The 136882-nt window shown below is 42.2% G+C and overlaps 9 protein-coding genes, 1 long non-coding RNA gene and 3 pseudogenes across 58 annotated transcripts in view; 9 read left to right on the forward strand and 4 right to left on the reverse strand.

Moving 5' to 3' along the window:
- The window catches only part of LOC103704604 (coatomer subunit beta'-1), a 19237-nt gene extending 17044 nt beyond the window's left edge, over positions 1-2193 (forward strand). For 2 of the 28 annotated variants that reach the window (XR_015971688.2, XM_008788040.6), the window contains exons 23-26: positions 1-60; positions 236-335; positions 1207-1271; positions 1874-2193. The exon at positions 1-60 is cut by the window's left edge. Coding sequence is in view for 13 of the 28 variants with exons in the window: in XM_008788040.6 (XP_008786262.4) it covers positions 1-60; positions 236-335; positions 1207-1226 (180 nt within the window). In the remaining 15 variants the exon portion in view is untranslated. Of the gene's footprint in view, positions 61-235; positions 768-1206 lie in introns of those variants that run through there. The other 26 variants (XM_008788003.6, XM_088708068.2, XR_015971687.2 and 23 more) reach the window with 24 other exon arrangements.
- An 18933-nt stretch (positions 2194-21126) lies between these two features.
- Positions 21127-23925, forward strand: LOC103704595 (leucine-rich repeat extensin-like protein 4). Its single transcript, XM_039130464.3, has one exon. The coding sequence runs from the start codon at positions 21408-21410 to the stop codon at positions 23475-23477; it is 2070 nt and encodes a 689-aa protein (XP_038986392.3). The 5' UTR covers positions 21127-21407; the 3' UTR covers positions 23478-23925.
- Positions 23926-29397: 5472 nt separating this feature from the next.
- LOC103704584 (nuclear pore complex protein NUP50B-like) lies at positions 29398-34768 on the forward strand. Of its 2 annotated transcripts, none has more exons than XM_008787940.6 (2): positions 29398-29901; positions 33105-34768. In XM_008787940.6, the coding sequence occupies exon 2, from the start codon at positions 33182-33184 to the stop codon at positions 34514-34516; it is 1335 nt and encodes a 444-aa protein (XP_008786162.4). In that variant the 5' UTR covers positions 29398-29901; positions 33105-33181; the 3' UTR covers positions 34517-34768. The 2 variants fall into 2 exon arrangements, with proteins under 2 accessions (XP_008786162.4, XP_038986393.3); XM_039130465.3 differs by having other exon boundaries at positions 29624-29901; positions 33063-34768.
- Positions 34769-38130: 3362 nt separating this feature from the next.
- LOC103704572 (uncharacterized) lies at positions 38131-48580 on the forward strand. Of its 10 annotated transcripts, XM_088708069.2 has the most exons (15): positions 38279-38552; positions 39649-39964; positions 40322-40463; positions 40576-40817; positions 40909-40982; positions 41289-41448; positions 41543-41567; positions 41689-41769; positions 43072-43243; positions 43338-43411; positions 43559-43628; positions 44818-44889; positions 44990-45123; positions 46103-46176; positions 47374-47745. In XM_088708069.2, exons 3-15 carry the CDS (start codon positions 40432-40434, stop codon positions 47406-47408), a joined length of 1245 nt encoding a protein of 414 aa, XP_088564195.2. In that variant the 5' UTR covers positions 38279-38552; positions 39649-39964; positions 40322-40431; the 3' UTR covers positions 47409-47745. The 10 variants fall into 10 exon arrangements, with proteins under 10 accessions (XP_038986397.3, XP_038986394.3, XP_088564195.2 ...); XM_039130469.3 differs by lacking the exon at positions 40322-40463 and having other exon boundaries at positions 38131-38552; positions 39649-39697; positions 47374-47941; XM_039130466.3 differs by having other exon boundaries at positions 38257-38552; positions 39649-40463.
- Positions 44270-53124, reverse strand: LOC103704556 (uncharacterized). Its single transcript, XR_016398046.1, has 5 exons — positions 52927-53124; positions 52542-52701; positions 50183-50321; positions 50019-50101; positions 44270-44405 (listed from the first exon to the last, which is right to left on the reverse strand). It is a non-coding gene; the product is annotated as an uncharacterized LOC103704556 (long non-coding RNA).
- A 3569-nt stretch (positions 53125-56693) lies between these two features.
- On the forward strand, positions 56694-63017 carry LOC103704563 (UDP-galactose/UDP-glucose transporter 3). The gene is made up of 7 exons (XM_008787918.6): positions 56694-56800; positions 56964-57061; positions 57155-57285; positions 58417-58447; positions 61825-61928; positions 62158-62279; positions 62426-63017. Exons 1-7 carry the CDS (start codon positions 56694-56696, stop codon positions 62832-62834), a joined length of 1002 nt encoding a protein of 333 aa, XP_008786140.1. The 3' UTR covers positions 62835-63017.
- A 142-nt stretch (positions 63018-63159) lies between these two features.
- LOC103700672 (crocetin glucosyltransferase, chloroplastic pseudogene) lies at positions 63160-67581 on the forward strand (annotated as a pseudogene). Its single transcript, XR_015971690.2, has one exon. The product of XR_015971690.2 is annotated as a crocetin glucosyltransferase, chloroplastic pseudogene (transcript).
- Positions 67582-69433: 1852 nt separating this feature from the next.
- On the reverse strand, positions 69434-72119 carry LOC120111955 (uncharacterized). 6 transcript variants are annotated; one of them, XM_089926810.1, is made up of 8 exons: positions 72002-72119; positions 71811-71912; positions 71322-71714; positions 71152-71216; positions 70883-70920; positions 70712-70789; positions 70004-70073; positions 69434-69629 (listed from the first exon to the last, which is right to left on the reverse strand). In XM_089926810.1, exons 2-4 carry the CDS (start codon positions 71865-71867, stop codon positions 71169-71171), a joined length of 498 nt encoding a protein of 165 aa, XP_089782936.1. In that variant the 5' UTR covers positions 71868-71912; positions 72002-72119; the 3' UTR covers positions 69434-69629; positions 70004-70073; positions 70712-70789; positions 70883-70920; positions 71152-71168. The 6 variants fall into 6 exon arrangements, with proteins under 6 accessions (XP_089782936.1, XP_089782935.1, XP_089782937.1 ...); XM_089926809.1 differs by having other exon boundaries at positions 70004-70083; XM_089926811.1 differs by lacking the exon at positions 70004-70073.
- A 6386-nt stretch (positions 72120-78505) lies between these two features.
- On the forward strand, positions 78506-80449 carry LOC103705498 (UDP-glycosyltransferase 75C1 pseudogene; annotated as a pseudogene).
- A 4060-nt stretch (positions 80450-84509) lies between these two features.
- Positions 84510-86438, forward strand: LOC120112059 (UDP-glycosyltransferase 75C1 pseudogene; annotated as a pseudogene).
- A 5775-nt stretch (positions 86439-92213) lies between these two features.
- On the reverse strand, positions 92214-103575 carry LOC103704541 (uncharacterized). Of its 4 annotated transcripts, none has more exons than XM_088708075.2 (4): positions 103168-103575; positions 102663-103041; positions 93107-93365; positions 92214-92817 (listed from the first exon to the last, which is right to left on the reverse strand). In XM_088708075.2, the coding sequence occupies exons 2-4, from the start codon at positions 102966-102968 to the stop codon at positions 92432-92434; spliced, it is 951 nt and encodes a 316-aa protein (XP_088564201.2). In that variant the 5' UTR covers positions 102969-103041; positions 103168-103575; the 3' UTR covers positions 92214-92431. The 4 variants fall into 4 exon arrangements, with proteins under 4 accessions (XP_088564201.2, XP_038986399.3, XP_008786122.3 ...); XM_039130471.3 differs by having other exon boundaries at positions 103137-103575; XM_008787900.6 differs by having other exon boundaries at positions 92214-92814; positions 102663-103575.
- Positions 103576-109600: 6025 nt separating this feature from the next.
- LOC103704528 (syntaxin-32-like) lies at positions 109601-114330 on the reverse strand. 3 transcript variants are annotated; one of them, XM_008787864.6, is made up of 6 exons: positions 114132-114330; positions 113475-114022; positions 111658-111908; positions 111359-111531; positions 110658-110852; positions 109601-109902 (listed from the first exon to the last, which is right to left on the reverse strand). In XM_008787864.6, the coding sequence occupies exons 2-6, from the start codon at positions 113710-113712 to the stop codon at positions 109743-109745; spliced, it is 1017 nt and encodes a 338-aa protein (XP_008786086.3). In that variant the 5' UTR covers positions 113713-114022; positions 114132-114330; the 3' UTR covers positions 109601-109742. The 3 variants fall into 3 exon arrangements, with proteins under 3 accessions (XP_008786086.3, XP_008786094.3, XP_017697839.1); XM_008787872.6 differs by having other exon boundaries at positions 114156-114288; XM_017842350.4 differs by lacking the exon at positions 114132-114330 and having other exon boundaries at positions 111658-111967; positions 113475-113615.
- Positions 114331-128158: 13828 nt separating this feature from the next.
- On the forward strand, positions 128159-130701 carry LOC103704519 (acyl transferase 7-like). The gene is made up of 2 exons (XM_008787852.6): positions 128159-128686; positions 129746-130701. The coding sequence occupies exons 1-2, from the start codon at positions 128270-128272 to the stop codon at positions 130583-130585; spliced, it is 1257 nt and encodes a 418-aa protein (XP_008786074.3). The 5' UTR covers positions 128159-128269; the 3' UTR covers positions 130586-130701.
- The last annotated feature ends 6181 nt before the right edge of the window (positions 130702-136882 follow it).

Consider the following 136882-nt stretch of genomic DNA (forward strand, 5'->3'; position numbering starts at 1 on the left):
AAAAGCATGCAAGTTGATGAAGAGGATGTACCTCTTGAAAATGGAGATTCAGGTCGTGAGGTAGGTTGTGCTTATAGATAGTATGGGTGTGTTGTATTCTCTCTTTTCTTATATTTCATCAGTTCCTTTTTGATCCTTCCTTGTTTGTTCTGTTGGTTTCTTAAAATCTGCCTCTTCTCCTCACTGAATCCTACCTTGCTGCTTTAGATTGTGTGACAGCAAAATTTGTTTGCAGGTGACTGAAGACCGTGCCATGGAGGAAGGTCAAGAAGAAGCGGTTGAAGTTGAAGCTGATGAGTCTACAGATGGCGCAATCCTTGTTAATGGGAATGAGGGTGAGGAAGAGTGGGGTACGAATAATGAAGGAACCCCATCAGCCTAATAGCAAATTGGTTGGGCAAGTGTAAAATTCAAATTTTGTATCCGGTGATTAATTGTTTTTCTTTTCCCTTTTTTCCATAGACTTCCGTATGCGTCTAGGATTACCGCTCGTATCAGTGCCACTTGTTAGAGTGGCAGGTCTCTGCTCTCTTTCCTACTTTTTCAGTTTGTGAAAACAAAGCAAGTTCATCCTTCCATTCTGAGGAAAGAACATTGATGGCTGTTATAGCATTTAGTACACTGCCTACTGGTTTGCTCCGTAAATATCAACAGTAGCTGTGGGGACAGTGTATTATGGTGTAAACTTATCATATCCAACAACTCTTATTAATGTAAGAGTTGATGCCCTGAAATAACATGGTAGAATTTTGATTTCACTCCTACAATGACATGGCATTGCAGCTTATTCCCCTTTTTCTGAATTTTAGCCTGTCTAACAGTGGCTCATAATCTTGTGTGAAGAACCGTCCATATGCTCTTGCCTGAAAATATTTGTTTCCTCCTTGGGTGACTTGTTACCAGGGTGCTGTCAATTATGTCCATCACATTAAAAGAATTTGAATTTTGGTATGGTAATATTATTTTCCAAATTAGATTCTGTACATACCTATGGATTCAAGGTTATCACTCGTCATTTCAATGTTTTCTTCATTTTGGTTTTTGATACTGCAATGCAACCATAATTTTTTCCCTATTTATTTGTGTTTTCCTGATATTTAAATTTTGCAACTCCCTTGTGTAAGCCTTTGGTATACTTTCTCTATGATGTTTTCCATATTTTTGGATGCTTACCTTCTCTAACTCTGTTGTTTGTTGATCTTGCAGTGTTAACTCCCCATCAATAGGGACCTTACAAAAGAAGTTTCAGAGATCTGTCTCCCCTTCTCAAGGTGACGACTTATCCCCATGGGAGAGATGAATGAGATTTATCATTTATGTTTTTTGGCTGAACTAGTGAACCCTTTTCTTTTTTCTTCCCACAGTAGGTGGTATGTCTCTGCGCTATATGTTTTGCTGATTGATGTCTTACCTGGCAGTATACCATCCCTAGTAGCTTTAGAGTATTGACAGTCATCATCCAACACGTATGCTCCAGTATATAAATATTTCTAGCCTGGACACTGCTGTCAGTTGATGATTTCATCTGTTCGAAAATAAATATAAAGCAGGGCCACAGGACTTGCATTGAGTTGGTGAAATAGCTAAGGATATCGTCTTTAATATTTATTTGATAGTGCAGATTAACTTGCCTGCCTTCACTTCTTGGTGATAAATGCTAAGCTTCATCAAGCACCAAAATGTGACAGCTGCCACAATCTTTTTGTCCGCCTGCTGAAAGAGTTTCCTTTTTTGGCACGAGACTTGCACCACCGGACTTGAAAAAAATAAATCTAACCAGATTTCATAGATGCTGCAAATTGTTGGCACAGCTGGACTTCCTTATATATCATCATAAATAATCTTGGGTGGCTCATATTTGCATTTTGATCAGGTTGCTGCGAGGAAAAATGTATGAGCTATTGTTCTCCGGAAGTTCTTGAGGTCCCCGTGCTTGCAGCATCTCCAGACCCACGCAAACATTAATCTATTAATTGGTGTAATGTCACGGACTGATTCTTGTACCATTGGAATCCTAAAAAGATAGGGATGGTCATAGATGTCTGGCTTTCCTAGCCGTCCTTTTTCGTCAGACAGCTGTATCTCAAGCTTTAAATATTTTCCATTTTGTCATTCATTGAGGTTTATGTACGTTGTCATTGAATAGTTATTATTGAGTACAATATAGCACCATTGAGTTTTTCTGATCCAAAAGAGACCAATCATGTTGAGTTACTGGTGAGATTTGTAGCCTGATAGCTTCGTCCTGAAGTAGCCTCATCTGATATTTTAGGTGTCATGATGAAAGGAGCAGGTGAGGTTGAGGAGGCTTTGCTGCGTTCAAGCTGGCATATACGGGGGTGTTTGGGCTAAAGTGGTGGTGTCCCTCCCACTCATTAATGACTGGGGGCGGGGCCTATCAAAGAGTTTAATGTTATTGAAGGGCCGTGGCAAAATGATAAACTAGCCAAAGATTGAAGAGCTCTGGTATTCTTTATGTACATCATGCCTATCTCCTAAAACTAAAAGTACCATATGGCCCATGCGCGAATAAAGTAGGTTATTCACTGCACTGTTTACTTTTAAACGAATTTGAACATAGCTGGTTGTCTCTTACGAAAAGAGAAAAAAGGAACATGGACTGTTGTCTTTTGCTCGGTCATTCAACTTTGTTTATAACCGTCACATGTATGCCATGCAGGCTAAAAAGCCAATATGGTCAATATGACTGCCTCTCCTGCCTTGTACCTAAAAGGGTTACCATCTCGGCATCACTTTTCCGGAAGAACCTTTTACTTGACTCGATCCTTTGGTGCTAGGCCTACTCCTGCCTTTAGTCAATTGCAAGCTGAGTCCATGGTCGATTCCCCTGGCCACCGTCGGACTGTGAATGGGCACTGTTGCTGGAAATTGGACCCGGGGGCAATCTTCGGTCGAGGAGAGGGAGCGGCGAGTTCTCACGGCGGGGCGGCGGTCCATCGGCGGGCGGCGTCCTCCGTCTGGGGCGGTCGGAGAGAAGGGACGGCTGGTCCACGCGGCGAGGCGACGATCCGTCAGCTGGCGGCGTCCTCCGTCTGGGTGCCTGCACACGAGCCGGTGGCCGGGTTTTCCGGCGCCGGCCCTCCGACGCTCAAGTCAGGGAGGGGGCAAATAGTGTAGAAAGGAGATAAACAGTGTCAGTAGAGTGCATCAATCTTTCAACCCCCTCCTGAGAGGCCAAGGCTCCCTTTTATAGGCGGGGGTCGGTTTACCTGCGATGTAACAAGGCGAAGCCGTAGTACGGCTCGGCATGTCGTTCGGGTCGGCGCACGGTCAGGCGGATCATTGCACTGATGTCGGCGGTGAGGGCGTCGTACAGCCCGAACTAGCACGCTATCAGGCGAATTATTGCATTGGTGTCGGAGGTATGGCCGAGATCGGAGACTTATCATAGTTGACTAGACTCTGCTGGGCTGATTTGCCGTGGAGAGCTGAGAGTCCGTAGATGACAGGAGCCATGCGCATTTATTGTGGAGTGAGCCGGAGATCCGCATTTATTGTGGAGTAAGCTGGAGATCCGCATTTATTGTGGAGTAAGCCGGAGAGTTACAGCGACCATGCGCAATAAATGCCAGAGGGGCGTCAGGGTATGGTCCTCGGCCAGACCTCAGAGGCGCACGGCCGTAGTAGGTGGCTGACAAGAGTAGACCTCGAACATCGGGGTTTTTCTTAGGTCGGAGGTCTCGAGGTCGGTCGTCTTGAGGTCGGGCGTTCCGAAGTCGGACGCCGACTTCGGCCGTCCGGGGTCGGAAGTTGTACGGCTTCTTAGGGGCATTTATGTCATTTGGGAAAAAATCTTATTCCCCCCAACACTACCCCCCGACTTCCGAGTTCGAGCGACTTGTGGGCTCGGACGTGGGAAGTAAAGTCTGTCACTAAGGTTGGGGGGCGAGTCTCGTCCGCCCCCTTGCGCTTCTCGGAGCTTTCATGGTGAAACCTGCGCCCTTTGGCGTCTCGAGGCTGCTTTATTTAGTGAGCTTATGATGAAGCTCGTATCATTACGCTTCTTGAAGCGGAGGTGGCGTCTCTTGAATCGCCAGGATCGCTTTACGGCGGATTAATGATGGGGGTCCTCGAGCTCGTCGAGGCGGTGCCTCGATCCCGTAATCGAGGCTTCTCGCTCACTAATGAGTGTGCCGTTACGGGGTTTAAAACGGACACGCGGCGTGACCCAAGGTCGGACGCTTCCGATTTCGTGTTACTGGATCATAATTCCGGAGAGGTGGAGGCCACATCGAGGCTCCACGTGTCCCAGATCTTATTAAATGAGGGGAGCGGGGCAGCGTCCGCTCGTTCCTCAAGACGATTTGATTTTGCGGACCCATGATGAGGCCCCGAGATCCGATGGGACAACGCTTCGATTTCGTACCCGATTTATTAATCCGGAGTGAATACGGTGCCTCGGCTTCCGAGGTCGACACGTGGCGCAACCCGATCGGGGGATGGGAACCGACCCCATCGATCTGGGCCGTCAGGGGGGTCTATATAAACCCCTCGAGGTTGCCCTAAAGGTCTTGTTTGGCTGCTTCTTATTTTCGTTGCCTTTCTCCCTTGCTTCCTTTCTCAACCGAACCTTGCCGTCGGTGCCCGGAGCGATTTCCGGCGATGTCCAGTAGGTTCCTACCCCGTGATTGCTAGAGTTCCTCTCTTCTTCTCCTCCCCAGTTTCCATTCGCTGTTTTTAACTTTTATTTCGTTCTTCTGTGGGAATGGGTTTGGGTCCTGAGGAAGTGGGATCGAGCCTGTCGGGGGAGGAGTTGGAGCTGATCCGCTCCCGGTTCTTCTTCCAGCCCGGGTTTCGTCTTGAAACTGCGGGGCCGGAGGACAGGGTGACGCGGCCGCCCCCAGGTCGGATCGCGGTCTACCGTGAGACACTTTGGGCTGGCCTGCGTTTTCCCGCCCACGAGTTCGTGAGCCAGCTGCTGGCCGAGTACCAGCTTGTCCCGGCGCAGTTCGCTCCGAACTCGTGGAGGACCATAATCGGGTTCTTGTCCCTGTGCCTCGGGCACGGGATCTCGATCTCGGTAGGCCTCTTCCGCCGGTGTTTTCTGTTAAAGAAGAACCCGGCGGACGCAGGGTGGCTATACTTCGCCTTTCGGGGCGGTATGTCACTCTTCCAGGGTGCCCCTTCCTCGATTCATGAGTGGAAGGGGAAGTTTTTCTTCCTGGCGTCCGAGGCGCCTTGGGGGTTCGACTCGAGGTGGGGGGACCCTCGGTTGAAGACCCTCAATAAGCTCTCCGAGCCCTCGAGGAGGGAGCTGAGGACCCTGGACTCCGTGCGAGCCCTCGGGAGGGGCAACGACCTGACCGAGCTCCTGCGGGAGGACGCCCTGGCGAGCGTAGGTCTGAGCTCGGCGCGCCCCGAGGGTAAGGGTGGTTACATTATTTTATTTTTTCTTCGTTCTTTGCTTTTACTGTCACTGGTCTGACACTTAACGAAATTTTGATTTCAGATATTCTCCGCCTGCCGACCAGCAACACATCACTTTTTTCTCGCCTGAGAAGGCGAGAAGCCGAGGCCGGGGGAGCCGCGCCCCAGCCTCGGAAGAGGGCGAGGACGGACGGCGCCTCTACGTCGGCCGGGAGGAGTGGCCCCGAGGCGGGGGCCTCTGCAGCCGAGCCGAGGCGGGCGCAGGTCGCCAGCGACGCGGGCCCATCGGCCCTTCCTTGCCCTGCCCCCCTTGCCCAGCGGGGGGAGTCGTCCATGGCCCGGCCGCAGCAGCCAGAACCCAGGCTTGCCCGAGGCCCCGAAGCGAGCGGCTCCGGGACCTCGGGCTCGATCGTGCCGAGCTCTTCCCGGGCTTTCCGAGAAGAGTCAGTCGAGCCGGACTCCTCTATTCCCGAGGAGAGTTCGGCTTTTCGTAATGCCGAGGTCGCACGCTCCGTGTTGCGGCGTGCGATGCTCCCAGCGGACCGGGCCGAGTTCCAGAACATTCCGCTGGAGGAGGTCGTCAACGGCACCTACTGCAACACTGCCCGAGTAAGTTTCTTTCCTTGATTGCCTTGAGTCATTGGCGAGTTCATATGCTTTTCAACTCACGATATCTTCGTTCCTTTCTTTTCAGCATGTCCACGAGCTCGACGCCTTGGTGTTTATCGCCCAAGGCTGTCAAGAGGAGGCCTGGCGGCTCGGCCAACAGTTGGAGCCGGCCAAGAAGAAAGTCGCCGAGCTGGAGGCGGCATTGGCCGATGCCGAGGTTCGGAGGACGGCCACCGAGGCCGAGCGCCTTGCTATGGCGGGGGCGCTTGAGGAGGAGAGGGCGGCTCACGCCCTGACCAGGTCGGCCATGCGTGGTACGGAGGCGCGCTTGGGGGAGGTCCAGGCCGAGGTCGCGGCCCTCAAGTATGAGGACGGGGTCTCCCGCCTCCGGATCGAGCAACTTGAGGCCCGGGAGAGGAGGTTACTCGACCGAGCCGAACATGCTGTGGAACTCTTCAAAGAGTCGCAAGAGTTCCGCGACATGTTGGAGGAGGAGACGGTGAACGGTTTCCTCCGGGGCTTCGAGAACTTCCGGCTGCAGATGCGTCGGTACTGCCCTCAGTACGACCTTTCGACGGTCCGTCCGAGGGAGGACCTGGGCTGGGGGTCCGACGTGGAAGCCCTTCCTGCCATCCTGACATCCGAGGCGGGAATATATGAACAAGACCCCGCCGAGCCTTCGACGGGGGTGGCCGAGGCGGACGGTGTCATGGAGGCGGCTCCGGCGGCCGAGGTGGACGCCGTCCTGGGGGCGGTGCCCGAAGCTCCTGCCCCCGACCCCGAGCCTGTTCCGGATGAAGATCATGAGGTCATCAATGTGCCGGACGACCCCCCGGATGTTGCTCCCGCCGCTTAGGACTTAGCGTATTTTTCTTTTCTTTTTCGTTGTATCCGGGGTCGGCCCTTGAGTGGCCGACTTTCAATTTTGTAATTGGCCTTCCGGCCCTTTGTTAATGAAAAAATATTTTTGTCATTCCGTGTTCATCTTTCCCTCTGTTGTTGTGAATGAGGCTAGAGCCTTAGCTAACTGCCTCGAAGACCTCTAACTTTGTATTTTAATTTCCGGGCTGCTTAACGAAGTTGCCCTCTTTTTTCGGGCTATGTCTTAGCCTTCTCGGGTTCCAGTCATTCCGACCAAAAGGAGCTCCGAGTCTTAGGTTTTTTAGAAAATTTCTCTAAGTCCTATAGCTCGGATCTGAGTGTCGTGAAAGTCATCGCGTTTAGCCTTCAGGAAAATCTCAAGGGCTCGAGGTCGGGCCTTGGCCCTTTAAGTAAGACCGGACTAGGTCTGTGCGTGCTGCTATTCGGGGAGTTTAGCCGGATTTCCGAACTCAACTCCGAACCCCTTGTAGGGAGCGCGGGCTAATAAACAAGTTATTGCCGAAGGTTTTCGTAGTTATCGTTCTCGGATTCTGCCGAGATTTCGGTGAGCAAGGCCAGGATTTCCAGAGATTGCCTCGGTACCCGTGTTTGGCTGGTACACTCGTGGCCGGGACCACTTTCTCAGCCGGACGTCGGAGTTTACGTAGAAGAGCCGAGTTGGGCCCTAATTTATGAAGCCTTTGTACAAATTGCGGAGACTTGACGAACGGAGCATACATAGCGTAGTTAGGGGGTCGGTCTTAAGCCGACCTATTGGAGAAGCCCGGCTTTGGGGCGTGATAAGACTCCAACGTTGAGATTCCGCTCAGCAGTATGTAGATAAAATTTGACAAGGAGGGCGTCTAGTTAGACGTACCTCTTGCATTCTCGGAGTTATGCTTCGCATGGTGGAGTAGGTTGCCTCCTTTCCTCGTCGACCTCCGGAGTCATTTTGACTTAAAGGGGGGCTCGAGTTTCTCACGGACCCAACAGCGCCCACCGAGGTTGAGAGGATTTGGCGAGGCTTTATTGAATTGTAGCTCTCTGCGAGGTCGAGGGAGTTTCAAACCCCATGGTAGGACCTCGGGCGCCTCAACCTTGGTCGAGGGATCTTGCGTCAGGTCGGCGAGTCCGTGGACGCTTTGCTGACCTGTGGTGCCTCCCGAGGTCGAGGGAGTTTGGGACTCTACGGTCGACCCTCGGGGCATCCCGACCTTAGTCGAGGGATCGTTCGTCAGGTCGGCGGGTCTGGGCACGCTCTACCGACCTGCGACGCTTCCCGAGGTCGAGGGAGTCTGGTTCTCTACGGTCGACCCTCGGGGCATCCCGACCTTAGTCGAGGGATCGCTCGCTTCGGGGATCGGGGATCGTCGACCGCTCCCGGGGGTCCACTTTGTGGCGCCTCGGTGGAGCCACCCTTTCCACCCCTCACGGCGCCTTCCCGAGGTCGAGGGAGTCTGGTTCTCTACGGTCGACCCTCGGGGCATCCCGACCTTAGTCGAGGTAGGAGAACGAGCCGAGCTCGTCTGGTCAGAGAGGACCGTGCTCATAGGTGGAAGTTGATGGAGAACGAGCCGAGCTCGTCTGGTCAGAGAGGACCGTGCTCATAGGTGGAAGTTGATGGAGAACGAGCCGAGCTCGTCTGGTCAGAGAGGACCATACTCATATCTTGACGTCTCGAACATCCCTATAGCCGGGGCATCCCGACGTCTCGGGGCATCCCGACGAACCGGGGCATCCTGACCTTAGTCGAGGGAATTTTGCGCCAAGTCGATGTTTCGTCGTCCTGCGATTCTTCCCGAGGTCGAGGGAGTTTGGGACTCTACGGTCGAGCCTCGAGGCATCCCGATTTTGGTCAGAGAATCTGAGGATCACAGACGACCCAATATTAGAAGAGAATTACAGCCATCAAGATAAGAGAATTGTTTGCGAAAAGGAAGCTGAGTCCATTGTCCTGATTGTCTTGAACCCCTAGGGGTTTTACTGGTAGTACATTCGTAGATTCTCGGAGTTCCAGCTTCGCGGGATCAGGGTCCCCTCTAGGGACTTTAATTTATACGCCCCTGGTCGTTGTACCCGGGCGATCTGATACGGCCCTTCCCAATTTGGGGCGAGCTTTCCTTGCTCAGTCGGTTGAGAAGCCTCGGCTCTCCTGAGGACGAGGTCCCCCACTTTGAAGAGCTTGGGCTTGACTCTAGAGTTGTAGTATTGGGCCGTTCGCTGTTGGTATCTCGCCATGCGGACCCGGGCAACCTCTCTTGTCTCTTCGACGAGGTCCAAGTTACTCCTGAGCTGGGAAGAATTGGTGTCGGGGTCGTAATGCTCCACCCTTGGAGAAGGCAGGCCGATCTCCAACGGGATGACGGCCTCAGTGCCGTATGCTAGGTTGAAGGGGGTCTCTCCCGTGGGCAGTCGGAACGTGGTCCGGTACGCCCAAAGGACATTGTACAAGTCCTCGACCCACTGTCCTTTGGACCGATCAAGCCTAGCCTTGAGCCCCTGCAAAATAGTGCGGTTAGTTACCTCAGTTTCCCCGTTTGTCTGGGGGTGAGCGACTGAGGTGAAACGGTGATCAATGCCGAGCTCAGAGCAAAATTCTCTGAAATGAACATTGTCAAATTGTCGACCATTGTCAGATATAAGGATACGGGGTAGTCCGAATCTGCAGATTATGGACTTCCACACGAAGTCTCGCATCTTTTACTCGGTGATCCGGGCGACGGGTTCGGCCTCGACCCATTTGGTGAAGTAGTCGATGGAGACGACCAGAAACTTTCTCTGTCCGGTGGCCAGGGGAAAGGGCCCCAGGATGTCGATCCCCCATTGGGCAAACGGCCAGGGGGCGATGATGGAGGTCAGCAGAGCTGAAGGTCGGCGATGGACATTGGCGTTTCGTTGGCACCGATCGCACTTCCGGACGAAATCCGTTGCATCCTTCTGGAGTGTGGGCCAATAATATCCTTGTCGCAGGACCTTATGGGCTAATGCCCGACCCCCCAGGTGATTTTCGCAGATCCCTTCATGGACCTCTCGGAGGGCATAGTCCGCCTCGGAGGGGCGGAGGCATCTGAGAAGGGGAGAAGTAAATGATCGCCGGTAGAGTCTATTCTCGTATAAGACATACCGGGGGGCCTGGCGTTTGATTCGGCGAGCTTCCGTCTCGTCGTGAGGTAGGGTTCGGTCCTGAAGGTAGCAGACGAGCCCATCGATCCAGCTTGGCTCGGAGTCGATGCACATGGTGGGCTCGGGTTCCTCCGTGCTGGGGATCCGAAGATACTCGAGCGCTGTTCCCTTGGGAAGCTCGCTCATGCGGGAGGTTGCCAATTTGGATAGCTGGTCTGCCCTGAGGTTTTCCGCTCTGGGGATGTATTGAATATTGAAAGAATTCAGGGCAGATATGAGTTCCCGCACCTTTTGGAGATACTTTTGCATGGATGGCTCTTTAGCTCCAAAATCTCCTTGGACCTGGTTCACCACCAGCTGGGAGTCACTGAAGGCCGTCAGGTCTTCCACTCTTAGTTCTTTCGCCAGCTTGAGCCCGGCGATGAGAGCCTCATATTCGGCCTCATTGTTCGAGGCCGGGAATTCGAGGCGCAAAGCTTGCTCGGCCACCACTCCGTCTGGACTGGTGAGGATAAGTCCGGCCCCGCTACCCCCCGAGGTCGAAGACCCGTCCGAGTGCAGGACCCATGGCTGCCTCGGGGCCTCCTCTACGGATTCGGGTGGCCTCTCGGGGTTGTTCGGAAGGGTGCACTCCACGATGAAGTCGGCGAGTATCTGAGCTTTGATAGCCGGCCTGGGCCGATATTCGAGGTCGAATTCTCCGAGCTCGACCGCCCATTTGGCGATCCTCCCCGCACGATCCGACCTCTGCAGTATTTGCTTCATAGGCTGGTCGGTCAATATGGCTATCGTGTGGGCTTGGAAGTAAGGCCTGAGTCTCCGAGCCGAGATGATGAGAGCGAAGATGGTCTTCTCAAGTTTAGAATATCGGGTCTCAGCATCCCTGAGAACCCGACTGGTGTAATAGACCGACTTTTGGAGCTTGTCCTCTTCCCGGACGAGGACTGAGCTTATTGCAGCTGGGGAGACGGCCAGATATAAGTAAAGGACCTCGCTTTTCTGGGGCTTGGTGAGCAGCGGGGGAGAGGCCAGAAGGCTCCGAAGCTCTTCAAAGGCCTGCTGGCATTCTTCTGTCCACCGGAAGTCTTTCGGCCGCTTAAGGCTCTTGAAGAAGGGGAGGCATCGCTCGGCTGACCGAGAGACGAACCTTCCCAGGGCGGCAACCCGCCCCGCGAGTCGTTGCACCTCCTTAACTGTCTTTGGAGGCGACATCTTGTGCAGTGCCCGGATTTTCTCCGGGTTGGCTTCAATTCCGCGCTGGGTCACTATGAAGCCCAGGAACTTGCCCGAGGTGACCCCGAACGCGCACTTCGCCGGATTGAGTTTCATTTGGTATCTTCTGAGCTTGGCGAATGTCTCGTTGAGGTCGGCTATGTGGTGCTCCGCCGCTCGGCTCTTTACCAGCATGTCGTCCACATAGACTTCCATGTTCCGGCCGATCTGGTCTTTGAAAATTTGGCTGACCAGTCTCTGATAGGTGGCCCCAGCATTTTTCAGGCCAAAGGGCATCACCTTGTAGCAGTAGGTGCCCTTGTCGGTGATGAAGGCCGTCTTCTCCTCGTCTTCTGGCGCCATTCGGATTTGATTGTACCCTGAAAAGGCGTCCATAAAAGTTAGCAGCTGGTGTCCTGAAGTGGAGTCGACGAGCTGGTCGATGCTCGGGAGGGGGAAGCTGTCTTTCGGGCAGGCCTTGTTCAGGTCGGTATAGTCCACGCACATACGCCACTTCCCGTTGGCCTTCTTTACGAGGACTACGTTGGCGAGCCAGTCCGGGTAGGAGACCTCCCGGATGAAGCCGGCCCCGAGGAGTTTGTCCACCTCCTCAGCCGCAGCTCGTTGTCGTTCCGGGGCGGAGCCTCTTTTCTTCTGCTTTACAGGCCTGCTGGTCGGTCTCACCTGGAGTCGGTGGACCATGACCTCAGGGTCAATTCCTGGCACGTCCGCGGGCGACCAGGCGAAGACGTCAGCGTTGTCCCGCAGGAAGCTGACGAGGCAATCCCTCTCGCGGGCGCCGAGGCCGGAGCCGACCTGCACAGTTAGCTCGGGAAAATTTTCTTGTAGTGGGATTTGAATAAGGAGCTCACCGGGCTCTACTTGCTTCTTCCACAGGGTGTCCCTCGCATCGAGAGTTTCTATGGGCAGCGAAGGGCCCATCGGGTGGTCCGGCGCCTCGGCTGGTTGCTTTACTGTGTGGGCTGCCATGTAGCATTGCTTGGCGACCAGCTGGTCTCCGCGGACCTCGCCTACTCCTTGGTCGGTGGGGAACCGCATGAGCAAATGGCGAGTTGAAACCACGGCTCGAAGGGCATTTAGCCCTGGGCGCCCAAGGATGGCGTTGTAGACCGAGGGCAGACGGACCACCAGGAGGTCCATCCTCACAGTGCTCTCCCGGGGGGCGAGGCCGACTGTGACAAGGAAGCTAGCCTCACCTTCAGCCGGGACTGCATCTCCGGTAAACCCAACCAACGGGGCATTGACTCTCCGGAGATGCCCTTCTGTCAATCCCATTTTTTGGTAGGCATGATAATACAAAATGTTGGCTGAGCTTCCATTGTCAACTAGGACACGCTTTACATCAAACCTATTTACAATCATAGAGATGACCACAGCGTCATCATGAGGGGTTTCGACCCCTTCTAAGTCCTCGTCCGAGAACGAGATGACTTCATCAGTACGTGGGCGCTTCGGGGGTGCTCCCTGGGCGGCCGTTCCTGCCGAGGCCCGCCCGATCATATTGATGGTGCCGGCGATGGGCCTGTTGTCGCCCGGATTTTCGGTTGGTGCGACATTCTCCGCCGGCCTCCTTTCCTCAGGTCGGTTCCTCACGAACCGGTTGAGTACTCCCCGTCGGATGAGCGCTTCTATCTCATCCCGGAGTTGGTAGCAGTCCTCCGTGTCGTGCCCACGATCTCGGTGGAAGCGGCAATACTTCCTGGGATTCCGGGGGAGTCCCGTGTCTCGCATAGGAGGCGGGGGTCGGAAGAAGTCCCGACCCTCGATTTCCATCAGGATTTCGGCCCGGGGAGCGTTGACGGGTGTGTAGTTCTCGTACTTTTCCGGGTACGTCCGAGGCCGTGGTGGGGACCTCGGCTGAGGGGGGGTCCTTTGCTGAGATCGCCTCTGCTGTCGGGGCGGACTTCTCAGTTTGGGGAGGTTCTTCTTTCGGCGGGGGGATCGGCTCCTTTGTCGGCCGCGCTCCTCGCGGCGTTTCTTCTGCTTCTTCGAGGCGGGCTCAATTGCCCCCCGCCTGGATGCAACTGCCTCCTCGGCCTTGGCATACTTCCGGGCTCGGGCCAACATTTCAGTGAAGTCGGCCGGGAAGCTCTTCTCGATGGAGAAGAGGAATCGGTAGGAGCGAACCCCAGTCTTCAGAGCCGACATAGCTATCGACTGGTCTAGCTCGCGAACCTCCCATGTGGCGGCGGTGAAGCGGTCCAGGTACTCCTTGAGGGACTCCCCCTCTTTCTGTTTGATGTCGAGAAGGGAGTCCGACGTCCGTTGCTGGCGCCGGCTGGCAGCGAAGTTGGTGGCGAACTGCCTGCCGAGCTGCTCAAAAGAGGACACCGTATTCGGCTTCAGCCCAGAAAACCAAAGCCGAGCGATCCCTCGGAGGGTCGCTGGAAAGGCCTTGCAGAGTATGGCCTCCGAGGACCCTTGCAGGGCCATGAGGGCCCGATAGCTCTCTAGATGGTCGAGAGGGTCAGTCGTCCCGTTGTAGGGTTCCACTTGAGGCATTTTGAACCTCGCGGGAACCGGCTCATCCTCGATCTGGCGGGAGAAGGGGGACTTAGTAGTGAACTCAAAGTCTCCCTCTTGTCTTGCCTTCTTGCTGTGGAGCGCCGCAATCTGGCGCTCCAGATGCTCAACTTTCCGGTCGAGCTCCCCCACTCGTGGAATTGTCGCCGTGGTTTGCGCCGGCTCACGGTGGTCTGGGGCTGACTCCGCCTCAGAAAGCTGGGGCCTCCGGTCGAAGCCTTTTCCCGGTGACTCCCTCCGGGGGGAAGCTCGTTCTTCGTTGTTGGCTCTGGAGGAGCCATGCAAGTTTTGGCTTGGGAAAACCGGGCCGTTGGGGAGACACTCCGGCGGGGCCTGAGCCCGTGGGGGGAGCGTAGGTAAGGCTTCCTCGCGCCGCAGACTCTGAACGGCGGCGGCCAGGGCCTGGACTTGCTGTACCAAGGCGTCAAACTGTTCCGGCTGGACCTGAGGAACCGGGTCCGCCGGAGTTGGAGAATTCTGGACAGAGTGTCCAGGACTTTGCGGGGGACGCCGGAAGGCGTTAGAGGCTCCCTTACTTCTCAACTTCATGACTGCTACTCGGTCCCTTCCTCTAGCGCCAACTGTTGCTGGAAATTGGACCCGGGGGCAATCTTCGGTCGAGGAGAGGGAGCGGCGAGTTCTCACGGCGGGGCGGCGGTCCGTCGGCGGGCGGCGTCCTCCGTCTGGGGCGGTCGGAGAGAAGGGACGGCTGGTTCATGCGGCGAGGCGACGATCCGTCAGCTGGCGGCGTCCTCCGTCTGGGTGCCTGCACACGAGCCGGTGGCCGGGTTTTTCGGCGCCGGCCCTCCGACACTCAAGTCAGGGAGGGGGCAAATAGTGTAGAAAGGAGATAAACAGTGTCAGTAGAGTGCATCAATCTTCCAACCCCCTCCTGAGAGGCCAAGGCTCCCTTTTATAGGCGGAGGTCGGTTTACCTGCGATGTAACAAGGCGAAGCCGTAGTACGGCTCGGCATGTCGTTCGGGTCGGCGCACGGTCAGGCGGATCATTGCACTGATGTCGGCGGTGAGGGCGTCGTACAGCCCGAATTAGCACGCTATCAGGCGAATTATTGCATTGGTGTCGGAGGTATGGCCGAGATCGGAGACTTATCATAGTTGACTAGACTCTGCTGGGCTGATTTGCCGTGGAGAGCTGAGAGTCCGTAGATGATAGGAGCCATGCGCATTTATTGTGGAGTGAGCCGGAGATCCGCATTTATTGTGGAGTAAGCCGGAGATCCGCATTTATTGTGGAGTAAGCCGGAGAGTTACAGCGACCATGCGCAATAAATGCCAGAGGGGCGTCAGGGTATGGTCCTCGGCCAGACCTCAGAGGCGCACGGCCGTAGTAGGTGGCTGACAAGAGTAGACCTCGAACATCGGGATTTTTCTTAGGTCGGAGGTCTCGAGGTCGGTCGTCTTGAGGTCGGGCGTTCCGAAGTCGGACGCCGACTTCGGCCGTCCGGGGTCGGAAATTGTACGGCTTCTTTGGGGCATTTATGTCATTTGGGAAAAAATCTTATTCCCCCCAACAGGCACCCTGCCGTTAAATGAAGTCGGAGCCGTGCCGTTAATGATGACAGCAGAATGAGATAAGATGGTTCGAATCAAAAGGAAGATATCGATCTTTTTAATGATCAGGAGGAACCCTGGTTTTTAGTGGCTCCAAATCCGATGCAGCGATCACTATACACGGATCCAATCCATCCAAGCGGTTCATGGGAATGATTCAGAAATTGGAACGACAAATAGATAAAACCGCACTCCAGCGTATGCAGGGCCCCAGAGTGACTGGATCCGGATCCCACGTGTCTTGCCGCCCTGGAGGGCATCGGTTTAGACGCATAGCATGATCCATCGTATCCTAACTGACCGTCCGGAGTCAAGTGGACACGACAGATGACGCCGATGATGATGTGTTGGACAACGTGAATGCATGGTATGGATGATCATGACGATGGGCTCTGGCGATCGGATCATTGAGATCCCAAAGTTGGGCACCACGCTCGCGGCCGGAATTTTTTCTAAAATTTTTGGTAGCGTATTATACTCCGTTTACCAGGGCTTCCCGTACCTTCTCTCCTCTCTCCTGCTTTTGCAGCTTTTGCTAAAAAGTAACGCTACTGAGACGCGGTCCCCGGCTGGCTGGCGGGCGGCGGCAACCGCATGTACGGTTATCGGCGTGTCAAGTTCCCGTTGGATTTGCCGATATTCATATACCCAAATCAAAAAAATTATTGTTTAGATTCAAAGTTAAATCAGAACCTAATGAAATTTTTATGTCCATATTGTAAAAAGGTTCGGATAGCGTGGACCGGCTTTGAGGTTTGGACCCAGAATATTACTTTGTTAATCATAAAATAAAAACAAAGTACCGTTATAAAATAGATGTCACCCACTTCTAATATTCCTATCATTATTTGGGTACTGTATTTACTTTTTTTTTAAGACTTCTATATTACTTATCTAGAGAAAAATTAAATATGCTCTACCTAACTTTTCTTTGACTTATGCTAGCATTATCCACTTGTGGAACGTTTTTAAATATCATATAGGGTTTTCCGATCTGATTATAAAATGTGAAGCAATATATATATATATATATAGATAAATAGAATGATGATAGAAGGAAAATAAACATTACAACCTATTTTTATTACGAGAAAACGTGCAATGCCAATAAACCTATGATAGAGTATTTATATAATGACCATGGAATCCCATATTAGTTATAGAACTAATTCCTGTAATTATGAAACCCATATCAAAAGATGCGGGATGCAAAAATATATCGATAGAAAAATGTTTTGCCTTAAAAGGTAGTGCCTGCACCTAAGAAGGTGCGGAGAAAGCAAAAGTAAAAAATATCGGCTATATAAAAATCAAAACTAAAAAAAGGGTCATACATTTTACTATTACTTTTATTTCCTACATATTCACATAGTTAGAATATATGAAGAATAAAAAAAATATAATAATCAACTTTAATATAAAGATTAAATCATAAAAAATATATTGTAAAAAGATTATAGGTGACATAGATAGGATCATAGGACTTTAGTAGAACAAGATGGTTGCATTGTTACTGCTCTCCACTTGATTATTTTCTTTTACGATTAAAATGAAAAAATAATAGATGCACAAATGTGAATACATGCATATATTGGTATATTTATATGTACGAGTATTATTGTCACCAAATTCTGAACCGAGTTTCTCTGAGGTCGGTGAGAACCAAAGAGAAGCGAGGTCGGGTGAGACCAAAATAAGAAAAAGTTGATTGCTGCCGAGGCTAATTTGCAAGAAGTCCACTTGCGGAAATATTTCCGACGAGGACCCTCCGATGTTTAATTTAAAATAGAAGGGCAAGAGTGTGGAAGGAAGAAAATCTATAGATTGGAATCTCCAAATGAACTTATCTTAGGTTCTCCGGGCTACTCCTTTATATTGGGTAGAATACAGATCTGTTATCTGAGTGGGTGCAGCATGCCTTATCTGTATGGTAACGGTCACCTGCATGTTAACCACATGGTAACCGTTTCGCTTGAGCGCACACGACAGTAATCACGCCGATCATGTATTAATTGCGGTGTCACCAAAACTGCTGGTCTTTATTAGCATGAGCAGGGTGGCACTTCGATTTTCACAGAAATTGTTTATCTTGATAAGAACCGAGGTCAAGATGTCGATTATTGCCCCATCAAGTATGTATTGTTAGGGGTAAAATGGATCACTCAAAGCACATGGTCAAATCGCCGGCACTTGATGACGAACGTGACGACAGCAAGCATATTCTCAGCAGTCCCGACCTCAGAGTGCTCGACCTCAAAGCGCCCGATTTCAGAGCGCTCGGTCTTGGCATCGATGACCACAGAGCTCACGACTTCGATCTCGGCATGATTTTGGCAGCCATAGTCTCGGCAGAGTTAAGCATGATCGACCTCGAGGCCAAGAAAGATCCAATCAAAGGAAGAAGGAGACCTCCCCACTACACCGAAAATCAAGTTCCCCACTACTCTGAGTTTTTTTTTTTTGTTTTTTTTGGCGCTATACTTCGAGTCTAATTTACAAATCCAAACTTTTTCCGGTAATTCATCAAATTTACTCTCTGCCCCGTGAAGTCCAATCATCTTTTCGCCGCGATTTCCGCTTCAATCGAGCCGTTAATACTTCAAACAGTACAAGAACGGGCGGCGCTGCTTGGCCGGCTTAGGAAGGAAACCACCACCCCTATCCCATCCTGTCCCATTCGTTACCTTACCTACTGAAGTCCTCGGGGACGATAAGGGGCGTTAAAAAAATATTAGAACGGAATGGATGGTTACAGGTGATGTCTGATGACAACACGAACGGAGGAGGTTGTTGGCATGGACTGTGGACGGATTGTTTGGAATGAAACTGCTATCCTCGTCATACGAGAGCTGGGATGGAGGATCACATGATCCACCGACACGTGTATATTGGAGAGCCAACCACCATCCGTCCTCTAATCTCTCGGCACGTTGTTTTGGCTTTGGACCGGTCGCTGTGGGCTGTGGGCTGTGGGGATTGGGTGGCGGGTGCCGTCTCGTTCCGGAAAGCGCAGCAGCCTCACGTCATCTCACCCGAGGATCTAATGTGGGTTTAATACGCTGGGCGGCGGAGGGAGGAGGACTCCAGCTCTCTGCCCGCTGGCATTTGGAGGCTTCTGCTTTAGTTTTCCGCTGACCGCCGTTGCCTCGTCCCAAAGGGTAGCCCGAACTTCGGGAACTTTGGGAACTTCTATTAGAGCTTAAGGACTGCAAATTGGTAGCTAGAATGTCTTGGAATGGAACCAGAGTTGGGATCAAACAATTGAACACAATCCCTGGACCTTTTATAGAGCTTCGAATTTTTCCAATTTTCACCGATAGGACTTGACGGCCAAGGTCCATGGGATCCTTACGATCATTTCTATAAAAAGAACAGAAATAAAAATAGCTATTACAACTTTTGAGGGAAGACGGCATGTTTGTCTCGCTTGCATCACCAAAGATCGGATGGTCTTGCAGTTGCACTGCAAGGTATATCTCTCCAATGATTGTTTTTTGAAAAAGATATGCAAATCTTTTTTAATATAGATATCTTATAATTTGTATAAATCTATAAGAAGAATTGCTATTGGTATTTTTATTTTTATTTTATCCAGAAAATTAGCAAAAAAAATAGATGGTGGTAGAGATGGTAGCAAAAATTTGTAATATGCAACTTGAATAAAACAAAATCCTCGTTGGACCTGAAAATTAACTTTTGAGGTTTTTCTTGGCACAAAGTAAATGTATGTGCAGCACCAAATTATTATTGTAATATCTTTTTTTAATGCTAGCTATTATTGCAGCGATACCCCGTTATAGTGCTATAACTTATCTAAGATTCTGAAAAATGTTGAATATTGTGTTGCCTTGCTAACGTTGGTAACATTTAAGCAATGATACATGATAGTCAATATATGTAGAATAACAATCTGTTAGTTTTCTATAAACATATATATATTTTTTTGACAACCAAAATGCATACGATTCAAGTGATACTACAGGATAGTCAAAATGCGAGAAAGAACAATCTTTTAGTTTTGTATAAATATATACATATTTGATTGACAGTCAAAATGCATTTTATAAAGAAATAGAAAGGAGGCTGAAAGTTAATGATTAGCATTTTAAATAGAGATGGCCTCCAATGAATAAAAATAAAGAGAGGTAAAATGAGTCATGCAACGTTTTATTCACGCTATTCTTAGTGGCAAACAACGACCTCGTGGTCCTGCATTTCTTATATTACATCATTATTACATTCATAATGGACCACCAATTGGCTGACGTTTTCATTGCCCTGCTGCAAGTCAATCTTTCATTGTATGAACACATGTTTTTTTTTTCCTGATTCGTACCATTCTGTTGTCACGATTTGCACCATTCTCTTTCATCGAGAATATGAGCTGCTCAGCACTAAATGGAACCCTTTGTATTTGGACTCTCTTGTGGGAATGGGCAACCCCCATCTGACGAAAGTTATTATGCGAATCATTTTATTTAATCATCTTATCTTTTTTTGTAATATATAATTTATCAAAGATAGAACCTACATGCAAGCCTCAAGCGTTACGACGGCTAGGCGTGTTCACAGCATTGATTGGTTGTTATGTTAGCTGAGCTCATTAGCTTCAGAATTCACTAATTTAGCTATAATTCTGCAACGAGAAATAATTAGCAGTAATTTATTCAAGAATTAGAAGAATCTTGGATCGTCGATGAATTGATTAGCCGATTAAACTGCGACACAAGTATCTCAGGAATTGATGGCGAGCTGTGGCTTAATTGGTGCATGAGAAACCAAAGCTCCTGAATTTTGAAACGGACGCCTGGGATTTGATGATAGTCAGGGGAGCGTTGGAGCCGGGAACCTTCTAGAGGGAATGATCCAACCGTCCGATTTTCTCAGTCGGGAGATGACGTGGCCGGTACCTTTCATGGGGACGCGGTGTGCCAGCGGGCCTCGGCGCCGACGGTTCAGCCGTGTGGGCCGTGACGCGTGGGCCCACTCACATGCGGGATCGCTCCCTTCTCCCAATTTCTCATCCCGAGGGCCCACGCCAACTTATACCTTCTCCCCTAATTTATTTAAAAAACAAACAAGAGCAGAACCCCTCAACGTGGCCATCACCATCCATGCCAAATGGCCAGTCCCATCCGGCCATCTATCGGAATTAATCCGAAGGACAAGGTGACATAATACGAGGACAATTTAGTTATCCATATATTTTTTTTAATTTCTTTTAAGCCGCAGATGAAAGACGACTGCAACCCTGTTTCCGCGGTCCGGGCCTGCGCCTTTGAAATATTTAAGCAGTTAGTTCCACGTTGGGGGACCATCGCGATTAAATTAAATTAAAAACACCGCCGGCGAAGACGTAAAATTCGGGTAGCCGTTTCGGTAGCGTAGTTTTGGGGTTCGTTCATGCCCGGTTATCTTACCGCCAATGTATTGTTCAGTCCCGTGAATAATAAATTTCAATCTCCTCCGAAGATTAAAAAAAAAATAAAAAAAAAATTCTTCCTTCGTTATTCCAATCTTCCCCTTGCCGAGTTTGAACGCACATAAAGTTCAAAACGGGATCATGAAGCCTCTCCATTTGAGCTCACCGCTCGCTTTTATCTTCATACCTCTAATTTTTAAATAAGATAAGCAGCATTCCTCCCCACTTTCCATGGTCGCATATCAGTTCAAACAAATCATGGTGCGCGGAATATCACCGCGAGCGAGCGCATCGCAAAATTTTTATTTTTAAAATTTAAAAAAAGACAAAAGGAAGTAATAATAAATTCAAAATATCTGTATTTATGAACCATGAGAAGCAGAGGCCAGGAATAGTCAGTCGCGTAGAGATTAGAGGACTGAGCGTGGCCGTTCGAAGCATCTCTACGCTTCCTTAGAAAACGCTCTCATCGTGGGTGGGTTTTGAGCTGGGGTTTAGCTGTCTCTCCTTAGACTCTCTAGTGTTTATGTTTATCCCTCCTCCCTCTCCCCTCAAAAAACCCGTAGAAGCGAGGAAAAAAAAAAAAAAAACATAGCAGCCCACCACTGTACTCATCGTCCCTTCTTTCCTTCCCCCATTCTTTGAAACTGCAGCACTTAGGAAGAAGAGGATGAGATGAAGAAAAGCGGTAGATCACAACGTCTCCATCACCTGGTCTTATTTCTCCTCTGTTTCGCTGGCTCGGCGTTTGGGTTCTCGAGCCATGGGCTGACGGACGCGGAGGCCGGATTCATCCGGCAGCGGCAGCTCCTCTACTACCGGGACGAGTTCGGGGACCGGGGGGAGTACGTGACCGTGGACCCGTCGCTCAACTTCCCCAACTCCCATCTCCGGGACGCCTACATTGCCCTCCAGGCCTGGAAGCTGGCCATCATCTCCGACCCCCTCAACCTCACCGCCAACTGGGTCGGATCAAACGTCTGCAACTACACCGGCGTCTACTGCGCACCGCTCCCCTCCGACCCCCACCTCACCGTCGTCGCCGGCATCGACCTCAACCACGGCGACATCGCCGGCTACCTCCCCGAGGAGCTCGGCCTCCTAACTGATCTCGCCCTCTTCCACATCAACTCCAACCGCTTCTGCGGCACGGTCCCCCACAAGTTCGAATGCCTGCACCTCCTCTTCGAGCTCGATCTCAGCAACAACCGCTTCGCCGGCAAGTTCCCGGACGTCGTCCTCGGCCTACCTTCTCTCAAGTTCCTCGATCTTCGGTTCAACGAGTTCGAGGGGGGCGTCCCCAAGGCCCTCTTCGACAAGGATCTCGACGCCATCTTCATCAACCACAACCGCTTCGCCTTTGACATCCCCGACAACTTCGGCAACTCCCCCGTCTCCGTCATCGTCCTCGCCAACAACCGCTTCCGGGGATGCGTCCCGGCCAGCCTCGGCAAAATGTCCAGGACCCTCAACGAGATCATCCTTCTCAACAACGGCCTCCGGTCTTGCCTCCCACCCGAGATCGGCCTCCTCAAGGACCTCACCGTCTTCGATGTCAGCTTCAACCAGCTCGTCGGGCCTCTGCCGGACTCCATCGGATGGATGCTCAGCCTCGAGCAGCTGGATGTCGCACACAACCTCCTCTCCGGCCAGATCCCGACCTCTATCTGCACCCTGCCCCGCCTTCAGAACTTCACCTTCTCTTATAACTTCTTCACAGGAGAGCCGCCGGTGTGCCTGAAGGTGCCGTCGTTCGACGACCGGAGGAACTGCCTGCCCGGCCGGCCGGCGCAGAGATCCGCGGCGCAATGCAAGTCCTTCTTGTCCCATCCCGTGGACTGCAACTCCTTCCGGTGCGCGCCGTTCGTGCCGGCGAGCCCTCCCCCGCCGCCTCCTTCGCCGCCTCCACCTCCAGTTTACTCCCCACCACCACCATCGCCGCCGCCGCCGTCCCCATCTCCTCCACCGCCTTCTCCGCCACCACCGTCTCCGTCCCCGCCGCCTCCTTCCCCACCTCCACCATCTCCGTCTCCGCCACCACCCTCTCCACCTCCTCCATCCCCATGCCCGCCGCCTCCTCCACCACCGCCTTCGCCACCTCCGCCCGTCTACTGCGTTCGGTCTCCGCCACCTCCGCCGCCCAACTCGCCGCCGCCTCCCAGCCCGCATTATTCTCCACCGCCTCCTTACCCGTCTCCACCACCACGTCAAGCTTCGCCGCCTCCGCCACCTCATTCCCCGCCACCACCTGTTTATTATTACCCATCACCGCCACCACCGCGAATGTTCTCGCCACCTCCACCACCTAATTCACCTCCCCCTCCACCACCATGTATTGAGCCACCGCCGCCACCATCACCACCTCCATGCATAGAACCGCCGCCGCCACCTTCTCCACCACCGCCAACACCGGTATACTATGCTTCTCCACCACCGCCACCGTCACCGTCTCCACCACCACCACCTGTCCACTATGAGCCTCCACCATCTCCTTCACCTCCACCACCTTCGCCACCTTACCATTATACATCACCACCACCGCCCCCACCTATGCCTTCGTCTCCACCACCCTCAAAACCATGTGAAACTCCACCACCACCACCTTCCCCTCCACCCCCTAAACCCTGTGAGACTCCACCATCACCACCACCATCTTCGCCAGCACCCACCCCTCTATACGAAGGCCCATTGCCACCTGTTGTTGGAATCTCATATGCATCACCTCCTCCTCCTCCGTTCTATTGATTCTTTTGAGAATTGTTCTCCCCACCCTCCTCCCACCCTCCATTGTTAAAGAAGAAAGAATGTATTTTGGATTCTCGTCATGCTTGTTGTCCATTGAATCTCCTATGTTTTTGTTCCTCTCGCTACCTCTGTTGTTGACTACCCTCTGATGGAGGGGGGAAAACACTCGACACAAACCATTCATCATGGTGATGAAGAAGAGATCGAGAACACATGGAGAAGGGAGAGGCAGGGGATTGGGGGGAAATCTCTCCATATTAATTATATCTGCATTGTGAATAAATGGCTGAGAGAGAGTACATCAGAGAGCAAATGCTGGGAAAATCAATGTATAGAGACCATGAGTTTCAAGAACAAGTGGATTAAATTGTGGTATTATCCCCCTCCTACTATACTTTGCTCTTTTCCTTCATTTATATATGGTGATCATTACTTATGAATTCTTCAAGCTCTGTCTTGGCTATCATCCAATCTCGTCTTTAATCTTTTCCTCTTACTCTGCTTTTCTTTGCCCTATACTTCTGTAGACAGCCGTTTTCTTCTTGCATAATGAGATAAATTGTTTGCTGTTCACTCTCAATATTTGTACCATCCTGCCGTTCCTTGCCATTGCATGGCCGGCCTTAGTTATTGTTTTTCTGTGTTATTTAGGACTTGGAATGGGTTTCTATCTGTTTGCTACTTTATTTTTTACGTATTGTTGAGTCGTACCAGATTACTAGTAGTTTAGATCTCTAACCATAACAAGCGGCATGATTTCATGATTTCTGAAACTTTTAAGCTAATCATGCTTTCAATGAAGGAAGAAGGCTCCTTCCAGGCAATTTTCCCGGCCAAGAGTCAATGACTGACTGATTCAAGTTGAAGCCGTTTTAACCTGCCGCCACATCGAGTGGAATAGCCGGAAAGCAGGCGGAGATTACTCGTTTCTAAAACAAATTGGAATAAAAAAAGTCAGTGAGTTCACTTTTTATTAGGTCTAGTTTACCTTCCCAGATTCTAGTAAGAAGTCCACCACCCCCGCTTTTATGCGGTAATCCCCGGCAAAGCCTCTGATTGTATAAGAGGTCCATGTGGGGGGTTTCGACGTTGGGATTCATCCATTCGTTGGATCGCGATCTCTTGGTGATATTGATTGAATGCTCGTTGACCGGTCTTCCCTCTTTTCTCTATTAGCTATCGAGATTAGCTGTTTGTTATGTCGGATCGCGCTTCCGTTCGCTTCTTATCTTCAAATCTTTCTCCATCGTTACTTGGAGTTAACCACCGTTCTAGCTATTTGCGCCAAGGGCATGGTTTGCTGTTCCCATATTCTTGTGGGTCCCTTGACTTTGGACGGGCCTCTTCGTTTCTCTTCGCAGGTAACCGAGCACAAGCGACAAGCGTCTCCTTCTTTGTGCCAATTTATTATCAGAATATTATTAAAAAATGATGGGTTGAAGAAAAGCCAAGGAAACATTGGTGAATTGATGTTTCTGATAGGAATCACGGGAAAAAGCTAAAAGCTACGGTCGCTTTTTTTTGTTGGGTTACACTCACGGGTATTTGGAGGCCAGCTAATTAAAGGGTCACCATGTTCTGGGTGGTTGAGGAGCAAGAACTCATCAATTGAATATCCTTAAATGTGCAATTAAATTGGGTTCTTTCATTCCCACGTTCAAAGCGGTTGACATGGGATCTTAGCTTTGGACGTGACTTGACAAATTCGTTGGCAATTTGGAAGCGGCGAGTGCCAAACGGTGATGAGGCTCGTTGGTTATGATGCTCTTTGGAGAGCTGCAGCTTCATGGAAAGAGAATTTTTATATGGCTGGTCGCAAGAAATAAATTGCATACAAGAAAAGTATTATCAAAAAAAGTGGAATGGAAGCTCAGGATGCTTTTCTTTAGTAATCAAGTGGAGATTGTTAACTATTTGCTTCTCCATTGCCCATTTATCAAGCAGATATGGAGGAAAATTAAGAAAAAAAAAATCAAATTCAGAGGGTTTTCTCCTTTTGTGAAAAAAAATATTTTGGACTAGTTGGAGGAGAAAAAGACTTGGTAAATCTTTGAAACGATAAGCTACTCCGTGCAATGTGGTGGACTTTGTGGAAGGGAAGGAACAATAGAAATTTCTTGCAAAAGTCGTAGTTATTGCTGTTTTGCGTATTTTCAAAGATCTGGACTTGTTTGGGTAATTCTAAATGCATATCTTCCTCGGTGAGGTAAAGTGGCCGCACGAGAAGCTAATTTCTAATAAAATATTTTGTCAACTTATCCCCCTCTCCTTTTCTTTCATTTCAATCCAGCTGCTTGAGAAGGAGGATTTGGATGATGGGGATTTATATCCATAAGGGCGGTGGCGCCCCATGTCATGGTGATGGCGAAGGATCACGAGGTCATGGACAATACTGTTTTCAGAGTAACTGGTGAGGATGGTGAACGCAGCCTTACATCGGTCCCTGGTGAAGAGGAGACGGAGGAGGTTACTGATGATGCCGGAGGCACGGCGGCTAGTCTTGCAGCCGAAGGGATAATGATGCAGCTGGCTATGCTTATGCAAGAGCAATGTAAGCAGCCGATGTACCACAAAAAAAAGGTAGGATCATAAATAGGAGAAGAAGAGGAAAAAGAAAGGAGTTAATAACGGTTGGGGATGCATGCTTTAAAATTTATGCAGATGGATGGAAGGAAGAGGTTGAAGTGCTTTAAAATATGTGCAGGATACGATCCAATGGTTGACAATGTAAAAAAAGATCGGTCATTCCTTTGTGGGAAAGATACAATCTGAGGAGCCTACCTGTGGAGATAATATAATTAAGGAAACCATGAAGAAAGATTAATGGAGCTTATTCAATTATGGCTCGATATGTTCTGGTTTGCTTCCTCCTTTTTGGAGGACATCCCTCAAGAGTTCTCTCCTCGCTTGAATTTCTTTTTTTAAAATTTTAAGCCATCTTAGATCTCGTATTAGAGCTGCAATTTATATTTGAGAATTTAGCTCTAAATAGAATTGAGTAAGAAGAAGATGAGAAAGAAAGGGGAAGAGCTAAAGCTAAGGGATCCAAAGCTAAAATTAAGAGAATGGAAGAATGAAGTTGAGAGAGCTTGAAAAAAAGTTCTGATTCTCTCCCACCGATGGTGGAGTTTGAACTTTTTTTAATTGGAGAAAAGTGAAGCTCATGCCAAGTAGTATTCTAAGATTGCCTTAAGAAGAGAGCTACGACTTAATGCTTGGTTCAAAGAAATGGGATGTTCTTTCCTAAATGATGGCTAGGAGTGTACTCTTTTAACTCCAGGAATGAAAGTTGGTTAGAACTCAAAAATATCAAAAATATTTATTTTTTTACTATTTTTAAAAATAAAGTTAAGATCCGGGCGAATAATTAACCCCTATGTTTTATAAGAGGAGTTAGTGCAATGCATCAAAAGACATCAGATCATAGCCGAACACCCCACATACCCCATTCCTCATAGGGGATGAAATTAATTGGCATTATATATTTTTTGATAAATCTAAACTTGAAAAAGGTAGTGATCCTGTTGATTAAGAGTTTGGTGGAAAAGCAATGGATTAAACTTAGATTTACCTTTTTCCAGTGATAATTTAGGTTTGCCTTCACTGGCTATACAGACAGGTGTTCATCTAGTTATTAGTTGCTATCTCCAGATTTGGCAGAACTAATTAAGCTTTGTCATAAGATTCTCAAGTCCAGTAGTATACCTATGTGATTAAAAGTTATTAGGGGCACATTTAAACTAACCCCCCTCCAAAAACCAGGAAAAGAATAAGCTCTTCCATATTTAAATATAAATCCCTTTTCTGTAGTTGCACTTAATCCCTGAAATCTTGTAACTTATTTCTTTTTAATCCCTGAGGTTAATAAGAGTTAAACAAAATATTCCTTATTGATCTCTCTAACATTGTTAGTTTACTATATTGTGAACAATTTTATCCTTGGGTTTGCTCTCTCTCTCTCTCCTCAATGCCTAAACTAAACCCAACCTGAGTTTCCCAATTCTCATCCTCTCGTTTAGCAATAAAAAAAAGAAAAGGAAGAGAGAGAGAGAGAGAGAGAGAGAGAGAGAGAGAGAGAGAGAGAGAGAGAGAGAGAGAGAGAGAGCACTACAACAGGTAGCTTAACTGTTTGGGCTAACTTTATATGAAGTCTAGGTTTGCTAACACAAAATAATGACATATGTGATTATTTATGCCATATTACAAGAATGAATTCTAACACATTGGTCCGGTATGGAGTTTTAAGATTGGTTTGCTAATTTGGTTGTGTAGATCATCATCACATGTATTAGTACCATTGAAGCTTATCCCAGTTTTGAAATTTTTTTTTAGAAAATTGATGTTAAATTAGCCATCAATATAAAACATAAGTAAAATTATAAAACAGATTCAAATGAATACTTATGAATATTGGATGTCAGTTTGAAAAATACCGGAGATGGCCTTGAGTATAAATACTTGGCCATTTGAGATTTATGAAACCAAATCTGGGATAGGACTAAGACTATACGAATGATTTATGCAAGCTCAACTTCATTCTGTTATGTATCGAAGATCACTCATCTAGCTGGATGTGCAAGACTCAATCCTTCAATTTTTGCTGCATGTTTTCTTAACAAAATTCTATTTAAATTGGTAATAAAAATAGTAGCCAGATGCCACTAATATATAATTTTAAGTGGCCATGAATATGGTTCAATTACAGCAATTGAGGTTGATCACTGAATTTCAAACACACAACATATTCTTTAGTTAGGCGATGTTGCAGATGAAATGTTACTTCTTGTAAATTGCCTGTATCATTTTGAGGAAAACAATCTAAACCTCTTTGTTCTTGTGGGCTGTTGCATTTAGAGCATGTTAAGAAACAACAAGGTTAATTTTAGCCTCCTTGGTGATCATATACACCTCCCAATCAAAGATTGTAGATTTTGAGTCTTAAATGGTGCCCACCTAGTCTTTAGACTTGAATAATGATGATGATAATGAGGAGAAGGTGCGGTTTAAGTCCAGTATTTGCTTAGTTGTCCGACAAAACTTCTAGTTTACATGTATGAAAATTATAGTCTTGTCAGAAAACATTAAATATGATAATGATAGTGGTGGTGGTGGAGAAAAAAAAAGAAGCTACGAATCTCTTCTCAAAATGCATCAATATGCTCCGAAAAGAATCATTTTAACATTTCTACTTACGTATCCTCGACCATGATTAGAACCCGAATATAATAATTTGATTAAATGTTGAATATAATCATGTCCACTTTAGCGTGGATATGAAATCATTAAACCAATTCATCCTTCGTGGATCCATATCTCAAGGTTTCGTCTAGAAAGCAATCGAAGCTGCTTGACCGTTGGCAACCATTTTATATGCTCGAAACCTGCATGAGACTTAACAAGGAGACTATAACTTACACGAATTTTTGGCAGTTGCCACCCAGCATTGTCTTTTTCCACTTTTCCCCCCGTCAAGATGCCATTATTTTACGTCTACCAAAAATATACCAGCTTTTATACACCCGGTCTTCCGTGTCCATAAAAACAATAAGAAATCAAAATTCTAACAATAAAAAACAAGGATCACATGGCACGGTTTATGCTAGCTAAAAATACACGCACACACAATATATCTAAATTTATATCTATATCTATATCTATATCTATATATACATATAGATTTTTTTTTTCTTGACATGGTATGTTCTGCTAAGGCTAAGGCTGATTAAAGAATAAGCATTCAGTTTTGGGTAAGGCTGAAGTCCATCAATGATTTCAACAAACAATAATTAAGAGTGTCATCTGAGTTCATGGATGCATTAGGAAGATATCGTTTTCCTAGTTGTGCTGATTAAAGATATACAACTGCCATCGACCTATGGCTTTCAAATAAAAGAAAGAAAAAAAAAAATCCCTTTCATATGTGGCCATTTCAATCTCCAGATGGCAGCAGGGAAGCATGGAGGAGCCATCTGGGCCTAGGCCTATACAGATTTCAGAACAGATCCCCAATGGAAAACAAAAAGCTGATCCAAGCCCCATAAAATTTGGATCCGGCCGCCTATGCCTCGCCCTTTTTTTGATGGACGATCCGAGACATCTGATCTCATCGGAGGCCAATATCTACTGTCCCTGTTTGAAGCGGCAGTAACACTTAACGGCCGAGATAAGCTACGGGTGGATTAGGGGACTAGGGCTAGATGAAGATTATTAGGTTCCCGTTCCCCCATTTCTTTGATCTTTTTGATATATTGGGGCTCTAAACTGGGGGAATATAGATATCAGAAAAATCCAGAACATCAATCCCCGTCGCTTCGACTCGAGATTTTTTCTCATTTTTTCGCCATCGCTCTCTCTCTCTTAGCTATCAAGGGAAGACGGAAGACAAACCCTAACCCAAAGTGTCGGTTCCGTCTATAGATTTGAGGTAAATCTTTACCTCCCCGTTGCATCCCATCCTTAATTTCTGTATCGGTGAAGTTTGGATTGTTTTTTTCTTCTTTCTTATTTGGATTTGTGCCTGTAATTTCTTTTCGTAATCAAATGGCTGTCAAAGTGTCTTCAATCCATAGCAAATCGATATAGATTTTCGCCCTTTTGGATGATCTTTAAAAACCTGTATCTGATTTGTTGAGAATGAGCTCAAGAATGGGATGAAACCCCAAGTACTGGAAACCCCAAATGTTCGCATAACTTTCTTTGTTCCAGATATAGCTATGTCTGTGTACTATTAGAGTAATATATGCTAGGATTTTAGCTTGCAGTGCAGGAAACGACTCATCGGGGTGAATCCCTCTCTTGATTGATGGGTCAGGCGGTCAAGAATCGAAATACTTTTCCTAGTTTTATTTGCTAAAGTTTTTTCTTTTTTATTGATCATTTTTTAGAAATTTTTCGTTCTTCCTTAGATGGCTTTTATTTTATGTGTTAGATATGATGAGGAAAGATTCTGGTCTGGGCATTTCTGGATCTAAATTATCTGTTCTTCATCTATGAATGCTCTAAGTTTCAATGGACATAATGAGTTAAGGTTTTGCAAATTTTGGGTAACTTCCACTGTGTTGAGTGATGTTCTTTAGATTTGTTCCCCTTGATCCTGAATTCTTCTTTGGATTTGGTTTTTTGAGTCCTTGTAGCAGTGCCATCCAAATACTATTTTGTTCAACATGGCATTTGAAGATGTCAACCTAATACCTTGCTTCTCAAAAACTGTATTTAAACATGAGTCAATAAGTAAATCTCAATTAGCATATGCATCTGGTCACTTATCCATGTAGAACTCTTTGTTTGGTTTTTTCCTTCTTCTCCCTTTCTTTCCCACGTGTTTTTGCTTTTTTTTTTTTGTGTGTGTGTGTGTGTTTGTGTTTGAATTGTAAAGTAATATGTACTGCTTATGTGTTTTGATCTGTTGTATGCATATATTTATTTGGGTTTCCATTGGGAAACTAGTTTTAGGCTGTTTAATACAGAGACATCATGTGGTCCTACATCATAACAAAAACTTTTGCATTGCAAGTCACTGGGTTTCTGAAATTTAAATACTATGTAGAGCTTCGTTTAACAAGTCACGGTGGGGTTATAGCTTGCATTTGTATGCCATCAGGGTTGAAAGATACATTATAATTTTAATTTCATGCAACTGACCTTTTCTTTTCCCTAAATGCATCATCTGCCCTCCTGAAAAAATGGGCTTCCTCATTGTTGTACCATAATTATACTCTGGCAAGCAGCTGTTCCTACAATGTTGGATAGAGTACTACCTCCCTCCCTCTCCCTCTCTAATAATATTCTTTCTAGCATCTAACAAACTGTGCTTGTATCATGATCAAATATATATATATCACTTGTCATCAAGAGATAATAAGTGGAAATTCCTGTGATAAACATAGATTTAGTAAAAACTTTGATGTTCAGGAAATACTAATGTCTCCTTTATTAGTTTGTGAAATCTCAACATGGATTTTTATATTGCCATACTCATGCTTGTTGCGTGCTTTTCTTTCCTAGATGTTTTAAATTTGGGGTTTCTGCAAGTTTGGGCGATTTACATTTGTGCAATTACTTGGTTTTTGGCTTACTAGTAGTTCAGTAGTCCTCCTTTGGTGATTTTCAATAACGGAACATCCATACTTACGATTTTTTTCCCAAGCTATCAAATCTTTACAAAGCAGAAGGCAAATAGGTTATCCATTGCACATTAGCTATAGTTCTGTCGATCCGGATAGTAATTTTACTCATGAAAATTTATCATGATCCAAAAATAGACCATGTAGCAATCCAGGCTGTATGAGATCCTTCCTTCGCACATCCTGATTGGCTGCAAAGGATGAAAGTCCGAGGTTATAGGTTCTAATAAATTCCGTTTTGGATTAATTGTCATCTTACCTTAATATTCCTGCTTGTTATATGAACATGCAGGTTAGAATGGCTAAATTACACCTTATGTTTATTCTTCACAAGTATCATTACTAACATATGAGCAGGGAGTTATCTTTTGTACTGTCTGTTAGGCTGTGAGTCTGCAGTTGGTGAGGGATATTTAGTATTTGTATGGGTGGTGGGGCTCTGACTCGATGAAGCTGTATTGAAAGTAGTCACTATTGCTGCATGACCTGCCAGTTCTAGTGCTTATATTGGCTGGTGAAGGCCAACACTCCTTCCTGCAGACCTATATCTGAGGTGAAGAAAATATTTCAGACCAGTAGCTGTGGCAGCATCTGTCTTGTCCGTAAGAAGCAGCTTAATCAAGGAAACTCACTTTAGTGTCAATTATTTTTGCTCTTTTGGAGTGTTCTGTTGAGATATACTGATTTCCAATCAGAGTCATTTCGATCTCCTTAAATTTATTGCAGTGAAAAATGAAATTTATATCTTGCAATCTCTTTAGGGTTACAGTTCCAAGAATGAGTTAAGACTGGTGGTCTATCTGGTTTGCTACTACCTGTAAGAATCATGTGGATTTATCAGGCAAAGGTCTTCCTTCTTCCCGTCAATCATTTATTGTTGTTGTAGTTGATTTCTTTTGTTGTTAATTTTACACCACTTAAGATTAGATGCATCTGTTTTCATTATGTCTCCTCTGTCTAGAGAAAGTGGTTCTTGTTGTATTAAGATGACGCTTTGTTATACTTGGGTGTCTATTGCATTGACTAAATTTCTTTCTAGTTTCATTCCATCTTGTTGCTTTATTGGAAGAGCTTATGATTTCTCCAGTCTTTGTTAGTGCTTCTTTATGTAAATTGTCTTACTAATGATGATTCCTTCTGTTTCTCACATTTACTTGAAAACCAGTTTCCTTCTCTGCCAAAACTTAAAGAGTCCAGTTTATATTACCATTCATCAACATGAAAGAATGCTGCACATATATTAATGAAACTGCTACCAGTACTTTGTGCTTTGTAGAAACCTACATGTAGCTGCATAGTTCTTTAAATATTTTTGGTGTATCAATTCATTTTGAGGCATCAATATTTGCATTTTCTTTTCCTCCTTGTGTCTGTTGCTATATGCCCTTTGAGAGGGAAAGAAGAAAACCTGTCTAGCTTAGTTTTATTTTTAATTGGTTCGGTTCGTATTCTCATTTTGCAGTTATATCACAAAAGGTGATTTATGTTGGTCCACATATTGCAGGAGTTATCTTCTACTATCCCTACCTTAATCTTTCATATTTCTTTTGATAAGACATTGTCAATATCGTGTTCATCTAAATGGGGGATGCAGAAAGTGCCCTTCCTTCATCCAAGAAGAGAGTTGCTGGTAGACAACTCTCTAAGGATAATCCTGATCCAGATGATGATGCTCCTGAGCCAGAGATGGGCACTTTCGAAAGAGCCAGTGATGAAGTGATGGCAACCAGGAGAATTGTCAAGGTTCGGCGCCAGCAACCTGCAACATCTACTGGTTCCAATCCTTTTGCTGGTGTTCGCTTGGTTCCTCCAACCGATTCCAGTGCAAAAATAACTAGCCCTGCTGACCAGCCTCAAACTGGTGCTGATACAACAGCCTCAGAAGAACAAAACAGTAATAATGAAAAGATTGGAAAATCTGGTGAAGAAGATAAGAAAATTGAAAGAAGAGCTGTAGTGAATGAAACAGAGGGGACGGGAGAGAATAACAGGAAGTCAGCAGAAGACATTGCTGATATGTCAGCAGCCAAGAGTGATGAAGAGGTCAAAAGTGATACAAAAGAAGAGGTAAGTCAACCAGTGGAAATGGGTAAGGAAGTGAAAAATGGAGGAAAAGAAGCTGAGAAAGAAGCTCAAGCAGCAGCAGTTGAGGAAGAAGGGAAAGAAACTGAGAAAAAGGCCGGTGGTGATGCTGAAAAGGCAGTTGGAGAAGAAATTGAGAAAGAAAAGCAGGAAAATGAACAGAAAGTTACCACTATGCCAGCTGGATCTTTTAGTTCGTTTCAACAGTTGTCTAGTAGCCAAAATGCATTTACGGGGCTTGCAGGAACTGGCTTTTCGAGCTCTTCATTTTCCTTTGGTTCAATTGCCAAAGAAGGATCTACATTTGGTGCTAATTCTGGATCTCTTTTTGGGCTTACCAACAACGGGGGTTCTTCTTCATCATTGCTTGGTACTGCACTGGATGCTTCTAAAAGTGACAAATTTTCCATGCAGGAGGTGCCCATCGAGACAGGTGAAGAGAATGAGAAGGCAGTGTTCATTGCTGATGCTATATTGTACGAGTATTTGGATGGAGGGTGGAAGGAAAGGGGAAAGGGAGAGCTTAAAGTGAATGTCTCTTTATCTGATGCTGAAAAGGCAAGGGTTATTATGAGGTCTAGGGGTAACTACAGGCTGATCTTGAATGCAAGCCTTTACCCAGACATGTCGCTCACTAGTATGGATAAAAGAGGCCTAACTTTTGCTTGTGCGAATAGTGCTGGCGAAGGAAAGAATGCTCTCACCACATTTGCTCTGAAATTCAAGGACAGCAGTATGGTGGAAGAGTTCCGAGGGGTGGTCACAGCACACAAAGGAAAGAAGGACCCTGTTCTGAAGACACCTGAGAATTCCCCCAAGGCATCTGATGATTGAAATGGTAGATGGCAGTGCGAAAATGTTAATTTCCTGGAAAGAATCACCTGGGTTCAGTGTTGCTGGAACGATTTCTCAAATTTTGGTTGTGGTCTCGGTAAGATGTCTCATTATATGGTTGAGCTTTAAGCAGTAGGGCCAAAACTTATCTAGTTAAACGCCAGTCTTTGACAGACTGATTCAACTTTTTATGTAATTTCTAGAAGAGGACCTCAAAGTTATGGTTCCTATTGCAGTGTTGTTGCATCTCAATTTTTTGTCTTGCCATGGCTCATAATGTTTACTATTTTAAATTTCAAATGGGACCAAAAGTAACACCAGATATAGTTCTTCTGATGAACTGCATCTATTCGGAAAATTAGGAACTGATTTGCATGATTTTCTTTACCCTTGAGCATGCGTGGTTTGATAAGCCTTGGAATTAGTCTATGATAACTGCGATGATAAACTCAGGAGGATAAGTGGTTCGTGTTTTATGCTTTTAAAAGGATCATGTCTCAGACAGAAGGAAGCATTACATTTTTCCTGCCTGTGCTGAGGACGCAATACTGTATGTTGCTGTATTTGTTGGTATTATGACAAATTAATATTTATAAGGTATTTAATACCATACTTAACCAAATATTATGGAATGACGGGTCCAATCTGGTTTTAAGTGCTGTCAAGTGAATTTGGTTTGAAAAGGGTTGTTTAAATAATTTCCTTTTACTTGAATGCATTTCAATATTGGGTTGCCCTTCAGTTCGGCTCTTTAGCGACCAAGCTTTACCCAAGATCTGAATACGGTTCCTGAAATTAAACCTTGGCAACTTCCCTCTTCATACAGGCTCTTTTGAGGTTATGGAAAATTTTCAAAGGCTTCTTTTTTCTTGGTTGCTAAACCTTAAATTGTCATGATTGGTGGAGGCCTCTTTAACTGAGAACTTGCTCTCTAGGTTTTAATTTAGGTCCTCTTTCATGGTCATCTTGGCTGGAAATCAACCCCAATACTATAGTTGGTATTAGGGCGACTCCAGCCATAGTCTCCTGCTCAATCTGGTGCACTGGTGACCTGAATGGCCAGTGCCTATTTTAATGAGAAAGTTGTAGGTGATGAATTTAGTAAATATCGTATGTATCACTATCTTTTGTCAGAGAGAGACGTTGAATGGGCACTTGATACAATATGCTGTTTGATCAATATTTTGAGCATAACCCCCACACCCTCCCCCCTTTTATGCGTTTCTAGTTATATAAATGGTCATGTGCCTTGTATCTTATGTATTAACAACCAATTAATGATTATAAATACTTTTTTGAATTTGACCATGGTGAATATAATCTTGTTATTTTTTTTGATCACCAGTGCTCGAGTCCGAGAAAGGACGGATGCTTTTACTTGCTTCATGTCATATTTCTCTTTTCCTAAGATTCAGAAGGATGAAATGTTTAACCACTGGATATGTCCCACGACAGGATTTAGTAAATGAAGAAGTCAAAGTACTAGTTATGTCATGCTTTGTAGTTTATATTATATATATATATATATATATATATATATATATATATATATATATATATATATATATATATATATATATTCTATCTGTGATTGTGATCCATAATATCTTCCGCGGCATCCAAATTTTAGTAGGTTGATGCTTTTATCCGATGTGCGACTGTTTATTCTAACTATGGTTAAATCATCATCATAGCTAGAGTTCAATTCATAGGCATGGTGACTGCAATTCCGTTGGCAACCTAATTAGTGGATGAAACGGGGGAAAACCTAAAAAGGGGGCTTTTATATCTGAAGTTTTGGGTGCTGAAGCACCATGAGTATCACAATTTTTTCGGTCAAGATGCATATTATGGTTCTCTGGGTGCATGGTGTGCCTTGTTGGTTTCGTGAATAGTGTGATGTTGACATGTGATCGGATTATGACATGGCTCGATGAGTCCATAGAGGATTAAGCTCACGGATTACTTGCATTGGTTTTTTTGTCTGATTGAGCTGAGCATAGCAAAGGTCGGTTTTCATCTTTTTATGTGACATGGTATTCTTGGCATAGCTTGGTAACTCCTGCTCCATGTAAAAATCGCGTCCGTTGAGGTTGGTTTTGCATGGCTTTTTATCTTCATTTTTTCTGGAATCAGCTCTATTTCAAATAAAGATCGATGCAGTTAATATTTAGCAGCAAGCAGTGGTCCATCATAGTAGGGACTGCCATTTCAGGAAACATCTTGATCTAAATATTAATATTTTTGTGTGAAATTCAAAGACGATTTAACATTACTATCTATGATAAAATCGTTCATATACCTCGTCGAACATTGATATAATGGTTCTTGTCTCATAGGAGCCCCCACCCTCTGGCCATCTGAAGGTAAATTTCGATGAAAGTATGTCTGGTGGCGTGGACGATGCAGGTGTAGAATTTATGATCAGGAGTTATAATTCAAGGCTGATTGCGGTGGGTGGAGCATGGGAAGGCATTACCTATGTGAGACAGATGTTAAGGACAGAGCGCATTCTACTTGAAGGAGACTCAGCCATAGTGATCAATTGGATTCGTCTCGAGAAGCCGAGGAGGGAGACAATCCTCTGTTGCGCGATATCTAGGAGACGGTGGGCGACTTCAGAGCCTTTCAGACAGTACATGTATACTGTGAAGTGAACAGGACTGCGAATTGGGCGCCTCATTTGCTGTGCAACATTCCGACGAGTTTCTCTGGATACACCAAAGGGTTCTTCTTCATTGCTTTATCATTTTTTGTTTCTGTATTATGTTAGCTATACTCCAGCTAGAGTAGTGTAAGCAGTGATTGTAACCAAAAAAAAAAAAAAAAAAGGTACAACCAATGTTTACAGCGCCAACAAGTTCAGTTCTATAATGTGGGACTTCACAAATATACTTGGTGTGTGACAAAAAATTTTGGCGGTCCGTAATATCTTTTGTAGGTGGCATCTTTTCTTTTTTAGTACACTTTGATTGAATGCTTAATGTCCTATCACACGCAAAGCTTTGGTCTTGTGCGCTGCCATTTTGTTGATTCCATCACTTTAGATGCTTTTTACTCTGTATCCATTGTCACCAATCCTTCTTCGCTTCCAAATCTGTGGAATCTTTATAAATCTTTCAGTGTCAGGACCTAATTAGCCCAACCCAACCCGGCCCCATCGATTTGGGTCTGGTTCTGAGCCGGCGCTCCCTTCAAGCGAAGTTTCACTCGGTTCACCCGATCCCCAGCAGGGCCAGGACAAGGCCCAGAGATGTTATTGGCCGACCTACTACTGTCTCAAGTCGGCCTCATGCATCGTGGGTGCTTGGCGCACAAAAGGCGCCACGTCACGTTGTCGCCGCATCCGGTATCCTCCTTTCTTTGGCTTGACGAAGGTTGTTTGGAACTGGTCGCAGTGCACGTAAGAGGTTACGGATTTTCCTTTCTCCTTTTAGCTGTGGCTTGCAAGTAACGAGGGATGAAGGAGGTGCCTTCGCTTCATAGTTGTTGCCCGAACTCTCTCGTACTACTAAGGATATGATCCATGGATCAGACGGTCATGATGGCGTCAAAAGATAGGGCAATATATTGATTTTTTGCTTCATGGCTTTACATGGGGGTGTGCGTCTTTTGCGCGTCACAGCGGCCAGATTCCTGGAACTGCGGGGTCCATGAGATGGACGTTCTCTGATTGGGGCGATCCCGCCTCCTTGGTGTATGAGATACGCCGTGGAGTGGCCTCCGCGGTCCTATAAATAGAGGCCGCCCCGCAAGTAACTCGAGGGGGGCAAAGGGAGCCAGTCTTCTTTTTAACTTCACGATAGGTTCCCACCGGCAACAGAAAGGCATGCGGCGGGAAAAAGAAGGAAACCCCCACCACCACCACCACCACCACCATCTCCTCCTCTTCTGAAAAGTGAAGCCATCGCTCGCCTCTTCTCTCTCCTTCTCTTTCTTTATCCCTCAGGTCTAAGAAGACGAAGTGCCGGTGGGGAACGGAGCGGAGCTTCTTGAAGAAGAGTCGCCGAGGCGGACGAATCGGGAACCATCAGAGGTAAGTTCTTGTTCTCAGATCTCGCATTTTTCTCAACATTCGTGTCGAAATCAGGATCAGTTCTCTTCCGGTGCGCATTCAGTTCTTTCTCATTTCAGAGATCAAGAATCTGTTTTCTTGTTTCTTTTTTTTTTTCCTTGCAACCTACCGATCTTCCTCCGAGATTCTTTCTTGCTGTTGAGGGACCAATTGATCCAGGCTTAAATTAAATTCAGGGTTCTTTCTTGTTTCGTTAGACCCCCTTTTACTTTTTCTTGCTTCCATAGGAAATCTTGTTTTTTTTCGATTTATAGCGGATCTTGATCTTAACGTGAACTTCAGGAAGCCATTATATTGTTATGGTTCGAAGAATGCGGAAAGCTTTTTTCGTTATTTTCTTGCCTTCTTTTTTTTTCTTTTTTTTTGGTGAAAATTTTCTTGCCTTCATGTGAAGTCTTACCATGCCCCCTAATCGACTAGAAAATTAAATTAAATTAAATTAAATTAAACCACCGATCCTGGCCAAAGAAACCGAACAAAATAGTTTGATCTATTAAATTAGTAAAAAAATGGCCAAGGGAAAGTGAGAGTCTTTTTCTCTTTCTACATAAGTATATTTCAGTCTCTCGTTCACTCTTTTATATTTTTATCCACAAGATAAAGAAAAAGCTCTCTCTCGCGGCTGTTTAATTCTTTTTAGGTTAATCATGAAAGGTTATGCCGTCAGGTTCTTTCTTTCTTTATCCATTTATATTTTTCTTTATTTTTAAAGTTCGATATGGTGTTGCGTATGGTCGTTTCTTTTTAATAGCAATAACAATCAATGGATCAAAACAGAAGGTACGCTAAAGAATTTAAATCCGTTGGACTAATGCGGAATGAACGGATGGATTTCGTTCGAACATACACGGGCAACAAGTGGTCCTACTACTGATTGGGTGACTGTCGTTGTCCAGTTCGGATGGTCCTCCACGAATGGTCCACTTGAACAAGTTGCCAAGTTTGTTCGGTGGGCCTCAGGGACTAGTTTAACCAGATTCGTGTGAAAAAAATGATTGATCTGCTTTCCCAACGTCAACAGATCTCAAAGCATTTCGAATTTTCTTTCACTGCACAGATTTTGAAGGAGCCATTGTGCAATCCAACAGTTCAGATGGCGAAAGAAGGTAAAGAAGATACAACCCGAACCCGTTTAACTAATGTGTATATATCTTGCCTACGGGAAAAAACAGGGAAAACGAAGCTACAGGGAAAACCCGTTTAGGCCGAGCTGGTTGCCGTCTGATGAAGACCAAGACCAAGAATCAGAGAGCAATAGGGCTCCGATACGTTCATTGCAGGGAACTTCTACACATACTACATAAAAATAAATTTAAGAAATCCTGCAGGGAATTTACAAAGCACTCGACCACTCTGCAAAAATTTAATACACGGTAGGTGGTAGCATCATAGGATTGATCAAAATCTTGATACTTGGTGCGCCTTGTCCTTTTTTGTAGATGATTACATGTGGGCTGTAAGATGTGTCTCAGCAATTTGATTTTGTTAGGACTTAAAATTGGTTTAATAGAGCAAGTATTACATGTATAGGAATTCTCCCTAGAAGTTCTTATAGTGAATGCCCAAATGTTGTTATGAAATACTTTGGTATTTATAGAGGCTTAGGAACCACGTAAAGGGGCAATTTTTGTTTTCTAATAGTAGAAGATAGCCTGGGACAGAAATTTATGATAACCGGCTTAATTCATATTATATTGTTGTAATCATTCCGGGAACGTTATAACAAGTAGTTTCTGAGGATGCAACGTGCTGGGAACCGATCTGCTCCTCCCCTCTCTCCCAGTCTCCACAGACTTGAAATAAGATAGAGCTTTCTCTGCAGAGAAGACTGTCTCAAGAGATGTGGCTGGATTCTGAGTTAACTAGCGTGACGTACGAACCACCTCCCTTCCTCTCTTCCATGCAACGCCTTAACCAATCCCATCCTTCTTCGCGTCTCTTTCCCCTCCCCCGCTTCTTATATATTAAGCGCTGCGTTGCGTAGGCTAGTTGCGTCGCACGTCCGAGGATACGTAAATGTCATGACGAACGAGGCAATGGAGGACCCCGGCGTCAGCAGCAGGGAGAGGTACGCTCGATTCATGGAGAACTCATGTTGCACCCACTTCTGCATCGGGCCCAACCCCTTCATGGCCCGGTTCGTGTACGCCCTCCTCTTCCTCCTTGCCAGCCTCCTGGCCTGGGCCATCCGAGACTACGGCCGCTCTGCCATCTCCGAGTTCCAGCGTACGCACCTCTCCTCGATCCGCCTCTTTTTCTCCATTGCATGGCGCATGGAGATTTTTCAGACACTTTTCTTGGATTTTAATCTATGCAGGATTAAATGGCTGCCACGGTGCTCGTTACTGCTTGGGAGCAGAAGGTGTGCTCCGCATTAGCTTTGGTTGCTCCGTATCCTTCGTAAAATTACTAAATGTTGCTTAGGACTGTGGAATATAATGGCTATAAGCTAAAAATTCAAAATTCGATGCCCCAACATGGTCATTTTCCCTCTTACACAAGAACTGAGCTGGAGTTCCATTAAAAATGAAATAGTAATGTATAATTTGGAACCCTGGTGAGGGTTCTCGTAGACCAGATCTCTCTTTGTGCCATTGCAGGGATTCTTCCATTTTTGTCCTACCTCTGATGCTGAAATCTGTCGAACATGTCTATGGACATGCCTAAACCCCATGGATGATTCTTAACTTTGGAAAGTCATTCTTCTTTGTCATGTTTCTCTCGACGGCTGGCACGAAGAAGTTGGACGATCCTCGGAATTCATGGCACTCTGAGTGGTGGCCTGCCAAGATCATCATGTGGATGGGTTTCATAGCAGTGCCATTCTTCATACCTTCTGCATTTATCCAGCTCTACGGTTGGTTTCAGTTGTGTGTTTTGATTATTTACAATTAATATTTTTGATTCCTTTACTTGCTTTTGCTGATTCTGAATACTTGTTGATTTTTCAGGGAAGATTGCACACTTTGGTGCCGGGTAACAAGGCCTACTTTCATTCTGATATTCTTCTTTCTTTATGTTATAGGACTAATGAGCTATCCAATTGTAGTTTACAAAATCCTATGGAGAATATTATACTTCAATGATTTCTTTTCAGGGCATTTCTTCTGATTCAACTTGTCAGTGTTATCAGTTTCATTACGTGGTTGAATGACTGTTGCCGGTCTGAGAAAAGATGGTACATCTACTCGCACACCAACTATGCTTTGTACTTCTAATAGGCTGGAGATTTTCTGTCCTGCCGTAAACTTACTTCTACACACGGAGAAATTAAATAAGTATTTTTTGATTCTACATCCAAAAAGTATTTTGTAATTCTAGTTTAAACCAATAATCCATAAACATTAAAACATGCAATTTGGACTATACTCAAATTTAATTGACCTCTAGTGGGAAGCTCCATCATTTTATTTTTTTAACATTGTTTTAGAAGCATGTTTGAATGGAATTGTGTTATGTATTATGTGGCATACCATGAGAAAGTTTTTTATTGACGACTCTTGAAGGAAAAGAGAAAAGCTGATGAACAAATTGAAGGTCCTTCAGGATGTAAAGATGATAGACTTTGTAAAGCCCTCATATGGGGGGAAAATTCTTATACTAGAATAGCATAATTTGTGGCAAGTCCATTTGAATATAATGCAAATGGGATCATCATCTATATGAAGTTTAACACAAAATATGGGAATATTACATATGAAGCAGGATTCTGTTCTTTGGACGGAAGACTTGTATCAGTAGTCATTGCTGAGTAGGATGTACTTCTTGGAAGTAGTGCTAGGAGTGGTATTCTTCTGTTAATTGATTTACCCAGGAGACAAGTGGCTCAGAGCATGAATGATGCCTGGAAAAGCATCATTTAGTAATGTGGTAAACTCAAGATGTAGAATTACAACTTCATATTATCAATCATGATTATAGAGAGTATGTTAATGCAATTTCACATAAGAATCTAACCATATCTTATCAGTTTATCTGAATTGTGGAATCAAATCTTTATCATGCATATGGACTGGATGGTTGTCAATCAGAATTTAGGTCAATAAAACACCAATATAGTTACCATGAGGTATATGTTATTGCTGTACATATGTATACATGTGCATATATGTACATGCATACGTGCATGCATACATACACCCACATAGGTGTTTGTGTGTTTTTGGACAGCGTATATAACCAAGAATGATGTTTACTGGGCAGCGCAAAACTGATCAACCACAAATGTTTCATATAGATTTTGAGATTGCTAGCATTACGAATGTTCTTATTGAATTTGCAGGTGAATAGGTTAATAATCTTAATCGCCAAAAATTGATGATAATAATTTCATTTTCAGAGAGTCTGTAGGCATTATATTTGTTTTGCATCTCATGCATGAGTCAGGTGCAGATTGATCGAGGTGCATTTTTGTTACCTTTCATATAGTAGCTCTACATCTTCTGTTTTAAATCTGACTATGAAGATACATGACCTGCAGCCCCATTCAAGTACCGATACTCTCCATTGCTGCATATGTTGCTTCCATTTTGGGAATTGTCTTGATGTATGTGTGGTATGCATCAAAGCCAACTTGTAGTCTTAACATCCTCTTTATCACTTTGACCCTCGTGCTACTACAACTCATGACCTTTGTCTCACTGCACCCGAAGGTAAATCGACGTTCATTTCACCGAATGCAAAGTAGTTCATCTATACTGGCTCTTTCGTCCCTTCTTAGAGCTAAGTATGTCGTTTTTGATATAGGTGAAAGGAGGATTCCTGTCACCTGGGCTGATGGGAATGTATATTGTGTTTCTTTGCTGGAGCGCAATCAGGAGGTAAATTTTATGAGCAATTTGGTTTCACAGCTTTTCCCTTAAGATTGTTTTGCAGCTACTAGAAAACTAAGTTGTGCTACATTTTCCATTCATAGCTTCACTGAGTAGATTCTGTTACAATCATGATCTTTCCGTTCACAATGACAGTGAGCCACAGACCGAAGTTTGCAACCAAAAAGCACAAGCTGCAACAAGTGCAGACTGGCTCACAATCACGGTAATTTTTCAAAACATTTCATTTCATGCTAATTAGCATAGAGGACTGACAAACTGCATATTTAGATATTTCAAAATTTTTAGATGCTCTTAAATATATGAAATACTGCAGATTCCAGTGCTGGCAGGGGTGATTACTATGTTATTAAGCGATCGAAACATTAAAACAACCTTTTCTGTGACTCTTGTCTTAAAAAAAATAGTTTAGCACCAAAATCTGACATTCTAGGATTGTAAGAGGAAAAACCAAGGTTGAGAATGTCCAAAATAATTATCATGCTAATAGATCCTAGAATATTTCCAGATATACAATCTAAGTAATTTTTTTCAGAATCTGCTGCTTCCATTTTTGAGAAATAGAATATTTTGCTTCTTGCTAAATGTTTGAGCAATTCCAGAATTATAACTTACTCTTGGATATGTAATATATCACGGATATTCATGATGCAATGAATTACCTCTTTTTCCCCTAACTCCATATTAAAAGTATCAGGTTGCCACTAAGTTTGATATTCCAGGTATCTCCAGAGAAACTGTGGTGTCATGTGGTAGGTTCAAGGGAGCAATATGGGTTAAGAACACTAGTAGAACCCTTAACTAAGTTTCTTGGTGTTACTACAACTCCAGACTTCTGCGTGATCTGTCAGTGCCATTTGGTAGTTTTATGAGCAATTGAACCTCTAGGCAGAGGTTGGTTCTTCTGATTACAGATCAGTTTCCAGACATTAGCATCCACGTCTTTTGCATTATGGAAAATCTCAATGTTTGATTGGGCATTCTGAAAAGGAGAAAATTTATAATTATATTAATGACTGAAAAGTGAGTAAGAAACTAAAAGTAATCAAAACATGACAATGGATATGAGAGATTTTAAAAAAAATTATAACAATTCATAATATGTTCATGAAAAACATCATTTATTTGTATAACTTTTCATAAATTCATAAAAGCATTATTTTCTTTCCTTCATCAAGTCAGTATTATTCAGGAAAAAATGATGAACATTTTGAGAATAATTGAACATTTGTTCAATAAGTTGAAGAATTTTGTTAGTGCAATATCATTATTACTGTGGTCTCCTATTCTTAACTGAGTTTATAATAAATTGACGTGATTGTCATCTATTATGAATACATTGCTTATGGATGCAAGCATCTGGATAGTCTGATCTGAGCTTGATTTATGGACAGAGCTTTGTTATTGCTGTATTTGTCGTAGTCATGGCAACATTTTCAACAGGAATAGATTCCAAATGCTTTCAGGTGCACTTCACTAACATTGCCCTTGCTTTTTCATTGGCTGGCTATTTGTTCAAGTCACTATATGTGTTTCTAAATGACTGTTCACTATTACTCAATGCAGTTCAAGAGGACTCGAGCAGAATCAGAAGATGATGTTCCATATGGGTATGGATTTTTCCATTTTGTTTTTGCTATGGGGGGGATGTACTTTGCAATGCTATTCATCGGCTGGAATGCACATAAAACCATGCAGAAGTAAGTTTTCATATCACTACACTAGATCTCTAAGCATTCATTCTAGATACTGATGAATATTCTACGTACAGGGTATTGATAAATGTCCATCCATGTTTTTATGCTGCTATAAATATTCATTATCCTAATTCATTGATTATGAATCATTGTTTATAATCTTGGTATGATCATTGTTATCTCCATCACTTAGCTTCATCTATAACATCTTCAATGTATGACTAATGTATGTGGAAGAGTCCACTTATCTATCCATTTCATGTTCTTCCTAAAAAGTTGCTTGGCAAAGCTTAATGGCAACAATCTTGCTGCCAAATCACAAGTTCTGATGCCTCACAAGATTCTGAATGGAACTGTAATCATAATTGAAAGACTCATGCCTGTTATTTAGGATTGTGTATCTGACATTATTTTCCATGTGTTCCTATGGAAGGATCATGTTTTCCATTGCCTGCTTAAAATCTTTCTCATGTCATTTTTCTCTGGATATCCTCCACATTCGGTCACTCACAAACTCAATCCCATGTTCTAACCAGATCTGCCTCTAACCTTAACTCTCATACGTATAATACATTGTGATGGTACACGTTACTAACTGAAGTTTTACTGATTTCACCCTTTAACTTTTGAAGAATGTACAATATTTCTGTCTTTGTCCCATCAGTTCTGTTAATTCCCACAAATGATACTTCAAGCGAGCAAAATGTCATGTTGGTTGTCACATCTTGACTGGAAATTTCGGTTTTGTAGAAATGGAAAATGGAAAAAGAACCTGGAAATCTAAGGAATAAATGAATGCAAGATGACCGTAATCATGTATATATTATTTTTGAATGAGCATTTTTCGCATTTATAAAAAGATACACAAGGAAGCAAAAAGTCAAGGAGATAGCAAGTTAAAAAATGATATATGTTCATATTTCGATGCATTTTTATCCAACTTAACTATATATATAGCATCTTTTCTCTTTTTAATTTACAGATGGACAATAGATGTTGGATGGGCCAGTACTTGGGTCAGACTTGTGAATGAGTGGCTAGCAACACTTATTTATGGTAAGTACTAAATCATTATATACATTAAAGAATTCTCTCTCCACTGGAAACTATAGGTTTGGTTGCTGATCTCTCTTATTTGCTGCTTATCATCCATGCCGCTATCTGTTAAGTTATATAGGTAATCTGATAATCCCGTAAATTATCATGCTAAGGTTCTGTTTATGGTGTGTTTTCTTGCACCAAAATCTGTGGAAAAAAGAAAAATAAAAATAAGATTTTATTTCATGGAAAAGGAAATGTTTACCAAAAAACTATTTACAAGTTTTCTAACTTTATTAATTTTCTAATAAAACAAACAAATAGAAAATTTGATATTCCAAGAAATATAAGTTTTTCAAGCAACTTTCCTTGCAAACAAATATATCCTTAGTTGCTAAGTTAAAAAGGGAAAATAGAACAGTTTTCACTGTCCAGGATTTGCAACTATATTTTAAGAAAATAAGTAGGAAATACAGCGCCAGCATTTTCTTCACAATTCCTAAATATTTTCTCTTTATTTGGGTAGAATTTTGTGAGAAAAATATAAAAAAAAAGGGTTTCTGGATGGATCAACACGTCCTCATGGCTTGCTGGCCTGCCTCAGGGTAAAATGGGCCGAAGCTACTAGTGTCACCGTGCAAGGGTTAACGGTATTATGGTCCCATTAAACAACCGTAGCTGTTTCTTACCTCAACATATTTCCGGCTGTTGGTTCTTCAAAAAAGAGCAATTAACATCCAAGCATATTTCAGACATTTTTTTTTGGTTCCATTGTAGTTTGTATAGCGGAGATTCAATTTCCAATCTGTTAAAAAGCTTACAGCAAAGTCCAATCTCAAAAATTAACTGGGTATGAGATCGGATTTCTCATTTGCTTTCAAATTCTGCCCTAAGCAATATCTCGTCTCTTACTTTTAGGAGAACATAAATGGATGCCGTCTTTTTATTTATTTTTGCGGTGTTTTATGTGTGTGTTGGTACCTTAGAAGCGGTCATCTAGACAACTTTTGAGCTAGTGACATTATGAGGTAGGAGTGTTTGAACAGCAGACTCAGGGCAGTGCCCTGCTTCGGTAATTGGTTTGATTTTCGGTACACCATTGTCCTTGTATTGGCTGATGAACATATAAATATCTCCCATCTGAGAAGCATAACGGCACTGCCTGGTACATGGCAGCCCCATATCTAATGTAACCTATTTTAACGGTGTTTGCAGTTTGGAGGCAGTTTAGAAGAGCACAAGGCGAGTAGAATCCACATGATTATGAGGAAAAGGTTCTTGATTCCTGGATTTCTATGTCTCCATTCATGTCGTGTACAGCAAAATACCAATTCATCATGCAGCATTCCATAATCCCACAGTTCAATTCTCGCTGAAGATACAGATCAGTTGAAGAATCTCAATGGCAATTTCAAAGTATATTTGCCACCCTAGGATTTCTATAGAAGAGCATCCTAATCAAGCAAAAGCTCGTGCTGTAAAATTTTCCTCGTTTCTTTACCAATATTTGATGGATCCTGTTGGATTACATAATAGAAGATCAAGATTCTTTAGAAAGCAAGTAAAAAAATTCAGTACGTCACCAAGTAATTGGCACACCCTGGATCATGAGTCCTAAGTCAAATACAAAATATGAAATGCTCATTAAGCAACATGACATGCAGCATCGGGTGACCAAGAAATGTCTGTGTCCCAGTAAATATACGCCTTTAGCAAAATTAGTTTTAGGATTAAAAGATAGCAAAATATTTGAAGTGTGAATAACAAAGAGAACAATGTTATATGTGACATTACTAATAACAACTCTTTATCAAACAATGAATGCTCACAATCAAGAGCAACCAGAATCTGGCTGAAAGCCTAAACAATATTTTATCATTTACATTTGATATGCAGATAACTCCATATATATTCAAAGCTATTTGATACAAATATAACAAACAAATATTCAAAGATGATATGCTATTGGCGCGGACTCCACTCTACCAGCATAATATATTTATCATACATACATATACATATACACATATGTATATATATATGTATATATATATATATATATATGTATATATATATATATATATATATATATATATATATATATATATATATATATATATATATATTCAATGCTCCCTTTCCTGCAATCAGAAAATATTTGCCTTTTTCTTCCTTACATGCTAGTTCTACTTGAAAACTGAAACTTCCTGTCCTACCACACTGGCCGCATACTCGAAATCATCCTACTAGGGCTGACAGTTCTTCAATACTTAGCCAGAGGATTCGGTGAAACTTCTGTAGGCCATGAATGGTTATATTTTTGCTAGCATAAATAGCAATCAGTAGTTTCACTTCTCATGTCTATCTGAAATGATTTCCTCCAGCAGGAGCAAAAGAATTTGAATGATGAGCCATGGTCTGTACTGCCAAAAGCAGCAACCTCACTGCCAAGACTTACAATTCCTTGATGTCTGCATTGGTATGCAAAAGGTTCATATAGCTTGGGAAAAAAGTTTTTTTTTTTTTTTTTTTCATGAGAAAGGTTGTCTAGGTTACAACCCAAGCAATATTGTACACAAACACCTTCACAAGTCCATGATAATACAGATTAAAGGGCATAATGCAGTTAAGGTGGCAAGTCCCAAACCTGATCTTTTAGTTCACCATGATGCTTTCAGTTTCAGGATAAGATATTTTATTTAGAATACTAGAAGGTCCTATGAAAGAAAGTTAGGAACCAAGATGTCAAATAATTTGTATTTGACTAGGTAAGGCAGCCACTCTATTAATTATGATCAAGAAAGCTTTGAAGCAATACAAAAAACACAATGCAGTTGAGGTGGCTAGTTCGAAATTTGATATTTTATTTCACTATGCTCCATTTCCACTTTTAGGATCTAATATTCTATTTAGATGGTTTTATGAAACAAGGTTGGTAACCGAGGTTTCAAATTGTTAGTATTCAAACTAGGTAAAGAAATTATACTATCAATTGTGACCAGGAAAGCTTGGAAGTGATACAAATATCACCATCAAACCAAAGTGCAACGAATGTGATATAATCAATTTCCATGTGCAGCAAGCAGATCAGCTTGTTGAAATATATAATAATATGATTTAGTAGGTGGTGTTGTGGGAATAAAGAGTCTCGAACTTAATCCCACATCGGCTAGGTAGCGGAAAGGTCTGTGCCTTAAATGGAGGGAGACACTCTTTCCCTTGCGAGGCGCCTTTTGTGGGGCAAAACCGTCTCGGGGCGGAAGAGACTATGAAACCCCTCCCTAGAGCGGATAATACCTCGCGAGGGACGCAGCCGTTCTTCTGCCTACATCCGATTGGGACTGAGATCTGAGGTCGGGGGATACCCTCGACCTCATCAATGGTGCTTTCGTTGAGAGCCCTTGACCCCGACACAGACCTTTCCGCTAGGGAGGCTGTGTTGTGGGAATAAAGGGTCTCGAACTTAGTCCCACATCGGCTAAGTAGCGAAAAGGTCTATGCCTTAATGGAGGGGGAAACTCTTTCCCTTGCGAGGCGCCTTTTGTGGGGCAAAACCGTCTCGGAGCGGAAGAGACTATGAAACCCTCCCCAGAGCGGACAATATCTCGCGAGGAACGCAGCTGTTCTTCTGCCTACATCCGGTTGGGACTGAGATCTGAGGTCGGGGGATACCCTCGACCTCATCAGGTGGATGATCTGAATTTTGCAGATTATGGATCTGGACATGATAAAACACTTATTCGCTTCAATTTTAATGGATGGATGATCTATAAATTTTTATAATATTTTGCATGTCTTGTAATTAGCTCGAATGATTATTGAAGAGCAAAGAAATAACAGATAATTATCAAAAGTCTTACACCATCGAAACCATATCGTTAGGTACATGTTGAGATGTGATGCTTGGAAACAGTTGCATCATCTATGGACCTGATTTTTGTTCCTGGCATTAGCAACATTTAGAAAGAGAGGCTATTCTAAGATATCTAGAGTGGCAAATTTAAAGGATATGGTACAACTTTACTTGGAGATGCGGATGATAGTTAGGATGGTTGCTGTGATGGTATCTGTCGCGGGGAAGGAGTTACAAAGCTGCAACTGCATAGTAGGTTTCGTAGAGCAATGTTTTGTACTGACCCTTGATAAGATGCCATAGATGGGAACTACATCACAAAAAAAAAGAGAGTTAAATCACATAGATATTTGACAATAACTGGATATGAATTTCTTCAGCCATCATATAGCACCAATAAAACCAAGTGTCATGCATTCAAAAGGAGGTTAAGTGCCTGTGTTTCTTAAGTCTTGACAAAATTGAGACTAGGCATGCTCCATTAAGACTGGACTTGCTGCCTGTCGCGAATCATCACCACATACAGCTAAAAATTAGTTGTTTTCAGTGGCATTATAGACTGTAGGTATTCCAAATTGATAAAAATAAAACAAAGGGCTATCGGTGTTTCAACTGAAAGATATAACAGAATACCATCAAGACATCATTGATGAGTCGTTAAATACTTGCTGAATCCAAGAAAGCCAACGATGCTTACTGGATTAAACAGAACCATGGGAGGATCAAATCGTTCACTGACAGTTCTTTCTTCAGGTCAATTAATAATTGTTGTAAAAAAATCCTTAAATTTTCTGAGCTAGATGTACAGCAGAACAAAAAACAGAACTAGACCCATGACTTTCTCCTCTGTTAAGTGCCTGCATTTCTTGACCACAATGGGATTTTGCTTCTGATGCGAATCACCCATGGAGTTAATATTGAGTTGTTTTCAATGGCATTGCAGGTATTCCAGATTGATCAGAATAAATTTGTAATGAACAGAGGGCCATTGGTTTTCCAATTGAAAGAAATAGATAGCAAAATGACATTGAGACACTGCAAGGGAATAGTTCAATACTTCCTGGAATCAAGAGAAGTAATGATGCTTACTGGATTAAACAGGGAAGATCAAACCGTTCACTTGACCACTTTTATATTCAGGTCAACAACAACAGATGTTTACAGCAATCCGTGAATTTCCCAAGCTAGTAGTATAACAGACAAACAGAATATTTGGGGTTGAAAGCCAGCAAACAGAACAGTTACAGTGCAATGCTCGGAGAATCTGTGAATAATAGAACAATAATTTGCAAGTTACAGTTTCTAATAAGCAATAATGCTTATTAGAATAATTTTGCAATAATGCTTAGTTTTTTTTAACATCTATGCTAGACCATGCCGCATTAAACCCATTCAGAATAAGATTGTAAAACATTAAAATGAAAATCTAAAACATTTACCACTATGACAAGTCACCATAGTTCCGAATGAATTAAAATTCAATCAAGACTTACGAGTAATTCTAAAAACGGACCAGAAGGGTTGGTGCTTCATCAGGTTATACAAGTTAACGCCCCTGCCAGAGCATGTGATTATGCACTGCTAAACTGCTGATTTTCGGCATTCTTTTAAACGCGGTCTACAGATGCTGGAAAAAGCGAATCAGTTGAAAATGTGATTTGTGAAATCTCGACTTATACTACCACAACATTTATAAAAAAATATAAAATTATAAGGAAATCATATCAAATCAGAATTTTTTTTATGATTTTCTCATTTCCTCTCATGCGCTATCCCCTCTTCTCAATTATAAACAAACTCCGTGGACAGAAATTTCCAGGTACAATTAAATGCGACTAAAATTGCTATATATGCATTAATTGCTGGTCTAGTAAGGGACTCTAGGTTTTCTTGCTTCTAGAATAGTTGTTTGTGCATAATTTTAGATACTCATTGTAATCACAGAAACTTCTCAGATTAATTTATTGCCGAGAATTTTCCAATTACTTAATGCTGCCCTGTTACCTCTTCCATTCCAGTATCATTCAAATGGGTTGGTGCAATTCACATGGGTTTTCCAATTAGATGTGCCATGCCAATGCCATGGTGGCTGAGGAACTGTTAGATAAACGAGCGGCACGTAGTAGCATCGTTTTCCCATGCTAATGATTAATAAAACAATGTAGAAATGCTAGTGAGCTTTGGGTTAGGGTTTCACTCTCCACACCCCACCCTAAATCTGTCAATCAACAGAACATCATGTGACTTTTCTTCTTCTTTTTTTTTGGGGTACAAAGAACATCATGTGATTTACATAACATGAAAGAAGTGAGAAATCTCCGACTATATACGTGAGCATTCTTTCTATCCGAACAATTCAGCCAATCACGGATTCACGTATTCATATCTCTGATTATCAAAACCTTTTTTCCCTATAATCTCGGATTTGTTCGCATCACAAGATTACGTTTCTGTTCTTCTTTTCAAGATGAGGCTTCAAAATGAAGAATATTACGTAGAACATTTATCCACGAAAGAAAAGAAGAAATACCAGACTATTGCAATTAATGCATCTCCGGTTCGCATGAAGCATCAGCAGCCCTCGGATTATCATTTCGTTCTTCTCATCCTCTTTCATCCGGCTGGCCATTTTCTCCTCAGATTTGCCCCTCTCTCCCTCTAGTTTTCCTAATCACCGTCGATATCCGGGTCTAAAATAAGGAAAAGAAACGCGAAAAATAAGCTTAAACTCAGTAATGCCATTCAGATCACCAAAGAAACCGCAAATAAAATGGATATCATCAATTCAACACAACAAGAACATCTGCATTCCAGGAGCAATTCAAGAATTCAAGAATGGATCGCCAAGATCCACGGCATATAGTCATCGAAGAAAACCTAGACGACATACGAGCGAAGAAAGGGAAAGATCATACCTCGTTCGATCTCCAACGAAGGATTCAGAGAGGGGGAGCTAGGAAATGCAAATGCGGCGATGGCAGAAGAAAGAGAGAACGAAAAGCTGCATCGATTTGCTAAGAGATCCCTGGGTTTTCTTTTCTCTCCGCAGGGTTCGGAGACAAGGAATATTTGTACAGCAAAAACTCTGGCTCTTTTTCTGCTCTTCCTCGAATAGGTTGAGAGAAGGCGGTGGGAGGGAAAAGCCTTTCGCTCTCGTCCTCCGCGGTGATTTACAGCAAGTTTTTTTATAAACATAGCCGGTTTTGACGGTGGAAGACGGGCTGTTGCCGGACCAAGGATGGTACGGCCCAACTTCTGGAAGTCATTTAACAAATTAACATTATTACCAAAATGCCCCGGCAAATGAACGGCATGATGTACGGATCAGATGGTCAGCAATGAAAGCCTCTGCTTGCAATAATACACGACGCAGAACTTGACGGTGGTACTTACTAGCAAACGGTACTTTCACAAAACCGATACGTTTCGTGGCACGTGTCGTCGGATGGGGTTCTGTATATGGCGTACGGGATCAGATGGTCAGCAATCAAAGCCTCCGCTTACAACGATACACGATACAGAACTTGACGGTGGTGCTCACCAGCAAACGGTACTTTCACTAAACCGATACGTTTCGTGCCACGTGTCGTCTGATGGGGTAATGTAGATGGCGTACGGACGGTGCGTTCTCTGTGATTTTGCGTCAAGGTGGCTACAGTCCTTCCGACGGAGGGAGGGGAAACCTTGTTGTCGCCAGGATTCCTCTGAGATTCTAGATTCCCGTTGCGGGTTAAGAGCGTGAGAGCCGCTGCGATGGAATCTGGATGCAGGTCCCGTTTTGGCGGCCTAGGTTGGTCGTAAACGTAATATAGAAATTAGACACTGTTTGCTTGTCTGGTTTTTTTTTTTTTTTTCCTACTATTCCATAAGACTCATACTAAATGAGTACAGACATAATTAAAAAAATAGTACACCTCAAAAAGCACTAGGCATTCTTGTCTCACTCATCCATAGATATCCTCCTAAATAATTGACAATAAAAGACGTCATCCAATTAGCAACATCATTACTTCTATAAAAAAAATGTGCCTCATCTGTATGGTCAACCCAGCACAAATCATGATCCGCATATCTTACAATAATGGATGGTGATCATTAATCTCTTCTAAAGTTTGCAGTATTTATCCAACAAATGCCGCAGAGACGTCCTCTAAAAGGACAGTATTTACATGCCATCTGTTTCATTAACAATTTTTTTTTTTTTCCTTTCCTTCTTTTCGCAGGGGCGGCCGGGTGGGTTCGCATTTATTAAATCCAGTGTTGGAAGAGCATGCTGACATTTATAAGTACGTTGTCTTTGACGACAGAAAAATATTATATATCGTCATGTGCTTTCGGACGGAAGATGAGCATACTTTGGATTAGAAGACTCCAAAATGGATATAAATCCGCCGTACGGGCAGAGAATCACTTCCTATTTTCAATCAAGATGAAGTATTCCATCATGTAACCAGCATAGCTTAAGAATCTTCCATTGTGAACCAATGGATAAGGAGAAACTATAAAACAAAGGTTGATTTATTATAAAAGTTAAAATTTAGAAGTGGTAGCTAAGTAACCAAAAAATATTAGTCTAATGTATATGGATGAATCCAACCAGGGGGAAGCCGTCCTCGTCAATCTAGCTGTTTATTTTTGCGTGGGGTAAACATGAGTTGTGCCATGGTATCTTAGAAAAATCTCTCAAGAATGTTACTCGTTATCATGCACCATTCACATAGATTTGTTATCTGGCACGTTTCATGATATGAATGCAAAGGGAACAACATGAGTATAACACGCCATCATAGCGATCTAAGTTATACTTTTGAGTTACTGAAATATTTCTGTAAACAAATTGGTTTTATTGTTCTCACTAGCTAGACATAAAAATTAAAACCATAGGAAGGCAATGATTTGCTCAAAATGCTTCAAAGGCTATAGTTGAGGTATGTGTAATGGAATTCAGCTAGGTAGGAAGAATATTGATTCGAAGTGATTTCAAATTCATTACCAATAAAAAGAAAGAGCCTTCTTATAATACGTTTAAGGTATTATGAAAAATTAAAGTTAAAGCTTTTTGGACGTTGTTCTTTTTCTTAGTTATGCAACATATCTTTTCTTTTTTTTGATTAAAAAATATATTTTATACTACTGGAAACATTGCTTGAATCTGGGTCTATGGTACCGACCTCAAAAATTTAATCAATTATACTACTCGTTAGAGTTTAATTAACACACATATGGAATATAAAAGCCTTGAGACCAGCTTCATGCCTCTCGCCTCAAGACTTCACCTTTTATTCTGAAATTTATTCTAGAGGCTTCTTGATAGCAACCTTTGTGAAGCCGCGAATTTGGGATTTGTTTAATTTTTTTAATGCAACTATGTTTGTGTTTTTTTTTCACTCAATGGTTTCTAAGCGCGACGCTAACTGAATATATTGTTTTTTGTTTCAAATTGGGCCACTGCGCTACCAACAATTCAGAAAATAAGTCCTCCGAAACGAGGCCTCCTCGATTATCTTAGAGGGTGACTCTGCCACCGTCGTTAGTTGGATCCAAAGGAACCCGAATGGAGGAGGGGTACACTTCTTATTTCAAGATATTTGGGACATGGTGCGTAATACAGTAGCCTTTCAGATTAAACATATATACCAAGAGGCCAACGGGGCAGTGGATTGGATGGCAGTGTATGTGGCGAGCCACTTGAAGACACCTTATGAGCAGAAGAAGAGAAATTGCCTGGGGCACTGTGTGACTTATTGTTTGTTGATTTTACTGGGTGTATTTGTTCTCGTAGTATATGAAATATCCGTTTTTAGCAACAAAAAAAAAATCGAGGCCTCCTCTCAATTCCCAAAACACTCTTCTTATTTTTTAAAAAAAGAAAAAATATTGTCTTAGCCTAGTCCGACCTTAAAAAAATCGAATAGGGTGAGGCTTCGTCCAAATACCTTCGGGCCTGGTCCGAGTTTGGTTGACTCGAGGGCTACTGCATTGACATCCTATTGTGTGTTCGCCACCTTCTTCTACCACCAATTTCGTACTGATACTTGGTACATGTGGTGTGCCGGTATTTAGTATGCCAAATTTTTTTTATATTATACTATATCGATATTATATTAGTATGATACTGGTATAAGTTTGAGTACGATTCCAAGCCTTTCGAACCACTCAATAACACACTGCCAGCGACCGCCCGGAGAAACTCCTCCACCCCTGCTGCCATTCCCAATACCGTGCGTTGCTGAACTCCTCTTCTCCACCACAGCGCTCCCTGCTTCTCTTGCGTTCGAGCTTGCGAAAGAAGTTAATGGTAGGCGTACGCGAATCCGATTTTATTTGTATGCGATTCACCCGCGATAGCGTTCGCAGGGGTGCCCATCATTACGTAATTGAACGCCGAAACTAGTGCGTTCATACCAGCTCGCTAGCCAGACCGGCTCAAAGTCAGCCCCACAGGTGCCACGTCGAGAGAACCAATAAGGACCCAAGTTCCACCAGTTTGCCAATCAGTTTTTGCCACGTATGAAATTGACGTTTCTCCAACTTCCCGTCCACCGCGTAAATGTACCCTCCGCCACCGCCCTTGCCCTTCCTCGAGTGCTCCTCTCGCACAATCCCGCACTGCTCCCTTTCTCCCCTGCCCCATCCTCAGATATCGCTCCGCGGAGAAATCCCGCGGCCAGATCCCGGGAAAATGGAAGCCTACGGCGGCGGCGGCGTTGGGCGCGTCTTGCTGCTGGCCTTCTGCATCGCTGGCATCTGGTCCGCTTACATAACCCAAGGCGTCCTCCAGGAAACCGTGTATGTTTTCCTTCGGATTTCCGAGTCTTTTTTTTTTTTTGCTTAATTTTCTTCCGACTTCTTCTTGAATTTCAAAACATACAAACACACACACACACACACAAGGAGCTTGGAATTGAGAGTCCAGGTAGGGTTTCTAATGGGATGTAGTCCTTGCGATCAGATCCACCAAGCGATTCGGACCGGATGGGAAGCGGTTCGAGCACCTGTCCTTCCTAAATCTCGCCCAAAATGTTGTTTGTTTGATCTGGTCATTCATAAGTAAGCGATTTGAAAGCTGAATGATTATATAGATTGGCGATGTGTTGAAGGATTTATTCGTTGGTACTGTTCTGTTCTTGTCCAATGGATCAGTGATAAAGCTATGGTCGAGAAGCTCGGCAGGGGGCGCTCCATGGTGGAGCTATTGGAGTGCGAGCATCACCAACACCATTGGTCCTGCGATGGGGATTGAAGCATTAAAATACATTAGCTATCCGGCCCAGGTATCTTTAGATTTTTTTTCCCTGCCTCCTTGATTTCAAATTTCAGTATTATCTTTTAAACTGCGACGATGCCAGCATGCTTGCAACTTTTGAATGGGGTTTTGGTTTGTAGGTGTAATACCGAGAAACTGACAATTAACAAATTGATTGATTCGTAGCTTCCCAAGTTGGTCATATTCTGCATGATACTGTTTAACACTCCAGGTTTAGATTAAAGGAAAAAAAATCATATGCTTTCATTTCCATACTAAGTCTCAGCCATAGTTGGTGAGCTGAATTGCAATCAATGGTTGTTATTTAGATATTTGCACATGGATCCTGGAACTGTTTTCAGCTACCATAAGTGGTCGCAGAAGTTAATGACATACAATGCTTTCTGTTTATTACTTATCATAGCTCTGTTTTCAAAGACCGATCCTTACATCTCCTGGTTGGACCATGCAATGGTGTTTGTCTTTGGCATAATGTATAATTCCTTATTTTGGCAATCAGCAATTCCTGTGTCTTTTCGATCTACTTTGCGTAGCATCACAACCTTTTTATTTATCACATTTTGGGAGCTCATAGAGCTAATGTGATAGCCAAGCATTTGGCTATCCTACACTTCTTTGACTAAGCAACAATGCATGTTCTGGTTTCTTTGCATGTGTTGCAGCAGTTTGTTGTGATGGTTAAGCAATTGTTTTGGGGATATCTACTACATATCAAAATGTTGCTATTCTTTTTCTTCAGTGAGAGAGCTGCAATTTTGCCATGTTATCTTCTTATTTGGCATGTTTATTTGGTATCTTATACTCATATTTTTTGATGGCTTTGCCACCAGTAAGCTTGAGAAGCATAATCCTATAATTGAATACTTTCTTCTGTAAGGGCGTACAATGTTAGCATGGGACGAATGAGCAGAAAAAAAGGCAGTTAGATTTTCATTTTTAGGAACATGCAGCATATAGCCATGAGTTTGTTTGTCGCAATTTGTTGGGAATAGCATATATGACTGATTTTATTACATAATTTGACTATGCAAACAAACCACTTTGTTGGGAAATTTGCATGTGAATTTTGCTGGCTAATACCTATGAGCAAAATGAAAATGAAGGTGGTCCTAATGTTGTTTACTTCATGTGTAAACAGGTTCTTGCAAAATCCTCAAAGATGATTCCTGGTGAGTTAACTCTCCTATTTTTCCCTGACTATGTGCAATCATGCATCTACACAGTTAGGAAAAGAATCATGCTTGTACCAGGTGTAACATTTTGAATTTGACTCGCAGTTCTCCAATACTTGTATATGCTAAGGGATAATCCTACATAATATGCATGGTTACACTAAATATTGTCCAATGATAAATAAACCAGGAAATGATGATATTTACAGGGAAATGTGACTAAATTGTTAGTCATTGAATTACATGAAAATGCGATCTGCATAATGAGTAGGGATTGCTGTCCAAACTTTGCATGCAGGGGCACACCTAATAGCTCAATCAAGACATTTTCCAACTCCAATCTACAGCGTCATATAAACATGCCATTTAACCTATATAGAAGTTTTAATTTCACATGTTGATTTGATAGAATTTTAGATGCAAGGCTTTTTAAGGAAAAAAGTAAGGCAGTAGCAAAGATGGATGGTTCACTATGTCATACTAGTGTTTTCCCTTTGATTCAATTTCTTAGATGGCATATTTAATTGAAAAATAGAAGAGGTGAATTGATTGCTTCTGTACAAGGTATGGGAAGATTTTGCTTTATCCGGAAACCTCTTTTGGGAGATATTGCTTTGATTGAGTACATCATGCATGTAACTAATTATAATTTCACAAGAACAGCCACACACACACACACAACTATATACATTTTCTAAAGTATTTAAGGTGTGAAATTGGGGGTAACCTCTTCCTCTCATCCTAGATCTTTAAAAAAAGCAAGACAGTTCTCTCCCCTCCCCCGTTACACACACAAACACACCCACTCATTTATATTTCAGCTAGTTTGTTATGCGAGGATATCATGATTAAAGGTGAAATCAATCTACAAATTCAACCAAAATCACCTAATGTAAAGATGTGAAGTAATGTTGGCGATTGCCTTGTTTAGTCAAGTACATATTATAGGTTTCATTTATCTATTGTGTACAAGTAGGTCATTAACTTGTCAGTGTCACTGTCTGATGTACATTATAATTCTTGATATAAAGAGATGTGTGAAGGCGATTTTGAGCTGACAACCCTATAATAGACTTAGATCATTTTAGTGGCTAACTCCCTATTTATTGTTCAACAATCATATATAATCATTTTATAACTTCATTGTCCCTGTTCTTCACCCTTATATCCATTGTCTTTATTAACCCTCCATCAAACCACCAAAAAGTTAGTGAAGGCCTTTTTTATTATTTCTTTGTCCCCCTCTGACCCTCTTTCTCCCTCTTTCTTTGCATGCACCCACAGACACTAGACCTAATTTATGAGTTTTACAAAACTTTATAAGCCTAACTTTTCAATCTTTCATATCAAATACATAATGATAGTACAAATCAACACCTAGGAAGTTGATGCCCAGCCAGCCAGCTTATGGTGAAAATCACCTGCTGATCGTTAAAAGCGTACTTCCTAATACTAGGAAATGAATGTTTGGCTGGCTATAAAATTGGTAAAGAATTCTTAATTAAAATTATTTCATCCCTAACCACAGATGAAGAACAGCTAACCATCAGGTGTTTGTGAAGGAATTCGACCCCATGACCCATTTGGCAGCAAACATGATAATGGTAAAAGAGTAATGTCGGAAGCATTCTGCAATTTGCTTGGATATTTATGAAGAACAAGATAATTTAGGTGAATTACAATATTGAGGTTCAACCTACTCTTTGGCCTATCCTTCATAACCTCAGTCGCCTTTGAACAACCCCTAAACAGAGCCTCTCTCTCTCTCTCACACACACACACACAAATCTAAGTGAATTTTGGTGTCTAATTAATATCTTGCATCTAAATCTTCTTTAGAATATCTGCTTTTGGTACTTTATTGTCTTGTTAGTAATTTTGTCAATAATTTCTACTCATTATTGCAAATAGCTTCCTTAGTTGCTGTTTGCTCTTGCTTTCTTTTATCCCCTACTCTCCGAAGGACTTGGATAACTCAAGAATACATGACTTCTATCTTTTTAGAAGAAATAGCCAAATGTATTAGGAAATCATTGAGTCGGTGAAAGACCCAAGTCTAATGGAGTTGCTCCAAGCAAAATAAATCCTAGTAGATCTAACTGCTTTAGCAGTCGACTCACCTGCTATGTTAGATTTTCTATGCATATGAGCGAGTGTTTGTTCAATGACCTCCCTTTATCTTATAAATAGTATTAAATGATGGCCCTAACAGGGTCATCGAGGCAACTAAGTATATGCACATGAGGTGAGACAGCTACTCAGAAATTTGGAGTTCTTCCTGGCATGATTAGTATAGCAATAGCTTACTGGTGCAGTAGGCTGTGCTCTAGTCTTACTAATTTGCTTCTTATCAAGCTTAATGATATGATTACATCTGTACCACTTAGAAAAGGGGGATCGATCCCATTGGTCTGGACTTGCACCCGTCCAATTATCCAGAAGCTTCCAGTTCATTTGTTCTACATCAGGAATCTGCTTGTTTTTGTTTTAAATAGATTCTTCCATATACCCCACAAATTCCTTAATGCCTTTTCTTTTGGTTCAGCTGTGCAAAAGACATGTTAAACTATCAGTTCTAGATTCTGTTTTTACCACCAAAAGTCGCCATAATACACTGGAATTCTGACTACTTGAGAAGCTTAATATACTTCTGGAAAGCTCATTTTTTTTCCTCAAATTTTAATAAGCAAAATTTTTTCCAATTTCTTAATCCTTTCATTTAAACACAGTTTGGTTTAGTTTAGCATAATACTGGATTCAGTAGCAAACTTCAACAATCTGATCCATGTTCCACCATCAACCACCAAGCTGCTTGTTATATTTGAAGTACGTGATGAGCAGGTTGGAATAACTTTAGTTCTGATCTGATGGTAGAGATAACATCATTTAGAGGAAGATATTATCTACTCTAGAATTAGATCTTTAAAAAAAATAATGATTGAATAAGAAAAAAGAAATTATTGATCAACAAGAAAAGGTCTAAAATAACTAAGATTACTGAAGGCCTTTAGTGGGAAAAATTGTCTTTCTGTTGTCCCATGCAATACAGGAACTGGCTGTAGATCCATTTTCTGTTTGTGATTTTTGTATTTGAGTTTTCAAGCAGTGCGGACTGACTGGTGACCAATCAAGCAGATACATTGACAAGAGCCTTTGATCATGTTATTCAAAACACCTTCCATTCTAGGAGTCAAAGCATATAATGGACTAAATGTTTTAGAGTAGTTAAATTGAATTTACGAACGTTTGTTGCTGTTGCTGGTTGTTCATCTATTTAGAGTTGTATGGATATCTGAATGGTTAAATTCACTGAATTAAGCAGCACACTAGAATGATGATTATCCTGGCTAACCAAATACATTCTTGGCCTACAGTCATGGTGATGGGTGCTCTTGTTTATGGTATCAAATACACAATTCCAGAGTACATATGCACCTTCCTTGTTGCTGGAGGGGTATCAGCATTTGCACTTTCAAAGGTAGAAGTTACCCTCTTTATACTACGAAGAAAATATAAACAGAACGCCTATATTGCAATGCCATCACACAGATATATCTACATCATGCCTTTGTCTTTTACCAATTTCCACGTGGAATGGAATGTCATGCTTAATCTTTCGGCTTATGGACCTCAAAATTTGGTTTATAGAATTTGATGCACTAATGCAAGCATGTCTCTGGCCAATGCATTACTGTGATCCATTGCAGACCAGCTCAAAGACTATAAACAAGCTTGCTCATCCAAACGCTCCTCTTGGTTATGGGCTCTGCTTTTTAAACTTAGCATTTGATGGCTTCACAAATGCTACCCAGGATTCTATAACTGCGAGGTAATTCCAGTTCTTCAGAACCCAAATCTGACACCCCCCTCCCTTTCTTAAAATCATCCTCCCATGTAGCATAATTTACACAGACTAGCATGGGAAACCACACTATGAACAAATTCAGATCCTTAAGATCTCCTACTTTCTGACAGGTACCCGAAGACCACTGCCTGGGATATAATGCTGGGAATGAATTTATGGGGCACCGTCTATAATGTTGTGTATATGTTTGGCTGCCCACATGCAATTGGTTTTAAGGCCGTGCAGTTTTGCAGAGAACACCCAGAGGCAGCATGGGACATCCTCATCTACTGCCTCTGTGGGGCTGTTGGGCAGAATTTCATTTTCCTGACCATAAGCTGCTTCGGCTCACTTGTCAACACAACCATCACGACCACCCGCAAGTTTGTGAGCATTGTGGTGTCCTCCTTGCTAAGTGGCAATCCCTTGTCCTTGAAGCAATGGGGAAGTGTCTTGATGGTCTTCTCAGGGCTCTCCTTTCAAATCTTTCTCAAATGGAGGAAGCTACAGAGGATACAAAAGAAGAAAAAAAGTGCATGAGATAGTCTCGTCCTTGGCTTCTGATATAGCCCTTCCCCCCCGTTTATTGCGGGTTAAGCCTAAAATGGCTTTGCTGGCTCCTCGATTTTAGTTAGATTTACGTTGATAAGTAATTTAATTGTTACATGTTACAGTTGTATTTTTACTATTAATTCAATTACAAGTGAATTCTTTATGATCTCCTATGGAGGCCCAATACACGCCAATCCTTAACCAATGCGTGTTTTGCTTCTTGTCAATCATCTTTCATTTTGGGTCTCAAGTTTCATCTCGTTCCCACAAATGGAGCTGTTTTCTTAATTGTCGGGTCTTTATTGTACCAATATATCAGTTTTGACATCTGTATGGATGTGGCCATCAACTGTATTATTTAACTGAAAAGGCATTTGTATTTTTTGTGGTTGAAACAATCCTTCTGTATTTCGATACATGTTTTTTTATCTACGTTCTGAAATGTTTGCAGAAACATATGGCCCAAACAATCCAATCAACTTGTATGCCTACATATGATAAATCACTGCAATCAGATGATGTCTGGACTAACCCCATGAGTTGACAAACGTCTCATGGTTGGCAAGAAAGTCCTAGTATAATTTTTGGACTAATTTCTTAATAGAAAACCATCAGAACATGATCTCTTAAACTCTTTTTCTTTATCGACCGGTGGGCTTCGGTCCACGAACACACTTCCGCAACGCAAAGAGCAAGCAAACTGTGGGTGAAAAATTGCGTAAAAGGATGACAAGGTAAATTATAATTATCAACTAAATGAAATTTCATTTACATAGAAAAAGGATCCTCTATAATTCTTTAAAAATAATATCTAACCTTCTCTCTGAAAAAACAAGAATGTCTAATCAAATATCTCTCTGGTAGTTTCTTTCTTTTGGAATTCACATATTATCTATTCAAAGCAGGGAATCGAATATAACAAAGGACACTTCCCATCCTAACCCTGTTTCCTGAGATGATGCATGCAGCTCATATCATTATAGCTCTTATTGGTGCTCTCTCTATGCTCCTCATCCGTAGAAACTGGTAGCTGGGTTTTTGGTAGCTGCTGCTCATAATCCTTGCCACATTGTGTTGAGAGACTGGTGGGAACCTGAAACACTTCCCGTAGAGATACCTTTGTCAACGACAACGATTCCTACATTCGGTGGAGCATCAGCGTCTCGATCTCCTTGCTTGCTGCTTCTCTCACCTTTTCATCTCATTAAGGACACCATAACAATTCAAACAAATACCAGGCTTGCATCTCCATGTCAGTAAAAAGCTGGTTCTCCCATCTTCGTTTGTAGTGGTAGCTGTGGATTCTTTGTCAGCGGGTTGTCAGCACGCATCGATTTAGAGGATGACATTGGTGCTGTTTCTAGCAATAATGTTGCATGGTAGGGCCTTCCCATGGACCTTGTTCTAATGATAATGCACGACTAGGTTATCGTTGGATGGATAAATTAATGAAGCCGATGAAGTATTGTATTTAAAAAGCAAGTTCCAACAAGTATTCTCAAAATAATAATAATAATAATAAACAAGTGCCAACAAGAAACTCAGATAACTCTAGACAGTTGTTATGAGATTATGACAACAAATTCAGTAGATGCATTACCAACATTAGTTGGCAGCTCATCCATCATAACATTATAAAACCTCTCAATAATAAACAACAACTTCATGTCATCATAAGGTCTGAAGCGATAATGTCAATACGAGGTCCGAAGTGACAATGTCAACAACCTTCTTTCCAAAAATGTTCGCTTCGTCCAATACAGTGACAATTAACACAAGCTCAAGCATATCCGAATTCCCATACTATGATGTCCCTTGTTTTGGCCTGTAATATACCCATTGAGCCAAGCTACCCTGCATAGGTGCTAACCATATCACAATTGGCAGTATCTAAGGTCTCAACATAAGTGCTAGCCAAGATCACAATCCACAATATCTGAAGTCCCATAAAAGTTGTAGAACAAGCCAGCTTCCAATCTTCCCTCAATATCAATAATGCACTGCTTGCTAGCTCCAAGACGAGTTCCTCTCACTTTGCATGAATCCTCGCGTCCAGGAACGAGTGTCCCTCATGAGCCTCACGCTCCGAGACATTTTTGCGTTCGGCATTTCATCGGACATCTGGCGGTCAACGACAACTGCACTGGCTCCAGCTGATGCAGAGACCAGGCAGTTGTTATTTTTGGGTTCGGCATTTCATCAGACATCTGGCGATCGACGACTACTGCACTGGCTCCAGCTAACGCAGAGAGAAGGCAGTTGTTCGAATGCCGGAGAGGACGGAAGACAGGGGCTGGCCGGAGGTAAGAGCCGTTGAACGGAGGAGCAGAGCTTCTCTCTCCGTCCCTATCTCTCTTTCTTCGTCCAACTCGGGGAAAAAGATGGACAAACGCGAACCATAAGGGGGTTTACCCTCCGAACTATGGGGAGGACGGAGGAGAGCTCAGGGAAGGGGCTGGACGGACGTGCGGGCCGGTAGAGGGAGAGGAGCGTAGCTTCTCTCTCCCTCCCCTCGCTCTTCCTCTCGAGGCCAAGATGGACGGACGCGTAAGTGGTTTTACAATACGGTGAAGGAAGGCCTCGAGTCCGAACCATCGGAACTTCTCCCGTCTCCGCGTCGTTATCGAGCAGGTTCTGATCTAAAAGACCACTTCGCAACAGTCCAGCGCGCGAAAGATACAACACGATCCCAAGCGTCATTGCAAGCGTCACTGTTTATCTACTCGTAAGTGGTACAAAGGCCTCTAAGAGTTGGGGTGCGGTTGCGATGCGAAGACCACGCACTCACGCACCCGTCTCCGTCCGGAGAAGCTGGTCCCCAAGGTAACTCTTTCCCGTCACCGCAAACGTCACCCTTCCCTTGCCCCTCGCTCTATTAAAGTCACTGCCCTCCGGCCGGGTCTCGCCACATCCACAATCCTCTCGATCCTTTCTGTCTTGACTAGAAATTATTAATTAATTGTTCCAAAGCTTTGATCCCTCGCGAACTAGTAGGAATGGAGCAACGCCAACAGCATTTCCTTGTAGTGACCTACCCAGCCCAAGGCCATATCAACCCGTCTCTCCACCTGGCCAAGCGCCTCGCCCAAACCACCGGCCGTCGCGTCACCTTCTCCACCGCCATCTCCGCTCACCGCCGCATGTTTCCGTCCTTGGCCAAACCCGACGAGGAAGTGGAAGATGGCCTCCTCTCCTACGTCCCCTTCTCCGACGGCTACGACACTGGGTTCAAAGCCGACACCGACGGCAACCTCGATGACTTCATGTCCCAATTCAAACTTGTCGGGACCAGAACTCTTTCTGGCATTGTCCACGACCTCCCTGCACGAGACCGCCCCGTATCTTGCATAATCTACAGCATCTTAATGTCATGGGCCGCCGATGTGGCACGTGATCATGGTATCCCCTCTGTCCTCTACTGGATTCAGCCAGCCACTGTCTTCACCACGTACTACCACTACTTCCATGGCTATGAGGAGCTGATAACCTCCCACGGTCACGACCCACTGTTTACGGTTGACCTACCAGGGCTGCCACCGCTCCAAAATCGTGACCTCCCGTCCTTCTTAACCGTCACCAGTTCCGACGACCCCTACCGTCCTATCTTCGTCGGGGTAAGAGAGACATTTGATACACTGGACCGGGAGGAGAAGACCTCAAAGCCAAGAGTTTTCTTGAACACCTTCAACAAACTGGAGGCTGATGCGATCAAGGCCATCGGCAACTTGGACCTCATCCCGATAGGGCCTCTGCTGCCGTCCCTTTCTTCAGATGGCCAGAATTCAAAAGACACCGTCTCCGGTGGCGATCTTTTCGAAGCCGATGAGAAGGGATACATGGAGTGGCTGGACTCGAAGCCGGAGAAATCGGTGGTGTACGTAGCATTTGGGAGCATGTCGGTGATAAAGAAGCGGCAATTGGAAGAAATCTTGTGGGGATTAAAGGAAAGCGGGAGGCCTTATCTTTGGGTGGTGCGGAAGGACAACAGAGGGGAAGGCGTCGAGCTGGAGGATGGAGAGAATGGGATGGTGGTGGAATGGTGCTCCCAGGTCAAAGTGCTCTCCCACCCATCGGTCGGGTGCTTCGTGACACACTGCGGGTGGAACTCCACATTGGAGAGCTTGATATGCGGGGTTCCAACGATTGGGGTGCCGCAATGGACAGACCAAGGGACGAACGCAAGACTGATAGAGGTGTGGGGGACTGGGGTGAGAAGTGAGGTTGACAGATCACAAGGACTGTTAGAGGGGAGCGAGTTGAAGAGGTGTTTGGAGGTGGTGATGGGGGAGGGAGAGAGAGGGGTGGAAATTAGGAGGAAGGCAACGATGTGGAGGGACAAAGCGCGGGAGGCCATACGTGAAGGTGGGTCGTCCGATAGGAATCTGAAGACTTTCGTGGAGGAGTTCGCGAACAAGTACTGAAAATGTCAGTCTTGTCCGAATTATTTTGTCGGGCAGCAAGTTAGATTCTATTCTTATTATTATTATTGTAGTCCACGGGATTGAGTCGCGTCCGAATTATTGTTGTTGTCGTTGTAGTTCTTTTTTATATGTAGTCCATCGGATTGAGTCTCGGTAGAAAAATATTAAGAGTCAAACTATGATAATAAAATAATTGGACTGTTAACTTCTTTTTAAGAAGCAAACTTGAATTGCTTATTCCAATTTATCACACGTGTCAAAATTAATTATTTCGTTGTTTACTTAATGTAGCTGTTGGTATCTTTTCACCCAAAGTTGCATTTGAATCCTACTACTCAATTTAACTTGAATTGTGGCTATTTCTATATTTAAATATTCATTAAGCAATAGCAGGCGTCACCGAGTCAGCACATGGCATGAACTATTCAATCAGTATATGGTAGGACCATTTGCTTCCTCTACCCCTCCATTCAATTGATCGCCACGCGAATAATCTATGATCAAAATGGAACCTCTAGTATAGATTGAAGAGGATCTGAACTCTCTTGCCATAGTAATTGATATCTTAGATCATCTGTGTCCTATAAACAGAATACAGTTAATTACTATGTCCCGTATTTTCAATCGCTCGGATTATGAGGCAAATGTGTTCTATAACAGCTTCTTTTGTCGTGTCATCCATTTTTGATTAATTTGATTTTCAAGTTTTATATCAATTACCTTCCGGCTTTAGACTAACATAGATCATGACCTAGTCTAAGACTAACAAAATTCCACGCGTAAGCCCATGGAGGCTATTCCACAGATATGTTAGTGGATGTTATCTCATGCGTAAACTCATAGAAGCTATCCCACGTGTAAGCCCATGAAGGCTATCTCATGTGCATTATGTATAAACTCGTAAAAGCTATCCCATGCGTAAGCCCATGGACATTATCCTACGTGTAAGCCCATAGATGCTATCCTACGCATAAGCTCGTAGAGGTTATCCCATGATTAGGTTAGTCCAAACTATATCTTATCCGTCTGAATTATATGTTACTCTTGTCAAATCAGTTTTCACTTACATAGTGCATCTTTTTTAAATTCAAGGTATCTTGTTCACATAATTATGTTTTCAATATCTAATACATATAATAACTATCCAAATATATTTATACTAGAACTTATATACAATATACCATTACATGCCAAACTAAATTTATCGATGTAAATATCACGATACAAATCCAGTGGTACAAACCAATAGATATATATACATTTGGTGACCAAGTACAGAAATTCTTACCTCTATCACAATTTGACTAAATACAACAATCACTGAGCCACTTCACGATCTACGATCTAGGGTGTAAAGTATCCTGTTCATGACCTTCTTGTGCAGATTACTCTCTCTACAGAATCAAACTCAATTATAAAAAAAAATAGACTAGTAACCTAGACCGCCTACCAGCATCAGCTAGTGGTCCATCACTTGGTCCCCTGAGTCCCTACTACCACTGACACTACAAAAGAAGGAATAACTCCCGACGGTTTTTTTTGCCTCTACCGACGCTTATAAGCGTCGGCGAATTCCTAGCCCACGCTACACAAAGCGTGGGTCAGACGTCGGGCAGGTGGGCGTGGGTCGGGTTTAACCCGACGCGTTAAAAAAGCGTCGTCGGTCTTTGCCGACGCTTTTAAGCGTCGTTCCTTTTATAAGACGCCGACGCTTATAAGCGTCGGTGATAACGGTTGGTTAGGCCGACGCTTAGAAGCGTCGTTAAAGGCGTGCCAGTTTACGTTCCGGTTGTGCGTGGGTCGGGTTTAACCGGTCTATGCCGACGCTTTTAAGCGTCGTTCGTTTTCTAAGACGCCGACGCTTATAAGCGTCGTTAAAGGCGTGCCAATAGTTTACGTTCCGGATGCTTTTCCCGACGCTTATAAGCGTCGGCATTAAATTTTTTTTTTAAAAAAATTTATGAAAGTAATTTTTAAGTACTCTGTGTACATTAAATTCTAACAAAACAATAGAAACAAATACACTGAATCACATATATAACAAAATACGAGTCACAAACAAGAACTTTGATTACATTCATATTATCATATTTGATTACATTGTACTTCAAAAACATTCTAAAAACATACAAGTCAAATTCCTACGTACACAATCTACAATATATGTATCAAGGGTCGGCATCATCATCTCTACAATATTGTCATTAAGCTTGGGGCGAGCCCAGTCAACCAAGCTCTGCTCCTTGCTCGGGCGAGTCTTGTCCACAGACCAGAGTCTTCTTAAGCTCTGCTCTGCTCCGCTCCTTGCTCGGGCGAGTATTGTCATTAAACATTCTAAAAGATATTGAAAGAATTCTTGCGACTGCAACAACAAAAATTACCATTTATTGGGTTAGATTATATAATAATAGAAAGTGTGTGCTGCAAAACTACAATGAGCCTTGAGGAAGTAGGGTTCTAAGAGTCATAAAACATTAAGTAATCTCCACGAACGTAACATTCACAAATTCACATGCTAACCTGTCAGCTATAGTAAAACAATTATAAGATTATCGGGTTATCGATTTCTATTGCATTAATACAGGCAGCTTAATACAATAAAAATATAAAAATCCTGTGAATGCGAGATTCCAAAGGCTTTGGTCTGTACCAAATGGAACAGATAAAATAAAGAATGTCCATAATGTTGGTAACAAAGCAGAACATGAAATAAAAAGATATTAGGGGATCATGTACCTTCAAGGAACCAACAGTAGCATTTTGAGGAATCTCAACAAAAAGTTCTGGCACCTTGAAGGACTTGATGCTAAGTTTCACTGAAAGAAAAGGACAGTACACCTCAGAACCTTGTCATATCAGGGTCAAAACAAAATGAACCAAGTCAAAGATTTAACAGGCATCATTATTTCAGGTTGCTTATTATATACCTTGGTAATCTCCTGATTCACATGATGATTTTTGACCTGTTGCTGAGGATAATGCACCATTCGCTGCAAAAGCTATGTTATTATTTCAAAATTCAAAGTACTACCAAAAAGGTCGGAAGGTAGGTAGCACGTGTAAGTAGCTTAAACGATACCAACCTCCATGTAAAGTTACTGGTGAATCACTTGCTTCTACTTTGATGCCACCCTTTCCAGGTGAATTTGTATGGCCTGGAGAATAAAAACGTTAACAGACATCAAGAACTGTGTATGGTAAAATGTTGAAGAAAACAATATTAAACCAATGTAATTGGATGCATTCAATGCATTAATACATTTTACTATGCACAGGACTTCGAAAATTATAGAAGTGCTCGGTCATGGCCAAGGAAAACCAACTCTAGTTTCAACTGTTATGCAACATGTTATATGGGAACATAGGGTGAGGTTCAATCTAAATATGCATCAAGAAACAATATGATCAATAAATTGAAAATGGTATCAAGTGATCCGTACGTACAAAGTCGTCCATAAATGCCAATCTGTAGTGATCCTGGGACAAGCTGGCAATCACAAAGCATAAGCCCTGCCTCCATGCCTGTTCCATTCAGAAAAAAGATTGATACAATCAGAAAATATAGAATATCTTGTCCACAGACCGGCGTCCTGTTAAGAGCTCAAGAAGGACAACCCCGAAGCTGTAGACATCACTCCTAGCTGTCAAGTGACCTGCTCATAGAATAAAATATGATTCAAAATGAACTCACAGCAATTAATTAGAAAAGCAAATGAATGGATGTTGCATTCCATTCTAACAATGAAGGAAAGCGGAAGAAGGCACATAGGTTTTGATAGATTCTACTTATCATGTTGCTCAAAAAAGATCTCATGATGATCATACAAGATTAATCAAAGGAATCTCCAAAATTTTAAGAACATACAAGTCAAATTCCTACGTACACAATCTACAATATGTATCAAGGGTCGGCATCATCATCTCTACGAGTAGATGAAGTATCATCAACCTACAAAAAAAAAATATTTTAGAAACTAAAAATACGAAAGTCATCACGCTCATACAAGAATACATTATAATTACATAAAATATTCAAATAGATTTAGTTATGTACCGGAGGAGCAAATCTCTGCAAAAAGGATGAAATATGGTCAAGCTGATCTTGCAAAGATTGTATCTTCAACTCTTGGCTCTGCTTCAACTCCTCCATATCGGTCCTATGACTCTGACTCATCTCCTCTATCCTTGTCTCATATGACTGCTTTATCTGTGCCATCTCTGCCTTCAGACTACAAACCTCTGCAGTGCTACTACCTTGTCTAGCATCTTGGGTATATCGGCTCACTGCAGACAACTGAGTGGGGGTAACTCCAACACCATAACCCCTCACTCGACCATAACGTTCTGGGCCCATTAATTCGGTATAGACTTGAGCCTCGACGCGACTGGCCGCATCGGATGATGATGACTCCCCGACACGCTCTGAAATAAGAGTTGTAGCTCTTTCCTATATATCTCTCAAAAAAAAATGTCACATTAATATTTAAAAAAAATTAAATTTTTTTAAAAAAATATTCTGAACAAAGCAAAAATGAATACATACAACTATATCTCTCGACTCGTCCCGGACAAAGCTGCCATCTCGGTGAGTGTGGGTCATCTTATAAAACTCTACCTCACCAGGCTCCCTTCCATGCTCTACTATCTACACATACGGAAAGTATATTGGCAAACTATATATTATGATACGTGCTATATATTAGTAAAATTTCAAATAGTTTCAAAAGAACTTACGAATTCATTTCTACGTCTCGCATAACTCTTCGAGCCTGAAGTATGAGGAACTGCTTGAGATGCTCATGCAGCTCTGCCAATATTAGAATATGTCTGCCAAAATAAAAGCACACAGTATAATATGATTCAATGTATATATTTGCAATCTATATTAATAATAAAGATAATATAAAATATTGAAACAATATACGTGACCTGTTCTTTTTCAGAAAATCAGTAGTGAACAAGCTCCCTCCACTGCTGAGGGTATACATCAGGAGGAGTCACACGAGCAACCTCGTCCTCTGTCATACCCTCGTGCTTGAAGTCCGTCTTCAATTTTGCTTTATATTCTTTCCATTTGCGATTGAGGGACTTTAGCACCCAATCATGGCTCTCTGGAGGGAGTACAAACTTACCCTACAACAAGATTCAGAATGTTATAATAATATTAAACATCTAAAATAAAATTATGATACTAAGCAAATTAATATACAGGAGGTGTCGAATTAAAAAGAATAAATTCAATTCATTACCTGTATAAGTCTAAGAAGCTCAACCTTATACGAAGGAAGCATGTCATTCCACTTCGTATAGTTGAGTGGACACAGCTGACCCTTGCGTGCAACCGATCCTAAAAAGCTTGATAGTAGACTTCCAGCTCTATTGATAGGCTGCCCCAATTCGTTGCATCGGATGATGATCTTCTCACCCGGAGGAAGCTTCCACACATCCTTTGCTTGAGTGGGTCCCCGTCTCGTCCTCACCGTCCCTTGTCCATCTATTAAAATTAAATAAAATATGTCTTAAAAAGTTGAAGACAAATATGAACATAAAATATGAACTTTAAATCGAATTATCCTGGATCCGGAGCTCATCCTCCGGGCAATCAGCAGGAGGCTCGCGCTGAGATCCTGACTCGTGCTGCTGATGCTCACATGGCTGCTGGGACTGTAGGGACTGATCAGAAGTAGATCCCATCTGAGAATGCTGGAACTCCACATCTCTAAATCGTCTCCCTCGGGGCATATTATTACCTGGTATCTGTATTAAATATCTGTATTCAGAAATGACACCACAGTTGGAGAGCATACAGAAATGATATCTGTATTCAAGATGAAGGATATATGTAAATGCAAGTGGGCAGCACATACTATGCTACATGGCCCGTTGGCCTCCCATCTGTCACTTACGGTCATCTTTTAAACTAGCAAAGACAACAAAGGTAGCAACACACCAAATATAAATACAGACCAACCCCTTATATTAATTCTCCTTGTCTCGTATTGCTGGAAAGAGAGATTGGCACAAAGAGAGATTGGCACAATTCATCTTTGGATTTTTCTTTTATCTCGTATTTAGGCAGACAAGATTAGGGTTTTATTTTCCATATTGAGATGATCCTAGGTTTTAGCATTGCTTTGGCTAATTGTTTCTAATTACTAATTCAAAAAGGAGGATCCATTTGATATATTGACATTCCATTTTTAATAAATAAATAACATATATCTTTAAAAAAGGAAAACTCCCAGCTTAACAAATCCAATCTCCAATTATCAAGACCATTAAAAGAATATAGATGGTTTGAATACAACCACTAATGCAGGTAGCGACCTGAACCTCAACAACTAATAAGATATTTTTGACGCCACAAAATTATGTAACACAGCCTCTCACATGCCTCTCTGTTGTCCTCAGTATACCTGATAGAACAATCATATCATATACACTCTATACCGGTAGAATCCCCAGTCTGAAACAAAGACAACTAAAAAGCTTAAATCAAAATTCTCTGACAGATCTGCTGATGAAGGGAAATTCCTCCAAAGAAATAAAGCTTGTAAACTTCTAAAGGGGAAAACAACAGAAAGAGGAAAAAACAACAGGCACTCTTAGGCATGACAACCTCAACCGGAGAAGCTGTCACATCCATCAATAAGAATGCTAATAGCACTACCATAGACAACAGATGATTCCTCACCTTGAATCTGTCATCTCCGGTTCACCTGACATGGGAGAAGCAAAAATTGTAGGAACCTAGAACAAGCCCTAACAATCAGACCTCAGGAAGACCGTGGCACTGTAGGTCCTCAAGAACAGAGCCAACCAATACATGGAACTCTGCAACCTACATCAGTTCTACCCCAGCTGAGGAAACGGTAAACAACAAGAATACCAAGACAAATCCAATCTGCACTACAGCAACAATCATCACTGAGTAGTAGTGCTGCCCAGCTTCTCTTTCTCAATCTCTACTCTTCTCTGATCAGCATGTTGAGCTATGCCACTGGCAAGTGCTTGATAGTGGAAGTCCAAGGTCTGCATTAGGCTCTGGAACCATCTATATTCATTAACAATTTGATAAATTGTTAATGAGAAAGTAGATCAAATTCATGCATTGCTTTCCAGTGCTATGCGATTCTACAGATTGTATAAAACTCCATTATGCCCCATCTATTGCTAATAATTAAGAAGTCAATAAATGCTTTTCACTACTATTTTTAATAAATAAATAGTACTCTTTATTATTGGTGACATAGTTGAAAATAACTTCCTAATTTTTTTGGATCTCTCTATGAAAATAAAATAAAGAGAATATATTTCCTATTCCTTAGTTATCCTAACTTATTTGCAAGGACTCTTCAATCAAATTAGCAATTTTAAAGATCTTAACAAATTGACTCTGCTTTTAGGGTTTTAAAAATCATGTATCAGTGACTAGTATTCTTTTTCTTAAGTGAGTATTAGGATACAGAGTGTATAACATGTGGTTTTAATTAAAAAGTGAAAGATAATATTGGATGGAATTCAGAGGGTATTTTTACTTGTACAATTAGAAGGGATGGAATTCAGCCTCTTACAATCTCAGATACAATTATTTATTTTAGAAATTACGTAAATGGCAGATGCCTAACTCTAGTTATAAAACTTAAAAAGAATGCAGAAATATATATATATTTTTTTTCCTGACGGCTTACAGGTCTTTCATTGGTACAACCAATAAAATTAAAAAAAAAATTGATGGAGAGGAAAAAGAACAATCTCATAAATCTTCCAGATTTATTTTAAATATTTAATTAATCTTCCAGATTAATTAAATATTTTTATCTTCCAGATGCAGTTTTCAAGCAGTTACTCAATGCGGTGGGGGATCATTTTCCATTGTATTCAATTTCTAGGTTATTTTGATACCCATATATGTGTATTTCTGCTCATTTTGATACCCACTATTTCCAAAATTTCAGAAACTAAATATTACCTTAAACCTTTAAGATTTAGCCCTCTAACGTCAAAAATCTAACGTAAAGAAAATTAAAGATTAGGTCTCACCTTGATGATGGCTTCAACAACTTAGCTTTTTCCCCGTCACCTTCTTCTCCAAAGCACCCACCAGCGATGACGAGGCGGCAACTGACGAGGCTCCGTTGAGAGGAGGAGAAGAGGGAGACAGCGGAAGGAGGAGGCGGAAAATGAGAAAATAGAGAAAAAGAGGGGATGGGAGGCGCCGGTGTTGGGTGGTCGGAGAGAGGAGAGGCGGTGGAATGAAGGCCGCGCGAGGGGGGAAAGAGCGCGAGGGACGGAGGGAGAGAGAAAGGCGGTGGCCGTCGGACGTCGCTCGGCGCCGGAGAGGAGAGGAGGGAGGAGGAGAGGAGCTAGGGCTTGATTCGATCGGGATGTAAAATGAGGAGGAAGGGGCCGGCCGCTTGGTTTTGTTGTTAATTTGGCTTTTGACGACGCTTATTAGCGTCGTTTTATCTTGGGACTATGACGACGCTAATAAGCGTCGGCTATTACAACGACGCTTTTGTGCGTCGTCTTTTCTTGAGAATTACCGACGCTTAACTAAAGCGTCGGCATATTTTGGCGGGGAACCCTTTTTTCCCGACGCTTCTCCCTAGCGTCGGGAAAAAAGCGTCGGGAAAGGCCAATTTTTTTGTAGTGTGAACAAGGTCAACTAGAGAGAAAAAATGAGGAAAATGAAAGAAAGAGAAAATAGAGAGAGAAATGAAGATAGGAGAGAGAAAAGAGACAAGAGGAAAGAAGAGAGAGAAACTCCTCTCTCTTCTCTTTTTCATGAATGGGGAAGTTCATCTTCCCCTTCTTTCCCCATTCCTCCCCACCCCTGCAAAAAAAAGGTTGGCAGCCATGGTGGCCCAGACACCCACCTGACGACGGCCACAACCCTAGCCAAATCTAGCGGTTGGTGGCGGCAAAATAGTGGAAGAAGAAGATGGAAACAGGGCACCCATATTTTGGATGATTTTTCGGCAATTTTCATGGCTAGAAGAAAGAAGAAGATAAGGGGTTCTATCTCAATTCGGCGACACTTACTCTCAAAAATCAGAGGAGAAAACCCGAAGAAGAGCTTGGGATCAGCGGCAAAATCTCGGTTATTCATTAATGGAACTCAAAGGAGGGGGGGAGTGGTCTTAAATAGGCGAAGACCTTATCCGGCTTGTGTTTGGATCCCCGTATAATTTCCAATTTTCGGTGTGATCGAGGAGGAAGAAGACGCTCGGCCAGAGCCTTCCTCCCTTCCTCCCTCACATGCAGTGCACATGAGTCTTGGGCCTGGCCTCTTCGGGCCAACCCTCTAGCCCAAAGCTATGGGCTATTACAGAGTATATCGCTAGGACCAAGTGGCATCCGTAACAAAAACCCCTTCTACTTCTTACTGCACGTGAGTCTTGGGCCTGGCCTCTTCGGGCCAGCCCACTAGCCCAAAGCTATGGGCTATTATAGGGCATATTACTAGGTCCCCATTTGGAAAAGCTTTTGGAGGGCTAAAAAGTACTTTTTGGCCTTCCAAAAGTACTTTTGGATGAAAAAGGATGTTTGGCAAAAACTTCGGAAAGCTATTTTAGCTTTTTCAGAAAGCTAAAAATAGCTTTTTGGGAAAAGCTCCATTTTGGAGCTTTCCGAAAAAGTTGTTTTGAGCTTCGTCGGAAAGCTATTTTTTGACCAAAAAATGTATAATAAAATATAACAATTACATATTTTATCTCTTTATAAACCTAAAAATATGCTGAAGCCCTAACAAAGAACTCTAGCCATGAATCAGACTTTTTTCGGTGTAAGAAAAGATATTCTTGTTTCCCATTATTATATTATAATATAAATATAATATTATATTACATTATATCATAATATATTAATATGTTATGTTAAATAATTTAATATTATGTTATATTATGAAAAATTGATGTACGCTAATAATTATAATATTTTGTACCTTTATTATTGTATTATATAATAAATATAATATTATATTACATTATATCATAATACATTGATATGTTATGTTAAATAATTTAATATTATATTAAATTATTATAATATAGTATACAATATTATATTACTACATTATAATAATATTATATTACAATACAATAATATTATACTATATCATATATTTATGTATTATTATATGTTATATTTTATTATGCTCTGTTGTATAATACTATGCAATGTTCTTTATGGTAATTTTGTCATACAAAAGTACTTTCTCAATTTGTTTATCAAACACATGTTAAAGTGCCACAACACTTTAAAAATGTAGTTACCAAATAGCAAACAGCTTTTTATAAAACACTGGTGAGTAGAGGTGTAGGTGGAGAAGGTGACGAGCGTAAGTGGTAAGGGCTATAAGCATAGTGAGGTGGAGGGCAGAGTTGATATGACCGTGAAGAAGTGCTACTACAGACACCTCATTTCAAGATGCCTATCTCTCTCTCCCCCAAAATAACTCACACCTCCTTGTACTGGAAGTGAGAGATTTCCCTCAGATTTATTGAGATGAAAAAAAAAAAGTACGACTCTACATTTACTCTTGTAATATATCGGATGGTATACATCAACTACATGTTTCTATTTCCAAGTTTTCTCGAGGTCGACTTCGATAAATGTGTTTTAAATGGTGGTAGGAGGGGAGCAATGGATTTTATGATTAAAGGCTCGGATCTAGAGTGAGGCAACGGGTGCCCAATTTTCAATATTTTTGTTTCTGAAGTAAAATTGAGGGCAGCTTGAGCTGATTTGTATCATGCTCGATATGTATTGTTGGCCAAAGTAATTCTATTCGAAGATGACTCGGCTATTGTGATCGGCTAGATGCAGAGGTGCACTGGTGACATGGATATGGGTGGGCGCCATCTCCTGCTCTGGAACATCGGGGGCATGGTCATGAGCATATTTAATAGGAGAATAATGTAGTTGCGAATTGAGTGACTTTTTTCTCGCTAGTTATTTCGGAGGTGTTCTCTGGACTAACAAGAAGGAGTGCTTTTTTTAATATATTCAGGCTAGGCTTTGATTCTTCCATTGTAGAGAAAAAAAAAAAAGACAAAAATCCCAGCACGGCACGCACTCACACACCCTCGTCGATCCGGAAAGGCTGGTCGTTAACGTAACTCTTTCCCGTCACCACAGACGTCACCCTTCTCTTGCCCCTCGCTCTATTAAAGCCCAGGCCCTCCGGCCGGGTCTGACCGCATCCACAATCCTTTCGATCCATTTTCTCTTGAGTAGGAATCAACCCTTCCGAAGCTTTCATCCTTCGCGAATTAGTAAAAATGGAGCAATGCCAACAGCATTTCCTTGTAGCGACCTACCCGGCCCAAGGCCATATCAACCCGTCTCTCCACCTGGCCAAGCGCCTCCCCCAAACCACCGGCGGTCGCGTCACCTTCTCCACCTCCATCTCCGCTCACCGCCGCATGTTTCCGTCGTTGGCCAAACCCGACGAGGAAGTAGAAGATGGCCTCCTCTCCTACATCCCCTTCTCCGACGGCTACGACACTGGCTTCGAAGCCGACACCGACGGCGACCTGGATGACTTCATGACCCAATTCAAACTTGTCGGGACCAGAACTCTTTCTGGCATTGTCCACGACCTCGCTGCACGTGACCGCCCCGTATCTTGCATAATCTACAGCGTCTGGCTGTCATGGGCCGCCGATGTGGCACGTGACCATGGTATCCCCTCTGCCCTCTACTGGATTATGCCAGCGACTATCTTCACCACCTGCTACCACTACTTCCATGGCTATGAGGAGCTGATAACCTCCCACGTTCACGACCCATTGTTCACGTTTGACCTACCCGGGCTGCCACCGCTCCAAAATCGTGACCTCCCGTCCTTCTTAACCATCACCAGTTCCGACGATCCCTATCGTCCTATCCTCGTCGGGGTAAGAGAGACATTTGATACATTGGACCGGGAGGAGAAGAGCTCAAAGCCAAGAGTTTTATTGAACACCTTCGACGCACTAGAGGCTGATGCGATCAAGGCCGTCGGCAACATGGACCTCATCACGATAGGGCCAATGCTGCCGTCCCTTTCCTCAGATGGCCAGGATTCAAAAGACACCGCCTCCGGCGGCGATCTTTTTGAAGCCGATGAGAAGGGATACATGGAGTGGCTGGAGTCGAAGCCGGAGAAATCGGTGGTGTACGTGTCATTTGGGAGCATGTCGGTGATAAAGAAGCGGCAATTGGAGGAAATCTTGTGGGGATTAAAGGAGAGCGGGAGGCCTTATCTTTGGGTGGTGCGGAAGGACAACAGAGGGGAAGGCGTGGAGCTGGAGGATGGAGAGAATGGGATGGTGGTGGAGTGGTGCTCCCAGGTCAAAGTGCTGTCCCACCCGTCGGTGGGGTGCTTCGTGACCCACTGCGGGTGGAACTCCACATTGGAGAGCTTGATATGCGGTGTTCCAACGATTGGGGTGCCGCAACGGGCAGACCAAGGGACGAACGCAAGACTGATGGAGGCGTGGGGGACTGGGGTGAGAAGTGAGGTTAACAGATCACAAGGACTGTTGGAGGGGAGCGAGTTGAAGAGGTGTTTGGAGGTGGTGATGGGGGAGGGAGAGAGCGGGGTGGAAATTAGGAGGAAGGCAGCGATGTGGAGGGACAAAGCGCGGGAGGCCGTTCGTGAAGGTGGGCCCTCGGATAGGAATCTGAAGACTCTCGTGGAGCAGTTTAAGAACAAGTGCTGAAAATCCGAGTCTTGTCCGAATTATTTTGTCGGGCTGCAAATTAGATTCTTCTCTTATTATTATTATTATTATTATTATTATTATTATTATTATTATTATGCAGTCCACGGGATTGAGTCGTGTCCGAATTATTGTTGTTGTCGTCGTGGTTCTTTTGATATGATGGTCCATGGGATTGGGTCTCCGTACCAAAATATTAAGATCAGTCAAACTATGATAATAAAATAATTAGATTGTCAACATTTTTTTTAAGAAGCAAACTTAAAGTGTTCATTCCAATTTATCACACGTGTCAAAATTATTTTGTTGTTTGCTTAATGTAGCTGTTGGTATCTTTTCGCCCAAGGCTGCATCTTGTGCTATTTATGAATCTCCAAACTATTGTATGCCGTGCCCAGTATGGAAACCATCCTTTTTGTTGCGCAGAAGATGCAAGCTGCGCTCATCCCTTGTAGCATCCTTGCTGGATCGTAGAAAGTGTATCAATCTTGCAATTATTAAGGATGCTTATTGCATTTGAATGTTCTACTCGATTTAAATTGAACTGCATGTGGCTATTGCATTTGAATGTACTGCTCAATAAAAATTGAATTTTGGCCGTTTTTCTTTTTGAATATTAAACTGCACCACACGAAGTGTATCTACCCTCTAATTCTTAAGAACACTTATTGCATTTGAATCCTACCACTCGATTTAACTTGAATTGTGGCTATTTCTATATTTAAATATTCATTAAGCAATAGCAGGCATCACCCAGTCAGCACATGGCATGAACTATTGAATCAGTATATGGTGGGACCATTTGCTTCCTCTGCTGCTTCATTCAATTTATCAGATCAAAATGGAACCTCTAGTATAGATTGAAGATGATCTGAACTCTCTTGCCATAGTAATTGATATCCTAGATCATCTGAGTCCTATAAACAGAATATAGTTAATTAGTATATATGTCCCGTATTTTCAATCTCCCAGATTATAAGGCAAATGTGTTCAATAACCGCTTCTTTTGTCATATCATCTATTTCTCATTAACTTGATTTCCAAGTTTCAAATCAATTATCTTTCGGTGTTGGACTAACCAAGATCATGATGTAGTCTAAGACTAATAAAATTCCATGCGTAAACCCGTGAAGGCCATCCCACGCATAAGCTCGTGAAGGCTATTACATGCGTAAGCTCATAGAGGCTATTCCACGCGTAAGCCCATGGAGGCTATCCCATATGCATAAGCTCGTGGAAGTTATCCCATACATAAGCCCATGAATGTTATCTCACGCGCAAGCCCATGGACGCTATCCCACGCATAAGCTCGTGAAGGTTATCCCATTACGAGGTTAGTCCAAATTATATTTTATTTGTCTGATTTATTTGTTACTCTTATCAAATCAATTTTCACTTACACGGTACATTTATCTCAAATTCAAAATATCTTGGTCCAATAATTCTATTTTCAATATTTAATACATATAATAACCATACAAATATATTTTTACTGGAAATTATATAAAACATACCATCACATGCCAAACCAAATTTATCGATGTATATATCATGATGCAAATCCAGTGGTACAAACCAATAAACAGATATATATTTGGCGATAAAGTACAAAAATTCTTACCTCTATCTCAATCTCACTAAATACAACAATTACTGATCCACTTCACGATCTACGAGCTGGGATGCAAAGTATCTAGTTCAAAACCTTCTTGTGTAGAGTGCTCTCCCTCTATAGGTATAAACTTAATTATCAAAAAAAATAATCAAACAGCAGACTAGTAATCTAGACCGCCTACCGGTGTCAACCAGTGGTCTATCACTCGGTCTCCCGAGTCCCTACTACCAGTAACCCAGATCAACAAGAGAGAGAAGACACCAAGAAAGAGAAAAAGAAGAAGAAGAAAGAGAAAGAAAACTAGAGAGAGAAATAGAGATAGGAGAGAGAAAGAGAGAAAAGAAAGAAGAGGGAAGAAGAGAAGGAAATCCCTCTCTCTTCTCTCTTCATGAATGGGAAAGTTCATCTTCTCCTTCTTCCCCCTTCCTCCCTACCCGTGCAGGAAAAAGGGTGGCAGCCACGGTGGCCTAGACACCCACCCGATGGCAGCCATAGGCGGCCACAACTCTGGTTAAATCTAGCGACCGATGGCAGCATAATCGTGGAAGAAGAAGACGGAAACAAGGCACCCCTATTTTGGATGATTTTCTGGCGATTCTCCAGCTCAAATCATGGTAAAACATGGCTAGAAGACTAAAAGAAGAAGGGAAGGGGTCCTATCTCAATCGGCGACACTTACCGGCAGAAATCAGAGAAGAAAATTCGAAGAAGAGCTTGGATTAGCGACGAAATCTCGGTTATTCGTCGATGAAACTCAAAGGAGGAGAGGGGTGGTCTTAAATAGACGAAGACCTTATCCGGCTGATGTTTGGATCCCCGTGAAACCTCCGATTTTCGGCGCGATCGGGAAGGAAGAGGACTCTCGATCGGAGTCTTGCTCCCCCCTCCCACACGTGCAGCGCACGTGAGTCTTGGGCCTGGCCTCTTTGGGCCGGCCCACTGGCCTAAAGCTATGGGCTATTACAGGGCATATCACTACGATTAAGTGGCATCCATAACAAGGCCATCTTCTGCTTCTTGCTGCACGTGAGTCTTGGGCCTGGCCTCTTCGGGTTGGCCCACTAGCCCAAAGTTATGGGCTATTACAGAGCATATCACTAGGACAAAGTGGCATCCATAACTAGGCCATCTTCTACTTCTTGGATGGGTTTGGATGAGGACAGAAACAAACATTGGCAAGTAGAGATGTAGGTGGAGAAGGTGACGAGCGTGAGCGGTAAAGGTTAGAGCTTGGCGAGGTGGAGGGCAAGGCCGGCTCGAGCCTTAGGCGGCTGATGCGGTCGCCTAAGGCCCTCGGCCCAAAGAAGGCCCCGCTCTGCCACCGTTGGATAGCATTTTTATTTTTTTTTGCTTAACACTACACATCTTTCTCATCCGAAAGCTAGCAGGACAATGACTACGTGTGTCCCCGACGATAGATAAGCTACAGGTAGCTATAGGTGATTGAGGTGAGGTAACAGGGTTACAGGCGGGCAATGATTATGACAATTGATAAACAACAGCCATTTCTTCTCCCCTTTTCTTCCTCCTCTATTGGTGCTATTTTTTTGTTGTTGTTGAACATTAATTCTCGGCTTCTTTAGTTCTCTTCTTCCCCCAGACTCCAGTACTTCTTCGATCTTCAGTTCTTCAGAGGCTCGGCCCTTCCCTTTTTGGATCGACGGTCGACGTCTTAAGGCTTCATAATCTCAAGACGCAAATCTTTAGTTCTAGGGCCGCCCCACTCAACTCTATCGCAATTGTAGACGAGAAGAGAGCCAGTACACAATATTGTATTGACGTTAATGCGAACGCACGTCACTCGGGGAAGTATGTCACTTCATACATCATCGAAGATTTATTAACGTGAAAACCTTCCCTACCATGCCTAAAAATTTGCGGCAGGTGAACTGTAAAAATACGGGCTTGGACGAGCATCGAATGCTTACACGATCAAACTGCTCGAGGTGGCGTCTTCCAATCACTATAGTTTTTTTATATTGTTTTGATTGTCTTCGTCTCAGAATTAAGTTATTCTATGGGAGACGAGGTGGCATTTTCCCATTTTCCCTAGTGGGAGAAAAATTTCAGAGAGAGGAAAAAAAATTTTATTAAAAAATTGTAAGTTGAGAACCAAATCGGCTCCCTCTCGCACACTGAAGCCACACACACACCCTATTTCATGACGCTTATCTCTCTTTCTCCCCAAAAAGAACTCACACCTCCTCGTACAGGAAATGCAAGATTTTCCTCAGATTTATTGAGATGAAAAAAAAGATTACGACTCTACCTAGGCTTTTGTAGTGCGTGAGACGGTGTACGTCACTTGAAAGTTCCATCACCAATTTTTTTGAAGTCAATTTTGATGAATGTGTTTTGGATGGTGGTAAAAGGGGAGCAGCAAATTTTGTAATCTGATGCCCGGATCTAGAGTAGTGGCAGCGGGTGCCCAATCTTCGATAGTTCTAAAGTAGAACTGAAGATAGTTCGAGCTAGTCTGTATCATGCTCGACATATACTACTGGCTAAAGCAATTCTGCTCGAAAATGATTCGGCTACTGGGATCGGCTGCATTCAAGAATGTACTGGTGATATAGGTATGGGTGGCCGTCGTCTCAAGCTCCGAGACATCTAGGGCATACCTAGCATATTTATAGAGAAGCTAATGAAGTTGTGGATTGAATTGCTTCTTTTTTAGATAACCATTTTGGAAGAATTATGGGGGGTAATTAGCAGGAGCGTATTAGGATTGTAAGTCATCTATAGCAAGGAAAAAAAAAACAAAAAAAATGAAAACTCAAGCAGGACACGCACTCACAGGCCCTTGGCCGTCCGGAAAAGCTGGTCGTTAACGTTAACTCTTTCGCGTCACCACAGACGTCAGCCATCTCTTGCCCCTCGCTCAATAAAAGCCAAGGCCCTCCCTTCGGGTCTCACCGAATCCACAATACTTTCGATCCATTTTGTCTAGACTAGGAATCAATCCTTCCAAAGCTTTCATCCTTCGCGAATTAGTAAGAATGGAGCAAAGCCAACAGCATTTCCTTGTAGTGACCTACCCGGCCCAAGGCCATATCAACCCGTCTCTCCACCTGGCCAAGCGCCTCGCCCAAACCACCGGCCGTCGCGTCACCTTCTCCACCGCCATCTCCGCTCACCGCCGCATGTTTCCGTCGTTGGCCAAACCCGACGAGGAAGTAGAAGATGGCCTCCTCTCCTACATCCCCTTCTCCGACGGCTACGACACTGGCTTCAAACTCGACAACGAGAGCGACCTCGATGACTTCATGTCCCAATTCAAACTTGTCGGGGCCAGAACTCTTTCTGGCATTGTCCACGACCTCGCTGCACGTGACCGCCCCGTATCTTGCATAATCTACACCGTCATGCTGTCATGGGCCGCCGATGTGGCACGTGATCATGGTATCCCCTCTGTCCTCTACTGGATTCTGCCAGCCACTATCTTCACCACCTGCTACCACTACTTCCATGGCTATGAGGAGCTGATAACCTCCCACGTTCACGACCCATTGTTCACGTTTGACCTACCCGGGCTGCCACCGCTCCAAAATCGTGACCTCCCGTCCTTCTTAACCATCACCAGTTCCGACGATCCCTATCGTCCTATCCTCGTCGGGGTAAGAGAGACATTTGATACATTGGACCGGGAGGAGAAGAGCTCAAAGCCAAGAGTTTTATTGAACACCTTCGACGCACTAGAGGCTGATGCGATCAAGAACGTCGGCAACATGGACCTCATCACGATAGGGCCAATGCTGCCGTCCCTTTCTTCAGATGGCCAGCATTCAAAAGACGCCGCCTCCGGCGGCGATCTCTTTGAAGCCGATGAGAAGGGATACATGGAGTGGCTGGACTCGAAGCCGGAGAAATCGGTGGTGTACGTATCATTTGGGAGCATGTCGGTGATAAAGAAGCGGCAATTGGAGGAAATCTTGTGGGGATTAAAGGAGAGCGGGAGGCCTTATCTTTGGGTGGTGCGGAAGGACAACAGAGGGGAAGGCGTGGAGCTGGAGGATGGAGAGAATGGGATGGTGGTGGAGTGGTGCTCCCAGGTCAAAGTGCTGTCCCACCCGTCGGTGGGGTGCTTCGTGACCCACTGCGGGTGGAACTCCACATTGGAGAGCTTGATATGCGGGGTTCCAACGATTGGCGTGCCGCAATGGGCAGACCAAGGGACGAACGCAAGACTGATGGAGGCGTGGGGGACTGGGGTGAGAAGTGAGGTTACCAGATCACAAGGACTGTTGGAGGAGAGCGAGTTGAAGAGGTGTTTGGAGGTGGTGATGGGGGAGGGGGAGAGAGGGGTGCAAATTCGGAGGAAGGCCGCGATGTGGAGGGACAAAGCGCGGGAGGCCGTACGTGAAGGTGGGTCCTCCGATAGGAATCTGAAGACATTCATGGTGGAGTTCGCGAACAACTACTGAATTATTATTATTATTATTATTATTATTATTATTATTATTATTATTGTCGTCCACTGGGTTGAGTCTCCATACAATAAGAGTCAAATTACGACCACAAAATAAGTAGACTATCAACCTCTTTTTAAGAAGTAAAGTTGAAGTGTTTAATCCAATTTATAACACGTGTCAAAAATTATTTTGTTTTTTACTTAATGTAATTGTTGGTATCCTTTCACACAAGTTGTATCTTATGCGACTTATGAATATCCAAATTTATTGTAACCCGTGTCCAGCATGCGGACACCATCCTTTTATTTGTGCAGAAGATGTAAACTGCACTCATCTTGTGCAGCAAGATTATTGCACAACGGAAAGTCATGTATCTATCTTGTAAATTGAATTGTGGCTATTGTATTTGAATGTACGACTCATTTTAAATTGAATTACGGCTATTTTTGTCTTTGAATATTAAACTACACCCATATTGTGTAGCATCATTGCTTGATCACAAGAAGTATATTTTAATCTATCTCTTCCGTCTTCTCGTGTATCAGATCCACCATCGTCTCCGCCATTTCTCTCTGCAGCTTCCAATTTCTTCTTTTACTCCATCCAAAAGTCAAAACCAGAAGTATATTACATTATATAAACTTTCCAAGATCATAAATAAAATCGACCGGATTATTGCAGTAAATCAAACGATGTGTACCATTGTGTAACAGAGGTAATAGCCCACACAAAAAGCTAATCAGGTGGCGTAATCTTGGTATAGTATTTTCAGTGATCTCAGAATCAGATCTACACCACACAATACAGTTATAAGATACCATGACAATGTCATGGGACTCAACATCTTCTTTCGTACGTGGTTGTCGGTTATCAGCTGCCCTTCATGATCTTGTCAATGGACCCAACAAGTTTCGGTGTGTATAAATGATATTTTCGTTTGTTTCTCCTCCCACTTACGATTCCTCTCCTTCATCCACCAACACGGATCTCCCTCATGTTTGTTTTCTCTTTTGTTTTATATTTATGCGAGTCTCGTACTGTCGTACATACTAAAAAATATACTTCATATGTTTTTTAGACCAATTAGATTCTGGGCATATCACCGTGACAATGCGGCATCCGTAACAGGGTCTTTTTCCACTTCTTTGGTTGGCTTTGCCTGAGGACGGGAACATGGGGCGGTGAGTAGAGACGTAGGTGGAGATGGTGACGAGCATGAGCAGTAAGGGATATAAGCTTGGCGAGGTGGAGCGAAGGGTTGATATGACCGCAAACAAGTGCTGGTACGCTTTTAGTGGCTTTGAAATGGGTTGCGGTAGAGCTTTACATCTGCTGTGGAGCGCTTTGCATGATATTTTTTATCTAGAAGTTTCCAACTTCAAGTTTCCTCGGGATCAACTTCGATAGATGCTTCTTATAGAGCGGCAGGAGAGGAGGTGCGTGCTTCATTGTAAGGAACCCGAATTCTAGGATAATCGCTGCCGGGGGCTGCCACTTGTTTGACACCTCGGTGCCAGTAGCGGAACTGAGAGCGGCTGGGTATGTACTAAGTTATATTCGGCGTGCTTTGCTGGAGAGAGACGTTCTTTTAGAGGATGACTCTACAACGGTCATTGGGTGGATCCTACAGGCCTCAGATGGGGTTGGTGATTACCACTTGCTGTTGAGAGATATCTGGGCCATAGTTTGTAATGAGATGATGATTTAGGCGAGGCATGTGTTCAAAAAGACCAATGGGGCTGCAGATTGGATGACTTTCTTTATGACTAACCACTCAAGGGATCATTTATGAGTGGGCACGGCGGGGCTGTCTAGTGCTCTCCGTGATGTATTACTTTTTGATTTTCTAGCAAAAAAAAAAAGGTTGCCGGCTCGATGTTGACGGGCTCAAGCAATGTGGTGTCGCTTTTGTACAAGAAAAAGGAACAACTATATGGAAGACTCGGTTTGGTTTGCGTGAAAAAATTCTTCTTATTAAAATATTTTTTTAAAAAAATATTGTATGAAAAAATAATTTTTATATATTTAATTGATAGTGACAAGTAGCATATTAAATAATAACCCATATTTTATTGAGTATCTATTTTTAAAAAAATTATATAAAATATTTGTCATATTCTTAATAAAAATATTTTATTTTATTTTATCTAAAAAAATAAATAAATTTTTTAAAAAAATTATTTCAATTCAGCCGATGGGAATTGAGTATATAAATTTTCTTTCTCACGAATTTTCATGTAAGAATTATTTTTCTATTTTTTAAAACAATAATTGTTTTTTTTATGTTTTTGTTGACCGTGTTTTTGTCTCTCCACTTCCCGCGAACCAAACGTGTTCAAAATTGTATTGACGAAGCTCCGAACGTCACTTCGGGGAGTAGGTCACTTGATACATCATCAAACATTATTGATGTCGAAAACCTTCTCTACCAGGCGTAAGAATTTGCAGCCGGTGAACCGTCAAAACACGGGCTTGGACGAGCATCGAATGCTTTCATGATCAAACTGCTCGAAGTGGCGCTTTCCCATCACTATAGTTTTTTTATATTGTTTTGACCGTCTTCATCTCAGAAGGTATTTTATAGGACATGCGGTGGCGCTTTTCCATTTTGCCTAGTAGGAGAAAAATTTCAGAGAGAACAGAGTTTTTTATTGGAAAATTGTAAGTTGGGAACCAAACTCGCCTCTTTATTGGAAAATTGTAGGTTGAGAACCACGCACGGCTGTCCCATACAAAGAACACACACTCCTCTTATCCATAGTTTGGCTAATGTCTTCAGAGAAGACCAAGTTTAAATTGTGTTGTGTTTGTCATGTTATTTTTCAAGACATACTTCCCATAGTTGGTTTGCACACTTCGCATGCTGGCTTTACTCGTTTATTAATGGCTCCAGTGCATATTTTCCAGGTGTAAAACATGCGAAGTGGTACCAAGAATGAAACCGAGCAAGAACATGAAATATGCTTGGAGTTTCATAGCATTAGATATCTGGTGCTTTATACGCATATAACTAGATGATGCTCAATTCATAGATTGGGCAATATTCAACGATTCAAACTCATTCTACAAAATGTAGGCCTCCTATCCAGTCATTTAAAAAAAAAAAAAAAACTTTATAGCTAGAAAACTTCAAGCTTTATTGGTCGATGCTGATTATAAATATTTCTACATTTTAGCCATTAAATATAATGCATGACTTACTGCCAATATGCTTAAGTACCATTCCTTGGCACTTACCAAAAGGTATTATTTAATTATCTTGATCTTATATAAGTATTTAAGATTTAAAAATTATTTGAATTTTTTGATCTTGTATATCTTACTATACACTTGATACTGGACCAAACACACAACCACACAGCTCCTCTTATGCTTCTCTCTTCTAAATTCCGATATTTCCATCAAATTAAGAATCCATATGGGCTTAAATCCAATCATAAATATTATAATTGCTATGCAGTCAACACTGAAACTGCGGGATCCGTTTTCCATATGATTTGTAACGATTCAAAATCTCCTATAAACTAGACTTTCTTCCTCAAAAAGGTGGGCCGAGCCTGTCTCTCCCTCGTAAAAGAGTATGCAAACACAAATGATGCAAATAAAATTAAGATTGGTGGTTTTGGAAAGTTGTTGCCTAACCAATACACCAAGATAACCAACTTGATAAGAAAAATCATGATTTATCTAAGAACTTGGACAGATTGGCAAAGGCATCATTTGACAAAGCTTTTGGAGCTTTCAGGCCCTCCAAAAATTCTTTTAGATAATATAATGATATTGGTTAAAAAAATTAGAAAATTATTTTAGTTTTACCAGAAAGTTGAATAGGTCTACTTGGAAAAAGCTATATTTTGGAGCTTCTCCCCAAAAGTGTTTTCTGACTAATATCGAAAAGTTGTTTCGGTTTTAATAAAAAAATTTCTGATAATCAAAATGCCCATCAACAAATCTCATGATTACATCTTATATCATATCATATCATATCATATCATAATATATTATTGTACTATAAATATCATAATATAATATGATATTAAATTAATAATATATTATATTATTACATTATAATAGTATAATATATTATATTAATATAGTAATTCATAATTATAATATAATATATTCTTATATGACGCAGAAGAGCATCGGCTATATCAAACTCGAGGTTGCTGTAGGAGGCATGCGTAGAACTCATCGATTTGAGGTCGTGGACTTCAGGCCATCATACCATATGTGACTAGGAAGGCCTTGGATCCACACGAACAAAGTCGTGCCATCTTCCTAGCACCAGTGTAACAAATATTCGCCGAGAGAAGGGGTCCAGCACAAGATCATCGCCTCAAGAAATCCGTTTTTGGAGGATGACATTTCATTTAGCAGAAGCAGTCTTTTTTGCAAAAAAAATTGCTGATAAAGGAAAAGAGATTAGTGAGTATGGTCCATAGTATCTCCCTCACTGTCTGCTCACGCTGCCATCCCAATGAAGTCCGACACCGTAGTTCAATATGGTGGAGTTACCTTGATCCCGTTACAAATCATAATTTATATTATTATTATTATAGTAACAATAATTTTATTATGATAATAAAAGATCACCATGGTGGAAGGCATATTTTGAACGTCTAATTGATAGAGTGGCCAACCGCTGCAATTTTTAATAAATGATGCCATTCCCGACTCGCGAAGTGAAGCTCAATCTCTATTCATTAGTTCAGCGCTAAGATGTAGAACTGGATCGTATATGGGTCAAGAGATCTTCAATCTGGAATTTTCTTTTTTATATTGCAATCCTTCTTAGTGAGAAATTACTCTAAAGACTATGTAGGGGACTTTCACTTCCTCCGGAATGTTTGTCATGGAGGCCAGTGTTGCCAATGCATCTGCGAACTTCTTCTTTTTTTTTCTCTGGGTAGTGGAGTGAAACTTATTTTCTTGAATTGGTGAGTGGGGAAGGGAAGGTTTCCCCTCCCCCGAACCCCCACCCCTTCCTTAGGCTATGGAACGTTACCCGGGGGGGGGAATAGGAGGTTCTTTAACTAGACGAAAGGCCGGGGGGTATAAATATACAATTAATAATATAATAGATAATATATTACATTATATTATATTCTACTATACAATATATTATAATGATATTATATCATTATTAAATATTATTGTATAATATTTAAGAACAATATAATATTATTATACTACAATATAATATAATCTATTATTAGATTAGATTCTAATCTATTATATTATATTATATTGCTATATTATATTACAATATTATTATATTATATAATGTTATAATAATATTATTATTATATTATATCGTAGTAATATTGTACTATTAATAATACATTACTATATCATATTATGTTATATTATTATGCTATAGTATTCAATATTATCTTATACTATATTATACAAAATAATAATATTTTAATATATGATATTATATAATATTATATTGTATTATAATTTTCTATGCAATATTATGCAATATTTTTTATTATTATCTTATCGAATCAAAAGCACTTTTTTATTTTGGTTATCAAATATATGATATTTTAAAAATATAATTATCAAACGAAAGTAGCTTTCAATAAAAGTTCTATTTTTTAAAAAAATTATTTCTAAAAACTCTAAAGGCCAATTCTAAACAGACCGAAGACTGATTGACAAACAAAAGCCCTGCAATGGAGAGCCCCCTTAGTATATACACTACACTGTGCAACCAATGGTTGCAATTGTAGTGAACCGGTCGATATTTTGCTGCACCCACATTCGTTGTGTATGAGTCGCCATTAAAATAATCCAGAGGGGTTGTAAAGCGTCCAGCAGAAGCTGCTATCCTCGCTACGCGTACATGAGCACTTGCAGGCATCCCCAACATCATCGTTTTGGCAGAACAAATTACTTACGAAAGGATAAGCCGAACAGCGACCAGCGCGCCACACCGAAGCTAGCCAACGGCATAGACCCCATCCAGCCGATCACTGCAATCCAGACTGGGTACCCATCATATACCATGACATGCAGAACTACCGAATCCCTCCGCAAATATCAGATAAATCAGCAATGGTGGATAAAGCAGCACTGAAAAGAGAAAATCGCAAACAACGCAAACTCGCGGTCACCGGAACCCCCTCAAGCAATAAAGGCAGCTGATACCATCAATGGGAGAAAAGTAGAAAATGAATGCAAGTGAACAGATGTACAAATTTTACAGTAACCGTCCGCAGTAAAATAGTAATCGTCCATAAGATTCAGATAAACAGATTACTGCAAACATTGTCACAGGCATAGACTGGCAAAGCTACTAGACTTTTCAAAGTGAACCTGAAAGATCTCCCAATGTCTTTCTATAAGACAGCCTGATGTTTATTTTGGAATTTAACAAACGAACAAGAGATATGGAACTCATCATCCGAAAGATGCTTTACCGCACTGGCTGTTGATTGTAGTGGTTCTTCTCTTTCTTCTTTGCAGCAGCAAGCTTAGCACTCCTGGCAGCAGCCTCAATTGCAGCAGCTTTTGCAGCAGCATCCATCTCTTTGCCCGATTTCTTCTTCTTCAATGAAGCCACCTTCTTTATCCGCTCCTTCACATCAATAGCAGAAGTAACATCTTCTTCAGGTTCATCAGCAGCTTCATCCAGGCTTTTATTAGTGTCCAAGCCATTAGGTTGCTCCTGTGGCTCTTTAGCTTCCTTCGGGGATTTGTCTTTCTTTGCCTTTTTCTTCTTTGAACTTTTGCTCTCTGAAGGAGCAGGTGCATTCTCCCTTTTTTCGCCATCCACATTTTGCTCCTCTTGTTTCTTGCCTGCTGTGAAATGGACAAATCAAAATGCTAAATTTTAAGACTGCTAACTGCTCTACATCATATAACAGAGTAAGAGGGCAATACCAGAGTCATTCGGCATCATATATCAGATAAGGAATAATGACAAGATCATATCTGATAACACATGCTAAAGAATGTGATGATGTGATAAATCAGTGCGGTCAACATACGAGAATATTAAAAGATTATGCAAAAGATGCACCGATACTTCTGTGCATGCATGACATTTCTAAGAATCTGAATGTAATTATGTCAAATATAACATTGTTACCATTTATTTCATCTTGCCCAACATTGTTGTCTCCGCTAGAAATACCCAGCTCAGCCAAAACAGACTCCAGTTCCTCCATTTCCTTTTTCTTCAGCTCTTTCTTTGACAGTTGCCTTTCTGTCTCTCTACTTGCAACAGCAGCAAGGGGAGGTTTCTTCATGACCAGTTCAGGGACAGCAGGAACCTCAGCTTCATGTTCAGGTTCTTCCTCAGCATCATCATCAACCTCATCGAGACCATCATCTTCACTGTCAGTTTCCTGAAGCATGTAGGAACCATGTAAGAATGCTGCAATAGTTCGAATAGCATAAACAAAGCATCTATGATTATGATTATTAAGAACAGAATTGGTAATTCTTATAAAATACTTTCAATCAAGATTTCCCTGTCTCGGTATCGAATCCTATTAGAGTGTCAGTACGCAGTATGATACGAGATGGCAAGGCATACCGAATGTCGGTACAGTATGAGACTGCACTCCCGGTTCAACACCGGTACACTATGCCGGTACAGCAAAGCTTACTTTCAATAACAATCGACAATCTGGAGAAACAGTAACTTCAAACTTCTCATTCAACTCAACATTTCTGAATTCTGAAAACTGAATAAAGCTTAAACCTTTATGGAATTCCATAAACATATCCATGCATGTACTTATTTCAATTCTACTAATTTTTACATCTTTATTTTCTATAAATTCCTTAAGAGATCTAACTTAAAACTCCACCTAGTCTTGTTGACCAACAATAGATAATCTAATGATAATATACACCAAAAAGTCCACTCAGATTCCAGCAAATGATAAATAGGTAAAAAGGGTGTAAAAGCAATTCCTTGAAAAGGCCATTTAAAATAGGTCATGGCATATTCTTTCCAGTATTACATTCTTTAATCAGCCCCCATATGCATGAAATCAACATTGAATCAAATGCATTTCATTTCTCATTTATCATCACTCAACAGAAGCACCATACATACTTGGTCAAGATTTTTCACAAACAGTTAAAAGCATCCAGAAACCTTCGTTTAACATTTTACATCAATTATTTGGGTAAAATAACAAAAATCAAATAATGGCTTGACAAATTACTGACATAATTACTGACAGATCTCTCCTTGACTCTATTTATTTCATTGGTAGATATCTTAATTTCCCCCTCAGTCTATCCCTTGTCTCAGAAATATTCTACCAACCTCAATAAGTCACCTTACATTTATCTAATGTAATCTAAATTCCTGCTCATCAAGCTCATCCTAGCTAAAAGTCTGAATAAATCTTTTTTGCAGATATTGTATTGCAAATATCATCATACGCTCCATATATCTAGTTCATCCACTATCTTCATAGCCTCTCCATTCTGATTTTGTATGATACACCAAAAAGTTCTTAGATTTACTTTCCTTGAAAGAAAAACCTTTTTCTTACCCACTGAATGTTTCCAGCCTCAAGATACCATCATGAAACTTTTATCACAGTTACTGAATGCACCTTTTTCCTTCATCACACCAAGCACCTCTGAAGGTACATCAAGAGACGGCAAAGTTCTTTTATTTACACCACCATAGGCTTGGATGTCATTTGACTTTCTCATTACTTGTTCAGCTCTTACAATGAAACCTGTACTCTATATCTGGTGGCTAAACTTACTTGAATGATATCTCGAAACGAGGTTTAATTTTAAGATGTCTGGACATTTCACAAAATAAGCAAACAAATCATCACATTGACACATTATAGTTTTAACATCTTCATGAATAACTAAAGACTACATAATTCAATGTGAGAAAATCTAATCTAAGAATTTTATAAAAAAATGCAGTTGAAACAATCTGTGGTTTAAAAATTAGTAACATAATGTTCCTTCACAATTGGGCAGATAACATATGAATGTTTTCATGAATAAATTTTAATTTCCTACCTTCCTACAAATATTAATGATGCTGCACATTGTACAACCACATGATACATGCCAGATATGCTGTATTAATTCCTCAGTATGATTTGATTGCTTCTATATGGTCTGTCATCATAGATTGTAGCATAAACTTGATTGACAATTCAATGCCTTGAGAACAAATTGGCTGGGATTACAATTGGCTTACCTTTACTTCAACTCAATTCATACATCAACATCAGCATGAAGCCACAATTTCAATAAATATGAAAGTAACTAAAGGTATAGCTCATTTTCTCTCAAGTACAATGACCATTTTTCCCTTCCATTTTACTCGATTGTGACACAACAATCAACATGTGTAGTAAATAATTTAGAATTTAAGTATAAATCACAAACAAAAAACATTATTACGATATCTAATATACAGAAACACCAACTCAAAATGATGCCAGATCAGATTGGTCTGAAAAAAAAAAGAGTCTCGTCCAATTTACCCAATATATCAGACCATCCAGAATATTATCTGAATGTGATTTGAATGTTCTTAGATTTGAATCCAACAGCTTAATCACACTTTTAATGAACCTTTCCTTTTTTGGGTAACACAGGGTTTTGAAAGAGCCGAGCCATATAAGGTAGAACGATTTATTACACACGTAAATACATCCTTGACATAAAAAACTGCAGATTCTTAAAGGGGTACGATGGGTTATTTGTTTATCAAGAAAAGTGAAGAAAAAGGTTCATGTGAGAACATTAAATAATAAAAATTAAGGCCGTGCCTTAGAATATTCCCTTGCTCGCCAAATTTCTGGTATTCAAGAACCCTTACAAGGTTTTGAATATCCTTGTCCTCCACCTGCCCCCTTCTTTCCTATTTGATTACCTCCCTTTCACCACTCCTACAAGATTTAACCAACACATATTTTCACATTTAACTTCCAATGCCCCACCCACCATCGCCGATCTCCTGTGTCACCATCACATTGCAACTTGCATTCTTCATTGTAGTCAACAGCATTCTCCGTCACCACCTCAAAGCAAGCTAACTACAAAGGAAAATAAATCTTCTTTGGTTAGGCCAAACATTGTGAACCAACTGATTGTCCAAAATTTCAGCTCCGCATCCCCCCCCCCCCAACAAAAAAGAAGTTGAGGATTCCAAATGATCACCATCACCAAAAAAATATTCTTGAGCCAAGCTCATCCAAGTAAATATAACTGTTGATACCAAACATCATTAACCAACCATGTTATCCAACTATTTGTTTATTTAATAATAGGTTCTTTTCCAAAATAAAATTTTCCTTCCCTTCTAACAGAACCTTTATCTTGATTACCCATTGCTCACATTATCAGCCATAATTCACATTCAACCAAACCCTAAGGGCCATGTTGTTTCTCAAATAATTTTAGTAAGGATTCTTGAATAACTTAATGTCAAAAAGGGCTTATTCCTCACTAACCAAGTAAAAGTATTCAACCCCTTCTCCCAAATAGATTTAACCCAACTGTACCTGAGCAAGTACGAAAAGGTAAATAGTTTTTTCTGACATCCCAAAAGTACCCCTCACATTTGGAGGCCCTCTTCAAGAGGCCAAAATGTTGTCTGTTGTCTGAACAAACCTAGATTTTATTCAGGTTTATTCACATTTATTCATGAACTAAATAGGGCCTAAACATTAAGTTCTGTATCTGTGACTCAATTCCAACTTTATCAAGGACTTTGAAAGATTTTACAAGGAAATGAGACAGTAATAAGAAATTTGAGTAACCTCATGTGTACAAGTTGCAAAAGGAAGCGAAATAAATGATCCTCATACATGCGACCTTTCTACCAACATGGAACATGCTTCCGTATGCAACCATGCGTAAAACATTACATAATTAAATTTGAAGAGCTGCAACAAAACTTAATAAAGGATGCTCCTGTCATGCATCAAATTAAACATATCTTAGTGCTTTAGTGGTCAAAAAATTCATAAAGAAACATAAGTTTACCAGCTAACAACCATAACCCAAACTACGTAGGCTTCCACATATCTAATGCTCTATAAAAATGGGGAAAAGCAATAAAAATAATGAAGAGTAACATTAAGCTTGTGAGAGCATCTATCATCGGAGATCAACCAGTAAAATACATTTGAGCCAATATTGACAAAATTAAGCCATTTTAGATCATTTGTTAGACACTGCATTGAACAAATAAGCGCAGAGTTGTATGCTAAATGTAATGTCCGAGCCCAATACAGATCGGGCCCAATACTGTAGGGCCCAGTTTGAGGGTATTGGGCCAGGGTGAAGGGTTAGCAGGCCCAGAAAGAATAGGAATGCCATCTTCCCCGATGGCTGAAAAGACAGGACCACCAGATGGCTTAAGAAGAGACCCCCACAAGCATGCACAACCAGAGCCCGCCACCTCCTCCTCCTCCTCGGCAGCTGAACCCTGAGCTGGCCTGAAGGGAGGGGCAGGTGGTGGCTCCCGAAGCCCTGAGCAAGGAGAGGATGCCACCTCTCCTTGGGGTCAAATCACAAGCTTAGTTTTTATAGACCTAAGCCCTGCTAACCCTAATCTTGGATATACCCTCCTAAGCCTCTAACCCTCTGATATTCTGAACCAGAGAGCTAGATCCTGGAGCTGGAGGTGGAAGGTGCCCCGCAGCCCAAGGGAGGAAGGAGGGAACTTGCCGAGAAAGTGTCACTGCCCGACTCCACTCAGCCAAGTCAAGGTAAGCACACTGCCAGTAGACTAAAGCGAGAGAAGAGGGGAGGAACCCCCTCGGTGGGGGTGTTCTCCTCTCTGTTCCATTCATGGAACAGAGGGGAGCACACCGGCACAAGGAGGAAGATCGGGCAAGAAGAAGAAAACAACAAAACCCTAGGCCGGACCCACGGGCCGCGGGCTGGACCCACGGGCCGCGGGCCGGACCAAGGAAACCCAAGCCCAGGCCCGGCTGCCACCCGGGCCGAGCCCAACCGGACTCGGCCTACGGGGTGACAGTCCCCGGCCGCTGCCGCCCTAGGGCAGAGGGGCAGCCAGGGGGGGCCGCCGGTTCTGGCCATGCCGGCGACCAATGCGGCCCCCAAGGCCGCCAGCCTCCGCCCCCGCCTCTCCGCCGGCGAGAGGTGGTGGCGAGACCCCCACAAGAAAAAAAGGAAAAAGGGGGAAGAGGGAAACAGAAGAAGAAGAAAGACAAAAAAAAAAAAAATTAAAATACTTACCTCGGGCCACGGCCTTACCTAGCCGTGGTCGGAGCCGGTGAAGACCCCCGGAGGAGGTCCGGCCCCGACCTCGCCTCCCGGCCCTCCCCCTCTTCTCCGGCATCACTTCGGAGAAGGGAAGAAGGGGTCGGCCTCCCGCCGTCGTTGCCCGAGGGAGGAGAACCCTTTCGGCCGATGGATCGGGGGGCGCAGCATCTCCCCGGTCAACTGCGAAGGAGGGAAGGCGGCCGAGAAGGGGCTTCGGCCGGAACAGGAGGGGACCGGAGGCGGAGGAGGCCGGGAAGGGCCTCGGCGGAAAGCGGGGGAGACGAAGAGACCGGAGGAAGGCCGAAGAAGGGAGAGGGGCGCGCGAAAGAGGCGGAAGCCTCTGGAACCCCCTGGAAAAGGCCCTTAACGGGTCTGCCTAGCGGGTCGGATCCGAGTCCGGATCCGACACCCGTTAGGCCTAAATCCTTTAATTCGATTTGGGTAAGTCCGATGAGGGATTGATTCCAGCCCAATCGAGTTAAACGGGTCAATTAAGCCTAATTGGTGTTGAGTCTGAACCCAATCAAGCCTGATTGAACCCGAATTAAGTAGATTGGGCTAAATCCAAACCCAATAGGAACTGAACCGGGCCCAATTGAATGAAATGGGTTAAATTAAACCCAATTGAGCTGGGCCTGAACCCCCATTTATGCAATAGTAATCCCAGCAGGCCCAATTAATTGTAAATCAGGCCCAGTCCAAGCTAATTAAATTGGCAGAGGGCCTAATTGGCTGAAAGAGGCTGGACTTAGTTTTAAATCAGGCCCAACCCTGTCATTAAAAAGCCCAATTAACCATATGGACCCAAGTGGCTTTAAATGAACACCAAAGGCTTCAAATTGGCTAAATTAAAATGGGCTAAGACCCTTGGTTGGGACCCAAGCAAGTCCATGATAAGATGAACCAAATTCTATAATAAATAGAGAATAATATGATTCCTATAATGTGGTTTTTAGGAATCAACGATTTGCCACCAAGACTTTGGATAACGAATTTGCTGTAAGTAATCTGTCTTAATCCTATCGTAGATCTTGTATTACGTTTTATAAGATGAACCAGTGTTTTTTTATATACAATTTGAATTGTATGCATGATTAGTGAAGAATGTAAGTAACCTGTCCTAATCCTGTTATGGATCATGTTATGTTATTAATGTTTCCTAAGCATTTATTTTAAGTGTATATGTTTCTTGCATGATATGTTACAATGCATAAGTAACTTGCATGATTCCAGAAGCTATGGCTATGTATGCGACATGATGATACTGATATTTTAATCATGCATGTAAGTTTGTAAAGTCTTAGCTAGCCAAGAGGCACTGTAATGGCTCAAAGATGCTACTGATCGAATGCAACTGAGCTGGCCTTGCTAGTGGCCGAGAATAACTTCGCTGGCCTTGCTAGTGGCCGAGAATGACTAGCTGGCCCCGCCAGTGGCCGAATGGACTTCGCAGTAGCATCCGAGAGAATGGACCACGGCATGCCGGGGGCACGGTTTCATATGCATATATTATGGAAATTTCAAAGATGCTACTGATCGAATGCAACTGAGCTGGCCTTGCTAGTGGCCGAGAATAACTTCGCTGGCCTTGCTAGTGGCCGAGAATGACTAGCTGGCCCCGCCAGTGGCCGAATGGACTTCGCAGTAGCATCCGAGAGAATGGACCACGGCATGCCGGGGGCACGGTTTCATATGCATACTTTATGAAAATTTTTGTGATTTGCACTATTGCTTTGTTTAAATCACATACTTATTGTGCCATGATGATTATTAGATGAATATGCATGTCAGCTTCTCAAACCCTGATTTATATGTTTAGTCTACTGGTTGATCCGGTAGGATTATGCAGGATTACTTACTGAGCCGTGTAGCTCACATCTGTTTATGCTTCGTTTTCTTTCAGATCCTCATCAGTGATCGCCATCAGATATGTTTTTATTTTGTTACAGAGCTTCGTATTTTTGGAGAAGCTTATATACTTTTGTACATTTGAATAGCATAGAAGTTCTGTATTTTTTGTTTAAAACCTGAAGGTTGTACTGCAAACTTTTAATATATATATATATATAAGTTTGAATCCTTTTGGCTACCTGTTACCCCTGTATAAGGCTGCGTGCTACTGTGGGCGATAGTCGGCAATAGCACGGCCGTGTCACGGATCCGGATCCGGGGCGTGACACTAAATATAAAGACTAGAATGAAAAAATCAAAAATAGACAATCATCACAAAAATTATCAAACATCTCTTACAGGAGAATGTTCGTTCAAGTATAAAATTGTTCGGCAAATATGTAATATTATCTTCACATAAACATTGTTCAAGATATAGAAACACAGATGAATTCCTGAAAACTACAGATTCAGACCTTCAAATTTCATTGCACAAGAATCGGAACTTCCCATTTACACATCTGCAAATAAACAATAGACTACTTCTCATTGAGCTATTGATCTTTTAAATCATAGCCCTCGTCATAGCCACTAGTTACCTCTAAGAAACCATGAGGAAAAGTTGCAAAATAACGATTTAGTAGCAAATACAGAAACATTTTGTTATCGGTGCAATAAATGAGAGGTCAAAACCTTTAAAGCTAGAAAAGATAAGTAGATAAATGGATCACAAGTGTACGTGTGTAAATGTCATTAATTTGTAGTACATTTGGAAAAGAAAGTTGGAGTTATTCGGTCAGTCAAATTTGCCCTAGGTAGAAATTAGTAAGTTCACATGGAAAATATAATAAATATAGAAAAATGCTAGAGATCGCTTGCCATATCACTGCCAAATTCAGCTATCCAATATGGCAGTCAGCAATAGGCTGAGCGGTACGCAGTGTGTATCACACCAATCCTCGACTGCCATGCTGGGCTAGCGAACTGAGCGGTGAATACATGGATGACTGGTAGCAGTACTCATAAATGTAACGGTTGTTTGGGAAACAAAGATTTGCAAGCTGACATGGTCTCGATCCAACAAAGGTTCAATTTTCTCTCTCCCCCCTGTGATGCTAACCCACATAATGCCAAAAATACCTATTGCATGTTCATCGCAAGTCACACCACAAGATTCGAACAACCCTGTGCACCGAATCTAGGATTCTCTTTCCCACCCTTGATGCTGGACAGGACTGTCTTTCTCTCCCCAATCAAGGATAGGATTTCCTCTCTTTAAGTTGTTGGCGCGTGTCAAACAGCCATACCTCCATGGACCGATCTCATAAGGGATAAGAAGAAAGGGAAAGAAGCGGACACTTTGTCCCCATCTTATCATGATCAAGCAAGTATTGTTAGGGAAGATGTAGATTTTGGACATGTACCCAATAGAAATCACTCTTCCCAATTGAATTTATTTACTAATAATACCATGTTATATTGATTAGAAATATTTCAGCAAGGAATAGATTTAAAAAATATTGCTTTTATATCATATACCTGAAGACATATAGTCTTCAGGTTGATTTTTTTAGTCCCTTTTATTCCATCCATGCTTTTATTTTACTTCTTTTTATACTGAACATGCACATCATGTGCCTATGTGTCATGTCACCGGCCTCTTATCAACATTTAATACTGTCAAAAAATTAATATCATTATAAGTTGAAAAAATGATCATTTCAAATATTGTTTCTGTTCATGCACGGTACGTCTCAAGCAAGTTCATCAGCAGGTTTTTCCACACGTACATCTTCCTAGAGAAAGAGGACCATCTGTAAACTTTTAGAAATCCAAAATGCTCGTTGTTGACTCCTAATGTCCATGGTACTCAAAAACAATATTATCAAGCCAAAAAATTTGGTTTTGGGGGGGGGGGGGTGCGGGGCGAGAGAGAGTTCCAGGGCATTATGCAACAACATCAAAATATTTGATCAATAGCTAATATCGACCGCTAACAGGAAAAGGATCACATCATTTTCATTGAGACAGATGCACAGTATGAACATAAAGCAAGAAAAAAGAGATATCACTTCCACCAAATCAAAGAACATATAATAGAAACAAGGAACAAGTTAACATAGTAATCGGAACAGGGAACAAAGCAAAGGACTTTGAAGCAGGAAGCATTTCACCTCGCAAAATAATAGTTCGTCTAAAAATGTTAAAAAAGTGCGCGACAGAAGATATATTTTAATATTTAACATGGAAGAGATCACAAAATTACTGTTACCACAATTCATCATTCAAAGAAAGAGGATTATATTTGTTAAAAAAAGTGTAGATGCATCACAATCAAATCATATACGAATAATAAAAACATTTCAACCGGAGGAAACCAATGAAGACAAAAAAACAGAATGGCCATCTCGATAAAACTCAAATCCAATTCATGAATAGCGGTTTTCAATTAATCATATCAAGAAAAATAAGTGATCAAAAAAGGTTTTGCCCAAGAGAATCAAAGAAAGAGTACTCACTGCCTCAACTATGGCCGAACTTTCCTTGTTTTGCTGCGTCTCGGAGGATCCCCAAACAGACTGGGGCGGGGCTGTGGTGGCATAGTAGTCGTCATCGTCATCCACATCAGCCCAAGACTTGCCGGTCAGCGGAGCCGGCGCCCAAAATACCTGCTGCTCCGGCTCTTTAGCCTGGTTCTTGGACGACCCCTTGCTCTTGTCCTTGTCCGACTTCTTCTTCTTTTTGAGGGTCTCGAGCGCAGCGAAAACGTTGTTGCTGCCAATCTTCAAGGGCCCATCGTCCCTCCTGCTTCCCCCTCCAGCCATTTCTACAACGACTCCAGGTGAGCCACAGCTAATAGATCCAGGCTAGGGTTTCAAACCAAGAACCTCCCTCGATCTGTGAAAAGACCGAAGCTTTCGCAGATTAGGCTCTCGGAATCGAAACCAAAATTTATTCCTATCAAAAGTATCGGTGAATCAAGATCAACGCACGAATGGTCGGACACGCTTCGATTCTCTGCACCTTACAAACTTCGGAAGAGGGTGAAATCACTTCAAAACGAAAATCTCAACGGGAATACAAGAGCAAAACTGCGGGTCTCGGAAAGATTTTGAGCAAATGGATTAGAGTTCGAAGAAAATAACAAGAGGAGAAAGCTAAGAAATCGATCGCAGAAGGCCGCCGATGACAGGGAGGAAACGATCAGCGGGAGGATATGAGATTAAGGGGAGGATACGAGATTAGGGTTTCTGAACCGAGGAGGCCAGCCCTACGAGATCGATTTAGGGTTTCGGGAGATAAGGGTGTCCTCGGAAGAGGCAAGAGAGACACACGAAGGGGAGGCCGGAGGCCGTGAAAGCGAGAGGAAAGATGAGAGAGATTAGGGTACTAGATAACGTCGCTGATGGCCACGTCTGCGACGGTTTCATTTTTTTATATATTAACGACAAGAGGTACTTCTCCGCGGACTGGGTTGAATCTTTTGCGAGAAAAAAGGATTCAGCTTCCTTCGCGCGAATCCACCGTTGGATCGCGCAACAGTCGCGTTCAGAGCTGTGCAGACGGATGAACGAGGAATTCGGAATGCTTTGATAGCTGTGCAAAGAGATATCCAATGGTTGACGTCGCCAAAGAAGGTCAATCGTTCTTGCGCGCGAAAGAAACAACCCGAACCGCCCTGCCCCTTTTTCTCTCTCTTTCTTGCCGCGGGAAGCTTCTTAACTTGTCCACGCGGTTGGAGGACGAGTAACCTGCTCCACCTGGTTCGAGCGGCAGGGAACAGAAAGCTTACCCATTCCGTCTTCTTCATACGACAACGGGATACCTTATCGTCGAGTGTAGTCCCGGATGAGGGAAGATCAAAGCCGTCTGATCTGCATCAGACGATCTTGCCGGGTTGTAGTTTCTGGTAAAATAGTCCCGCGGACCACGGAGTTGGGATGACAGGTTGGTGGCGGTATCGTTGCCATCCTTTTCTTTATCGGGGCCAGGGGAAAATTGGAGATGGTTTAAAAGAGGCGGGTGGCGCAGTTCTTCTGATACCATTTTTTTGCATCCGTGGGTTGGCCGTGTAACACGGCAAGTCTTTACTCGTTTACAAGGGTTTTGTTCATGTTATTGTCCAGTACTTTTGGTATCGATCTTTTAAAACTAAGTCTCTGATCGAATCTACTGTTTATATAAGATTAGTTTAGGTTAGACAAGAGCAAGAAATTACCTGGAATTGCATCTACTTTTAGCATTATATTCTTATTAATAGTAAGTTGTGTGAACATAGTTTCATAGGCCGCTTTCGTACAGATCATCTTCTTATTGAGGATGACTCACACGGTGATCGAGGATCTGGGATTGAGAAGGCATTGTAGAGAGACAGCCGTTGCTTTACGATATTTGCAAACTTTTGGAGCAGTGTGGATCCTATATGATCACGCATGTCTATAGAAGATAAATGGCGCGGCTTTTGCTGCCCATTACTCTAGAGATTTTGTATGGAAAAACCAAGGAGCTAATATTTTCTGATTTTCTTAGTCGCATTCATATCCGTTGCGTGTGAGTCGCCATTGTTCACACACACACACACAAAGCCGCCGCTTATTTTTGCTGTACAACTTTTTCGTTTTAGTCTTTTGAAAATGATGGGGCCTCTCCAATCTTCTCTAATGCCATGCCGAATTAAGCATATATCACAACCATAATAGGCCCACTAATGATAGCATCATATAATCTTATACTTTCCATGCAAGGAATAGCTTCCATTACATTACCACATACCTCTCTGCAGCTTATGCCACATTCTAGTCGAAAGGAAAGAATCTATTTTGTCAAAGATGAGTTTATATAGAAATTCATGGAGAGGAAAAAATGCAATAGAAAGCTTTTTTTTTTTTGGTGAGAAAACAATTGTTCCATTCGATGACTGATGAATGTATCTTCATTTGCTAGGATCGCTCGTGCTCCTAGCTTGTTCTTAATCAACCTCCAATCAAATTCGGTCTCTTTCCTTGGATTTTGCCAACCATTGATTTAATGAGTTTTAAAAGTTTCATTAATTTCATCTATTGCCAAACAATTATAGCATTACACTAACACATAATGGATATTGTTGTGGTTCAAATTCGGCCCGAGGGTGACCACACCGGAGGAGTCGGAGGAGCTACCGGTCGGGATGGAGTGGGGACGCTGCTTCCTGCACGCCAGCGGACCTGCATAAAGTCTCACCGGTGGAATTCCAGTGAGAGCCTGCTTCCTGCGCACTGGCGGACCTACACAAAGTCTCATCGGTGGGATTCCGATGAGAGCCCTCCGATGATTAAGTTAGAATGGATTTTAGGTGGTCCAGCCAAAAGTCCTTAAACATTACCTAATGAGGCTATTTATAGTCCTCGCGGAGGTAACCAAGTGGCGGAGATATGGCTCGTCCTCATTATGGGAGGAAATAGCGAAGGCCAGGTGGCGTGTAGCCATAGCTTACTTGAGACACAAGTTTCGAGCTGTTCTTGTGCATGATATGGTGGTGCGGGCGTTAACAGGATATGGCCCTTGGCAGCAAGATATGGCTCCTGATCGTCATATTATAGAGTGGCCAGCAAGCAAAGCATGGCACAGTGAGGCTGTAATGTATGCAGTACGGTCACGTATGCGGACGTAAGGGCGCGCATAGGCGCGTACGTGTATGCAGCCGTAGACGAGATCGGACTTGCTTGGAGGCCGCAGCCTTTACTTGGTAAAGTCAACTTGATGGGTACTGAGGTAGGGCCGACTTGAAGGCCGCGACATACGTTCGGTAAGGTCGGCCCGGCCTCCTCAGTTCTTAGTTGACTCTGTAGGACTCAGATTGGGGCATCGTTACCTGCGTCAACTAGTATGTTTAGCGAGGTCGGCTCAGCGGACTCTGAGGTCGGCCTAGCCTCCTTGACTTTGAAGCCAGCTCGGTAGGACGCCCCAAGCCCGGCTCGAGGGGCGTCATTGTCGATACCTGCTGTCGATGGAGCCTTTTCGACTCTTGATCGATCCTACAGGGCGCTCCGAGCCCGGCTCGAGGGGCGTCATTGTAGATACCTGCAGTCGACGGAGCCTCTTCGTCTCTTAGTCAATCCTGCGGGGTCATGACAACGGAGAGATTTAGTCGAGGTCGGCTCAGCCTTTAATAAGGTTCGAGATCGGACTGGTGCTGAATGGGATCGAGATTTAACCTGCTCGATGCTGAGATTTATTTGGCTGAAATTGGATGGTCGTAGGACGATCCATTTTGCTTTCCATCCATCGGATATGGCAAAGCAAAACTTGTTCAAACCATCAAACGCTAAATCTATTGGACCATGAAACTGAATGCGTACTATCTGCCAACTTTCCGACAACTTCCACCAGGTCATCAATATTATTAAGTAAGAGAAAACTTGGAGTCAACTTTATCTTCTCTTTCCCTTTTTTTTTCCCTCCAACTTCACACATCTAACAACACTCTCCCCCATGCACACGTATACGGACTAGCTCGCAAACAAGCACACGGCAACAAACCACATGGCTGCACTGTCCTACCCAGCTTCATTACTGACATTACTCGTACCTCGCTTGGTTACTAATATTAGCATCGACAGGCCATATACAAAAATACTATAAATATCTCCAAAAATAAAAATAGTTTAAATAATATTTATTTAAATTTATTTTTTATCTAAATTTATTTAAATATTAATTAAAATTTAAACATCCGATTAATATCCGTATTCATATTCATATCCATTATAAAAAAAAAAAAAGATGAATATGGATAGATAACTATCCAATTTGTATCCAAATATCTAATTTTACTTATAATTCTATTTAAATTTACATAATACTCATAAATTTTTTAAAAAAATAAATGATCATATTAATATATTATTAACTTAATTTATCATCCACTCAGTGCCGGCTCGAGCCTTAGGCGACTGAGGCGGTCGCCTAAGGCCCCCGGCCCAGAGAAGGCCCCCACCGGAAGATGCTGCAGCTATGCAAATACTCATTCCTTCCATTCTCGTCTTCCCCCCCTTCGTCTTCCACTCTTATCTTTCATCCCTTCTCTTTTTTGGTTTTGGTCTTGGTTTTCCTTCCCTCACATTACTCCTGATCCAGCTGGGCCATCGGGAAGAAAGATAGGGGGATCGGAGATGGACTTCTTGGAGGGTGGAGATTCTTTTAATTTTCTCCTCTCGGTTTCTTCTCCCCTCTTGGGTGGTAGAGAGAGAAAAGGAGCTAGAGGGAGTTGAATGGTTGCTGTGCTGTGATGTTGCAGTTGCTGCTTGGGTACTCACTTGAAGGGGAGACGGTGGGATGGGACTTTTATTTATTGGATGGAGTGAATTTCCCATAATGCCCCTACTTGCTCTTATAGAGAGGTGCAATTTTTTTATTACCTTGACAATGAAGTGGCATGAGATAACCATTTACTATTCGGCTTTTGCTTGACATGGTAAACACCATTGTCAAGCATTACCTTAGTTAATTAATCAGTTTCATGGCCCTTCTTTTCGAGCAATTACTTTTATTTACTTTCATTTAAAAATTATATTAAATTAAAAAAAAATTTTACTTATTTTTATTAAATTTATATATCTTTATTAAAATAGTATATTTGATAACTATCTATTTCTATATCATTTTTTTAAATATTTTATATTTATTAAAAAAAATTATTATTAAAAAAAAAGGCCTCATTCATTGAATTTGCCTTAGGCCCCCAAATGTATTGGGCCGCCCCTGCATCCACTTAGTGGTATTTTTAATTCTATAATCATAAAATTTAATTATCTATTTTGTATTCATTTTTTATATTCATACTTTTATACCTAATTTATATTCATATTTATTTAAAATTGATATAAACCTAAACAAACCTAAACATCTCAGATCTCTCCTATTAGAGATATCCAATTGCATGGTGCCGGCAGGCCAACAAAACTATTATGCACGAACCTGCATGCCTAGAGTCGAGCAGAGCAACCACAACCAGGTTGGATTACCAAAATTGCATCTACGTTTTCATCTAAAGTTGCAGCTAAACTGGTCATCCTCACTTGCTATCCTCATCCAAACTGTCATTTCAAGTGCATGCCATCTCCATTTCGAAATCAATCTACCTGAGATTATTGGTATCTAATGCTATTGAGGTACTCGGGTCCTGGAACAAAATTTACCTCGCTGGGAGAAAAAGAACAAGCTTATTTTAACGTGCCACGGAAGCTGCCTCTTTTAAGACAATAGAAACTTTTCTTTGTTGCTCGGAGTGGAAAATCTGATTGAGATTTGGGACCAACTACCTTAGCAAGAATGTAATTCCCATTCAACTTTCACTTGCACGGCAAAGCCAGCATGGTTCAAAATCAACTCGGATAAAGAATGATACAGAATATTCATGTGATGCAAAGGCAGATTATTAAGAATAATAAATTTCAGGCTTTCTTATTGAAAAACATAAATAGCCGCCAAGCACACAAGAAAGATTGCATTGTGACCATGCAAGTATACAAACTGTTGCTGGAAATTGGACCGGGGGATGACCACTTGGCTGAGAAGGAGGAGCTCCGGTGCGAGAATGGCGGATGGCGGTACGTCGGCGGGCTGTGTCCTTCGTGATCCTACAAAAAAGTCGATGGTCGGAGTTTCCGGCGCCGGCCCTTCGATGCTTAAGTCAGGGGGGTTTAATTTTGGAGAAGAAGATGAATTGTATGTAGAAGTCCGAAGCCTCCTCCTGAGAGGAAGAAGTTCCCCTTTTTATAGGAGGAGTGGCAGGGTTACCTGTGATGTAACTGGACGAATTAATGGGTTACCGTCACGATTGGACGTGAGCGTGTGAAGTAATGAGTTGCCGTGGATGGCCCGTTCCCATCATGGGAGGAGATGGCGCGCAGCCAGAGCTTGTTTGTGGCGCGCAGTGCAGTCCATTCTTAAGAATGGTGAGGCGTTGACAGTCATAGCAGGGTATAATCCCTGGTTGATATGTCGTGGCGTGGCCGGCAAGTAAAGCATGGTGCGGTGAGGCTACTGCAGAGCATGACCGCAGCACGTGGACGACGAGGTCGGCCTTTTGAGGTCAGCTCGACCTTCTGTGCTTGGCAGCCTTGTGAGCTCGACTCAGACTGCATGAGCTCGGCCTGCATAAGCTCGGCCTGCACGAGCTTGGCTCGGATTGCATGAGCTTGGCCTTCTGAGCTCGGCTCGGACTGCATGAGCTCAGGCATGCTGTCGGATTTGGATGCTTTAATTGTATTTATGGAATGATCCATTTTTCCTCCAATACAAATCTTTCAGGATGATCATGCACATATATCACAAACTAAGCAGAGACAAACATGGTCATCCCGTATAAGGGCTGGTTCTCATGATGCAATGCTCTGGAGACAAGAACCGATGCATTTTCTGCTCAGACAGCAGGGGCTTGCATCAAGTGCCTCTCATCAGGAGAAACAGGACAAGCTCAAACAAAGCCATGGTAAATATTGCAAAGCTGCTGATCACTCAGCGGAAAAGGTGCGACAATAAATTGTGAGCAGAAAAAGTATTCTATGCATAGCCGATCCTTGGACAAAAAGACGGCACTGTTAATGTTTTGTTAAGAATTATGCAACAAAAAATAGGAAAATCATAAGGAAAACCATCAGCACAAAGAATATCTTGATCATCAGCCACCTATTGGATGATACGCTGTTAAGGTACTTCAGCAGTGCCCCTTGCGCTCCCTCTACATTAGCCAAAGTGTCATCCATGTTCTCGTCAATCCTGTCACCATTTTGACATCAGTTACGTGTGTCACACTGGATACTTACAATCATAGCTAGCAGTGCATTTAGGTCAGCTTTACGTATCCTATCAAATCACTAGCTATCCTTAAAAAGGACATGCCTCGACCAAAACAACCAGTCCATTGGTGTCAGCTCTATGTATCCTAAGCCAACATTGTTTATCACACACACACAAAAAAAAAGAGAGAGGGTGGGGTGGGCGGATGACACCTGTTGTCAGACTGAATTTTATTAGATTATATTCCAGCCATTTTCACTAAACTCTGTCTTTGTTTTCCAAATTTGTTAACTCCCTACCTCTTCCATGCTGAGACCCTCAAATGTACAAAAAAACTGGAACAACTAACAAAGAAGCGAAGCAATCCAATGGACTAACCTGCAAAGAAAATCCAATGAACAAGAACTAATGGTAGTATATGTGGAGAGAAAATGTACATAGCCTAGCATTTGTTTAATCCCAGGCAAACACTGCAGCTCTGCCTACAGTTTATAGCACAAAGCAGTCTAAAGGGCACAGAAAATTTCAATCTTCCTATATTCAATCATGAATCCCTAAAAATGTAGACTTAAGTATTTGAAAGTTAGAATACACCTATATAAAACATGACCTAACATCTCAGAATTATAGGTTTTAAATGCAAGGGCAAGATGATCCAGACTGAATCACGTTAAGGTCTCGAAGGATAATTAAAAAAATAGGTAGCTCAAAATGAAAAATAAAAAGAATCAAACCTGATGGCAAGCTCTCCCTGCTGTGACACCATTGTAGCTAGTTGTGTAAATATGTTGCTCAGCTCATGAATTGTTGATTCAACATTATGAAGAGCCTCTGCTCTGCTCTGCATGTAATTATCCTGTACTGGAACCATTTGCTGCTGCTGCACCAATGGCTGAGTTGATGAGGATGGGTCCCCATTCATCTTCTTTCTAGCAATCCAGGAAAACAAAAATAGCATGTCTATTAGTAGCAGATATCACAGACGAAATGTTTTGTAGAATGAAATCAGGAATTGTTAAAATACTGAAAACACCTACAAAAATAAAAATGCCCTGACACAGCTAGATCTATATTTTTTTATTACAAGGATTAAATTTTTATCCCATCTATAAGATGACAGCTTTCTGGATCGAAATATGATCCATGAAAGTTTGAGACAGCTATACAAAAGAAAGAAAGATAGAAGAAAGAAAGAAATCCTATTTTGGGGAAAACAACACTTACAAACAGCATTTCACAAGACTTCTCAGTAAGTTTATAGATGTCTAGAAATGACATATTATGACTCTAGCCTTGTAATATACATGCATGGAGAGAAATTTAACTTCTAATTTTATATAAAAAAATAATAAAAATTTCCAACCTCTTAAATGATTTAACAAATTATAACTCGAGTAACAGTTGCCACCATTATGACCCTTATTTATTACATTACCTGGGAAACAGCTGAGGAGAAGATGATGAGCTATCTGCCCATGGTGCTGGTGGTGCAGATGAATCGGAGGCTGCCTTGGAAACTAGTGGGCGTTGTCGGATGAACGGATTGGTTGAATCCTTTGAAGCTGATGAAGAAAACAACTGCCTTCTATTCTCATGGACCTTCAAGTTCTATATATACAATAAATGCAAGAGTCATTTCATGCTCCTAGTGGAAGATACATATATGGACAGAGACAAACCAAAAGCAATTAAGAAGGTTAAGCCAAACATGAAGGAGGTAGAATTTTAACTTGCCTCTGTTCGCATGGTCAGCACTTCTTTGAACTCCTTTGTTGTACTCATCAAGCGGTTCTTCAAATTATCAACCACTGTGGTTGAATGATTGGTAGTGTCACTGGAAATATTCCCACTTTCATTCTGTGAATTGCAGATGAGTTGCAGGTCTATGACCGCAGAATTTAAAGCATTGATATCCTGCTTGATAAGTGCTGTCAGTTCATGTATCTCCACAGTGGGGTCGTCAAAAACTGATGTTCTCTTTGCCACTGCAAAAACAAGAAGACTATAGTGGCAGTTGACCATCTCTGATCGAAAAAACAAATGGCTGCACAACAAATATCTGAAAGACTTAGTTCAAGAACATATTTCCAAACAGACAAAGTTTTTGTAGAAGGGTGGTTAATTATAATGATATACATAACGTTGTTGGACTTTGATGTTGTGCATTGACTAATGAAATTAAACAGTTGTGAAGGAAAAAGCTTCCCTATCCTTGAAACCCCTATAAATCACAAAGAAATATATACATGCTCACCAGCAGGAAAATATAGTGACCATCATACAATTCCTAATCCGATAAATCCTCTCATGTAAGATTTCACTTTTCCACTACCCAAGGAAACTCAACCACAAATGTCGTAGCCAATTATAATTTCATCTCACACATGATTCCAAGTTTATGACTTTTATGTTCAGCATCAACACAACTAGAGGTCATCAAGACATTGCTAATGATAAAGTAAACTGACTGGAGAGATAATAGCTCTGATTTGAAGTTATACATATCAATTAAATCTTCTACAATAATCTTATCATTTAAATCTGAAGGTTGATTAAATGTAAAAGTTTCTCTAAAACGATCTCCCGGAGATCTTGGCGTGAAAATTTCTATAATTTAATTTCAAATAATTGAGGTTTTAGTGAATATGACAAACATGTGGTAAGAAAGAGTCAGGAGCTGATCAGGCTTAGGCATGACCTTCTCCTCTTTGAACTCTCACTTCCCTAGTCCTTGCTCACCATCCTTGTCCCAGGACCACCAATTACCAGAAAAGTGAAATCATGAAAGGTATATACTAAATATAAAGTATCTGCAAATTTTTCTTGGTGTTTAGATATAACTATTTATTGGTCATATAAAGATTATAAAGGTGAGCTACAGCAAGATTAATGCCCACTTAAGAACATGGGTAAAATATTATTTTTCTATGTAATATACAAGAAGGTTGATTCTGCAATTTTGATATGCTTTAAACAATACATCAAAATTAAGAAAAATCTTGATTTTGGAAGCATTAAAACAAATCTCAGATTTAAAAACCAATTTTTTTCACCATTTTACAGATGGGCACTCGGAATAACGTGGAATAAAAATCAAAGATAAGAGCACTAAGCCATGAGAAGTGGGACCAGAGTATGATATTAAGGCTAATACATTCTCCAACTCCAAATAGCTTCTCGTGGCTTTCCCTTTCTATCAGTCTCAATATACTGGATTTGCATTTCATGTGATGCATAAAAAAAAAAGACTAGAAGTAGCCCTACGACAGTACTAAAATTCTTTCTTGTAGAGAACATCTCTCTTTGACAGTCTAAAATTCTTTCTCGTAGAGAACCATTTTGTCAGGGACCTTACGAAATACTTATGCACAGACTATCAACTATGTCAGCTTAGCCTAGTTTTTAATGCTCGAATATTCAAAGATTTTGGAAAAGAACTAAACAAATCGAGATGGTGCAAATCTCTAGTAATTATAGTCCTATCCTTATCTATGACGCAAAAACGATGCAATAAAACAAGAAGCGAGACTCTCGGTGAATTCTTTACTTACGCTTTGCGAGTTTCGCAAGCTTTTGTGATGCCTGATGGATCCCAAGCCCAATTTTTGAAGCCCTCCTGTTGAATTCCGACTGAATCGAGGCCGCCGTTTTCTGCCCCTCCGATCTCGATCCAGCGCTACTACTTGGCCCATTGGGCGCGGACGAGAAAGACTTCTTTAATCTTTCAACGACGGTAAGAAACTCCTGCGTCCGATCCCGATAAGACGACTGTCCTGATCTTGAATGCATCCCCACAAGGTCTCCAAAATCCAACAACAACGATAGCAGATTCGGTCAAGAAACACCGCAGATCACTTGAACTAGGGTTCCAGCGTCAATCTTTTCCGCATAATTTCTTCCAAATCGTTATCATCGCCCCCCAAATCGACAGATCTGATGCCAATCACGCCTCGAAACGATGCTAATCGCGATTTCAAGAAACGAGAAACCCTAGATCTGGCTCGGCGTCTCGGAGTGAAAAGGAACTAGGAATTTTTGTTTCGACTGCAGCGGTTTCGAGATCCAGAGGGGAAGGAGAAGAGATCGACCGAGAGGAAACCTGCCGCAAGAAATGAGAGATCGATGAAGATTATCGGAAAAGGGAACGAACTTCGAAGAACTTTGCGATTAAAGAGAAGGGATCCGAAGAAGACGAGATTTTGGCGTACCTCAGAGGCGAAGAAGAAAAATACCTCGACATGGAGAATCGAAGACAGACTGGTGAGAGGGGAGGAGGGAGCTGGGCCTCGGGCAGGCAAAGCCGTGGAATAATAAATTTAACCGACACGCGGCTGCACCCGGCTACGAGATTTTGGCACGTCCCAGAGACGCGTACTGTATCGCAGACGATCGTGATTTTCCTGATTCGAGCATTTCCTTTTCCTTGCCTTGTGTACAAATATTTTTTATTAATTCAATCTAGATTTTATTAATTTATTTTTAATTTTTTTTTAACAACGGCTGCTACCATTTGACGGATATGAATGCCACCAATAAGATCAAAAAACAAAAGACTACAAAAAATCTCCGATGCAGACTTATGATCCATTCAGATGAAGCCTTCCGAGTGATGAGCAGCAAAGGAAGCAACCCAGTTAGCAGCAATGTTTGCCTCCGATAAACATGCGGGTTGCATCCTCCTCGAGAGGGACTCGACCACGATGATCGAGTGGATCCAGGGAGGGGGTGCTCAGTTGAGGACCGACCGCTGCTTCACGATATTCGCAGAACATTGGGAGAGACTGACTTCTACCAGACCACACACGTATATCGGGGGGCGAACGGTGCTGCAGATTGGGTTGCTTCCCTTGCGGCTCATTACTCGGAAGGCTTTTTCTGGATAGACTACAGAGCTGTGCCTATGCCTTTGCGCAGCATTTTATTTTCTAATTTTGTTAGCCGTCTTCACACTCGTCATGTGTGAGCCGCCGATGTATCAAAAAAAAGAATGTATGGCCAAGTAGGAGCCGCACTCTTCTAGTAGTCGGCAGATGTTGTGAAGCAACGGCTGCCCCTCAGTCATGCATCCTCGGCCCCAAACTCACTTGATGACTATAGTCGAGTCCCCCTTCAGGAGAATGCAATCCGCGCCTAGCATCCATCGTGCATAGGTGATACCTTCCCAAGCTGCGCGAAGCTCGGCGTACACCACGGACATGTTGAAGACCCGTCGCCCCCTGTTGTCACCAGTCTAGCACCGTGGTCTCTAATGACAAATCCCACATCTCAGCAATTCCCTCTCTCGCCCACACTGTCGTCGAAGTTCACCTCAAGAAAGTCGAAGGGTGGGGGCATCCAGGAAACAAGAACTGACCCGGACGTTGTAGTAGTAGAATGAGTGTTCTAAATTTTCCTAGCTAACCCAAGAGGCAAAACCTCCGTGATGCCGAGAAACTCTGTCGCATGTAGTAGAACTCTATCCACCACTGCTCTCAGGTGAAAACTACCATCCTCAAAGGCAACCCGTGTACCTCTCTCCTCACGCCCAGGACCCCCCACAGAGTTCTCCAAGAAATCCACAAGTCCTCGATGAATGACCACACATGTCGATGGTTGGGGTGGGCCGAGGCACACTCCCAAATCTAACTGGCACGCGGATACTTGATAAGGGCGTGGTAGATAGACTCCTCCATCTTCGAGCAGACCACACTAGCTAAAAGGATATGCACTTTCCGCCCGACTACCATACCACTTGTGGGCAAGCACCCCTACGCCACTTTTTAAAGGAACAAAACGATGCCGGGGTTGAATGCTACTAAGTGGACCTCGCTAAAACCTACCTATGAACCATGTAGAAATGTTAAGAGAAGCGTCTCTCTCTTGTTCCTCGCTGTTCTTGTCAAAAGAATTAGGACCTTATCCCTGCTCGATGTCCTCGTTTTTCTTATGATTTTGCGTGGCCTTTGTCGAAAGGATCACTTTTTCTTATCTGGGGGAATGTCGCAGACACCGTGTACAGGAGAATTTAACTTATGTTCTAGAGGGCAATGGTGGAAGCGTAAGCATAATAACCTTCTAACTTACGAGAATTTCATGAGTTTTTATATGTTTTGGGCTTTCTTATCGCATCAACATGGTCCGAGATAAAGGGTATAGCCTCTTGGCCAAGTCGTGAGAGTCCACATAAATGCTTTCGTGGCGAAATAATGTGCTCAACAAATGAGTTGGAGTTTGTTCTCAAAATATTAACGAATTGGAGTTGCAAGTCTTGCCTGGAATCGTACGTTATACGATTTTCTTGGAATCGTATGTTATATTGTTATACGATAGTTGCGTTAGTGACATAGCCCAAAGGGCCAGCGATGACGAGCCCAGGCCTGGTGAGTTTGTCCGTCGGTCGGCGTCGCTTCCTTCGACTGGGCTGGAACTGGAGGCCCATCGAGAAAAGCCGAAATGGGCGACCGCAGTGACGAGGCCGAGCACATTGATCCGAAGAACGTTGTATGGACTTCAGAGAAGCACGATCCACGTGTTTCATGGAACGTCTTCTACATTTGTAAGGGCTCCAGGTGTTGGATTAAAGGGTCTGAGATGAAGTGGATCGGTGGAAGCTCCAGGCAAGACATACGTAAGCAAGGTGGAAACCGGGGCTTCGATGTTTTTGTCCATAATCTTTAACACCAAAATTTTGTATGTGAACAAAGATAATGATTAGAAGAGTCATGTGAAGACATCACAAGCCTCGGACGCTCCCCGTGAAGGACATCAATTGGCCACATCTAAGAATGGGGCCGGCTGAACTCGTAAACGATTGAGACGGTCACCTAAGGCTCCGGCCTAAAAACTCTTAGCTATAAATATATCGAGGTATCTAAAAAATTCTTAACTATAAATATATTAAAGCCTCTAAATATATTTTATTATTATTATTATTAGTGAGTTTGCTTTAAGCCTCTAAATTCATTGAGCCGCTCCTGATCTGGGGTGAGCAGCACATATACTTTGAATAGGTCCAACCTAATGGCTTTTTCTTTCTTTTGTTCACTTCTTTTCTACCAAGGCTGTGGAATTAGCGAGTACAGCCCAACACTCGCACGTGAGACGAAGATGGGCGCTCCCATGCCGGCCCTTTCTCGAGTTTACTTTTGAATTGCGTCCAATACTTCCAGAAACAATGCGAGGCAGGTGATCATCATCTGAAACTTCAGAGGAACTCCTATGTGACAGGCTATGTTCAACTATTTTGCACCTTGGCAGCTGCCTGTGAAGGTGTAAAGAGGGATCTCCAAGTATTCAATCATATCCTACTCAAGCAAAAAGTAATTATCACCATAAAGAGTTCAAAGGTTTTGCAGGCCTGTTTGGATAATTAAGCTAAAAATTCTATGAGATTTGTGAGTTGAATCAATAGAACCAGCAAAATTATAGGGTTACAGATTGAACGAGCTATATTCATAAAAACCTAAGAATAGCTTTGAAGTGGGCTGGCCTGAATTTCATAGAAAGAAAAGATGACCTCCTGAGAATTTTGCTGGCTATATGGGCTCAATTCACCAATCCTATAGAATTTTCAACACAACCATCCAAACATGCTTTACATTTATTGCTAATACTCTAATTCTTTATTACCGTTTCATGTTGAGAAATTCTGTTGTACTTGAAATTTTTCATCTAGAGAAGCTAATCAGACTGTTGATTGGCCATCAAAATTAGCTCTTACTTCTGATTCACATCTTTGGGACATTGATTTCCCATAGCCTCTCTGCTAGACCGATTGATGGAAGCTTTCTCTATTAATGATGCTACCATACCTTTATCAGGAAAAGAAATAAAAAGCGAGGCAAACTTGTGTCGGTCTCTTGAATCTTTGAAATACAAAATATAAAGCAAGAATTTCTAAAAGACCCCTTAACTTTGATCTCGTTGTACTTAAACCCTCCTCTTGTTGAAAAACTGCTTCTCTTCCTCCTCATGAGCGGCTCGATGGAAAGGAAGCATGATAAGAGATGACAGCAAAAATCTTTTCTCGAAAGTGGGCATCAACAACGTTGTAGAGAATATGAATAGAAAAATCACCTTGCAGTGAAATATAATATCAAAAATTTAATTAAGCACGTATAATATCAAGTGTAATATAAAAATTTCAAGTATTAAGCAAGACTGGATTTAAGTGCAACGAGGACAAAGTTGAGGGCTTTTTTGGTATTTTCTTAAATATAAAAGATAAATAGAGGATCATGATTGGTCGAACAAAGAGAATAGCGACATTGCTGTTTGTCTGACGGAGTGTTAGGAGTATTTGAAGAGTCAGGTGTACCCATTGCATAGTCCATGTTATTAAAAGGAGATAAGGAAAAGAAGATTTGTAAGAATATGCTTCCAAATCATGTTAAGTATATAATTCTGTCATTCATCCTCTTTAAAAAGATATTGACACTGCTTTAGCAATAAAAATAACTCGTGCAAAACAAACGGTGACAAAAATTATAACGAGAGTCACCAAATGAGAAAATTTTTCTGCATGTTATTCATGTGACATCAACAACTATATATATATATATATATATATATATATAAATTCATATAATATCGATCAAGAATGAAAAATATATATTATACGAAATCAAATCAAACCCCATACAACATTCGTAAGAAATAACTTGGTAGGCTTAAACTACATCTTAAAGCACGAAGGCCAATTGTTAGCTCGATGAATGGAATTTAGATGCTGTGTCCAGTTTAGTCACCCACCACGTGTGCATCAATTAATGATCGGTGATCGAACTGGGTGGGTCCATTGTCCATGAGTACAAGCCGTTGACGACGGGTGACTGAACTGAGTCGGAGATGATTCAAAATCTGGTAAATCCCAAATTGGTCCAATCCGGCACATATATGGATTGATGGTAGATGTCTTACAAACTGGATCTTTGTCGACGACGAGAACTTGGCCTGCATTCTCTCCTTTGCTTCTCAGATCATGTCGATATCTCGCTACCCACTAATTTTCGAAGGAAAGATACAGTTCTCGTCCTGAACTTAATCAGCGTTCAGTAGATGGCGAACACTTGCAAGGAAACAAAGACGAACGTGCACTTCGTGCGCCGAATCAAGAGCTTCGGTTCGACTTTGCCACGTCTGCGCAATTATGACATCAAAGGCTGAGCATCATCGGCCGGTTGATCCATGAACTAATTCTTTAATTGGTTGAATGGTTGATGCAGCGTAGAGGAAAATCCATTATAGAGTATTCTAGGTTCAATTTGGGCAGAGAGGTCGCCGTTTTAGCTTTGGGTTGGGGAAAGTTTCTCTGGCCCAGACTGACTGGTTTTGGTTATGTGCCGCGGCACAACTCTGGCAATCTTTGCAACCAAGTTTTTTTGTTTTTTTTTTTTTTATTTAAACCAGGTGGGATCATACTAGTCTGAATACCTCCAATAAAATTATAAAATAAAACATCGCTAAAACAAACAAAAATACTTGACCGAGATGGTCATAAGATTTTACCAGTCCAGCAACAAATGAAGCCACTCAATCTACTGCGCTATTTGTCTTTTTATAGACATGAGTTGCAATACTCGTTGATGACTTTAATAATTGCTTTCCAACCATTCCGTGGTATCACGCAGTTGGACACCTCCGTCTAATCCGAGAGATCAGATTGGCAAATATTTTCCACATTATTGATCCAAATAAGGGACATCTTTAAAAAAGCTAGCACATAATTAATGGCTAGGCACGAACCTTTCTTTAACCTACACAGCGAGAGATTGGAGGCCCGGAATATATATAGAGGTAAGCCTGCATCATCATGATTGTATCCGCCGGCTGTGCCTCCTCCAATTTAGACTTTAGAGTTTGGGAAGGGTACTCCTCGCTTTCTGAGAATTCAGTGTACTAATTACGTAATCTCCTGCTCTCCAGTTATCATATTTCTGCATGTCCGGAGTTCTAACTGATTCAAAAATGAGTGGATTGTATGATCATTTTGCTCTGCTAAGAAAAAATTGTTGGGATCGAAAGGTAACAACAAACAAAAAAATTAAAGTACAACAAAATCAACAACTTTTCCACCTTGTGTAAACTTGTTATAAAACAAACAATTAGAGTCAATCTACTTAATATATATATATATATAAAGGCATTCACAAATACTTAGCTGATTAAAAAAATAGAAAACATAAAAGGAACACTAATTTTTTATGTGGAAAATCTCCTCAATTTGGAGAGTAAAAACTACGGGACCGTAGTCCATCCAAAACCTTTCACTATCAACAAATAATGGGTATACAATCTGTTCTCTCTAACCAAAACTAGAGGCATATATCACCACATAATCTCAAGAACAATATTCTTGGCAAACATCAATAATAAGAGAGAAAGATTGATAAGATCTCACATAAACAACAGCCAAGTTTCTGCAAAATCTGACCATGCTAAAAAACTGCAAATGGCGATCATACTGTATAGATTGAAGAACCATGTGTTGTGAGCTTGTTATCCAAATTTCAGCTCGATCGGACCACAGATCGCCTTTCGATCGTCGTTTAATCAAGATTGCACGCTGAATATCAATTCCGCATTTTCTCCACTGTCTCTCTGGAAGACTGCTCACATACCCTGCCTTCTCAACATAAAAAGTTACCCTAATGGGCCTTACATTTTAGGCCAAAAATAGTTTAACCAAATGGGCTAAAAATAATTAACTTAGCCCATATTTGTTGGGCTAAGTCTCCTCTAATATAGGAGGGATAACCCAACAAAAATTTTATTGCACTCTACTTTGGCTCCTTTTGCTTCTATGGTACGAGATTTACAAAATAAAATTCTATCTATAATGGATTTGATGGGATATATACACTACACTCATATATTCTTTAGCTTGATCGCTCTTTTTATACATCGTTTAAATGTGATTATTCCACTTACATATAGCTAGCTCTCTCACTTGCAACAATTAATTTTCGCCCTTCTATTCTAGAGCAAAGGTCCAATGTTCGAACAATTTTTACGTTATTTCCACTATATATTTTTTTTAAAAAAATAGAAGTCAAGTTTTCTCTATAATAAGAAAAGTTCCAATTATGCTACTCGCCGAAAGATCCTTCATTTTTTGCAGCTGTGGGAGCACCTTACTCTCAAAATGTTGAGGCAGGGCAGTGAACGATTAGAGGTTATTTGTCCTCTTTGATTCCAAATCAAATCCTTTAATTCCCTGCTCCATTTTTGGATATGGAGGCAGCCTGTCCCTTTGCATTATTTTCTCTCCCCTACTCACATCGTATATACCTTTTTCTAAATGAATAAATCAACGGGAAGTGCCTTACTTCCTCCTTAATCCCTCAAAAAAACACGTTTTCTCCGTCTTTTTTTTTAAAAAAAAGAAACACTAATAGCTTCAAGAAACCAATGTTGCAAAAATTGTAAAATAAGTTCCAAAATAGATATTTGTAAAAGCAATAAATTATTCTGTTTTATTTATTTTGAGAAGAAGATGAAGGCTATGGGCTATGCTTCAAAAGAATATCGATCAAATGGTCACAAGTTAGAGGCTTCACCAAAATAAAGCAAATTTAAAAGGAGAACTTAAAAAACAAAACACTGTAAAGAGATCAATAGCTGCTCAAAATTCAACCTCTCCGGAAGTTTCCTATCATTTTTTTTTTTCCTTCTTAACTTGTTAGATGTCATGTTTGAAATGCTCGACATTCTATTAGGTGCTACATGCTATTTGTAATCGAAGACTTTGCTTTTCTCCTCCTTCCACTGGCAAAAACAATGGGCGATGGCTCCCATCTTATCCCGATGCGAGATTTCATGCTTGCTTTTTGACTCTTCCTTTCTTTATAAGTAGTGGTTCAACGCCACTTTCGTTGGAAAAGAGGAGATGAAATAACGTCCCCGATGGGTATCAAGATCATCTCAATGACCCTTTTTACCGCTTTAAAAAAAAAAAAGTTTTTTTTCTAGAAATACTCTTCTAAATATCAAATTTTGCATGAATTTCCTTCTAAAATTATTATTTGTATGTATGCCCTCGTAAAACTGTGCTATTGTACAAATGCTCCTAATATAACAGTTGTTCTAACGATGTTAAAAAAAATCATATTTATATTCATTAAAAATAAAATAAAATTTTAAAATTACATTATTGTTCCTATCTTTTTCTCTCGCTGTCAGATTTGTGATTGTGATCTCGCGGGTGTTGCTATTTTCTTAATACTCTTATAAATATTTCTATTTGCACGTCTATCCATTAAATGTAATTTAGTCATTTTAATTTGAAACAGTTAATTTTTTAACGCCGTTAAATAAAATGGTACATATGCAAAAGTAAAAAAATTGGAGAAAATAGTAAAATAAGTATTTAAAAAAAAAGTATACATATAAATATTAATTTTGAAAAAGTATTTATGTAAAATTTGATATTTAAGAAAATATTTATTAAAAAAAAAAAGAGTGAGACCTTGCGCGTTGAATCATGGTACGTCACCAACTCCGGTGCCATGATTGCCCCTTCCCCGCATGTCAAAGGAGATAAGAAGCAATCGTCATCAGCCCTCCCTTGCGTTCGTGGCCACTAAAGCAAATTGACAACCCTTAATAGCTTCCCAATCTAATGTAGACGCTCACATGTCCACGTCAAGTTCGGCCCGGAATCACTAGCTAGCCTGCCGAAGTTGGAAATGGACACCCATGGAATACCATAGACCGCGCCGCTGGTAAGTCTGGTCCCTGTGAGCTCCACTCATTCCGTATTTATCTTGGATTGCCACTTTGTGCATCCAATTTTGTTTTATTTCTATGGTGCATTGCTGATACGGTGCACACGCACGTGGTAGAGAATGTAATTTTTCTAATGTTATGATGCACGTGGTGTATGATATAATAATCTATGTAGCTGTCTTCAATATGGATCTAGTTAATGTAAATGATGGTGTAGAAAAAGATCATGCGGCACGTCTCATATTTTTGTTCTGCATGTGGATCCTACTAATAAAACTTGATCTTTATGTAAAGTGGTAAATACCCATATAATCTCACTTTCATAAAACCCCCGGAGGGGCACGTAAAACCCAATTTCATGAATAATTTCTGCTACCAAGAAAAGACTTTGTTTACCTTCTCTCTTAATATTTTTCTTAAAAGCTAGAATTTGTTCTGCTGATTATCAGATTTCTTATTTACATGAGCATTATTCAAGAATCAAATTATGTGCAAGAAAGATATGGTAACCATATAACTTGATCCTATGATCTGGACCCTGATCGGACATCATTTTTCTTTCTCTTTTCTTTTTTGGAGTCGGATTATGTCTAAATCAGATATCAAAAGACTCATGAAGTCACTGAATCCATGCTTGGTGGATTGGCATCCTAGTGGTGGAGTTCATCTCTATCGTATTTAATTACTGGTAAAAAAAAGAGAACACACTCGATCGACCATCCCCTAAGTGCATACCGGGTAACATGTCAAATGACATCTCACGATAAATATTTCAGATAATTAGATAAGTTGTATTACGCACCACTAACCGTTCTAAAGCTTTGCTCTTCTCAAAATCTCCATGGATCAGGTAGTGATTGCCTTAAGCTTCCACATTCAACAGCCAAATCACATGCGAAATAGAAGCCTGTAATTGTTATCATTTCACGAAATGATTGCTTATATATTTGGGCAGTCCTTCTCCCAGATCTAGCTATGATGATGTTAGGTGGATCCTAGTCGATGTCTTTGCAAAAGAAGTCAATTGAATCGTCTAATATTTTAAAAGAATCCTTTCAAGTTCCACGCAAGATCTCATCCAACTATCAGAAAAAAAAAAAGCAAGATTTCGATATATCCATAACTAGGATCTAATTGGAAATATGTCGGTGTAGTTCAAAGTTTGAGGGAAGGGTCCCATCTCTCTCTTTCTGAGGGAAGGTATAGTGTCGGAAACAGCGTGGAAACAAGCCCCTGTACCAGAAACAAGAAAAGAAAAGCGAAAAAAACTAACGGTAGTAAGAGGGTGCGGGCGTGGATTGATGGTTGGTGAAGTTAGTGCGCAAAGCACTCCAATTGAAATTAGTTTGAACCAAATGCCTCTGTTCGTTCTTCTTCCGCATTTATTCATGCACGAGAACTTCATGCAATACACCTAACTATTGTTTGTTTCATCCGGGCTTGCATTCAAAGACATAAATATTTTTTTCTTTATAGTTCTTGGTTAAGGGAACCGGAGAGACTCCACCACTCTGCTGAGGCTTTTTTCTTTTAGAATCGATGAGATAAGATAGGCACTTAGGCCTTCTGTAGTTTTTCCCACCTACCCCCCGAGTCGTACGAAGAAGAAGAAGAACCGGAGTTATATCATTTTCAATAAACGTGTAGCCGTTTCGAGCCGGCCTTCTACTCTAGATATGTATCGTGACGTGTCTTGCGGTGATTGGACTATGAGTTTCTAGAAAAGGAAACTTAGGGCAGCACGTTTCTCTTCATGCAAGCAACAACTCGTCAGGTCTCTGTACCAAGACGGCTCAAATGGAAGAAATCATTTTATAGTTAAAAGAAAAAAAAAAACTAAATAACCCTCAAATGGCTTTGAATCCTTTCTTTCCGGCTTTTTGGGCCTCCCTAGCGCTGCCCCGACCTCCCCCTCCCCCTCCACCGTCACGATCCTGCATCCGCCACCGCGTTCGAGTTTCAGAGCTTTATCACCGACTGGCTCTGAATGGAGCTCCACTGCCGTTTCATCGTCGCCCAGCTCCGCTCCACCCTCTCCAAACCTCACAAGAGGACATTTGAAATGACTGGAGCGCTGTTTAGTTTCTACTTTTTATATATTTTATATTTTCTTCCATCCTCCTTCATATGTGGATTCCTGCTCTGATACCATGTTAAAATCACCACTTATCCTAAAAACTTAAGCTAATAGGATGAGATAGATTTATTTATAGATTTTATATTTTCTTGCATTACTTGAAATGGACTTTAATAACAAAACTAGCTCTCCCCATGACTATTCCGAAAGAGATCCATCCAAATTAATTTTAAGCAATCCATGAGAAGGGAGCACCCAATTACAAACTTGTGGAGGTTGGAAAGAAGAGAAGCCTGTAAAGCTGCAAGCGTCCAGTGCCATGCAACCGAGCAAGCCATTTTTCTTAAAAAAACTACTAGCATGCCATAAATAGCAAGTTTATATTCTAATTTCAACATTAATTCTTTCGTTTTTCTATATTCTTTTGAAAAAATGGTTCATTCAATTTGGAGTGGTGCATCTACCATAACTAGGAAAATAAAAGGCTAGTTACATGATATGAATATGGGCTATACTTTGCAAATGTTTATATAAAACTGCAGGTCGAGAGGGATATGCATGCATCTTCTTATATGCACAAAAAGTGGAATCAATTAATAAAACCTTGTTTTCCTTTTGTTTTTATTGTTTTCAAAGCAGCAGATTTGTGAGCCCACGACCAGAGTAGGATTAGGTGCACAAGTGGGACAGGCCTTGTTACGGGGGGTTCCCCGAATTTAGTTCCACATCAGCTAATCAGCGGAAAGGTCTGTGCCTTAAATGGGGGGCTCAATAACCTCTTCTCACCGAGGCGCCTTTTGAAGGGCAAACCCGTGAGGGGTGGAATGGGTGGTTCCACCCGGGGCGCCGTCAGAGCGCGGACCCCCGGGAGCGGTCACGATCCCCGATCCCCAAAGCGGACAATACCTCGGCGAGGACGCGGTCGTTTTTCCTGCTCGGCTGGTGTGTGGGCTGTGCTGGTGACGGGGTGCAAATCCCGCATCAAGCCTAAAAAACACCAATTAAGATGGCACCATTGAAACATCTACCTCAACGTAAAACGCCCAAACTAAGCCCCATAAAACAACGGTGCACAAGTATGCGCCTCCTGTGTCTTTTATTACCATCAAGTTAGCAATATTATTTATCATTTTTTTTTATACATCGGCGACCCACATACAATGAGTGTGAGTATAGCCCATAAAGTTCAAAAAAAGAGCAAAAAATGCAAAGAAGACGAGACCGAGTCGTGCCTCTTCCAAATAACACCTATAGAGTGATGGGCCGCATAGGATGCCCCAGTATGCAATACTGTTGGTCTCTCTGTATACATGAGAAGCCCAAAAGACAGTGCATTCATCTAAAAATGGCAAATATCGTGGAGCAACCGCATCTCCCAGCAGACTGCCTTATCAAAGTAGTATTTTAAATACATAGAGTAAAACAAAACTGTTATCTAATGCATGATGATGCAGCTGGAGTTTTGTATATCTAGACACGATTTAGATCCAGACGGTAATAGACCAGATCATGAGCCGAGCTTTGACATAGAAGCTATCAAATTTTAAGAGTCCATACGAATGATTGGGTTGAAAATTATGGATTGAATCAGTATAATCATTAAAATTATAAGATTATAGGGTGAACTCGAACTATATTCATAAATATTTTAAAAATTTTTTTATAAAATTATCTATAGATTATAGGATTTTTAATCTAATTGTTCAAATGGATTTAAACTAAAAACGGATATAATTTACGCTCGAGATTGGGTCCATGTAGGGCTGCAAATGGGTTGGGTTGATCCGTGACCCGACCCGACCCAACCCGCTTAAGACCCGACCCGACCCGCATTTTAGGACCCGCGGGGCCGGGTCGGGTCCTAAATTTGGACCCGTTCTATTTTTTGGGTCGGGTCGGGTCCGCCCAATTTCGATCCGCACCCCGACCCGATTCGACCCAATTTTTTTGGATCATTTTTTTAAGACATGCAGGCCATTGGGCCGCAGGCCCGCAGTGCTACTGACTAGTGACTACTGTGCTCTGTGCTTTGCCCGCAGCCCGCAACGGATGATATATAAATCATCCGCTTCACCGAATCACCGCTTGGACCCCTTCCTCCCTTTTTCGCTCCCGTGCGGCTGTGCCCTAGGTCTTGACTCTTGAGCTGCGGCGGAGGATCATCTAGAGGAGACGAGGAGTAGACCGCTTCCGTGCTCGGTGCCCTAGATCTCCCGTGCGGTTGTGCCCTAGATCTTGAGCTGCGGCGGAGGATCATTTGGAGAAGAGTAGTGCAAATCCGACCCGGATCCGACCCGGACTCGATCCGGACCCGACCCGACCCGAATGACCCATCGGGGTAGGTATGGACCCGACCCGACCCGATCCGTTTTTCAACCGGGTCGGATCTGGGTCCAAAATTAGAACCCGAACATGCAATCGGGTCGGATCGGGGTCACCTAGGACCCGACCCGATCCGACCCATTTGCAGCCCTAGGTCCTTGTTCAGCTTTGCTCGGCTGCACTAAATTTACGTACGAAACGTGTGCACAGACTGGCTGGAACGGAGGGCCCACCAGCCAAAGGCACGCGGAATGCTACAATCGGTCCCATGTCGGTTCCGAGCGTCCAAAAGACCGGTCCGCAGCGTCACATCAAATGAACGGGTACGTTAGCTATTATTGTTTTCTTTTAGAACTTAATTATTATTGGATTGGATTTTTTTGCTCAGGTTAAGCGTCGTCAGAAAGTGGCTCTCAAAGGGAGAAACTTAAGGAAAATTGATTGGCATCACACGTACTAATAAGACGTTACAACATCATTGTGCGGTACACAATTGGCGAAGCGGTGTCTTTTCCTCCGAAGTGTAGCATCTCAGAGCTAGTACAATAATTGACGAACAGTTGTCAGGCGTTATGAGTATATGCAGCAGGCTACTAACTTACATTGCCAGAAACGACTCATTGTATGCTCCAAGGAGGGCCTATTGGGACCTATTACTGTTGAAAATTAGTTTGCTTCAGACATCAAATTGACGGTGGTTGTTAGGTTTTCCTCTAATTTGCCATTCAGATAAAAAAATTGGATAGAATTGCTGCATATCCCTATGATGCTGCACTATTAAAATTGGATGACAGAAAAGTAGCTTTAAACGGTGCTTCGATCTAAAATAAAAAATAAAATTTATGAAAAAATATATATTTTGTAGTAATTCATGAAGTGCTTATTGCATTCATGGGATTCAATAATAAGGTGTGTTTAGAAGATTTTAAAAAAAAAATGTTACTAGTATGCTGGTGCCTGGTAATGTGGGAGGGTTAGGCTCGAACTGGGTTGCTGTCGAGCCGCATTCACGCACCAACAAAAATATAAATAAATGTAGGTGGTGAGAAGTTTACGCAACTGACCATGTGCCAGACGCGAAAAACGAACCTACTCCTCGATTTCAAACGGATGCGAAGGGAGAGAAGAGAACGCTTAGAGAGCAATCGACCCTATAAATTCTCCTTACCCATCCCGGCTCTCTCGTACCAAAACCCCACTCGTCAGTCATAGACACAGCAATACCGACCGTTTTTTATCACCATGACCATCTCCGTGAAGAGGATCTCCCAGAAGCTGGTCATCCCCTCTGAGCCCACTCCCACGGGCGTCCTCTGCCTCTCGTGGCTCGACCGATACCCGACGCAACGAGCCCTGATCGAGTCGCTTCATGTATTCAAGAATGGCCATGAGGCGGCGACGGTCATAAAGCGGGCGCTGGCCAAGGCCTTGGTCCCCTACTACCCTCTCGCCGGCCGGCTTGTGGTGTCCGACCGGGGGGAGCTCCAGGTGTCGTGTACTGGAGATGGAGTCTGGTTCGTCGAGGCGTCGGCCAGTTGCACCCTGGAGGACGTGGATTATTTGGAGCACCCTTTGATGATCTCAAAGGATGAGCTGCTGCCTCATCCCGAGCCAAAACTAGACCCTTCTCAGGAAGAGAAGTTGCTTTTGCTGGTTCAGGTACCTTCCTTCTTCTTCTTCTTCTCACTTTCTCCCTCTCTCTCCCTCTCTCTCCTTCACTTTCTTGTTCATCAAAATAGCTTTCTTTTTATTTTCCAATTTTTGATTTCATAATTCGCAAAATGGATGGTGCAATTTCCGAGGGCATCGGATTCCATTCTGCTTCACATGACGCACACCTGCATCACAGAGATGTGCCAGAGACATCCAAATAAGCTCTTGAGCTTATTTCTGTTTGCTTCCTGGTTTTTGTTTCAGCAAGTGAGACAAATAGGCCATCACGATTGAGGACCACTGGAATTCCTCTAATTGAAACCAAGCTCATCAGCTTGTTTGGGTGCTTTCCTTTCTGTTATCCGGAAAAGTTCTGTTACCTCCTTTTTTTCTGATTGTTAGTGGGCAGGCAGCTCCCAATTTGCTTCGATCATTAAGTCACTGGCTGGACCCATTAAATAATATTTCTAATCAGAGATGCGTCGCTTCGCACCCACGGGTCCAACATTGGTTTAAGTGCAATAAACGGAAGATAACAACTAACGAGTATTTTAGTCGGATTGGTGCCGGCGACATGTAGAAAAAGGTCAGTGTTCAGCCAACCACCAAAAAATATAATCGAGTTGCACATGGGAGAATCCCATCTCGAGGGGCACAATCCGGCAAGCAACTCGCCGTCGGTGCCATATCGTTTTTAGTTGGCTCAAATCCACCGTTGAGCTGGTGAACTAATCCAATAATAAACACACCCTTCTCGTTTTTTTTTTTTTTTTGTCCATCTTTGCACATATTAGCTCATGGTCGGATCAGTCGATCAATTGAGCAGTGGACCTGGTCCAACTAATAGCCACTCCATCGACGCCCACATCATCCTGGCAATTAGGACCTAAATGCCTGGATTCATTATTTACATCTCTCGGATGCGGAGGATTGGAATAATTAGGACTGGACCCTCAGATTTATATGCAAGCAAGAGAAGATCTCGACTCATGCTGTAATGATGCGTGAATTTTTACGCATACCCTTGTTCCCATCTTTTTAACGGGTGGATTTGTGGTGGGCCAGGTCACAGAATTCGCTTGCGGTGGATTTGTGGTGGGCCTCAGATTCAGCCATGCCATCGCGGACGGCCCAGGAGCAGCACAATTCGTGGCAGCTGTTGCCGACTTCGCCCGAGGCCTCGCACAGCCGACCGTGGAGCCAGTCTGGAACAGAGACGCCATTCCCAACCCACCAAAATTCAGATCAGCGCCTCCGCCGGCCCCGTCCGACGTCCGCCTGCAATATCTCGTGATGGACATCTCGTCGGAGTACATCAATCATCTAAAGAGCCAATTCATCGAGCAAACGGGTCAGATTTGCTCCACTTTCGAAGTCCTCATCGCCAAGGCCTGGCAAAGCCGAGCAAGGGCGATTCGGTTCGAGCCGGAGGCCAACGTTCACCTTTATTTCGCCATGAGTGCTCGCCCGTTGCTGCACCAAGTGCTGCCCTCCAAAGTAGGTTACTATGGAAACTGCTACTACATCATGAAGGTCGCCACAACGAGTGGGAAAATCATGGAGTCGCCCATTGTTGAGATTGTGAAGTTGATTAAAGATGCTAAGAAGAGGCTGCCTGTGGAATTTTCCAAGTGGGCCAAGGGAGAGATCGAGGAGGACCCGTATAAGCTGACAACGGCGTATGATTCGCTATTGGTCTCGGATTGGACCCATCTGGGGTTTTCCCAGGTCGACTATGGGTGGGGCACACCTGTGCATGTAGTCCCGTTGACGAATTCCGACAGCATAGCTACGTGCATCCTGGTGAAGCCATCTGCTCCCAAGCGAGGTGCTCGTTTGATGACGCAGTGTGTCACCAAGGAACACTTGATGGCATTCCGTGATGGAATGATGAACCTGGCCTAGGATTTTTTTTTTTTTTCATTCTTTTTTTTTTCACTTCTTGAAAGCAACCGGCAGAAGCCAGAAGGTTGGTTTGTCTTTTCAATGAATAATATGAAAGTCTGATATAAATTTATTTACTGCGAGGTACACTATTTTAGTGTTTCTGGTGGCCTGTCTTGTATCACTTTCTTTTTGCTGTGACTAAACCTGAAAGGAAAATGCCAACGAAGGACAAAAATATACAAAGTCCATGTATCGATGTCACAGTGTTAAATGTGAATGAATTTCCTTCAAAAGAGGCCTATTTATTGATGTTTAGCTTGGTTACAGCTCTATGTTTTGATCGCCGAATACCATAAGAGATGTAAAAAAATATGGATATTGCTGCATGTCCCAACGGGGAAGAGAACAAAACTGTATGCCATTCGGCTTGAAGAGAGTGGTGTGCTTAAAAACACCAGTTTCCTTGGCCCGGATGAATAGAGCTTCCTTCTGACACCAGGATTATTAGGCCCCAGAGCATTTTTCCAGTGCTATACCAGTCTAACTAAGATCTCGGTGAATTTGTTTCCAGAAGTATCCTAAACCACATCCTCGGGATTTTTAAACCCAAAGGAAAATTATTTCAGTCAACCAAACACATCCTAAGCGCCTATGTAGATGATTCGGTTGAAAATTCTATTGGATTCATGGGTTGAGTCAATACGATCAACAAAATTATAGAGTTAAGTATATGTTAACTGCCCGAACTCATGAAATTCTATTTATGAATATAGTTGTAGTTCAGCCAGTAATTCTATGTTTTTTTGTTGATTGTAATGGCCCAACACAACTCACGAATCTAGTAGAATTTTCAACCCAATCATCCAAACAAACTCTAATTAGAATTTGATGATGGAGTCATGCGCATAGCCTAGAATTTTCTTACAAGAACCAACCTATAGAAAAAACAAATCAAGTGCTCAATTTTATAAGGCAAGTTATTTTGGTGGCATGGATTATTTGTTAGGTCACTCCGTTTCGTCCAAATTCTCTTGCAGTCCCTTGGTTGGTCTATCAAATGCAAGGTGGGATGTCATTTTTTTGTCTACTTGTTATCCCTCTATTTTAGTAATTTGGGAGCCGTTCAGTGTGACATGAATTTTAGTTTAGTGGCCGCCGAAACTGACATCCAACCTACTGGGCTGTTGATTGATGTTCTTTTTGTCAACAAAATGGGCAACTATTCTCTCTCTCACCAGAAAATGATCCTTGTCTTCTTTCTTGGCCCCCTAGACTAAACTCATTAGAAACCTACCTAATGGATTAATTTGTTTTTAGCTCATTGCTGTTTCCGTACTTAAAGGCAAATAGAAACATCTGGGGTTCATGGTTATGGGCAATTTTATAGTTTTCTAATCCAATTCTCATCGTCAACGGTGGGTGAATGGTATATATTGAACTAAAAATGCGTCCAAAAAAGGTTGATGTGATCAGCTGTTTATTTATTCTTAGATCAGAAGTTGGTGGCTCCAAGAACATTACCACTCTTCTCTTTTGAATGCCATTATAGCCTGGAATTCCCTGCGGAGTGTGGACGTGAGGAGGTGAGATGCACCTTCTTAAATACTTTAAAGGAAGAGAATGTCATGCGAGGACTCGAGACCTCCGCTTTTAATAAATAAAGGCAACATAATATTTTTTTTATATATATAGAAAAAGGTGGACAATGTGTGTTTATTTCCATCCATGCCCAAATTCACAGAAAAAACAAAAGAAAAATAAAACTTTTCTTTTTTGGTAATTAAAAAGGCTTCTTCTAAAACTTTCCCATTCCATTTATATATGATTTTATTTATTAATAGATGCCAGCTAAAATGTCTAGTAATTAGAGATGCAGAAATTTGTTATGCTGTTAAGGGCTGTAATATCCAACCCCGTCCTGCTACCGGCATTCCATTGGCATTTTGGAGCTGAGATCTTCCCTAGTTTAAGGCCAAACCAGGGAGGGTGGGTTTATCTCTATAAAGCATACTTATTATTTCATAAAGTATACGAAATAATAAGTATATAAAATAATGTAGTTTGACGCCCTTTAGCCGCACATGCAAGACTGGCTGTCGGTGCCCTTCAGAGTTTAGACTGCAAACCTGCGCACTCGGTATTCTAAATGCTTATTCAAAGGACACATATAGTTCATAGGAAAAAAATTTTCTTATAGAAATTTTTTTTTCTTTCTAAAAAGTCAATATTATATATTTAGTTGATTATAAAAAAGTGATATATTGTAGAATGGCTTATGTTTAGTTGAGTATTTACTTTTTTTTAAAAAAAAGTGTAAAATACCTATTATGCCGTCAATAAAGTAAAAATGTGTTACCTCATTTTATCTAAAAACTTAAAAGTATTTTTGAAGAAAAAAATATCATTAGTTTTAGCAGATGAAAATTAGATTTTCTCATGTTCCGAATTCAATTTTTTTTTTTTTGTTGTGGTAAAAACGATATTTCATATAGCTCTTATATTGGCACAACCTGCCAAGTCAAAAAAAAGAAAATGATACAAGAAAAGAGGAAGCTCATCGGCATAAGGCTAGATAAACTCTTCGGAGTGCCGAGCAACATAAAAGGCAACCCAGTCTGTTGTTCTGTTTGCCTTCCGATATACATGTGTTGCCAGAAAGGACACCATCCCCTTGACCAATTTGCGGGTATCCCACTTTTTTTAAACTAAGTCGAAGAAGCTGATCTCTTTTTTTTTTTTCTTTTTATTTATTTACTTACTAACCGTGTGCCATAACAGGTCAACAACCCAGGCCCAACTCTGCCCGGCCGTCGCAAGCTTGGCTGCCGACGATAAGAAGCCGACAAAATCAAATTGGCGTCTGCAGCCTACCAGCATCCGATGGCCGCGTGGTCCCTCTCGGACAAAAAGATCGATGATAGTGGCAAGACAAAGGCGAGCCCAAGGCCGAGGGCGCAAGGTGGGCCACCTGCTGAGTTGTGTTGTTCCTGGATGTCACTTTGTTTCATATGTCGACGTGATGATGGCCAAATATGACCACCCTGAAAGTGTGATGTCGCTACTCTCCCTAATGTTTCTGACTTTTTTTTTTCTTCCAAAAAGATACCTGAGAAAAAGCTCTTGCCTTCGTATGCATTTCTTCAAAAAAAAAAATAGGATATATTCGGTGCCAATATGTGTCATCATGTCACTGCCTGTGATCCCTGGCGACTTCATCCACCTTCAAGAGTGTGTATTCTGATGCAGAATCGAACAATGGGTGTTTGGTAGTCCTTGTGGAATGTGTGGGTTTAACAACTGAGCAGTAATCAAATGAGCAAATTACTACTGATACTACTACTATTACTAATACTCTAGACTTTTGAGCACTGGATGCGGAACTACTAGTTTTTTCGATGAAGACAATTGACTTTGTGCCAATTTGCTATGAATCTATTAATTACCTCCGCAAGCTTCATAGATTTGAGCTTGAATGAATATCCAACCCAACCTAATACCAGACCTGAGGGAGAGTTTTGGTTTTGAATCCAATCCAACCCAACCTTGTTACATTTTTTATATCTTATCATTATTTTCCACTATTTAAGCCTTTCAAGACTACATCAAAGGCCCCTTGGCCTACCACGCGGATTCATGGTTCTGCAGCATCAATTCAAGCACCAAGAGCTATCTAAATTAGCTTCACGAGTCTCAATCCTATTGTGTACGTACGCATGCATCATGAACATATCTAGCAGCATGCCGCGTAAGATAATTCGACACTTCCTTTATATGACCGAGAGGTACTGAAATTGCTCACACTGATCGCTTGATCAGTTACGATACAAATTAGGAGGAGATCCTTTACAAGAAACCAATTCAAGCTAACATGGGCTAATGCTGAATCTGATTTTAAGCTGGCTCATCTGCAAAATCCCTGGTTGAGTTCGCATACAAGTGCATCCAACCGTTAAAACAAACTAGTTTTAACGAAACTCAGCAACTGAAAAAGAAAATACACGTAAGCGGCACAAGTAGAAGATTTTTTTTGGCCCCAGAGTCGTACCTCGGTGTAGAGAGGAGCAGTAGGTAAAGGGTCCAGGTTGTATTTTTGGCGCAAAAAAATCATTCACCTTTTTTTTTCACAATATGCACCGTTCGTCCAATAGCTACCGTGCAGGCAAACGGAAGAAAATTTAGAATGCGCAAAATATGATCTAATGGTTGATATTGTAAAGGAAGTTCAATTATTTTTTTACACGACCTGAACCTATAGAGAAGTTCCACATTGGTTGAGTGATTATTTTAAGTGAGACTTATGAATTACACGACCATTTCTCTTTGTTAACTTCAAGGATGGTTTTATATAGCAGATTCCAACTAATTTAAGATTAAGGCTTAGCTGAAATGAGTTCATCATAGCTCGGCTCGTCAGTTTAACAACTTTAACTACTTTAAAGCCTCACATGAGGCCTTTCCTGCTTAAGAAAGATAAAGATCCCAGATAATTAATTGGCTGACCTACAACTCCGCCGCCTGCCTGCACACGCGATTATGTACAGTACCAATCATGGACCATCGAGCCTCGTAATCAGCAGAATGGACGACGACCGTAAGGGTGCAAGACATTGCGATGGCAAAACATGAGCACATAGAAGTAATTGGGACATGATCATATTTTCCTTCATTGGTCCAGAAGATGAAAAGTCTCTTCTCAAATCACTTCTTCTTTTTCCCACCCTTCTTTCCCTATACAAAGCAGAACCCAGGCCAAAAAAAAAAAAAAAATGAAGAAGAAGAAAACTTGCATTCAGGCCCAATCAGAGCCCTTACGGATAGACGTATGGTCGGAACTCCGGTGCCAATCCAACCACCACAGCTTCTCTGCATCCTCGCGATTGAAGCGACGGAGAGCAGATCGAATGGATGGATAACAGTCAATTAGCGAGGCACAGGCTCGCCGGGAAACATCATCACCGGCGATCAGTCGGACAAATCGTGAGCGCGCCAACAAAGGAGCATGGACACGCAGCGGCCCAGAATATAGAAGCGAGTCTTCTGCTGCTTCATCATTGCGAGGCACCTCCGGCGGAGGCCGCACTTTTGCGAGCACCGCCGGCGAGAATGGGAGCTCCAAGAGTACGACGAGTGGTGGTAGGAAGAAGAAGCAGACATGGCCATGGAACCAAGGAACGAATCAACGAATTCTAGCTAAGGCCCAAGGGGTGAGGAGAGGATTCGGTGCATGGATGGACGGATCCACGTTGTTGATTAAATAGGCCACCGGAGGTGGGCTGAGGTGGTCCGCGTGATGGTGATGTCACGTAAAATTAATGAGCAGGCTTGGTCATGTAAAATGACTGGAACGCCATTACCATTTTGCAGTCGATTCCTTGATAAAAGGATTGTCTAATAAATAAACTATGGCTATACGTTATAAACTAGCCTAATAATGCGGTCCTTTAGAGCTATAAGAAAATAAGCACGCAATGATGTACATACATATGACTAGGATAAGCACCTTAGCATAATAGGTGTTGGTTGAGCATGACTTAGATCCAACATGTCCAAGTACAGCTTCAAATTAAAGACAGGTTTTCAGCTATTAATGATTTAATTTCTGTAACATACTGACGTTGGATTTTATTTCGTATTTCATAGGATGGGGGCAAGCATACTAAGATTTGCAATATTATTATCTACTATAAAAGATATGCCATGATGACATATATTGGTAGAATTACAACTTTTATAATTATGAAAGTGGTTGTACTGAAACACCATTGTATCATGTCAGATGTGGCGTATTTTTTCTCCTTATTGATAAATAAATGACGTGAGGTTGGTTAGTTGGAAGCTTCTCTTCTCTGTACTAGTGGTAGGCTTAATCTATTCAGTTCTGTCCTCTTAGCTCGTTTCCTTTTCTTCATGTCAATCTTCCTCTTCCGTAGTTGGTTGGTTGCAAAAGATCGGAACGCCGAGAAGAAATTTCTTATAGAGAAGCTCAAACTCTGACTTCCCCATGGGTTATCCGGTCAACTGGAAATCGTCCACAAATCAAAAGTAGAGGGAGGCCTTGATAGTGTGAATCTTACAGAAACTCTCTGACGGTCCTCCATCGATCCGTAGTTCTTCTCCTCCAATCTACATAGAGATTCTAAGAACACTTCACATTCTCAGCCTTTTGGAAAATTATATATTGATGGAAGGCTTTATCGCTGATTTCAGAAACAACTGGTAGTCTATGCCTCTCACATTCCTAATTTCTGATCAACTCCTTTAGGAATTCAAGGACTTGGCTGATTTCCTCTCCTCGATCCAACGTTAAAGACCACG

Source organism: Phoenix dactylifera, chromosome 12 (genome assembly GCF_051530095.1).
Source record: "Phoenix dactylifera cultivar Ajwa chromosome 12, Ajwa_hap1_PhDact_Kaust_v1.1, whole genome shotgun sequence".
NCBI lineage: Eukaryota > Viridiplantae > Streptophyta > Magnoliopsida > Arecales > Arecaceae > Phoenix > Phoenix dactylifera.

Coding starts and splice junctions, on each gene's coding strand:
- LOC103704595 (XM_039130464.3), top strand. CDS start 21,408: ATGAAGAAAAGCGGTAGATCACAACGTCTCCATCACCTGGTCTTATTT.
- LOC103704584 (XM_008787940.6), top strand. CDS start 33,182: ATGGGGGATGCAGAAAGTGCCCTTCCTTCATCCAAGAAGAGAGTTGCT.
- LOC103704572 (XM_039130466.3), top strand. CDS start 40,432: ATGTGGCTGGATTCTGAGTTAACTAGCGTGAC. Junction 43,244..43,337: donor TTGTCTCACTGCACCCGAAG/GTAAATCGACGT, acceptor TTTTTGATATAG/GTGAAAGGAGGATTCCTGTC. Junction 43,629..44,817: donor CAGACTGGCTCACAATCACG/GTAATTTTTCAA, acceptor ATTTATGGACAG/AGCTTTGTTATTGCTGTATT.
- LOC103704563 (XM_008787918.6), top strand. CDS start 56,694: ATGGAAGCCTACGGCGGCGGCGGCGTTGGGCGCGTCTTGCTGCTGGCC. Junction 57,062..57,154: donor TTTGATCTGGTCATTCATAA/GTAAGCGATTTG, acceptor CCAATGGATCAG/TGATAAAGCTATGGTCGAGA. Junction 61,929..62,157: donor CAGCATTTGCACTTTCAAAG/GTAGAAGTTACC, acceptor GATCCATTGCAG/ACCAGCTCAAAGACTATAAA.
- LOC120111955 (XM_089926811.1), bottom strand. CDS start 71,867: ATGACCCACACTCACCGAGATGGCAGCTTTGTCCGGGACGAGTCGAGA. Junction 71,715..71,810: donor ACGAGTCGAGAGATATAGTT/GTATGTATTCAT, acceptor AGAGATATATAG/GAAAGAGCTACAACTCTTAT. Junction 71,217..71,321: donor TGCAGAGATTTGCTCCTCCG/GTACATAACTAA, acceptor TTTTTTTTGTAG/GTTGATGATACTTCATCTAC.
- LOC103704541 (XM_088708075.2), bottom strand. CDS start 102,968: ATGGCTGGAGGGGGAAGCAGGAGGGACGATGGGCCCTTGAAGATTGGC. Junction 93,366..102,662: donor GTTCGGCCATAGTTGAGGCA/GTGAGTACTCTT, acceptor TACATGCTTCAG/GAAACTGACAGTGAAGATGA. Junction 92,818..93,106: donor TGGGCAAGATGAAATAAATG/GTAACAATGTTA, acceptor TCCATTTCACAG/CAGGCAAGAAACAAGAGGAG.
- LOC103704528 (XM_008787864.6), bottom strand. CDS start 113,712: ATGCATTCAAGATCAGGACAGTCGTCTTATCGGGATCGGACGCAGGAG. Junction 111,532..111,657: donor TGCTGACCATGCGAACAGAG/GCAAGTTAAAAT, acceptor TTGTATATATAG/AACTTGAAGGTCCATGAGAA. Junction 110,853..111,358: donor TCTCCTCAGCTGTTTCCCAG/GTAATGTAATAA, acceptor CTGGATTGCTAG/AAAGAAGATGAATGGGGACC.
- LOC103704519 (XM_008787852.6), top strand. CDS start 128,270: ATGACCATCTCCGTGAAGAGGATCTCCCAGAAGCTGGTCATCCCCTCT. Junction 128,687..129,745: donor AGTTGCTTTTGCTGGTTCAG/GTACCTTCCTTC, acceptor GTGGTGGGCCAG/GTCACAGAATTCGCTTGCGG.